General features: G+C 39.9%; 4 protein-coding genes and 1 non-coding gene across 6 annotated transcripts; 3 read left to right on the top strand and 2 right to left on the bottom strand.

Annotated features, from left to right (window-relative positions):
- The first annotated feature begins 15,583 nt into the window (after positions 1-15,583).
- On the top strand, positions 15,584-72,752 carry LOC145778987 (uncharacterized). Its single transcript, XM_082590568.1, has 70 exons — positions 15,584-15,774; positions 15,915-16,055; positions 16,267-16,444; positions 16,895-17,064; positions 17,277-17,497; positions 20,330-20,530; positions 21,009-21,220; positions 25,297-25,435; positions 25,769-26,174; positions 27,134-27,539; positions 27,982-28,187; positions 29,110-29,330; positions 29,436-29,732; positions 29,994-30,299; positions 37,209-37,323; positions 37,809-37,854; positions 38,485-38,660; positions 38,979-39,112; positions 39,820-40,030; positions 40,443-40,585; positions 40,842-41,099; positions 41,344-41,499; positions 41,623-41,809; positions 42,065-42,186; positions 42,274-42,421; positions 42,890-43,038; positions 43,382-43,525; positions 43,936-44,078; positions 44,662-44,834; positions 45,467-45,644; positions 45,933-46,107; positions 46,304-46,452; positions 47,012-47,163; positions 47,601-47,749; positions 48,112-48,286; positions 48,733-49,009; positions 49,371-49,569; positions 49,910-50,030; positions 50,313-50,498; positions 50,722-50,869; positions 51,165-51,433; positions 51,717-51,912; positions 52,028-52,195; positions 52,807-52,980; positions 53,224-53,662; positions 53,816-54,146; positions 54,415-54,572; positions 54,707-54,811; positions 55,249-55,525; positions 56,431-56,681; positions 57,025-57,126; positions 57,535-57,746; positions 57,828-58,101; positions 59,359-59,513; positions 59,709-59,878; positions 60,397-60,576; positions 61,323-61,462; positions 61,858-61,977; positions 62,049-62,230; positions 62,765-62,884; positions 63,282-63,424; positions 63,756-63,903; positions 64,273-64,471; positions 64,813-64,922; positions 65,792-65,994; positions 66,232-66,371; positions 66,694-66,795; positions 67,574-67,763; positions 68,613-68,829; positions 69,135-72,752. The coding sequence occupies exons 1-70, from the start codon at positions 15,584-15,586 to the stop codon at positions 72,678-72,680; spliced, it is 16,530 nt and encodes a 5,509-aa protein (XP_082446694.1). The 3' UTR covers positions 72,681-72,752.
- A 166-nt stretch (positions 72,753-72,918) lies between these two features.
- On the bottom strand, positions 72,919-78,028 carry LOC145778445 (uncharacterized). Its single transcript, XM_082589923.1, has 8 exons — positions 77,875-78,028; positions 76,948-77,047; positions 76,652-76,852; positions 76,120-76,281; positions 75,581-75,684; positions 75,299-75,458; positions 75,056-75,194; positions 72,919-74,896 (listed from the first exon to the last, which is right to left on the bottom strand). The coding sequence occupies exons 1-8, from the start codon at positions 77,972-77,974 to the stop codon at positions 74,234-74,236; spliced, it is 1,629 nt and encodes a 542-aa protein (XP_082446049.1). The 5' UTR covers positions 77,975-78,028; the 3' UTR covers positions 72,919-74,233.
- Positions 78,029-95,958: 17,930 nt separating this feature from the next.
- On the bottom strand, positions 95,959-112,521 carry LOC145779147 (UMP-CMP kinase-like). Of its 2 annotated transcripts, XM_082590725.1 has the most exons (6): positions 112,394-112,521; positions 109,637-109,739; positions 101,337-101,483; positions 100,166-100,303; positions 97,285-97,464; positions 95,959-96,848 (listed from the first exon to the last, which is right to left on the bottom strand). In XM_082590725.1, the coding sequence occupies exons 2-6, from the start codon at positions 109,712-109,714 to the stop codon at positions 96,813-96,815; spliced, it is 579 nt and encodes a 192-aa protein (XP_082446851.1). In that variant the 5' UTR covers positions 109,715-109,739; positions 112,394-112,521; the 3' UTR covers positions 95,959-96,812. The 2 variants fall into 2 exon arrangements, with proteins under 2 accessions (XP_082446851.1, XP_082446850.1); XM_082590724.1 differs by lacking the exon at positions 112,394-112,521 and having other exon boundaries at positions 109,637-109,794.
- Positions 112,522-112,930: 409 nt separating this feature from the next.
- Positions 112,931-120,824, top strand: LOC145779146 (dolichyl pyrophosphate Man9GlcNAc2 alpha-1,3-glucosyltransferase-like). Its single transcript, XM_082590723.1, has 8 exons — positions 112,931-113,158; positions 114,020-114,194; positions 114,300-114,707; positions 115,293-115,464; positions 116,215-116,349; positions 118,951-119,021; positions 119,542-119,797; positions 120,139-120,824. The coding sequence occupies exons 1-8, from the start codon at positions 113,053-113,055 to the stop codon at positions 120,334-120,336; spliced, it is 1,521 nt and encodes a 506-aa protein (XP_082446849.1). The 5' UTR covers positions 112,931-113,052; the 3' UTR covers positions 120,337-120,824.
- On the top strand, positions 118,154-118,256 carry LOC145779167 (U6 spliceosomal RNA). Its single transcript, XR_014290519.1, has one exon. It is a non-coding gene; the product is annotated as a U6 spliceosomal RNA (small nuclear RNA).
- Positions 120,825-134,981: the final 14,157 nt, after the last annotated feature.

The raw sequence follows: 134,981 nt of genomic DNA, 5'->3' as shown, positions 1-134,981 counted from the left end.
AGTATCGCACCATTAGTGTTGAACTGTTTTATTCGCATCAGTGGCTCACGGTACAAAAGATTGACACGGTGAGAGAGTACAAACAAACATAGCCAGGTCGAAGACTTTAGGAATCCTGCCACACCCCGCGGCGGCGGGGAGCGGCGTGATTTATGGGGTGACGATGCACCCGGAGGGTTAAGTCCACCAGCTTAGGTCGCGAGGGCCAGGCTGGGGAGTCGAGGTACCTGTGGAGGGAGAGTGTGGATCGAAACACTATATGGCCTGTCCGCAAATTTAGAATGGCGGAGCGGGCCAGGGAGACAGGCTCTTTCTGCATAGCCCAGAATGAAGCCCTGCGACGGACCGGGCGACCCGTCGCGTGTGGACGCTGGAACCGGCAGTAATTGCCCTCCGGGCAGCGCCCACGTCTCCTTCACGCGTCCTCGCGCAGGTACTTTGACTCTTATACCCGGTCTGCCAGTAGGCAGAGCGGATAAAATTGGGGTCTCCCACGAGGAAGAGAGTCGAACCATTTAAGGATAATTTGGCTCTCGTGGCAGACGAGTATTCAATAAAAATGTGGAGCAGAGGCTCGATGAATCAATATACTGTAATAAAAAATATATATATATATTTTCGGCGAGCAGTAAGCTTTCATTCGGCGAGCACGGATGTGCACTGGCCAGACGTTGAGGCAGGTTCGCCCAGCTAGGTCGGGGAGGCTAGCGATCGAAACCAGAGGCACTGATAGGCTACATTACCGGTAAAAATAGAAAATTGGGGTAGAAGTTTTGAGGCTGCATCGAGTTGATCAGGGGATCGTGTTGATCAATTGAAAGCGGAGCGATGTTGATCCGAGCGGGCAAGAACAGCGTTACAAGGCGAAAGCAGCGTATGACAGTTCGAAACAATTGATTGATTAGTACATAGAGAATCTAGTGATGATTGAAATTGCTTAATTGCTATTAAACCAGTCTCAAGTCACAATGTACATGAGGTATTTTATTTCCTTCCTTTTTACTTTAGAATGATTGTTTTTGAAGAGACTGGAGTATCATATAAAAGAAATGGCGGAGGTTTATAGAAATAAGGTGATGACATAAGGTGATCAATTTTAAGCCAATATTGTTATAAGGTTATAACGTCTAAACGGTTTGCTGTCTTGCGCGCTCGGATACTTACTGCAACGTTATTAGGGAATAAGTTTCTGATCGCTGATGTCGTCTTTTCTATGACGTAGCCCCTCCACAAGTGAGCCCGGCGTTCCAAGCTTTCCAGACGCGGAAGGATCCTTCGATTGAGAGGGAAGCCACTTTTCTAGCCACCTTTGCTACCCCACGAGCAGGAACGCCCAAGGCCGTCAGAGCTCGAGAGCTCGTCGGGGCATAGCTCCCGAGGGAGCCTACGACGAACGGAACTGACAGGACGCCAGTGGCAATATTTAATGAATATGCATTAACCTCAAAAAGGTAAAGCATATCTGTACTTTTTACTTTTTTAAATTGGTGGAATGCATTGAAAATCTTTTGTAACATGGTGCTGCACTGTGGCAAGTGGCATACGCTCTTCTAGGTTATACATTTTATACAACTCACCTTCAGCTGCTTCAACCAACTAACAAGTAGGAATAACTAGAAATAGGCTGACTAGTCTACCTGATACCTTATGCAAACATGATAAAATCTAAACAAAACTGGCTTTGAAAAGAGATAGGCTGATTATTAAGCTGCGTCCTGCATACAGGTTGATATCGACTTTCAAGCAGTTGTAAATGGATAACGCAGAAGGAAAACGCCTGAAAATCTAAAATTGATTGCAAGTTACCTAACACGCGACCACAAGCCGTTAACAAGAATGCAATGACTCGACGACAAGCAGGAAAACTGAACCAAACTGTTCAAAGATCCTGTGCCTGTACTACAGTATAGTGGTGACAATGTGGTGAACTGCTGGCAATGCAATCTTTGTGGAAAGAAAAGAGCCAACATAACCAGCAGGCGCTAGGGCAGAGGACATTGTGAAGAAAGGGGCGTTCTTCCCGGCTATCAGCACAAGGCTGAGCACTCACTAGTACAGCGAGCAGTTGCGATTCGCTAACCATAACGGTGTAGCTTCCACGCTAGCCATTCAGACCATCCAATCAACAATATGTTTCTCGGCAGCCGATTTGTAGCAAGAATTGACAGCGATAGACACCGTGTTTCGCCCATGAGGCTGGGCTCGTCAGTATCGCACCACTAATTCTGCCACAAAGGTATACGACCACGACCACAAAGGTATATATAAGAGTTAAACTGACGTATTACCAGTCAGTTTAACTCTTATATAGGAGTTAATAAATATGTTATCACATTACACACATTTATAAACAGTGCGGAAAGTTATGTATGGCAAGTCATCGCCCCTAGAGTACTTCACGCTTGATTGGTTTTCAACAACCCAGGAAAACTGTATGGTCTTATAAAAGTCCATAAAGATGGAAACCCAGTTAGGCCAGTAGTGTCAATGATTGGTACACCTGAATACCGATTAGCAAAATTTTTGGACTCGATGATTAAACCTTATATTCCTAATAAATATATGCTCGACTCTACCAACAAATTCTTAGAAAATGTAAATAACTTTCCGTGCCACAAAAAATCAATTGATGGTGAGTTTTGATGTGTCTTCTTTGTTTACAAATGTACCGTTGGTTGAAACCATAAATATCATTGCTGATTACATTTTTTCGGATTCCCAACCTAATCACCCACCTATCAAGAAAGAAATTTTCATTAAACTCCTCACGTTAGCCACACAAGGCATGTTTTTGTACAAAAATAATTTATACAAACAAATCGATGGCGTAGCAATGGGGTCTCCATTAGGCCCTACCATTGCTAATTTTTTCCTCGCACATATTGAAACAAAAGTTCTTGAAGAGTCTAAAGATTTCCATCCGAAACTTTATCTTAGGTATGTAGATGATATTTTTGCTGTTTTTGATGATGAAGATTCGTGCTCAACTTTTCTAAATGTGCTAAATTCCCAACATAAAAACATAAAATTCACAGTGGAAAAAGCTAGAGAAACTATACCATTCTTGGATGTTGAACTAAAGATTAACGAAAGTACTTTTGACACATGGGTTTGGCGAAAACCTAGTAACACTGGATTATTATTAAATTTCAACGCAGTGTGTCCTATGAAATGGAAATTTGGGTTGGTGTTAGGTTTGCTTAATCGTGCTCGTTCTATCTGCTCAGACAAATACCACTACATGAATGAAATCGCCAAAATTAAATCCATGTTATGTGCGAATGGATATCCCGGGCAGTTTTTTGATAAGGTTCTACAACGTTTCAATTCAGTATCTTCACCGAATACTGACGTCATAAATTTCCAAAACTCTATATCCATACCTTTCCTAGGAAAGGAATCTCTCGTATATGCTAAAAAACTATCTAAACTCTTTAAGTGTAAATTTGATATCGACATTGTTCCTCTGTACAAAACCTTTAAAATCAGTAGATATTTTTCGCTGAAATCTCCCGTTCCGCAGTCTCTTCGTTCCAACATTGTCTACAAATTCACTTGTTCGTGCGACACGAACATGACATACATAGGTATGTCCACAAGACACTTGGTAACAAGAGCAACGGAACACCTAAATTTAACAGACATCAATAAGCACAGTGCAATCAAAGACCACATTTATGACTGCAGTATTTGTTCCAACATCAAATTTACATTAGATTCATTCAAAATAATTCGCAACTGTCAATCGGAGTTTGAAACTAAAATTCATGAGGCACTCCAAATAAAGCAGCACAACCCCAGGCTCAACAAACAATTATTCGCTGGAGGGGCATCTTTTTTGTTGAATTTGTATTAGCTTACGTTTATTTTATGTTATGTTGTCCGCTCACTATCTCGTCTCATGACCACACTCCCGCATAATTATGACAGATTGCTACCACCTTTTGTGTTTGTTCGTCAGTTGTTGCTTGTACGCAGGTCAGTGCAGTTTTATTGAATTTCAGTCATTTATTATTAACATTTCACGAATAACTGTTTTGTTTAGATGAATTAAGATATTTTCCTGAAGAGGGCAGAAAGTTTTGCCGAAAACGTTCGAAATTATGTATCTATTTCATTTCTGTATTAATTTTGAATTATGCAATTCAATGTTATTAAGTTGTTATCGATTGTCTGTCTATGGTTTTTATTTATCTGTTTCGCTTAGTATGGAGGACTAGGCTTTGTCTGTGCAATTTTTATTAATCTTTGTTCGGTTTGTTTCACTGTTAGTAAATTTAAAGGAGCCTAGAAAAAATGTTTTTAGTCAATGTGAGGTTGATGGAAAAGTTGCAGGCTATTTTGTGTAGCCTACTTGTCTTGATGCTTAAAGTATGTAAACAATGAATGATCTCATATTTTTGAGGATTAACTCATCTTTACTTGTTTCTACAGACTTTGAAGAAATTATTGATTTGTTTGCAAGAGAAAAAACCCGCCGGAAGCGATTTTAAACAATTAGTTCATTATACAATGACATTCATTGATGTATTCAAATAAACAGTGCAAGTAACTTTTTTGTAAGGAATTGAAAATACAAATCGTAGCGCACCATCGAAAAATTTTTTTGGGGGCGGCACTTTTCGTATCTGCCTATAGGGCAGCGCTTAGGCTAAATCCGTCCTGCCTACTTGCACTGAATATTAATCAACTGGAGTAACAAGCCTTGTTAAACGGACAGTAACCACACCACACAAGGTAGAGGAGAGGCAAAATCACATACCGTAGGCTACTTAATAGCGCAAGGCAAATTACGCAAAATTACGTAAAGACATTTAGCAGATAGGACGCGGCTGCGCCAAACAACTGCCCATTGAGGCGACGATTGCAGGATTTTATCAGGGGATTTTATGAACAAAGCCTCGTGGGTTTTAGTATCGACTTCGGTGAAGCATGTATGTAGGCTACAATTCTAAAAGACAAAACAGTGGTGATCGGGTGGAGGTGTTCATTGGTCATACAGGATAGAAACTTATTCTTTTCGAAGATTACACTTGTTATAGCATAAAACACTAAAACACTAAACTTGGGATTCTGACAATGCGTGAGAGATAAATCAAATGCCATTTATGAAACACGTGAACCACAAGCCAGCTTCGCGCTCATACACCAGGGATCATAAACGAGTGTTTACGAACAAAAAAAGGCTGGTTAAAAACGGGAGAGGTGGATCTAGTTATCTGTCAATTTATTTTGTTTTTTAGAATCTATTACAGTAGTTAGAATCTTTAGATCGTTAGAATCTACACTGTGAAGTATTTTGTTTTTACTTAGAGTGTGTGGAGAGCTTATTCTTGGTCCAACAGCTCTGGTCCAACCGTGGCCATGGTCCAACAAAATAAATTTTTGTGACTACGTTTTTTATGGCAACAGAAAAAACTTGTTACTCGTACAACACGTTCCGCTTACAACACGCGGTCTAGTTTTGACACTCTGACTCAGAAGGTCCGGATTTGGATATCGGTCCATCATTTAAGTGAGGTCGCCTTGCTGTCGTCTGACTGCATGATTGATAGACTGTCATGCAGTCATTTTGACTACAGTGAGGGGATTTGAATAATGTTTGTGGCCTTGTGTGGAGTCGTTGTTGGTGACTGTTTGATTTTCTGTGAAGGTTTTACAAAAGATTTTCGAAAGAAAAACGTAGCGGTTGCTATGCGATTGGCCCTTTCAGTAGCATAAAATGCGCTGGAGTTTCTGGCTACTGATTTCATGCTTCACTGCTTTTCTCCCTCTGAATCTGAATTTTCTGAAGTACCGTAGTAACGCTCAGGTTAATGGATGCCAAAAAAGAAAAAAAAGATTTTTTGTCGTCTGCCACAGCCCTGTGACATGTGCCGATCAATTGGGAGTGGTCGGACTTGCTGAGGCCATGTTAACTAGTTTTTATTTGTTGTCGTGTTTTTAACTGGAGCTTAATGTTTCTTTATCTTTAATGTTGCTAAGTCTGATGTTGCTATCATCTTAATAAAGGTTGCAGTTGAGCTGAGCTAGCTCAATAAGTAGATTCCAAAAAATTGAGATAAAGGGAGACGCAAAAATACCCAATCCAGTACTAGCCTAAGAGGAAATGGATTTGCCACCTATAATTGCCATTCTGGTGCAGAATATGCTAAGAACGAATAGATTTAAAGCAGTCAATGGTTAGCCTATAGTTAAAGCTGCAACAAATCAACCATCAATGGTTTATACCAAGAATCCTTGAAACAATAATCAATAAATTACAGTAGAACTCGGTTAATCCGGATTCGATTTGACCGGCGATTCCATCCGGATTAGGCGAAGGTCCGGATTAACCGATGACGGTTCTATCAAGCCTGACGTTATCTAGATAGAAGGGTATCGGTAAAAATCACCGAAGTTGAACGCATTAGTGTGGTCATCTGCCAATTCCGAGACGCGCGATCACCACATTAGCGACCCAGTGACAGAGTTCTTTTGAAATGCAGTATGCATGTAAAATGAATGTATTTGTAGACTCTGCGTCTAACGCAAGAACACACTGGCAAAAGTTACATCTTCAGACATGCGTGTCGGAATAATCTGTAGTCACTCAAAACTTTTGAAAACAGTTACCGAAGACGAGTTTCTATGGAAAACTTACAAAAAATCGGGCAAATCCGGATAAAGCGATAGAGAAAGCGCAACTTTTGTCCGGAATAGGCAAAGATCCGGATTAAATAATCCGGATAATCCAAAGCTGTTTCTCAAGAAAAAGATTACAAATCATTTGTACTTCCAGTTTTATCTGGATTAGGCGAAGATCCGGATTAACCGAATCCGGATTAACCGAGTTCTACTGTATATAAAAATTATTATGGTTTCGGAGTCTCCTACAAGTCAAAAGTTGTGAACTGATCAATTGGCAGTTAAGCAACTGACAATTGAGCTATCAACATTTCAGGAAGTGGCAAAAGTTCGTAAATTATAAAAGTGAGCAAGTGACAACTGTGCAAGCTGAAACTTGGTATGTCACAAGTCAGCAAATTCAGTTTAGCAAGTAATGACGAAGCAAGACTGAACTGAGCAAATAAATCTCATTTGCTGACTTGGGCAATAACTGAAATGTACTTGCTGAGTTTTCACATGCCGAGTGGTCTGACGACCTCTCTTAAGCTACGATACTGTACACAGTTAAAACATGGGTTATATTTAAGATAAGATTTTAGAAAGTAGGGTAGGCTACTAGCCACTTTTTTAGTTCATTGTAGTTTACGAAAACATGATTAGTTGTCATGTTTTGAAAGCATTCTGGTTTAGGCCTACCTACTGTTTATCTTGCAATATTTTTTTGCAGGAATTGATGAAATATATATTTCAGTGCTTTTTTATTATGTTGCATCAATTCAATATCATTGACATTAGATGAAGAACATTATTTTGTCAAAGATTTATACCATTTACAAATTATTTTTTGTCTTATATATCGTTGCATGTAAGTAAGAGAATAGTAGTCGTATTCAAATAGCGTTTTGATTAATTTGCTTTGGTTGCCTCATTGTAAAATCCATAACCAAAAAAAGCTATTCAGTTGTCAGTTAACGCTGTGCTAATGAATTTGCAATAAAGAAATAATTCAGACAATCAATATTTTTTTCAGATTTGAATACTGTGGTTCAAGCCAACAACAAACTTTTTCCTAAACAGAAATATATTGCTGTAAGTTAATAAACTAAATAGGCCTAGGCTAGGCCTACTTGTTTAAATTGACAGTCATAGGGTGCTCTTAACTATTCTATTCCATGATTGTAATATACTGGTATCGGTAGTCTAAGTTTTTAAGGTAATATTTTATCTTGTACTGTATTTCCATATCAAAAGTATATATTTGTAATGGTAAAGACTTTTCAAATGCGGTTTTAATTCAATTGTTATGCTGTAAAACAATCATTAGTTTGGTGTATTTGCCTTAATTACATTAATTTAACATAGCTCTTCAGTCTTCACTAATCACTATATATAGCCTAAGTTATAGATTTTTTTTTCGATTATTATTGCAATATTGCTGCTTAAATGTTGGTTTCCTATGTATGTTCCATTTGCCATCACACCACTTTATGGTACAGTAGGCCTATGCTATTAAAGCAGAAGTAAAATAAAACGATTAATATTATTAGGTTAGTGCAGCCCAACATTTGTTTTTGTTAGATAGCCTATGGTCCAATGTTATATTTGTTACTATAAATTTATCAAATATAGTTATTATTTTCTATATTTAGTTATTACAACTAAATTGATGTAATTTGCTCTGCTTGCCTTTTTTGCTTGGCATTGAGCATTTTTTGTAGTCATCATCGGCCATGCCTGGGTAAGGCGTCGCTGCCATGAGTCTCCGCAACGATTTTTGTGGTATTATTAGTATTTATTGTTACTATAAATATGTTAAAAATGTGACAAAGTATTTTTATAAATTTAGACTAATAGTAAGTGTTTTTAATTCTTACAAAGTTAGCGTTTATATATAGCTTCTAGTGTATGTTTGTTAGCTGCATTGTTTTTTACGTTTTAAAACAGCACAGATTTTTTTTTTTTTTTTGTTTGTTTATCTTTATCCTGCATTGCGGGAAAGCGGACTTGAGCGCTATGCATCGGTGTACGCCTTCCGACGTACACCTGACCCACGCTGCAGCCGACGGCAATGTCTGTTTCCGGTTGTCTACTTTACTTATGACTTAAATTTGGTACTACCCATTACTCGAAATTGATCACTGGGTAGAGGCAATTATCGTAAAGTTTCTTGCCCAGAGAAACAACAGCAAGTGCGAGTGGCTGGAGTCGAACATGCAGGATTATTGCAGGCTTTCGACTGTGAGCCCAACACGCTAACCACTCGCCATTGCTGCAGAGTGATTAAATTGATTATGATGCCATTTTTGTGAAGTACTATTTGTTTGTTGCTAACTTTCATTACATAATAAAATGACATCTTGTTTTGACAGCCTGGTACAGGAAAGTTTTTTCAAAGTTCTAGTTATGGAGTTTCACGACAACAACAAAACTTGTCACAAAACATCTCTGACAAGTGGAGTTTCACAACTTCTTCGAAGTTTATTCTAAAGCACACCTTCATTTATGTTGAGTATGTTGTTTATAATTTTTTCCTGCTTTAACCAACTGCAATATGATATGATAATAACCAATTTATATATATTCATTGCAAAAGAAGGGGAGATAGTTTGGTTTTAGCTACTATCGAAGGAGAGGTTTGTAAAAAAGCTAAACCTGGATGAAGAATAACAAAGTGGATAGACAATGTTCTTGATTGGAGAAGTAGACTCGATCAGGCGAGAAAAGCTGCTCTAGAGAGAAATGCTTATCAGCCCTCCATAGGACTACGGCCTTCTGAACTTAACCAACTTTATATTGCTTTTTTCATAAAAGTAATGCATTAAATTTACTTATGTTGATTAAAATTCTTTTTTTTTTCATATAAACTTGTGCAGTATTTATTTAGATAAAGTTGAAATAACAGTTTTTTTAAATGTGGTCTTGTCATATTAACTGCATGGTAGGTTGTGTAACTACAATTGTTATTTTTATTACAGCATTAATCCCCGGATCCATTCAGAGTTTGAACCATGCAGTAATGGAATTTTTGTGTATGATGGCTCTGAAATAGACAGGCTTTTCCTTTTAGCAGAAATATGTGACACCGAATGGAAAATCCAACCTATTACTTTTTCATCCAGTAATGTGTCAACTATTTTATTTAGTCAAAGTAGCAAAGAGCATTTCGGAGGAGGATTTTTAGCTTATGTTGAATCTGTTTCTGGTAAATACAATGATTTGTTTCATAGGCTATAACAATATTTATGTACCAATTGTACCATGACATTTGTGATAGCCTGTGTATATATAGCCATGAAAAATGGCCATGATTGAGGGATTAAGGAGCTATTTCAAAATAATATATAAACAACTCTATTCTACTGTATTTTTTTATGATTCATTGATTGATTGCGGAAAATTTACAAGCCTAATTCACAACTACTGTGTACTACTGTATTAATGTTGAGTTCCTCAGCAATTTTAGGCAGAGCCGCAGAGTCAGTGGAATGCTGATGAGGCAAAACCACTTATCGCTGTTCTTGTTACATTCAATTGCTGAACTCATTCTAGAATTATTGTAGTCACATGGCTAATGAAGAAACGACACAAATATGATCAGCAAAATGCGATGTGCTCACTGTACCAGTGAGTGCTCAGCTGATAGCCAGAAAATACTCTCTCTTCTATTTTGTGTCTTTGACTAGAACTGGTTGATTGTTTTCCCAACATGTTCTACGTGACGTCCATTGCTATTCTTGCTGCGTTATGTATAATTGACATAATATTGCTGCTTTGGCCAAGAACAGTCTCTGCATTTTTTTGTGGAAAAATGCAACTATCAACAGCACTAGAAAATGAAGCATCAAAAAAGACACTTTTATTTCTCAAGAAAAACGGTAGGCTAGCCTGTGCAAACCCACTAAAATATTTTTCTTTTTTACAGATTCATTCCTTTCCCTTCCTTCAATTTTATGCAATACAAGCGTCAGACTTGCCAATAGCAGTGTTTATTTATTTCCTACTTCGTTTCCTTCTTTGCATTCCCAATCATTAGATTGTTATTACCTGGTGAAAATCCTTGACCAAGAACATGAAGATGTCTTTGGAGAAATATCTCTCCTTTCTCTGAAGTATTTCTACAAATTATTTCTTCCCAAACAACAAAATTGGTCATTTTTCTATTAATTCAACGTACGTTGACGTTGAATTAATGTAAAAATGATTGATTTTGCTGCCTATGTATCATTATGTTTGTGGTCGGTAGGTAATAATGTAAAATTTGAATAACTGTAATTTACATACATGGAAAGTCACCGTCCATTATAAACCATAGCTAAATTCAAAGTTGCTTGTTGTTCAATAAGAAAGTATGTTATTAATCTATTGAAGTATTTGGTCTCACTCAAGTAACCAAAATAATCTCAAAGTTGAATGTCAGTTGTGATAAAACTTTAACATTCTATTGGTTCTCATTGTTTTTCGAAAAATAGTCAAAATCTCCATAATGATGCATGACTAAATATCATCAATTGTGTTATTAACTCAAGATTTGCTAGCCAGATTTATATGGTATGGTTGACGGTTTTACCTGTAGCCTAACCAACAATATATAAAATTGCAAATTTGAAAACCATTGCAAGTAAGGATTACACCAGATCACATGTGGTTTTCCTGATGGTTTAGCTTCATTGTTTAACATTGCAGCGTTCACTGTGGTTTTGCAAGGGAAAATAACACATTCACAAACGGACTGACTTTGGAGTACATCCCGAAAGAAAAACATCATTCAAGCAATTTTGTTACTGCACGGTTTTGTGGATTTTCTCCAATAAAGTCACCTATTTTGTTTCAAAGAGAACTAACAGTTCGTTTTGTTCCCGACAGACAGGATGTCAACCAGGGGTTTTTCGCTTTAATCAAATTAATGTGTGAGTATTGTTATGAGAAAATGGCAAGTCTGTACTGCACACGCTGATATAGCAAATGCTTTTTTGTATAGGTCCCACAACCTACATTGTTTGAATTTGTTCATTCAACGTGGTTAATCTCAATAAAAAACTTTTCATGAAAGAGTAATGTCATTGGAATGTCCGATATTACACTGTTTAAAGTTTGATTTAGTAGCCTACACAATTACACATGCATGCATTTGCATGGATATTTTCAAAATGTAGGTCTATTTACGAAGTTTGTAACACAATTTTGGTGAAGAGATAACCGCGCTCGGTTTTATCTGCTTAAGTTCAATAATGATACGGAGTTTAACATCAAGAATATAAAAGAACATACTATTTTTAAAGACAAACTAGAAATTGCAAGCGTTTTCGACAAGCAACTGCTTATTGACCGGGCATTGCAGGATTTGGCTTTGCTTGTAAAATCCTATATTCCTCGTCTGAATAGACAGTTGTTTGCCGTAGGTGCATCATATCCGCACGACATATAATTGAAATCGTTTTGTTTTCGTGCAATTAAATCGTCATGTCATGTGTCGTATCTTCTTACTGTATAGCTGAAAACGTTCACAATTTCTAGTTTAATTTCTTGCATTATAATAAATGCCGTGTCTTGGTTTTTCAAAAATCTCTCTAACTTACATTAATGCACAACAGAAACAGTTCAATTTTTATTGCAGATTGTCTCAATGAAATGGAATATGATGAAATTTATTGTTCAACAGTGTTTACTGTTTCTTGCCAAATGGTACAAACTATAACTGAGATTTTTCAGCCATCTTGTCACAACTATTGCAAATGTCCCTCCTCCAAGCCTATCTGGCAAATGGACAGGTAGGATGCCAGGGATTTTATCGTTTAGTACAGGAGTCTCAAACTCAAATCGCTCTAAGGGCCAAATGAATACTTGTAAAGTGACAGAACGAGCCAGAGACAGGCTTAACCTTCCAAAGCCGCAATACCATTTTGCATTTTGGAAGGTTAAGCCTGTCTCTGGCTCGTTCTGTCATTTTAAATTTTGCGGACAGTTCATACAGAGTTTTCGATTAACACTCTCCTTCTTCAAGTACCTCGACTTCCCAGTCTGGCCCCCGCGACCTAAGTTGGTGGACCACCCCTCCCCCAGGGTGCATCGCCACTCAAAAATCACACCGCTTCGGCCGCCACGTGTGTGGCAGGCTGTTTTTTTTTTTGGAAGGCTCTAACCTTGTTATTTTTATTGTGCTCTTCTTACTGTGTTAATTCTTTTGTTCAGTTCACCACCTTTCAATAAACAGAATAGCACAGTAAGATCGTAAACGTAACACCGAGAATGTACGACCGCAAAAAAGAAATAGTAGTAAGAACAAAGAGATAGAAAAACACTGACAAAACGACGAAAAAAATGCAAAAAAAAACGACTTGAATCTGGAAAGCAAAAATTTTGCAACCGATTCTAAAAAAACTTGAAAAAACGGAAACCTTGAAGAACTGACTGCCGCAAATAGGCTGCCGAAGTTGCTATTGCGATAGCGGCACAAGAAGGAATAGGCATTGTGATGTAACAATGTTGGTTTCTCGCATGCAATAAAGTGACGCGACAGTAGCGCTTAAAAGTCTTATGAAGTTTGATGAGCATTTTCAGATTTTTTGAGCAATTTTAGAGAGAATTTTATCTTGTTAAGTGAATAAGAGTGAATTTTAATTGTAAATTATTTGAAAGTTCAAAAGTGCATCGCGGGTCGCACCAAAACGTCCTCGCCAGCCGCGTGTTTGAATCCCTTGGTTTAGCACGAGACGAGTTTTATTGCCGAATCAAGTACTGTAATAACACACAGCACTACAGCAGGTAATAAGTGATAATAAAATAGATTAATAGATGTTGCTAATGGTGCCACAAAACTATTTCGAAATCATACTCTTTTGAACTGACAGTTTTTTGAAACAAGAAGGAAATTAATAGAAAAGGGTCGAGTTTGTGAAAAAAACGACGGAGCGTGTTTTTTTTTTGTCAATTCCCTATTGTTGTTAGTTTTATGAGACCTCATTTTGATAAACTGTGACACAAAAGTCGTTTTCGAATTATATGATCAATTGATCACTGTTAGTAATTGACGAAATATGTCAAAGCAGAAATCATGCTTTTCAGTGAAAAGCTTTCACCGAACCTTGGTCTTTCTATAATGTCATTCATCAACTCAAACTGAAGACGTTAAAATTTAAACGATTAAAATTTAACGGTTAAATGATAGCTCGGTTAAGCGCCTGACTTTATGAAGACAGAAACTTTAATATTAAGTTGAGCTGGTTTGACTCTCGAAGTGTTCGCGTGAGCAAGGCATTTCAAGGAATGTTTTTCATTTAGCGGTACTTAGTGGATTAAAAAATGTATAGACATCACGAAAAATCCACCTTTCAACCTCAGTGTCCGAGAGTGCGTCAGTGGTTTCAAGACCTCCACAGATATACCAAACTGCCAGGATTAAACTCTCAAAACAAGCTTTCTCAGTTCAACGACAAACATTCCCACTATCAAGCAATATAAAAAAAAAGACGGGTTTTGTTAAGTTGAGAAGATATGCTTTGTAATTATGTATGCACAAGTAACGTATTGATAAATACCAAGTGCATCGTATATTCCTTTTAGATGTGTTAGCCCTGACGAGTGCACAAAGGAATTTTCTGCGGAAATTCATGTTCCGTCGAATGAAGGAAGTCATGAAGGTATCTGGTATCTCACATGTCATTTAATAAAGTTATCTTGTGAGGTTATTGTTTTTTAGTTGCCTTCTTCTTCTTGCTTATGAAGCAGCAATTCAGGCAACATCTCCCAATTGTTGTAACCAGAGTAATGTCTTCATATCAGGGTCTATGAGATCCACATGTTCTGCAGGTCAAAACACTGGACAGTGATTAATGATGTGCTGTGCTGTTTGACAGTCACCACAAACACAGGCTGGTGAGTCACACAATCCCCAGGTAAACATATTGTGCTTGAAGCGACCAACACCAGTACGAAGGCGATTCAGAGTCACCCATTCTTTTCTTGGCAGGCCAGAGCTAAGTGGTACCGTAGTGTCTGGTGTGACTTGGAACTGGTTGGGCCGTGACATGGTTTCCCAGCGGTCTCTCCATGACTTCATCAGGTCAAGTGACCTTCATGAAGCGCCACAACGTATCGAGAAAAAGGGTGCCTGGAAAGCTGGCGTTGACGTGTGAGCTGTTGTGCGTCAAGGACTACATTGTGGAGGAGATGGCGATCATTGACCTCTGCCTTTAATGCGAGCCGTACGGTGGAATTCTCTCTGCGTAGTTTTGGTGGGGCGATGCCTGAAAGCACTGGTAGTAAGTCTGTGGGAGTTGGACGCAGGCATTCAGTGATTATGCGCATGGTGTCGTTAAGGGCGATATCTACTTTTCCCGCGTGTGTGCTGCGGCACCAGACTGGAGAAGTATATTCGGCAGCACTGTACACAAACGCTAGGGCACTAGTGCGCAGTGTTGGGGTTTTGGATCCTCATGTGGGGTTTTAGTTGCCGATGTGTGGTTAGCCTACGGTGCAATGTCTACTTCATCATCAGTCCTTTAAGGCAGTCTAACTTTTGGTTCTTATCTCTTTCTGCTATTCCTCTTTCCTCACATTATGTTTCAATTAAAAACTGTTCAACCCGGTGACTTTTGGTTGTTTCCAATCAGACAGGCTTTTAACTATTTTTCGCGACAGCCTGTCACCTTATAGTCTATTTGCATTATCTTCCCTGCGTGGACGGAATCGGTGAAGAGCCGCATGAGGATCGAAGAGGTTATTAAAAGTTCATTTTTTCAGACCTTTCTTTTTAAAAGATTATGAGCAGGTTGATGCATATTTTTTTTTAATTTCATTAAAATATTTTTTATTTTTTTGTAGTTTACTTGAAAATATTAGTTCTTCTATGCATAATGTATATCAAAACAATACGCGTCTACTATTTATCCACTGAACTGTCTTTTTGTTGCAAGCTGGAGAAAAACGAAGAAAGCGAGAAGTTGGTCCGCCAGGGAGAAGCTTCGATAGTTTAGCGATGCCTTCAGCCAGTTTTCCAGACAGCAAGATTGTTCGAAGGCAGCGACGGTCAACAGTCCACTCATTATGTGGAGACATATCACAAAAACAAGGATATTGCAGCTTAAGCAGAGCGATGGGGCATTGCATCAGGCAGTCAGTAGTTGATGAGTGCAGACATACATGCGGATTCTGTGCGTACGCGGAAAGGTCAATTGATGTTGAGTATTTACAGTAAAACTGAATTTCTTTATTTTTTCGTCAAGATTCATGCCGTTTGCGTAGCATTTGTCTCGGCATTTGCTGCATTTAATGCGTTTTGTCAATTGCATTTTTGAAACCTGATTCAGTTGGAGCGACTGGTCAGCATGGAGCTCTTGTACACGCGATTGTTCTGGAGGAAAACGGATGAGGATCAAGTCATGCATCAACTGTGGCACCACCAAGATTGATGTGGAAGAATGTCCAACATCAAGATGTACGCCATCCGAGTAAGCAGAAAGCGCAATTTAAAAATCCGCAAGCTTTTGTTTGAAAGCTTCCCTGCAGACAAAATTTGTCCTTTATAAATCGATTGATTGTCGATTCAATGTCTGCAGATGTTGAACCAACATAAAAATGACAAACTTTGCGAGCAGGAAAACAACATCCTTTGCAACGTGTAGGCAACCATGCTGTTTGGACTTTTACATAATTTTGCAGAATAAAGAAGTCAGGTAGAATCTCCAGCGACCTAGAAGAACGGAAAAAAATATTTACAATCAAACCGAGAGCTTACAATGACGAAGGCTTTGGATTGGAAAAGGATAACAAGGAATTTAAATGTGGGGCAAACGGATTCGCATGCGAAACTTATAACCACTGCATCAAAGATACCCAAGTAAATAGCTGCTTGTGTTAAAAAAATCGTTGCTGCCTTTTGCTTACACGATAAATAACGTTAATTTTTTTTTATAAAATGAGAAATATTAAACTTAGCTTGTTGTATCAAATAGAAGGTAAGTTTGGAAACTAAGCAGTTACAAACTTTGGGAGAATAGCTTTAAAAGCGAATGGTAGGCTACTGAGTTTTATGAATAATGTCACGTAGTTCCGATAACAACAAGTATTTGGCTTTCACGGCATGCATTGTTACGTTGCCATAATATGTTACATTTTCTGCTATTGTAAATTGAAATGAATGTGGAGCTATGCCGAAATAAAATTGATTGATACATTTAGACAATAGACATAGATGGAATGATGTTATAATAATTTCTTGTCAATAACAGGCTTTTTCGGTTCCTATCATGGTGCAATTTCGATAATTCGTTGCACGATTCCACCACAGGTGTGCAACGGCTATTACGAGTGCACAGATCAAAGCGACGAGCCCGGAAGTTGCCCTCTTGGCTTTCGCTTCGACGGGACGTTTGTGATACAAAACTGGGCCACACACAAATGCGTGGATGTCAGATATGAAAATGATCCCTCAGGGCTGGGAAGCACTGCCATTCCATGGTTTGTACATATCCAGATAGCAAAATCCGTCATTTTTGCATTACATGTAAATTTACTTGTAAAAATTTTTACATGTAAAAATGTCAGATTTTGCTGTCTGGAATAGAATGATAAGCTATATGCTGGATTAGTAATCGTAGCTGTATAAAAAAAATTACTGTAGATGCTGATTTGTAGAGATTGCGAAAAGTTAGCTACTCCTTGTTGTTCAGGGCGTTCACCAGATGTCCTGGGCAGCAGAGTCCGGAGTTGAAGCGGTACTGGTGGCGCTACATGATTGGTCGACGGATACGATTACGTGGATTACTACGTAACGAACACTCAGGACTGTGTCTCACCCTGAACGTGACAAGACCATCGGGCAGGGTTACGTTGAAAGTTCTAATGACGTCATGTGATTTTTCTTACCGAAACAGATTTCAGCTTTGGGATTGTAAGTGCTTGACTCCTTTTAAACATCATCAATTTTTTGCAAATTTATTCTTTTAATTTTACTTGTTTTCTTAGCGATTGATTGTTGTGCTGGTGGATTGAATATTTATTGCAAAGGAACAATATTTATTGCAAAGCTCTCGTGCAAGCCGTAATGGGTCTTTACGACGGTGCAAGGACGAGAGTTCGCGTTGGATCTGCCCTCTCAGACGAGTTTTCTGTGAATGTCGGTGTACACCAGGGTTCTGTCCTCTCTCCTCTAATCTTTGCCATTGTAGAAGATTCATTAATGGAAATACTGTACGCCGATGATTTGGTTTTATTGAGTGACACAATGGAAGGTCTGAGAGGGAAATTTGAGAAGTGGAAGGAATCGTTTGAATGTAAAGGTATGCGTGTGAACATCAAAAAGACAAAGGTCGTAATAAGCGGAACGGAAGGGGAAATCACAATGAGCAAAATTGACCCATGTGGCGTCTGCGGAAGAAGAGTGATGGCAAATTCTGTTACATGTACGAAATGCAAGAAATGGGTGCATGGAAGATGTGCAAAGATGAAGAGAGTGACATGCAGATCTGGAGATGGTTTTGAATGTGAAAGATGCAAGAAGATTGAGGAAGGAATGATTGGTCCTGTTGAAAAGCTGAATGACGAGGTTGAATCAGTAAATGCCTTTTGCTATCTAGGAGATAGATTGAATGCCAGTGGTGGTTGTGAAGCGGCAGTGACTGCGAGAGTAAGGTTTGGTTGGGTGAAATTTAGAGAGTGTCGAGAGTTGTTATGTGGTAGAAGATTTCCGTTGAAAATGAGAGGAAGAATTTATACTAGTTGTGTGAGATCTGCAATGCTGTACGGAAGTGAGACATGGTGCTTACGGGAAAACGAATTGGCGATTTTAAGAAGAACTGAGAGAGCGATGCTGAGAGCAATGTGTGGTGTAAAGCTGATGGACAAAAGGAATACCCAAGAACTTCTGAGCTTGCTTGGGTTGAATGAGAGTGTTGATAAGTTGGCGAAAGCGAATGGAGTGAGGTGGTATGGGCATCTTTTGAGAAGGGATGAAGATGATGTTTTGAGAAGAGCGCTGGAGTTGCGAGTGGAGGGTCGTAGAAAACAAGGAAGACCAAAGAAAACGTGGAAAAAGCAAGTTGAGGAAGAAAGTAGCAAGGTGGGCTTGACAAGAGAGGACGCGCTAGACAGATCGATGTGGAGGCAGGGTGTGAAGACGATTGGGGCACTTGGAGGTGAATCCGGCCACCCTCGGTAACGGGGACATCACCGGATTAAAACTGGACTACTACTACTACTTAGGAACGGGAAAGTGGAATTTTCGTTGTATCTGCAGCACTATTGGGAAAAGAACGACCGGTTCTCTGGTCATGGCCGCTTTTCTTAGGCGACTATACGCTATTTTAACGCTTTTGAAACACCCTGTCTTGTGAGATGTCATTTTCGATCAGTTCAGTGATGAACTTGCATGTCTTCGCCATTGTATCATTTCGAAGACTTCAGAAGTGTTACTGATTGAGTTCTTGCATGTAAAAGTAAGGATAAGTCCGGGCAACAGTAAGGTCACATCGTAAATACTGTTTGATGCAAAGTGAAAGCGGATGGAAATGAAACACCTTAGCTATTGTTGTAAAGCCCTGAAATAAAACCATGTTTGTTTCGCGAAACAAAAATGAAAATAAGACTATTATGAAATAAAACAAAATACACCATGCTATTATTAACTCTGCGATAGCCAAACAATTTACTAAAATCTTTTTATTCAAATTTTCATATGATGGATATAAAAATAAAAAAATATTAATTCTGTTTATAGATTTTACCACCTTGCACTGTCACTGCGCAAGAAACTCACATCCCGCGCTGCGCTACTCAAGCGCCTGGCAGGCTCTAGCTGGGGGGCGAGGGCCGACACTTTGCGTATAGCAGCCTTAGCCCTTGTCTACTCTTCAGCAGAGTACTGTGCACCTGTTTGGTGCCGCAGTGCTCACTGCCATAACATCGACACTGCCATAAACAGCGCCCTGCGCACAGTGACCGGATTCCTGCGTCCCACACCATTGGACAATCTCCCCATTCTCGCTGGCATCCAACCCGCTGAGCTTCGTCGCGAAGAAGCCACTCTGTCCCTCGGTCGACGGGTACTGGAGCCTAACCACCTTCTCCACCACAAGATCTCTGCTCTCCCAAACGAGCACCCCGTCGACTGAAATCAAGACACCCATTCGTGCCAGCCGCTCGGCTTCTGATCAACGAAGCTGATGTACAAGACATCTCTGCGGCTGCTTGGGCAGACCATAAATGGAGTTCTGAATGGAAGTCAACCGCCACCAGACTCTATTCGTTCATCCCCGACGCCGACACACGCCCCATCGGTCTAACACTACCAAGACAGGCATGGGTGCGCCTCAACCGTCTCCGTACGGGCGTCGGGCTTTTCCGCTCAACCATGCACCAATGGGGAATGGCCTCTTCCTCCTCCTGTGAATGTGGTGCCGAGGAACAGACCGCAGACCACATCATCAATGACTGCTCCATCTTCAAGCCACCTAACGGAGTGGAAGGTTTGCGTGTCATGGATGATGAAACCAAAGACTGGCTGCTCTCTAGTAGCCTTCCAGTGTAGTTTGGGAACATCGTGAATCTGGGGTGGTAAAAGGATAGACCTTCGGCCCCAGACGCTCACACGACGACGACGACAACCACCTTGCGCATTTCAATGTCAACAAAGATTTCTGCAGACGTTGAATCAATGTAAAAAACGACTGATTTTCTCGTCTGGGATAAGCCATCACGGTCATGACTTTGCCAAATAATATTTCAGGTGAACCATATTCCTACCGGATTCGTGTCACTTTTCCTCGGTCGGTCTTGCCTGAAGGATACCGAAGGATTCGATATTTGAGTCTCAGTAAAAAAGGCCCAGGCCAGCATTTGAACATGACGGATCGAATCAGTGAAGATACAACCGACTTCAATATGCTTGAAACAGACAGAAAAGCAATTTGCTCAGGCAGAGGTAGATCAGCGTTCGCACGGTTTAATTAGCTTAATTTTTGAATTTATGCTTCTTACAGCGCGAGTTGATGAATTATATTAATAATATTTGCGGTGTGAAAGAACGTTTTGTAGCACTTTGTTTATCGCACCCTACTCTCAACAGGCGATTTTGCATGTCGTGCTTTTAGAAATCTCTGGAATATAACGACACACTTCCAATATGGTTTTACTCTGTGAAATCGAACGCCAAGAATACTTATCTTTTGAATTTCAAACCTACTAAACAAAAGCTTCGAGTTTCATCGTTGCAATTCGTACAGGCTCAATATCTGACTAGAATCTCGATCTTTGGTTCATTTTAGTTCAGAAAATGTAATTATTTCACTTTGTCTATTTTAACACATAACCTAAAATTTGCGATTGTAATTTGTATTTTAAACGTTGTTGCTTTATTCATTGTTTTCGATTGTGGGTACTTTCACGACAAAAAGCGGTACCATGGCCATACATCCCCCGCTCCACATGCTCCAAGTCATGCGGCAACGGAACGAAGCAAATACTTCGTGAGTGCGCCAGGCATGGCAAGATGGATTGCAACGACGGGAAACGATACAAGGCGATTCCGTGCAACACGCAGCCTTGTTTTGAGCCTTGTCCTCCCGGCTTTTCTGTGATGGAATCCGATCACAACGAGCAAGACATCAACTGTTTCAGGGTAATTGCTTTGAATAAGAACCCTGCTTTCAACGCAAACTGTTGTTGGATAGCGTCACCCAGACAGCAAGATCCGTCATTTTTACATTGATTTAACGTCTGCAGACGTTGAATCAATGCAAAAATGACGGATTTTGCTGTCTGGGGATGGACACAGTGTATGAAGTAATCAAACAAAGTAGACTTCTAACAGGGTTTCCAACTGGTGACCACTGACCAAGCACTTATAGTCCGGGAGCGGGGATGGTTGACCCTGTATTGTTGTATTAAGTTTTTTTTACTGTTGATTTTGGTAGCCAAGGGTCTCTACTTTCAGAAACTGCTTGATGACATGTTGTCACCTTTGGGCAATTTGAGAAATTCAAGATGGCGTCCAAGATGGCCGCCATTATCTATAAATGACCATAACTCCCTATCCATTCACCTTAGGAAGGTGATTTTTGTCTCTATACCTAGGTTGTAGGGGTCAAGCTATCCATTAGAACTAATTATTATCTTAATATCGTATTACATAATGGTAATTTTCAAGATGGCGTCCAAGATGGCCGCCATTACCAAAAAATGGCCATAACTCCCTATTCATTTACCTTAGGAAGGTGATTTTTGTCTCTATGCTTAAGTTATAGGGGTCAAGCTATCCATAAAACGAAGTATTATCTTAATATCGTATTACATAATGGTAATTTCCAAGATGGCCGCCATTACCTATAAATGACCATAATTTCCTATCCATTCACCTTAGGAAGGTGATTTTTGTCTTTATACCTAGGTTGTAGGGGTCAAGCTATCCATTAGAACTAAGAATTATCTTAATATCGTATTACATACATAATGGTAATTTCCAAGATGGCGTCCAAGATGGCCGCCATTACCTATAAATGAGCATATCATAACTCCCTGTAGCCTAAATCCCATGTAAATATCATATTGTAGTAGACGGGCACTAATAATTCACTATTGTCTTTTTAGGTGCTGCCCGTCAGGGACCGATTAACCATGATGCACATGAGGCACAGGCTTCAGGCCCCCTGGTTTTAGGGACCCCATTTTTTTTACATTAGTACCGTATGCGTAGGTAGTGAAAGTTTTTGTGCCAGTGTGTCCACAGTTGTTATTTTTGAGTAACAATTTCAAATTGTGTAACGATTTTGCAGTAACAGTTGAGCACTCCTGCTCTGCATTGAAAGCGATTGCCAATAGGGGCCCCTAAACTTAGCTGTGCCTCGGGGCCCCGTCAGCCTTAATCAAGCCCTGCTGCCCGTAGCCTATAATATAGTATGACGATCACCAATAGTGAAACATGAATGGAGAACAATGCTTTTTCGTGTTCAAATTTGGATGTGAGAATAAGGCTGAACCGTTGAAAGACACTGGTCCTGTCAGTATTCAAAACTTTATCAAGCATAGCAAAATCTATGGGGACAGGTATCATGAACTTCTTGAAGAAAAAGTTAGTGAAAATCCTGAATGCACAGTTAAATGTCACAGAAACTGTGCTTTAACATACACTTCAAGCCTCCAGGTTCAAAGGCATAAAAGGAAGAATCCAGAAAGTTACTCGTTTTACATTCCGCCTAAGACCAGGAGACGGTCATCACTACCAGGGTTTATCTTCAAAGTACATTGTGTGTTTTGTGGTGAAACTTGTGTGCTTGAAAAATTTCCGAAACACCCAAAACGTTGGCGACCAGCATATTCATGTCGGGAAATAGGCAGCGCAGGTGGCAAGAAGTCACTCAAGCAAACTATACGTGAAGCCTGCGAACGGCGTCAAGATGAGCTATCAGAAGTTGTGCGACAAAGGGTAGATAGCACTGTAAGCGACCTTCACGCAGCTGATGCAAGGTATCATGTGGATTGCCGAAATAGCTTCTTGTCAGAAAAAATGTGGCTTCAGCTGCAACCAAGTCTGATAGCCAAACTAACATTGATCGTGTCTTTGAATCACTTGTTGTAATGATCAAAGACTCGTCCGGCATCCTGAATTCAGTTGAGTTGCATGAAGCATACAAAGAATTCGGGAGTGATAGTCTCACACGTCGTTTAATTGTCCCAAACCAGATTTACGCAAGGGTGATTTGCCTGCAGGTTATTGGGCGGGACAAGGTTGTGCTTGGTCATGAACTTGCGTCAGTTTTAACATCCATGTTTGATGATACTGGAGATATGAGGGTTGTGAAATCTAAATCTACCTTAAAGAAAATTCTCCAAGTTGAGGTGTCTGATAGAGTTGCTGGCAGCGCAGAAGGTTCTACTAACCTCTTCCAAAAACAAGAAGCAACTGATAGTTGATGATTTTGTCCAGGATAAGAAGTTTCATGAGGACAACACACAACATCATAAGTTAGTGGTAACAGGAGCAGATCCGGTGCCAATCAAAATCAGTGAAGGTGGAGTTGTCATCTCACGGCAGATCTGTTAACTTCACACGAAGAAGCGGATAACGTCATTGTTCAACAGGTCTTGGGTGGTGCAGCGCAAAATGCTGAAAGCAAAATCACCGTCGTTGCCGATGACACTGACGTCTTTGTACTGTTGCTGCATTATCATCACATGGCAAATCTCAAGAATGTTGTATTGATGGAGTCCCCAATCAAAGGAAGCGCGGTGCTTGATATAGGAAAAAAACTGTACAGAAGCATTGTCAGGTAGTCAAATGACTACTCACGGCACATGCACTTTCTGGCTGTGACATCGTCGCCTCCTATTTCATAATTGGGAAGGCTACTGCATTCAAAACACTTCGATAGATCAAACGAAATATGGTTGGGTAAAGGATGACCAAAACAAGTCCCTTCAACCAGTTACCCTACCTGATGAAGTCGAACTAGCTCCAGAGATGGTACGACGTCTAATGAAATATGGATGCCACAGTACTACTCCATGCAGTTCACGTGCTTGTAGTTGCAACTCTGCTAACATGAAATGCACAATATTTTGTGCCTGCTATAATCGGGTTGCTATAACCTGACATCATAGAATACTATGTAAGATAATTTAGTGTTACTACGGCCATCTTGGACGCCATCTTGGAAATTAATTACCATTATGTAATACGATATTAAGATAATACTTCGTTCTAATGGATAGCTTGACCCCTACAACTTAAGTATAGAGACAAAAATCACCTTCCTAAGATGAATCGATAGGGAGTTGTGGCCATTTATAGGTAATGGCGGCCATCTTGGACGCTATCTTGGAAATTACCATTATGTAATACGATATTAAGATAATAATTAGTTCTAATGGATAGCTTGACCCCTACAACCTAGGTATAGAGACAAAAATCACCTTCCTAAGGTGAGTGGATAGGGAGTTATGGTCATTTATAGGTAATGGCGGCCATCTTGGACGCCATCTTGGAAATTACCATTATGTAATACGATATTAAGATAATAATTAGTTCTAATGGATAGCTTGACCCCTACAACCTAGGTATAGAGACAAAAATCACCTTCCTAAGGTGAATGGATAGGGAGTTATGGTCATTTATAGGTAATGGCGGCCATCTTGGACGCCATCTTGAATTTCTCAAATTGCCCAAAGGTGACAACATGTCATCAAGCAGTTTCTGAAAATAGAGACCCTTGGCTACCAAAATCAACAGTAAAAAAAACTTAATACCGCAATGCAAGGTTAAGGGAAAAAATGGCGTTTGGCTCCCAGACTATTACAAGGCACTTCATTTGACATGCCAACCAGCAAGTTACTTCGCAAAGCTTGTTCTTTGCAAAGTCCAAGTTATATTGTTTCGGTCGCAAGCACGTTTTGACGTTCGCGCTTTGTTGCTTTTGCCTATTTCTGGACTTGTACTATGTCCGGCAGTATTCGTTTGCGTTGTGATGATCAGAAACGTTAATAATAAAAAAATAAAAAACTGAAGTTAGAGCGTAGCTTTTTGTACAACGATACCTTACTTTTTCAAACTTACCCTCGTTTAATAAGATTGCTTGTTAAAATGAAGTTTTTATGTAAATTTAATTTGTTGTACAAGCGCAATTTGCAGCATCATTGAATAAAATTTATGAAAATTTAAAAGTCAATTATGAAAATGTTATTTGTTAAAATTAACAAAAGGTTTTCAAAGAGCGGAGATCGTTCGGAGATGCGCAGCTATTTTGTGCTGCTCGGAATTGGTCTCTTGCTGCAGACAAGAACAAACAGACTCATGAACATATCTTGAAACTTTTGCTGGGAACAAGAAAATCGTATATTGGTAAATTGACTTTTCTTTCAATGGAATAAACCACTGGTATGATTCTACTTCTACATATAATGTACAATGCGTGACTGATAATGATTTTTTCTATGCTGATGAAGTTTATGTTTTAATGTGAGTTGTGACATTTTCGTATGATAATTCGATAGTTGTTTGGTATTTTAAAAAACTGTTTGCTTCTAATTTGACATTCAACGATCGAGTGCATATGCTGTTCTCAACAGTTTTTCGAAAATCTATGTATCATAGGCTTTTACCATCGGACTGTGATGCTAGACAGGTGTTGCTAGACAGGTGATAAGCGTTTACCTTATGCTACAAAATCTTCAGGCGCGTATGAAGACCTGTCCAAGTCCGCAGACGAACCACCAGGACACGCAGTCCGGTATGACCACGATGATCAGCCGGTCGGTGGCTTCCATCCGTGGCAACATTACGGGAAGAAAGACAATGAGGATTTGCCGGGTTGCGTCATGGGGAGAGGTGGGAGTTACCACGGCGCAGTGTCGTCATATGAAAAGGAGAGCAACTGCGCTGAATGGCCGACGAAACCTGGGCTTTACCATCCCTTGAAACAGCTAGAAGCTCCTTATTTTGATGCGACAAACGGGACCAACTATTGTCGGAATCCTTCGTTGGATCCAAAAGGACCATGGTGCTACACAAAAGATAGCGGCGTTAAGTTTTGCAACATCACAAACTGTTTTGATACCACTTCGGTAGACGGATCCACCAGGTAAGAAAATAAGATACGAGATGTACAGTAACGACTGAAATTAATTCCATTTGGTGGTGACTTTCTCGAAAAAAATGTGCATTGAATAGGATATTTAGGAGCAAAATGGTTGGAACGCCTGGTCAATCTAAACAAAAATCCCAAAATGTAGATACTAAACTCATGTTCAGCAAACGTTTCGAAAACTATACTGTTTTCATCAGTGCTTTTGAATCGATGGAATCATCATCGTTATGTTCTTTCTTCTTATTGTGGGTTGGATGCAATGCGCCATTGTTGTCGATCATGAGATGTTTGTTGTCCAAATCATTCTTTGTCTACTTTTGTTTCTTTTACCATTTATCTTATCTATTAAATCTTTGTAAGGAGTTTTGCCTCATTGTGTGTCCAATATGATTCAATTTTCTTCGTTTGACTATTTGTAAGAAAATTTTGCTTGAATTGAATTTGGATAATATCGTTAGTGATCAATAACATGATGCGTTCTACTGGAGAAAATTAAGCTAAACTATCACAAGATGTTTAAAGTGGCAATCTGCTTTTATTTCGACGTTTCGTCAATCAGACACGACTGACTTCTTCAGGGGACTTCTTCTTTAGAACGCATCGTGTTATTGAGTAAATGCCTAGTGAACAGCCTCATTCAATTTTCATGTTTAGTGTTCTTTCGTTTTCATGAATTTTTTAATATTTGCCTATATGTCCAGAGCTCGAAGGCATCAATCCGTTTCTCCATTTTTTGTGACACTGTTCAAGTTTCAGAATTGCATAAAGGGTTGACCAGATATAGCATTTTAATATCTCTTGATGAATAGCCGTTGATTTGACCTCGGTTTTGAAGTTGAGAATGAGTGAAAAAAAGTTATCTAAAAAAGACATTGCAATTTTATGTACAATAATATACTAGCATTATACGACAGTTTTTGAGTGTGCCACTTTGACAACCGAGTCTTCTTTAGGGTCTTTCCTAACGTTGACTTGCAGCATAAGTTTGCGATCCGCTCTCGCCACGGAGAATACTGGCAGCGGAAGTGGTGTCTCTCAGCTATCAATCTCAACCCTGACTTCCCGGGCTTTGCCAGACCGTGGCCTTGCAACACAGACGACGAACTACAACAGTTCTACTGGTGGTCGTCCACCTCTCTTGTAAACGTCGGCACCAAGGAATGTTTGAGTTTGGAAACCGGACCACCTAAGCATGGCGACCGACTTGTCTTCAAGCCTTGTAACAGACGGCTGGCCCACACTTACCAAGCGTTCAAGGCAGATGGGAGTTATTTCTTCCCTGGGTGGAGAACGGACGCCGGGGTGCTGAAAACACAACAGAATTTACTGAAGCTTGTGTATGATCCACGGAAATTCACGGTGCGTTATCACATATAAAATGTATTGTGGAGGTTAGAATGTTTCAATTGCGTTTACTTATCGTCTGCGCATTGTGTATCGTAGCCGACAATTCAAACATTGTTTTATTACTTTCATTATATCAATGTGTACGTGATGAAACATTTAATAACCCAATTGAGGCTTTTATTCCCAAGGATTGATTTTCTATCTGGGCCATTGTGTGCGTACCAGCATCCATCTAGTTTACTTTTGAAGTATTTTTATGATAGTTATCACAATTTTTATGGATTACGTTGTTTTGAAAATTATTGAATTTGTTTTTTAATTTCCAAAGTTGAAACCCTGTCATTTCATTTCCGCCACCTGCGATGTACTGTACGTGCTGGAAGCATTTGCTACTGCATATCTCTTCCACACCATTTATGTTGACCTTAACAAATCTGAAGCCATTTTCCAACAGGCGACGTTGCACGACATGAGAATGGATTTATTTGCATTGCATTCCAAAACCCTCGGAATGGTCAGAGGCTCCACACTGCTTGGGAAAACTCCTGCTGGTCCCTACGTTCTCTTGCGAGGTTGCGGCTCCTGCATTACTCATGATATTCAAAAAGGTTTTGATCTGATCCGCAGCGCCCCATGCTCCCAACAACATGCTGCTCAGAGGTATAAGTCTAAGATTGCGTATTCTTATGTAATTTTAATGCTTAGTTTTACATGTCTTGTAGACCTGGCATTTAAAAAGTCACAAGACATATTCCATAGTTACAGCAGAGCTGTGGAGTCTGGCAAAAAATATACGATTGAGACTTCTCGGTTTAGGGTCCACGTTTTTCAGGTGCAGACAGTTAGGTGCCTGCCAAATTATCAATTACACGCACTGGCGTCAGGATATTTAACCGCGGCGAACTGTGGAGCCCGGTCATTAGGTGCTATTCGGTGTGTCAAATTAGGCTACTCTTGATCAAAAATGTCAAATTATATTGAAAGCCCCCTCTCCCAGTAACGAAATCTTGCGTACGCCGCTGAAAGTACCCTGAATACGCGTGGTTCACTGGGTTGGGTAAACCAATTATGTCGTCTACGTAAAACATTATATGCGAAAAGTCAAGAGTGTTGTATCATATTGTTTATTTTAAATAAAAAATCTATCCAAATGAGTAACTTGAACCAAACTAACAAAATGTCGTCAATGCACCCTGAGTATGGTAGGCTAATCTTATACAATATAACTTGCTGGTTATAATAAGTTAATGGGCATTTTTTTAATTCGTTTTCGTTTCGATTTGAAAAGCATTGCGAATGCCCCCCTCCCCCCTTAAAAAACCCTGCATACACCCCTGTCAGCAGTATTACCATCAAGCATCAGACTTTACTGGGAATAGCACCTAAATGACCGGGTGCCACAATGTGCGCACCTATTTGGCAGGCACTTAACTGTCTCCATCTAAAAGACGTGCTTCGTCAGTTTATAACTGGCAACTCCGGACACGGCAAAATCCCTCCGACTCCACAGCCCTGAATTACAGTACTCAATATGTTTATGTTATTTGGAACCATGGCAACATGAAGTCAATCAATGACGCAGATGGATTGTTCTGGACGAAGGACGTTTGATGAACGCCGAGAGTGGACGTTGCCTTGCTTCGTTCGCAATGCGCGCTTACGCTATTATGCGACGGTGTGACAAAGGGGATCCAACGCAGTACTGGAATTGGAAGCCGTCGATTAATGAGAATTTAACTAAAGACGAAACGACGAAAATGAAGCACAGGGAGACCAGATCATTCTTGCGATGTAGCTGCGACGGTTTGTACTTGCGTTTTTACCGATCTTTGTATTACGGCATTCAACGCCACACAAACTTGGTGAAATCACAAACGGAAAATAATTTAACTGCTTTAATTTTTTCAGGTTTAAGTTCCATCTGTCTGACATCCACATCCGCTAGTATCAACACCACTTTTAGTTTTATTCCTGGCCCGGTTAAAAGTACCGCGTTCGGTCGAGCTGCAGATAAGCGACGAGCTAGCGTAAGAGGAATACTGGGATACCCATTCTTCATCCAAAACTCCGCGAATTTAACGAAGTGCGCCAAGCCTCGGTTAAGTTCAGAGGAGTGGGAAGAGGGAGGAAGACGCGGCGCTTTGATGAAGATCATCTTCTTTCCCTGTCGGTTGGAAGACAGCGGGTTTCTTTGGTGGTTTTCTGGTAAGCTTTGGGCGAATGGTTACTTTTACAATGCAGCTTAAGGCCTTGAAGTTCACTAACGGTGTTGGTTACAGTGTTGACGATATGCCTCACCCTATCTTGGAAAAGTAAGACACCCATCGTCAAGACATAACCGCGTGTGCTCGATGGGTGTCGAAACTGTATCTCTTCGACTGTTGGTCAAACCCTTTCACCACTAGGCCATGCAATAAAAAAAATCTGTTTTTGATAGGCACTCATTATCCTCATATTCTTTCTTAGGAATTGTTACTCAAATCAAGCACAGAAACCTGGACTTATGCTTGGATGCGAACACCGACCTTCAAAAGTATGAGAAAGAAGAGTATTTTGGAGAGCAAGGAGTTCGTCTTCGACCATGTAGCTTGGCTAGACTTGACCTGCAGTCATGGGTGTTTTCTGCTGGTCCCACCCCAAGGGATCCGAATGAATTGCCCGGTGATTACATTCGCCTGGCAGTTGATCAAAGATATTACCTGAGCATAAGGACTTTTCGAAGAGGTCAGCTGGACGTTAATGAAGAAGATTTTCTTTTGGTGATGCGAGTAAGTTATAAAAAGACGACATAACGCTTATTCATCCTACTGATTTAATTGTGAGTACTGTTCAACATTGATAGTGTCAGCTAAGTTCTTTTTCTCAATCACTATATATTTCCGTACTTGCTACCACTTAACGCCGACGATGATTACGCGTTCTTGACTAGACAAAAAGTTGAACGAACTATAAGATAAGCAAGCCACAAAACGTACAATTTGTGTGGTATTTTTGTGCTAATTGTGATAAAGCTTATAGGTAAAATAGGATTAAATTTAAAACATGTAAGTTAAAGTGGTGTTTTCTCGTTGCTGCATTTGGATAAACATTTTTTAAATTTTTTTATTAACTGCCCACTAAGGCGATTCGAAATTTCAAAAATTATGAAGAATCAAAATTTAACCTATCAATCAAGCAACCTTTAACCTTTCCTAACACTAATTCAAAGCAAATTTTTTTGTATTTTGCATAACTTTAAACATTGAGGCGATTTTATGATCAGGCGTTTGTAACAAGGACAGAGTTGCCAGAAACTAATTGTTCTAAGAATTTAACTGTGCAAAATTCTAAAAACAGAAAAATTTGGCAACCCTAATGAGCTAAATTGCAATAAGAACCAGTGTAATGGTTACTTTTTCTTCAAAAGCAGGTTCAGCATCTTCTGCGCGATCCTTCATGATCACTCTGGCAACCCTGCTGTTGTTCAGTCAGCAACAAATGTGGCTTATTCAACTCTATATCAAGAGTATAATCTCGATCGTCTTAAATCGTCAAACATCTGCTTTGCTGTAGGACTGCAGTAAACACTAACATACAACAACCTCATGCATATGGACGTAGTAACAACTACAAATTAAAAATCACTTGGAAATGTACGACTTTAACGTTTACCTATAAAATATGTGCCAAGAAAATTACAATATTGAACCACATCAACAGAAAAAGCAATCAGAACGATATAACCGTGCTCATTAGCAAATATTAAATCGTGGTCATAGCAACAAAGTTGGATTTTGTATTTGCTTTTGGAGTGACTCTCCTTGAAGCTAATCTAGCTCGAATATAGCCATCCCGTCGTTGCATGGTAGCCAGCCACACTTCCGCAGGCGTTGGTCACTTCCCGGATAAGGCGCTCCACAGCATGAGAATGACAAAGGAAATGAGCGCATTCGAACTTCGTATTCTTTAATTCGTCCAAGGTCAAGTGAGAAGTTAATACGGACTCTGTAGGTGTGGTATCCTCCCAATTAATTAACGAGTACAGTGAGTCGGCATTCCAGTTTAATTTTGGAGGTGTGAATGTGCGGATGGAAACATCACCAGTGTTGTTGCACTTACGAATGTCTTCCAAAATTCTCACAGCAAAAGATGGAACAGCAGGGTCGTCATTGCTTACCATCGCTGGAAGGAGGCTCTCACTGTGAGCATGCCACGACTTTATATAAGGAGCGACAACTTCCCGATTATCCGCAGGAAGAAGATGTAGCAGCTGGACCTCACGGAGAACATGAAATGGGGCATGGTGAATGTATGGCTTGCTTTTTATGTCAAACCACAGTGGAGCATAATTAGTGGCAATAAATGCTACCAACTTCTGGAGAGCATCAACAATCGTCCCTTGTAGAGCATGCTTTGACATGTAAAGACGACATAACCGACATGCGAGTGTAAGCCATCGTGAATGAGAAATTGGACCGGGTTTCAAATGCTTCAAGCTGTCTAAAATGTTTCCACCTTGAATTGATGTTACAAAAAGAAGAAGATATCTTTGATCTGTGAAAAGATCAGAGATAATTTCAGGTGGTACTTGCAATTTTGGGCCTTCAATTGGCTAAAATTTTGCATCCCATTCAAGGTCTTCAACATGCGGCAGAATTTTTCCATTCGGCCCTTTGAAGGAAGCACTTCCAGAAGTTGCTCTATCAAGATTTTGGAATAAATGTCGCAATGGGAGCTCATTGGTATGCAACATGCATATATTCCATTGGAGACGGTGGCCAATGTGTCGTTCACACCTGGCAATTATTCCATTATTTTTTCCCAGTATTAACAGCAGTGGAGTCTGCTCCTACAACCAACCAGTTGTCGATGAGGTATTCCTCCTTTAAAAAATTTGTTATTTCAACAGCTGTGGGCTCTGCAGCTTTCCCAAAAGGTGTGACATGTCCAATGTATTGGCCTCCCGGTTCTCCAACTAAAACTATGTGCTCTTGCTTTATTTGTTTCTGCCTAAAAACCCCATCCTCTTTTTCTACAGTAACAGTTTCAATCTCCTTCCCATCGAAGAAGATACCCTGTAACTTTTCCTCTCATCTTTTTCCTCGATCTACTTCTGTTTCTCTCTTGCGAACCTTTTCCACTTCTCTCCGGATCTTGCTTTGGTCTACTATCATTGAAGGGTCGTCTGGTGAAATAAATCCGACATCAATAAGTGTAGCATTTACCAAAACAGCAGCTTCTTTTTAACTTGTACCCCATCGCATTACTTCCCTTGCGACTGTTGGAAGTGGTAATCGCATTTGATGGCCTGGAAAAAATGTGGTTTAATAATTATTGCAATAAGAGGAATCTGTTTGTGGTATATGATGTACATAAATTATGTTACTTCTAAAAGATAAACCAGAACTTAAAGATAAAACCAGAACTAAAAGATAAAACCAGAACTAAATTTTTTAATTTCAATATTACCTTCAACAAACCACAGAATGCGAGGACAACTCGTAGCGTTGGTAGATCTGCAGTCGGGAGTTCTTTCGCGGGTCCAATGACAGAGCTTTCAGCGCTTCTAACAGTCTTCGTACAAGTTTTAGGCATTATCTTACTGATACAACAGTCTACAATTATTTTAGCGTTATTAACTGAAAAGATAGTTGAAGAGTATGGTACCGTTATAGTTTTGTGATCTTATGACTACGGTACATAACTACATACAAACTGTGAAGTAGACTAGAACTCAATAGAACACAGAACTTTTTCTAACACTGATTTTCAAATATTGAAATTCCTAGGCCTTGTACTTCATTAATCTGTAACAAACTCTACATTTTATACAATTTGTCATCGTGATTCAGTAATGTTTTAGCACCGAGCAGAAATTAGGCTACATCCAAGCAATCACCTGCAGAAACTCTAATATTTGTGTCGTGTGTCGTCACAGACCACGTTTCCATGGAACTGCGCAATCACAGAGCGGTATTTGGATCACGTGATTCAGGCGTTACGCAATCTAGTTTGGTGAATCGCCTTATCAAAAGTTGTAAATACCTAATCTTTAAACGCTTCAATGTTTAAAGTTAGAGCATTTTATTACAAAATATTTTACGGGAATGCTCTACATATTGCTACAATCCATGAGCGATAGGTTAAATCTTGAAATTTGATTTTCGAATCGCCTTACTGCCCACCATGCAGCAGCACAGTGGGAAGCCTTGATTGCATGAAAGCGTTTTTGTTGTTGCATAATTGCCAGATGGCGATATCACTGAACCAGGACTGGGAGAGCGATCTTCTTCTCTCGTGTTGTCGCTATATGTCAGGGCATCCGTTGGTTAGCCACTGCCTGGTGTCGTCATCGATGGAAATTAGGCCTTCCATACCATGGGGTGGTCTGTATAGCCGGCAATCCTTGATAATGTGGGCTGCCGTCTGCATTTCGCCACACTCACAAGCAGCACTCTCTGCCAAGCCCCAGCGCAACATGTCTGCACCATAGCGTCCAACACCAGTGAGCAAACGGTTACGCCTTGATGAGGCAAGTCTAGAGAGGCCATGTCCCAGCTGGTTTTCGGACGGGGATCTGAATACTTGGCGAAGTGGGGACGTGCTGCTTGACCATTGTTCACACCATGCCGCGTGGCACCACTGTTTGCTAGGGCTTCCACCAGAGGCTGCCAGAAGGTCTTGTGCAGCGCGTACAAATGGCTTTCTTGATTTTAGCCGCTGCTTTGGTGGATATCTCAGCGTGGTTGTGTGTAGCGGATGGCCAGGGTTTAGGGCTTTACGGCTCAGGGAAAGAACAGCACGTTGGCGCCGTAGTGCAGCTGGCTCAATGCTTGCAAGGACAGGCAAACAGTCAGTTGGAGTTGGGCGGAGGCAACCTGTGACAGTTCGCAGGCAGTTGTTGATTGGTACATCGACAAGGTCAGTATGGGCACTTCTGCACCAAGTAGCAGCACAGTATTCAGCAGGGGCGTAGACTAAGGCTAAACCACTTGTTCTCAGCACTGAGGGGCTAGCACCCCACCTTGTACCAGCAAGACGTTTCATGAGAGCAGTGCGAGCTGTCACTTTTCCGCGTAAGTGTTCTAGGTGTTTGCGGTATGTCAGGGACCGATCAAGTCGAACTCCAAGGTATGTGGGTGTGGCTTCGAAAGGAAGTGTTCGGCAGTTATTTTTGATGTTAATTTTCCTGTTTGACTCTCTATTACATAGGTGGAAGACAGAAGTCACGGTCTTCGCTTCACTCAGCTTGAGGCGCCATTGGTGCAGATAGGAAGATAGAATGTCCATATCCTTAGTCAAGGTGTTCTGCACTGTTTCCCATTTGCGGTGAGAATAGAGAATAGCCAGGTCATCTGCGTATGCGTATTTATTAGAGGAAGTATTTGGAAGGTCATAAATGTAGATGTTGAACAACATTGGGGAGAGAACAGATCCCTGCGGAACTCCATTTCTTAAACGTCTCTGTCGACTTTTCTTTCCGTCGCTGGTTTTAAGGATGAAGCTGCGGTTGGAGATGAGTTCTACAATAAACTTAACCATGTGTCTATCTGGGATTATCTGCAGCAGTTTGTAAGTGAGTCCTCTGTGCCAAACAGTATCATATGCCGCAGTAAGGTCGAGGAAGACCGCTCCCGACTTCAAGTTGGCCTCAAACCCATCTTCGATGTTTTGTGTCAGCAAGGTTACTTGGTCGACTGTTGATCTTCCTCTCCTAAACCCCGCCTGTTCTTGTGGGAGTTTGGGGTCAATAACGGGTTCCATTCGTCGGTGTAAGACGCGCTCCAGTAGTTTGAATGGCACGCACAATAGGGAGATGGGGCGATAGCTCTTTGGGTCAGTTACCGGTTTGTTTGGTTTTGGGACTGCAACAATCAATGCTTTCCGCCAGAGTTTAGGGATTTTTAGGGTTCGCATGCAATGAGAATAAAAATTTCGTAGCCAATTAATCATTTCCTTTCCTAAGTTTTGTATGAATTCGGGGTGAATCAGGTCTGGTCCTGGGGCCTTCCCTGCTTTCAGTAACTTTATGGCTTCATTCATTTCTTCAGTCGAAAAGTCTTCAGTTAGTTCATTGTTGCGCGTGTCATCCTTCCACATTTCTGATGTGAGGCTTGAGAGTCTGCGTTGAAATTTGCGGTCTATTTGTTGGTGTCGTCCATTTTCCACAACCTGCGATGCAATGGCATTAGGTGTTACAGGACATTTCGAACAAGTTCTGGAACTTCTTCCAGTCAGGCGATTGACCGTGTTCCATGCCTTACGGCTGGAGTGGGTAAAGTCTATACCTTCGACTGTCTCAATCCATCGCTCCTGACGTTTGGTGTTGAGGTGCTGCATCAGGCTTTCAGACCTCTCTTGGAAGTCTTCAGGTGTTTCGGAGTCATTCAGGTCTTCGTACATACTTTGACACATTTCGTCCCAGCATGGTATGTATTCCTTGCGTTGGCCACGGGGAATTGCCTGTTTAGCTGCATGCCGAAGCAGATCTGTGAAGGCTGTGTAGGAGGTATTGACATCTGCATTATTGGGTGGGGGTAGGGTATGAACTAGTTTACTCGTGATTTCAGAGAATTGCTTCCATCTAGCCTTCCTAAAGTTCCAGCGTCTGACTGGGTTGGTTGGTGGCGGTTGCACAATGGATGCAGGAAAGATTATAGAGGGTCTGTGCTGAGATTTGGGAAATTTTTCTATGATTTTACGATCTGGGATGGATTCGCCTTGGAGTACTCCTGCAAAAGCAAGGTCAGGATTGGTTCCTGTGTTCCAGCGTCCGGATAGAAAACTATCTGGTTCCCGAGGATTATATAAAAGGGAAAGATCGTTTTTGGAAGCCCATTCATTTAAAGTTTCACCATCAGTGTTGTTGTTGCAATAACCCCAATCAGTGTGACGGCAATTAAAATCCCCTGCATATATGCAGGGTGCAGGAAATGGTGGTAGTGATGTCGAAAGAAGTCTACTTGGAGGAGGTTTGTAGACATTTACAACAATCGTATCCTGTATTCGTACTGCGATCCATTCAAGATCACCGTCTGCTGTGGAAGTTGCCTCTAGTATCCAGTGAAGGTCTTTTTTAACGAACGTTGCTATTCCATGCTTATTGCTGAGGGTGCAGGCAGCAAGATCAAAGTGTGGAATCTTAAGCTTCTCCGGGGTCAAGCAATGGGTTTCCTGGATGAGAATCACCGCTGCATCGTTGTTGTGGGCAAGCTGTGTGATGATGTCTAGTTTAGCGTTAGTGATGCCTTCAACATTTAGTTGCAGAATGGTCACTCCTTGACCTACAACAGCTGGTGCTGTTCGCCCTGACAAGGGCGCTGTGCTTGGTCTGGGGGTACCATTCTGATGATTGTTCTTCCGCATGTTGACTTTTATAGCGACAGTTGTAGCAAGTTTAGTTTCCCAAAGTAGGTACTTGCGGGGACGACCACGTGGAGGTACTTGCTTTCGTCCCCGGGGAGAGCGATGAACGCATAGAACCAAACATTTTTTTTATGAATACAACACTTTTATATGTTTTAGGCTATACACTATACATAGTATACAGTATTGAGATGAAGTCTAAACACAAAATACCAGCTACAGCGGCATGCATTGCAAGGCTGGTCTCTATTCAAAATACGATTTTCAATCGTGTCAACTTCCTTGCTATTTTAAAAAAGTTTTCTCACACTCAATAAGCGGTTTTGTTCAAGAGAGAAGACAACACTGACAAATGGGATGCACTCACAATGCTTCATAATGCTATTCACATTTCTGAGATGATTGATTGCGCATTGCCCTGGACTAAAATGGGCGACTACAGAGGAACAAGGTAACGAACGACTCCATGGAAGCCAATAATGTTTGCGTTATTTTGTGTATTTATTGTTTTCTCTTTTAACTAAAATAATGTTACATCGTGTAGTGTTGTTTATTCTTATGTAGCATTTTTCTTTCGTAGCGTTCTACAACTAGGCAGTTTTTAACTTTTGCTCCTTATTCGATGTTGTATCATATTTGCGATGTGACGCTAGTATTGACTTGCTCTCGCTGGTTTACAGTACACAACACAACAGACGATTGGTATTTCACTATTTTAAAAGTTTTTAACATAACTCGGCCAGGAATCGAACCCAGTAAGCAACGACCAAATCGATCGGTTAATTTTAGACTCCTGTACACTGTGTAGTGTGTATTAAGTTTGTTGGTATGTGCCACAGCTTAAATGAAGTCGCAATGATAGAACGTTTTCAGTTAAAGATAGCGGCTTCCACACTTCCATTACAGTAATTGAACTGAGCACTGTTTCTACCACAGATCTTGGACGAGGTACGGTATTCGCTGTCAACCGTGGAAGTCTCAGGTAAAAAATGGCAGCTGCTTGCCTTGCTAGTGGTTTGATAGATCGACGTTCCTGATTTTAAATTTTGTTCTAGACATTTAATTAAGTATAGAAAGTATGGTAAAAAAAAAATTAGGTTTTTTGTTGAAATGAATATCAAAAATATCTTTTGGTAAAAGTTTCTTGTAAATATTTCCCACGGATGATGTTAAGAAACTTTTCTTGGGATACTTCAGCTTAGCCTATCGATTGCCGTGTGGATCACAAAGATGGCGAGTGATCTCATGACTTCACGATTATTATGTTTGATTCTTATCTCTTGATTTATTATTTCTACAACATTCCAATGTAAATCTTGATGTTAAAACGTTTTGTAAGCAACTGCTGAAAAGATACACCATTGAATGATCACATATGTCAATGAGAACGTCCGAAAGCAAGCCAACTAGGTTGGGACGTGATTCCTTCAGGATTTAGGATTTTTCATCCAATTAAACCCCAATCATGTTATGCGTGAAACCCACTAACAATAAAGATATGAGCTTCTGAGAAAAGTCTGTTTGGACCTTTTGAGTCTCTCACTGGTACAGTGGTACGATACCTGCTAACAGGCACGGAATGCATTAAATAAAGATCTTTATTTGTTTGCAGGTGCCCCACAGGCATCCTTTTGTCCCAATGACCCATCCAGCGTTTGATTTAGTCGAAAATAGATGTCGTAAACCACCGGGCGATCCAGTTATAATAATGGACCGCAAGTATGAAGATCACGCTTACTGCATGACTTTAGATCCTGAGATACCATGGCAAGATTGTCTTGTCTCGAGGTACGAATAAACTTTGTATTTTACACATTATTTGCATTCACTTACACTTAAACATGGTTTCGTTTGAAAATTATAGAGTCCTGTCAGAAATAGGGATTGTCTGAAAACAAGAAACGGAGCAGGAAGGTTTGATCGGTATTTTTGCCAGCACTTGACTTAAGGAATATCGCAATTTAAGGCTAACATAAGAATGCCAAAGGCCTTGATTTTTCAAAATTCACTGATCTTATAGCTTCATAGTTTTGCTGCTTTTATGTTGATTGTTTGAATTGTATCAATTACACTGATTGTCTGCCACTGTTGTTTGACTTCTCCCAGATGTCCAGTTCCAGGTGTGATAGTTATCGACGCCACCACTAAAACGTGGGAAACCTCTCTAGGAACAGACAGACTTCCGTTCACCTGCCAAGTAGTAGGGGAGTGCTACTACGGTGTCGGGTTCACCTTTCACGGTAGTACAAATGTACTTTTGTTGTTTTTTTAAGTGCTAAATCATTTCTTATTATTAGTTATAATTTTTTCTATTACAAATTAAACAATAAGGCAAAGAAGATTTTGAAACTGAGCTGACTCGCTCAACTTCAGTCCGCTGTCAGATTCAAAAAAAGAAATGGGTATGAGTTCGTCTTAATTCGCACTTGTGCTTTTCCATGTACCTGTATCAATACTATTCGTAAACGCAAGCTCCTCCGATAGAGTTTTGTTGATGACCTTGCATTGCAACAGTAGATACAATGGTACATGGTAGAGAGAGCTCCCAGAACCGATAGCGGTTTAGTTGTGAAGTGTTTAACATAGTTTTAACTTTAATTAAGTGTTTGTCGTAAATTATTCTCAGTTATCTATGAGTAAAACTTGTAATGGCAAACGTTCAGAGCAGGAAACAATCTTCTGAGACACTTGCTCGGATTGTAGTACTACCCCATTCCCGCAAATTCCTCCATAATTCCTCATCGTACATGACACCAAGTTTCAACAACATCATATGCATGATGGCTAGTTGTCTGTTTACTACCTACCAAAACTGTTCCTCAGATACCCATTTGAATGAGTTTTACAATCACTTGACTATTTTCAATAATATATACAATAGCATCAATAATATGTTAAATAACGTTGATTTACTCGTTGATACCGTCAAGAAACCTTCCATCAACAGGCTACACCAATTGGACTGGACGTGGGTTTTGCTTGAACTGGAGAAAATACTACAAAGGCCACAACAAGTGGCCTGATCACAGTCATTGTCAAAATCCTACCAATAGCTTCATGAAGCCTTGGTGCTGGGTGAAAGTCGATGTCCCACAATATTGTGACACTCTCACCCCTTGCGTGACACGGTGTCTCAGTCCTTTGAGTAAACTGAGAAGGTACCGGTGCACGTAGTTTGCTTATTGTAATTTGTGCTTTTGTTATCATTTTTATGACCTTACCTATAATGATGCCCTGACGTTCCAATGCTTAGAAGATATGTCTTATTTACATTGTGGAAAGGACTTGGCATATTTGCGTCTTTGTAACGTTGTGAGTCTCGAAACGTTTATTTGAAAAGCCGCTAGGCTCGAACTGTTTTGGTGTATACCGTACTGTATAATTATATATAAAACTGTGTCTTGTAAGGAGACATCACAATCATCACATCTATGTTTAAACTGTAATGTCTTTGCTACTACTCTAGCGCCACCACTTGTTCGGTTAAGTGGCATGAACGAAATAAATGTTCGCTCTGAAACGGGCCAGTCTAAGCTAAAAGTTGTGAACTTAAGTTGTTACACGTTTTAGAATGAAAATCGTCAGCATCTCCTACACCAGCCCGTCCGGTCTTTATGCGGTAGGCTCTCGCATACAGTTGGTTTGCATGCAAGGTTACAATATTACACTTGCCAATGGAACGAAAGAACAGACCATCACTTGCATGCCGGATGGTAGGACGTTTCTTCATTAATAGCTACATATATTTTGTTTCAATTTGATCAGCAAAGTTAGTTAGATTTTAGGCAGAATGTATATTTTGCTTGCTTATTCTACTTTTTACTGCTGCGGCGAAAATAGAACTGTGTGTTTTTTAGGTGTTAAATGCGTGTGGTTCTGTGTTTCATAATATGAGCCATGAGTTTATGTCAAATACTCGCCACAAACCAACTTTCTATGTTGGCAAATACCGCATCAATTTCTTCTCAGGAACTTGGAAACCACATCTCCATCAGTGCCGGAAGATATTCTGTCCACCTCCTATGAAAGTGAGGCACACCCAACTGCTGACGACAAAGTCTCGTTATGTCTATGGATCCACGGTCGCTTACCAGTGCAAACTTGGCCACATGGTGTCGCCAGGCAGAGTAGTGATGGAAGTGAAGTGCTTGAAGAGCGGAGAATGGTCGCGCCTTCCTCACGAGTGCATTCCTTCCTGTCCCTTCGGATGGGTCTCTTTTAATTTCAGTAAATTGCTGTTTCAGATTCTTGCATTACCGCTGTTGCAGAATTTATCTTCGAAAATCATCAATCAAATGATTTCAATTGCAAATTCTTGGGCAATGTATTAAACAAACGTAGCAAGCGAACATGATTGCATCACCCAGACAACGAAATCCGTCATTTGTGCATTCGTCTGCAGACGTTGAATCAATGTAAAAATGACGGATTTTGCTGTCTGGACATTTGTTTGATGTTTTTGTTTCCACAGCATGCTACGTTGCTCGGTCGCATTACCAGAACTGGGTAAGTTTTGACGAAGCTCAACAAATATGCAAGGGAGAAGGTGGACACTTGGCCATTCCCAAGAACAAAGTTGCTTACAATCTGATCAAATATCTCACTCAGAAAAGCTTGGGATTCTCTAGTAAGTGTTTTTTTTTTTTTTTAATTTAAACGTCAGTTGACTTCTTTTTTTTTCTACAAAAATACGTTTTCTTGTGGTCGGACATTTGAAAAGTCAAGAAAAAAATTTATTCGCACACACCAGGCTACTTGTATTGGGTGGGAGTGGAAGACGTTCTGGCCTCGAAGCGCTACATGGCCGACCGGCATTGGCAAGGCTTGGGAAATATCACCAAGATGTATTTGGATACGGTGGAAAACTTTCATCAGTTCAAGATCAGATACTATGGTTCCACTTTAAGAAGGGACTTTCGATATATCTTTACTGACAGGTTGGTTCATCATAGTTTTATTTGCACTTCTTCTGATCTATTGAAAGTCGTTCTTGAGGACGTCATTATGATGTAATGAAAGCTTAGGGTTCTGGATATACTCCACTAATAAAATCCATCTTTTTTACGTTGATTTAACGCTTACAGCACTCAACCATGGTTGCCTGAAAAATAAAAACAATATTTGCAAAAAAGAGTAAATTTTGTTAAAAGTAGAACTGTGCTCATGAAAATGAAAACTTTTTGCCGTTCCAGATGCTGGTACGGGGATCCAAAGACATTCAAAATTATTCTGAAATCCTGCTCTTTTGAGGAGGATGAGACCGGCATGCTTTGGACGTGGCTAACACATGATCATCTTTACAACATTGCTGCAGGTTCGAGTCATATGTTCAATGTTCATACGCGAATAATGAGATTTAAACATTTTGCTCCAAGTAATAAAACTTTCCGACTTTTTGAAGGCTTGTGCGTGGCAGTCGATGAGTACCGGAGACTGCTTGGAGGCCGAGGTATCCAAAGGGGTAGCGTACGATTGGAACAGTGCGATTTTGAGAGTAATCGCCAGTCATTCACATGTGGTCCACATCTTGCGTATCTTTTGAAATCCAGGTTTCTATCATATAGTGAAAACTTTGTATTAGTCATATACTTCTCTTAAGGCACGTTTTGGTGTTTAAATGTCATATAACGTATTAGTTTAATTTCTAAGAAATGTTATAAATAAAGCAAAAAAAAAAACTTTTGACATAGAAAATCAACTAATTTGGTTAGTTACTTGAATTGTTCATCTCCTTTCAGTTTGTAAAAGAAAACTTGCACGTTCAAAACTCATCTCCAATGGCTTGGTTGCAACCACCTCCTGTGACACGTTTTGACTTCAACTTCCCAGACAGCAAAATCCGCCATTAAGATCCGTCTTCAGATGTTGAATCAACGTCAGAATGACGTAGTTTGCTCTCTGGGTTGTGGTCAAGCCATTTCTTTTTACCACGTTGGACTTGTAATCAGCACTCATCAAAACCAATTAAATTTAGCAACAACTTTTATTAAAAGTTTAGTTTTTGCTGATGCTTGCAGAACTGACCCGGGCGGTTACTTGACGATAGAAGAAAATGTGAAATCCAATGAAGTCCAAGTTGGCGGCTGGTACCGATCGAACGCGTTGTCACTCTGGCACACTTTTTCTTCCCACAAACCATTGTGTCACTGGGAAGTGAAACCACCTGGTATGCTTCGTCCTGACCTCAACGTCGCTATCGTATTAAAGATCATACTCTCTCCATTCATTCTGTGTTTCAATCTACCGAATGACTGCATATCGCGTACCAGAGACGTTGTACTAACACCTAGCCAAACAGCAAATCAGTCATTTTTTACATTGATTCAACGTCTGCAAGCGTTGAATCAATGTAAAAAACGACTGATTTGCTGTCTGGGTACGTGTCTCCTTTTGAAGACTGTAGAAATTACGAGCAACATTTTGTCCCACTTTGCTGAACGCATTGTTCTGTTATTAGATCAATAGTAAGGACGATATTGTCTGTTACGTTGGTGTTCATGTTTCTCCAGACTCATATTTCGTCGTCCATCGCGGCGTCATCCCAACCAGGGGCAGCTTCACTCAGTACGAACCCCACAAGTGTCTTGAGAACCGGACAGGAGCGAGACTGGCAAACCAATCCGAAGTGGCTGCTGACGCATTTGCTACCCAACGTACGTCATCCTTCATTTTACGTGTCCTTGCACCGCTTGAAAGTTGCAGTGGACCAAACGTTACCAGGGTTGCCAGATGTTTTTTTGTTGTTTGTTGTATAGATGAGATTGGATTTATGAAAATTCTTCGGTGAACTGCCGATAAACTCTCTCTTGTAAATCACAAATGAGTCGCATATCCCGTGGTACTGGTTTAACATCTAGTTATGAGTTTTTACCACACTCAGCTGCCAAACACAGGCTTGACTTCCAGCGAAGTATGCCTTGCACTTGAATTGCGAGCGAAAGAGCGTGTGAAATATCTAATTTTAAAGCTTGTGTTTTTCCACCTAAAATTTAACTGCCCCAAACCGCAAGTATTATAGGTTTTCAATCTTTGAATTCAAATCTTTTTCTTTGTGTTGGAGCAGGTCTGAGTTGGTGTCATTGTCTTTTTATGCGCGATGATCAAAATAAAATCATCAGTGTTTTATTGGCCCAAGACGAACCTTGTGCGATACCTCAGAACTTGGGGTCCAAAACAATAAGGCGTGAAAGCATGTTTGTTTGTGAGGTATGTACTGTTGTTACAATCTGAGATGTAAGGCGTTTTTTTGTGTTTGTTTCTTTTTAAAAAACGATATAGATCGTTTTTTTTGCACCAACAATCTGTCTAAATTTAAAAAATTGAAACAAAATTTGTACTTTTGCTTCTCTGAAGTATTTGTTCTGAAATAATCAAGACATCGATCAGTTACCAAAATACAAGTTTGTCACTAAACTTTTCGTTAAAATCTTCTTTTGATTTTACGAATGATCCAAAAGGATGAGTAGTGTAAAAATAACCAAAAAGAGTATAATTGGCAAATGCAAGTTTATTACGTTTGGAAAAAAAAAACTTGAATTTGTCAATTTAGTGTGGTACTGTCCACTTTTTTTATCGATAAGTTAAACTGTATCAGTCGATTAGACTGTAGATTTACCAATTAGGCTTTAAAAACACATTACTCCATAATCCATATAATGTTCATCACAATAGGCTATGTGAACGATGCAATGAAAGAAATGACAGGAATGAAAGAAATAAACAAACTGATAAAAGCAATGAGGCAGCAAAAATTGGTGGATATGACTGTTTCCTTTTCTCATGCTGATAGACTGAAGAAAAGGGCGACTCGTTGTGCACCCGAGATGACGGAAGTTCGCCCTCAGTGCAACCGATTCCACGCTGGTGCCTTGCGATGTCTGTCCCCGACGCTTATACGCATCACTTGAAAGCAAGATTTTGCTACGATCGACTGCCTGGCTACGTGTGTGAAGTCGATGCTAAGTGAGTTGTGTTTTTATGATTAGAGGTCATGGGCTAAAATAGAAAAGTAAATCATTATACTTCTCTTCTCTTCCATTGCAGATTATATTTTTGTTGTTTGGAAATGAAACATTAAACCAAATTTGGATCATTTTTTTTATTTGATTTTAACTGAGCGATCGTTTCCCAACAGATACCTTCTGTGTGTGAGTTGTAAAAATGTTGCCGCTGGTCATATACTGTATGTCCACATTATGTCATATACGTCGTCCACCCCGATAGCTCAGTTGGTTCGCGCGTGACTTCGGGAACGAAGAAGCTTCAAGATCAAGCGACGCTTGTTGGACTCTCAGGGTGTGCGCTTGAGCAACGCATTCTAAGGACTGCTCTTCATTCAGCGGCACTAATACATGGAATAATTCCCCGGAAACAACACTTCAACAATCGAAAACTTCACTCTTCCAATCTCGGTAACCGGCCCTGCGTCAAAAGGCTTTACACGTATGTGAAACTACCACGAATAACCTTCCAAGGCTTTGTCAGTCCGAGGATAAAGATTCAAAACCAACCAACATTTCTCGCCGTTGAAACGTGCGTCTGATTGGGGGTCGGATTTATCGCTGCCAATAATTGTGAGATGACTTTTAATGCAGGTGGACTTGCAAGCAACCTTTCCTACCACGGAATGCTGTTCCCATGTTCGAAGGCAGTCTTCATAACATGAAGTTGGCCTATGGAAGTGAAATAGACCTCGTTTGCAAGCCTGGCTACCGGTTTCCAGGAGTGTATCAAACACGGTCTATTACTTGCAATCGTTATCTTAAATGGGAGGTTTGTATCACAGCAAATACGTTAGCGTGCAGTAAGTAGATATCAACAGCAGTTTTGAGAACTAAAATAAAGTAAATGAAGAAAAACTAAATCTTTGGTACTGTCTGCTTATTCATTTCTTGAAGTCCCGCATCTACTATTTTCATATCGTAAATTAAAAAAAAAAGTATTAAAATAAACTCCCCCCCCCCGAAAAAAAAACAAAAAAACTTGCTGGTACTGACTTACAAATATTACGAACTGTTATACATTTCACAAAATTACAGATTATTTCACATTCTTTTCCAGCTTACCAAACGCCACAGCCGAGACGACATCCTGACTTATGTTGATGACAGGCGTGAACGAGAAAGGGCCATTTTCAACCTCCGATGTTACATCGTCAACTGCACCGCTCCCCCTGACGTGCCTGGCTTTGTATGGGAGGTGCAGAGAATGGAGCGGCTGACTTCAGACAAACGCGGTTTGTAGAGTTAAGAATCGTATTTTTGAGTGTAGAAGAAAGCTCGGAAAGTTTCGAAAGAGGTCGGAAGAGAGCTCGAAAGAGATCTCAGAGAGAGTCGGAAGAGAGCTTTTGTGCATTCGTGTTGATATTTCTACTTTTTTAACCCTGCGGTGTAGCTGGACTTTTCTTGAATAAATAATATCATTGATTTCAGAGTCCGAGCTTTATGAGTATGGCAGCAATGTGACGTACACTTGCTTGAACGGGACAACTTTCAGTACCGGTTTGAACACGCACGTCGCCACTTGCTCTCAGGAACAGACATGGCAGCCGCCTCTTCGTCAAGACAAACAGTGCAAAACTGTATGTGGTTGCTGTAGTAAACTGTAATATACTTAAACTGTATTAAGACTTTGAATATATAAATTTTTTACTAGAAATCTAGTAACCCAAGTTCCCAACAAGTTTTAACCACGGTTTGCATCCGATTGGGTGACGCAATTCAACGGATAACCAATGCAAAGAGATGTCAATCGCATGATATATATGTTAGGTTAGCAGTAATAGTGTTAAGGTGTAGTTGGTTTATCGTAATTCCACAGTAGTCAGGTTTTTGTTATCGAATTTACATTTTTATTTCAATATATTTTCTGAGGCCATCTCTATCACGTTGAACGACTATTACCCCGATTTATTCTTAATCATGATAAAAGCTGCTTTTTGGAGTCTGCGTTATGACCACGAATCGAACCCGCACAGCCGCGACAATGACTCTTGCTCCACCGAACTTGTTTGGGTATCGTCTGGTGTTTATCAGCAAATTTTATGTGAATCCAACGACTAAAATGCGCATTGCAAACTTATTGATTAAAATGCTGCCCTTGCTAGTAGCTACTGTTATTTTTGTTGTAACATCTTGCAGATAGAATGCGCTTCACCGCCAGCCCTGCCGCTGTCAAACCTGGTTGTACCTTACCTCGCCTACGATTCCCCAGCGAACTACACTTGCGCACCAGGCTTTTGGTTCAGGAAAAACTCTTTTTCTCTCATTTCAAAATGCAACGAATCTGGTCTGTGAGTTTATGTTCATTCAACAATCGCAAAACTACCATTTCTTACTATTTCTTCTGATCACCGCTGCTGGTTGAAAAAAAAACCTTTGGTTATATGGCAGTGCCTTGATTAAAAGATAACCGCATTTTTATGTCTCTTTGATGTGGTATGAATAAAAGTTATATATTCCTGACGATTGTAAGAAAATTTGAATATTACTTTCTTTTTTTTTTCGACAACAAACTTGTTATTATTTTAGTTTATCTGCAACTTTTGGAAGATTGAATTAATAAAAAGAAAAAGACATCTAGAAGAATCAAAAAAATAGCATGTCGTTTTATGAAGTCAACTTCTACCAAATCTGCTGCTATATCTACCCCAGAAACCCAAATCCGTCTTTTTACACTAGAAAAATATATAAAGTATGTGTTTCGCTAACAGGTTTTTGTTTTAAACAGCTGGGAACCAGACCCCACTCGAGAGAGGTGCACCCCCGTGACGTGCATCGCCCCCAACGGACTCGATCTGGATAGAATCAAAGCGAGGCTTATTCCCGACCAAAGTATGATCACAGTCTCGTCATCTGTCGTCATCATGTGTTTGGACGGTAAGCGGAATAAAAATAAAACCACTCCTACGTTTGGAAACTTAAGTGAAAGTGTGGGGAAGCCCGGAGTGACAACCATATCAACCGTTTTTTACTGTCTGCGATACTACTCCGTGTATCCCAGTTGACAAAGTTTGTTCTTTTGCCATCAATTCAACGCCTATAGTATAGAGTGTAGACGTTGAATTAATATAAAAATATGTTAAAAATAATTGGGTCTTTTCTGACTGATGTTATACAATTCATTCAAAAACTTCACATTTTTTACGTTCATCTCACGGATTTTTAACCTTTCTGTGAAGCGTGTAGAAAGATGTAAACCTCTCTCTTGAAACCCGTCTAAGCCATCAGCACTTCTTTAGGCTATTGGCTTGATCGAGGAAGGCACGCGGTAGATCTCAAATGCGCTTCAAATGGAGAGTGGACCCCGCTGTCACCAGACCATCTACAGTGCGTGCCTGTGTACTGCGAGCTACCCCCACAAGTACATGGGGCTGTTATGTGGGGCTCAGACAACAAAGCTGGAGATAACGTCAGGTTCGATGTAACCGATTCATTGCGAATCCGCGTTATGGTGCATTGTAACTCGAGGCTATAGCGATGTGTGATGGCCTTATATATTATTTACTCGTCTACGGCTTACAAATGTAACCTTTCTGTAGATAATTATGTTTTGTGCATTAATTATGATAATTACGCGCGTTTGGCTGAAGTAACGATATTCCAAATCATCTGTTATAAAGCCGATGCAAGTTATAGAAACATTGTTTGCGTTTAACTTGTAAAGTTACCATCTTATTCATTGAACAAAACTTGCAAGGATCCTGTGAGGGTTAGCCGTAAGATATTAGCCTATTACAAACCATTTTTCAATACCAACTTTTAGCACCTTGCTGTATTTGTAGTTGGTTACGCTCAACGCAATGCTGGCGGACACCACAGAACAACTTAATGAAGGGTCACTTTTAATTTTGGTTTCTCAGGTACGAATGCGGCCCGCTGAACTGGGTGCGACGTGCGTTCAAGCTTTTCTCCCCACATTGGCAACTCTGCGTCCGGGTTGTTGGAGGTATGGACCCAGAGTTCTACGAACCCCTAAACCCCCCTCGGGAGGATGCCCAACCCTTCAGTGCAGCCCTTCAACCCAGCTGCGATGGTGGCGCCGACTTGAGGGACCTATGGGCGTGGCATTGGACCTTTCATCTTCGAAATCGATACACGAGTCAATGTTTGACTGCTACTGCTATACCAAATTTAATAGTGCGTATAATATTGTAAAATAACTAATTAAGCTTTTGTATAATTTCGCCACTTTCATAGTTTAAAATAAAGCAGGTAAAGGGGAATTTGCGTTTTGGTCTGTTTTTTTGTTTTGTTTTATTATTATTCATTGCTAGTTTTCAAAATAGGTTTATTTACAATTGCATCTGCATTTCTGCATATCAGCGATAGCTATCTAACCCAGCCATGCAACATTAGTTTTTTTTTACATATATACAGACGTTGAAAGAACAAATGTCTGACTTGCAAGCTGCAAATGCCTGCTTGTATTAGTAACTAGGATGTCTTTAATAAAAATTCTTGAGATGAGTTTTTTTTTCAACTCGAAACGTAATTTTAGGAAGACATTGCCCCAGTCACCGTGGCAGAGTGCGACCCTGCTAACATCTTCCAGCAGTGGACCTGTGCTAATGTTCCGGATAAGAGCAACGCTCGGCTCTTGTCACTGCGCATGGCCAAGAGAGGCGCGTTTCTTACAACGCATGCTGATGAAGAATTGTTTTGGTCAGGCAAGGACACTGCATATCTAGTCGTAACAGGTAAGTGCAACTGAGTAACGAAAAAAGTTAACGGCTCAATGCAATAGTCTATATATTCTTTTTGAGATATATCCTCATTCCTCATCTATCATTGCATCGGTTTTTCCATTCTCTAAACTTTTCTCTTACTAAAGAAGCTGATGTGCTAATGAGACAAAACAATTTTTTCTACCCACTAGTCTTTTAGTGAAGTCCGAGCGAATACCTACTGCTGCAAGTTATGTACATTAGAGTGGTATTGTATAGATCCCGATTTTCATAGCGAAGAAGCTCAAACGAAGAAAAACTGGTACTTCGGACTTTGTCTCAAAGCAATAGCGAAGTTTTTTTCTCACTTCAGGTGATAAAATTGGAACTGACGTGAAAAGTTTCTGGCAAGTATACAAAACAAGCTCCGGAAGTGACATAGACGTTTGCACGTTACGCGAAGGCCACATGCGGGAGGAAGTCGTCTGTAACAAGTACGTTAATGGTGTAGCGCAGAGTCATTCTGTTCTATGATATTTTAAAGACAAATATTCAAACTAAATTTCAAGTAACTGATGTACAAAAGCTCCATTTTTGACTAGACCCGCTTGAATTAATTACTAACCTGTGCGTCAGACACGTTGCAAAAAATGATATATTTTTACTTAAAGTTACATTTCCTGAAAGTTTGAGATGTATTTTAAGTTTTTAATGATCGCTTGATTATCTATATAAGTCATTCTCTCAATTTAAAGTCCATTTTTTTGTGCTTCAAGCCACGGCAACTGGCTTCCAAACCCACGCCATATCGAATGCACGCTGGTGGATTGTGCTCAGCCGCCAAACGTGACGCATTCCGACCTAAGAATCAAGGAGGGAAACGTGACGGCATTGAGTTCGCTACACTTCTCTGCTCCCAATATATGGGATCACATTGGTGCTTCTGTTGAAAACCGTGAGTTGTTTGAAACGAAAAAAACAACGTCGCGAAACATCTTTATCTCGCGATACTTTTTTTCCTGTAGTACTTTTAATCACTTGGTTTCTGGTTACGTACGTGATCGTGTTCTTGTTACGTACGTGATTACGTAATTACGTGGTTACGTACGTGATCGTTGTATTAGTATTGTTACGTTTACAAATGCAGGTCTACTTTCATCTTTGTCAATTTCATCCTTCAGGAAGCGCGTATCCGGTTCTGACCGTGGCCACCTATCAATGCCACGTTGGAAGATGGATCAAGAAAGGACAGCTTGACGGATCTGTGGTTTGCCGAGAGAATGGGATTTGGCAGAACGCGGACACTGGAGCGTACTATACTGACCCCCAAGTTGTAAGTTCCATTGATTTGAGTTACACGTATTAAAAGTTTCAACGGCAATTTTTGTACCGTACCTATTCAACATGATCGATGTCTTCGTTCATTTAACCTGCTCTTCTAGCAAACACGAACGCGACTCTTCTAGCGAACGCTACACGAACACCACTCTTTTAGCTAACACGAACACGACTTGTTATCAGGATTCAGGTTATGGCTTGTCTCGCTTGACTTCAAAAAACAATTTATCTTTTGTTAAAAATAATCCATTTTTCATTCGGCACTAAACTGTGGTCACCTTCTGTTTCAGCCTGAAGTGGTTCACATGTGTGGAGAAGTATATTGCTCTCATCCAAAGATCCTCCCTCATTCCATGGCTCGTGTGTACCCCTCCACCAGTGTCAAGCGTGTAGACGGGGAGCCAGTTTTGCCGTACAGGAACGCCATAACATACACGTTTGGTGTCAACGTCTCATACCTACCGGCGTACAATTCACGGTTGATCGCCCATTGTAATGACGGCTTTTGGGTATTGAAAGCTGATCTACAAGACATTCCAGACGAAGTAAAAGGATTTCGGTAAATATCTTTACTGTGTTAAAAGTCCAGGAAATAACGCTGCATATAAGCACGTAAAGTAGTATATAAGTCACAGAAAAACCCAACAAGAAACAGTTTTGTACTACCTGCGAAACAAGTTAGTATGTCTGTTACATATAAATAACGATATATGGAGACAAGATGACTAATGCATGTTTTGTTGGTTGTGGTCATTGAAGAGCTGGACATTATACGACGTAAGATATTCGTTGTGTCAATTTGACAAACTTTTAATTACTTTTTGACTGCTCCGTCAACACAGAACACCCGGGACCCCCATAATAAGGTCGACTTGCGGTGCGGATGGCAGCTGGTCGGAACCGATCGTGCAATCAGGAATCGAATGCGTTGCGCTCACTTGTAGTGAACCTGGAGAAATAAAGAACTCCCGTCGCATTCCCAACACTAAACTGAGCAGCTACGGCTACGCGACCATCTTCCAATTCCAGTGCAACGTTGTAAGTTCGTCAAAATAACTGAGTTTTTTTTATTTGTTGATTGCCGATGCTTTGCATCTGCAAAATCTGGAGATAAATAGCAAACTTATCATTGTCTTGAATCAATGGTTTTCAGGGTTTCTGGTTTTCGCCCGCTCGAACGTACACCGAAAGCATGTGCAACAAGTACGGCGTATGGGAGCCTGACCCTAACGCAATTGCTTGCGTGAAGGCAAAATGTCGTAATCCTGGCCCTGTCCCGTATGCGTACAGGATTGGCGACGATTTCACTGTGGGGAGCAAGGTAAGGACATGTTTTTGTAGACTTTTTCAATGTGTCATTTATTAAAGCAATTTTTTCGTTTTAACTCAAGAGAGTTAACTTTCATTAGAAATACACAACATAACTACTATTACATTGGCATGCAATCATTCAATACCTCGATAAGAATGCATCTATTTTCATTTGTGTCTCGATGCTTCAAATCGGAGTATGGTTTTGTGCAGTCTCTCTCAATTTTGTGTCTCGATGCTTCAAATCGGAGTATGGTTTTGTGCAGTCTCTCTCAATTTTGTGTCTCGATGCTTCAAATCGGAGTATGGTTCAGTCTCTAATGTCGACTCATTAATCGCTCTGATTACTATATAACACTATTGCAAGCCTCTATTACGAAGGTTATTCAACCAGTTGCGATATTTGTCGTATGTTTTGTGTTGTATAGACTTTGGTAGTCTGAAACAAGCCCATTAGTAAGCATTTATCATTCAACGTCTTGCTGCATCAGATCAAAAATTAACGAAATTCTTTGAGCGGTTTCACTTCCAAACTTCAACTTTGTTCACGTTCTTACGCACTGATGTTATTCATGCAACACGTCGTTACGCAGCTTTGAATCGCACTTGACTTGCGTGCAGGTGACGTTCGTTTGCAGCACTGGTCGCCTGATTGCTCGAGCCTTGAAATCAAAAGAAATAGTTTGCATGCTTGATGGGTTTTGGTTCCCTCCTCCATTTTCAATCAGATGCGAACTTCTTATTTGCGATCCTCTTCCGAAGATCCCACACTCTACATTCGTTAATGCCTCCCAGGTGAAGAATAGAATATGACATAAGAGAAGCATGAACTTATAACGTTTTTAGATATAACACTCATAAAGTACGTGAACTTAGAGAAAAGTTGAAGAAGCGGAGATTTTGTTTTTTTATATCTGTATGAAAATTATTTTTACAATGCTCGGACGCAGATTGATCGCTACTCAAGCTAATTTTAGGATCTGGGAGAAGATTTGGATTTGAAGTTTTGCTCAGCGCGCTATGACTGGTTTTGTGCAGATGCTCACTGACGTCTTTCTCTCCGGAGACCACACGATGCTCCATTGTGACGTTGGCTACACAATTGACACCATGACGACCTCCGTGCAATACACGTGCAACTACGACGGACAGTGGGTACCGGATGAGAACCTAAGACCGGCTGGGATACTGAGATGCGAGCCAGTCCACTGCAACGCTCCTCCCGATGAGCTCCCTTCCGGAGCAATCTTGCACGACTCCTTGCAGTCTTACAAGCACAAGGATTTGGCCCGTTACTCTTGCAAACCCGGCCAGTGGATTGCCCCTGACGGTCATATCGTTGCTAAGGAAGTGACGTGCGTTGTCACGCGTAACCTTGCCAGTACAATAACCAGCGGACGCCATCTTCCTTACGTGTGGAAGTGGGTGCCTGATTTTGACGAAATAAAATGCATTGATCTGGAATGCCCTCATCCAGGTAGCTGAGTGTTTACACTAAAAAGCATGCAATTAGTGTTACTACACGTATTTCCGTGACTTCTAAATTTAGCCTCCTACAAAGTTCTTGTTCCGGCAATAGGCTACTGGCAATGAAGTACAAAAAGTCATCTTACTTTCTGGTTAACTTCAGGCGTTCTTGAGAAAGCATACCTTGATTTGAGTGGCATGACGTACTTGTCGACGGCGACATTCGACTGCGAGACTGGCTACCGGATGAACATACCACGGTCATCCCACTTCACAACCAGATTCATCAACGTTTGTGGCCACGACGGCCGATGGAATCCCGACTCATCCATAGTCTCATGTGTGCCGGTAGAATGCTCCGACCCAGGCTTCATTCCAAATTCAATACGGATACGAGATTCAAGACCACAGCCACCTTACTATTACAACGATACAGTCGAGTACAAATGTGTCCACGGCCGTTACTTCATACAGCTAGATGCTCTTGCAAGCAGGTACAGAGCTTACCCTTTCACAAATGGAAATTCATCCATGTTTTAACGGCCTTTTTAACTCTAATGCCTTTTTGTGCACGTTTGTTAGTCAGTGTTGTTTGACGTAGATTCGGTAGCATGAAAACATAAGAAGATATTGTACAATCTACTTTAAATTCTATATTTCTGTCTTGCTTTGCTTCCTGCGTCATAGAACGCTGAAAGCAACACATATCTGCGATGAATAGACTGCAACACACGAAACCACATTGTTGTTATTATTTTAAAGCATACCCGGCAAATTGTCGTGGAAGGTCACTTGTCTCTTTGATGGGACGTGGGAATTGCTTCCAGCCGATTATTTCGTTTCGTGCGAGCTTGTCCAGTGTCCAGCTCCCAAGTTTATTCCACAAGCCGTCATTGCAACCAACTACATCACGCCTTCAGGTATCACCGCGTCCAAGAAAATACTGTAGTTCAGAGACGTGTAGTTTGTTTTAATGCAAACGCAGGTTATTTTCGGTTACCACAGCCACGATCACGTGATGATTTAGTTTGGCGCGTTGATGTTCCAGGACCAGCCGCGGTGTACCCGATCGACGCCATCTACAACATAACGTGCAGACCTGGCTACGTGAACTCGTTGTATGGGATGAAGCATTCCAGTCTGCGTTGCTCAGAGACAGGTAATGCTTTGTAATATGCAGTTGGTCGACTCAACCTACAAAAAATCAAAAGTCATGTGAACTGTGTGGATATCATGTCTTTCATGCTTGGTTTGTGCCATACGTAAAGTCTATGCTTCCTGTATTTTGATTACTAACTCACGTTAAACCTACAGGAATAAAAAAAAAAATGCCAAAAATGCTGCTATAATAAAGTCGGCAGTTATAGCTTTTCTTATCTTCTCGGCTCGCCGTTATATTTTTATTTGTCTTTTCTTTCGCTTAAAAGTGTTGCGTCAGTATTGCCATTTTCAATGTGATGTTTCACTGCAGTACGCTACATGTAAACCGGCCTACATACGATTTTGTGGTTACTTGAAATCGACAATCCCTTTGCACGATACAACGGAAAATCGAAATACGACTTTCTAATTTGGACCTCGGCAACTTGTCAACAGGTAAATGGGACCCCGCCGACCCGTTCCTACTGAGCTGTGAGCGAGTCCACTGTCACGACCCCGGTCTGCAGCTGAACGCGACCCGGTACATCACCGGCTTCAGGCTGCACGACCGCATCGCTTACCACGCCTTTCCCGGGTACGCATCGTCCGCCATTCCACCTGGCAAGCCACGAAGGATAGTGACGATGGAGTGCAGCATCACTGGCCAATGGCGTGTGCTCGATGCGGGGAATATCAGCTTAGAAGGAGATCCGTCCTTGCTTGCATCTGGGAGGTCGGTTTGATCATCTGTTGCTCACGTGGTTATAATGGTTGTGTTTCTTTTTATCTGCAGGCGGAGAAAGTCTTCTGGTTAATTAATCCTGACAGTTACTTTACCTCATGGCGACTGTGTAAGGATAAACGTAAAACCCCATTAGTTTTTTTTTAGATTTTTGGCATTCATCTAATCTATCTTTCCTTCAGTAAGTTTAACCATATCTGCTTTTTCATATAAGAGGGCATTGCCATTCATCACGTGATATATACAATACACTAATGCAGTATTTCCCTTCTTTAGTAAATTTACTCCCTTGATAGATGAAATTTACCACCTAGTCTGAGGGAGTAAATTTACTTAGGTGATAATTTTATTGTAAAGTCTCTGAGCCACTGACGTAGTTCCGTTCACCAAGGTTGGTTGAGTGCGTTTCTGGTTATCACTTGCTGAAGTGTTGGTTCCTCCAAAGTCTAAATAATCTAGTTGTCGCTGAAAATAACTATCTTTGAGATGCATTGCTCAACTGCACACTCAAGAGTTGAACCATGGCCTCTTGATCTTGCCATTGCTTTGTTGTCGATACACATAGCACAGTGTTCTTCCAACAGCTATCCGAGCGAACAATAATAGCGCAAGTGTGTTTCGATAAAAATAAAATTGATTCACCCCGTTTTTTTAATATGGTTAATGCCTAAAGTGTTTTTTATTCCTTTGGGGTTATGAACATCATTTCCATTTGAAAACAGGCTAACTTACTGCAGTTTTGTCTGGTTACACTTACAGTAACAGTATTTTTAAATGAGTCAATATTTAGGACCTTGATAACTTACCATGACGTCTTGCCAAAGATTAACCACAAAATAAATCCACGATACAGTATATGCACAGGTCAAAAATTACATAACTTTTGTTCTGCGCAGTTACCCCGTTCTATCAAGAAAAAAGCGGCGGGCAAACAGCTACCCAGAAGAATTTCTCGACTTCATTCCCGCCACTTGTGGCCCACCTCAGGTCTCGGCCAATGTGACGCCGCCATTGATAGTGATAAACGCCACTACAACTCCCGTCACCAATCAAACCGTGTGGCCGGTCGGTTCTTTGTTGGTTCTGGATTGTAAACCACATTATTTCATAGCCTCGAACCTCAGCAACACAACCACCCTCTGCACAGGTATGCCATCTTTCTTACTTTGTATGTGGTGCTGTCAAAGACATGTCAGGCCAAAATCAACATTGTTTTTTTCTTCATATTTTTGCAATTGATTTGTTTTGTATTAACATGGCAGTCGTACTATCACCAGGGCCGTTGAGAGAATGATTCGGGTCTTGTACCAATGGCATCCTCGGACCCCAAATCAAGAAACTTGCAAAACGCTCTGTATCCAGACTTAATGAGATGGTTTCGTCAAGTTCTTTTGGAAAAGTTACGGGCCTTAAAATCATCTGAGGCTCGGCTCCAAAAGTCCCCCTGGACCACCCTGCCAACGCTACTGACCATCGCCTTCTACTTTTAGATCTCGGCGACTGGTGGCCGACCCCCACCCATGTACGATGCTTCCACATGGCAGACTTCTACTGCGACTTGCCGAAGCCTTGGAGTAACAATACCATCCAACGTAAGATGTGTTCCTATGAATTGCGTCAAGTATCGTTTGAATGTCATGGCTGACACACACTGCGCCGTTGTCGAGTCGTAAGCAACTTGTGTCGCAACAATTACGTCCGACACTGACTGCGCATGAGCATTGTCCCTTTTCACCCATTACAGTGCGCTGATACGAGTGTTCAGTGTTCAACATTAACGATTGCTTCAAAAGACTTTTTCGACAGAATAGATTCCAATAGATTTAAACCGAAAAAATGAATGAGTGAGTTCTGTAAATTATATTTGTGTGCAAGTTCTGCTCTTCAGTCAAAAGCTACTGAAAAATCTAATGATTTTGTCATCGAGAAACATGCTTTGACTTATCACTTACAAGATGGGCAAAGTTTTACTCTGTGATCTAAACTTGATTTTTGTTCAGTGACTTCCTATAAAATGGGCGAGACAGCGCTGGTGACGTGCTTTCCTGGTTTTGAAATGCGTCCTGGGATAACAGAGCAGAAGATACAGTGCAGACACGACGGTATATGGATTCCAAACATTGATCTGTCCTGCAGCGAAATAAACTGCAACCCACCACCACCCTTGTCCAACTCTGACCATAACTACACAGGACAAAGCTATGGCAGCCTGGTAAGGGTTTGGTCAAATAAAAGTTTTTTAATCAGTACGCGCACGGACAATTAATAAAATCAAATGAATCTCTTTGTTCAGGCCACCTACAAATGCAAGCATGGATTCAGTTTGACCGGCTTGGCCAATGAAACGACGTTTTCGATAGTTTGCGTCCACAGCAACACGTGGACGCCTAACCCCTCTCTTAAATCGTGCGTGCCAATTGACTGTGGGTCGCCTGCTGGGATGAGCATCCCGAACGCCGGTTATGCCCAGTTCAACACGACCATCTATGGATCAGAAGTGACCTTCGATTGCGACGAAGGCTTCCATGTTGCTCTCTTACCCAATACAAGCAAAAAGCAAATAACTGGTGAGATGTCATCACGTGTTTGCTTTCTTTTATGATTTTCTAAGTTTATTTCTGAGCCTTCGTTGCCGCAGGCAGAGTACCACCAGTGACACTTCTCTTGACAAGTGTTCAACGCTTTACTTGGATCTTGCTGGTACAGCCTGTTCAGAAGTTTAGAGCATTCATAAATAGGGCAACACTAACTTAATTAATTTATGATGTCATGACGTCCACTTGATGGCCTTGGAGCAGTAGCGTAGTGTGACTCATTTACTGTAATTAGATGGCACTCCACAAGCATAAATCTTTAGTCTACCTTGACATGAGAATTTAGCCTTGGACAATTTTTAGTCTACAAAATTCCAAATTTTAGATATGATCCAATAAACGCATTTGTAATGAAACCTGTCCATTTTCACATTTCTAACTACTTGCAAACTCATGCGGTGTTCACTATACAGTTATACACACACAAGAAAGAGATTTTACAATAAGATAAAAATGAAGATTTGCGCATTTCGTCAAGCAAGTTATAAAAAACTATTTATTGAAATTACATTTCCTGCTGTATAGTCGCGAAGGTACCTACGTCGTACATACTGTAGTAGTGTAAATGGTAAGTTAAGATTATAAATCTTCCGAACAAACCAGTTTGTCGAATACTATTTTAAACAGGAGACCGATTTTTTACCAAGAGATTAACAGACATTTTTCTTGCCCTGATTTTATCAAAAATAAAAATAACAAAAACCATGCACGGGCGCATTAACAAAGCATTGAAACATTAGGCCTAATTCAAAAATCACAAGATGTGCGCACTCATTGTAAGTTGCACCGTGGGTCTACTCAAAAGATAATCTCATGATCGTGTCAAGCTGCTACCTTTTAAGCTTGATTTTTTTCCAATAAACTGTGTTAATTTTTTTCGAAGTGTACGTTGGCAGTAAGTTTCGCGCTTGGGCATTTCCATACTTTATGGTGTTCTAAACGTATCTGAACTCTGCAAGACACGAGAAACAGAGGTTTGGTACCTGGCGGAGTTCATTTAGTTTGTAGTTTGCACTTTACCTAGATTCCAAACGCCACAACAATTTAGCTCGGCAGTGTTTTGACGTTGCAAGCCTTCCTACGCTACTGCCTCGACATCTCAAGCAGAACCATCACTTTCGACTAGTCCACATGAACAGAAATTTTATCACTGTGAGAGATGTGAGCACGAGCTGAGAACTTTGAGGCTCACCCACCTACGTTATCTCAGCAATATATTGTTTTTGACAGCTTATTGTGGAATTGAGGGGCAGTGGAGGCTGGACAGCATCGACAGAACAACTCTATCCGAAAATCTACAACATTGTGCTGCTGTTGTTTGCGGAGAGCCTCCGGAGGTCAACAACACCTATGCTCCTATCTTGGTGGGAGGAATGTTTTATCGAGTGAGTGGTTATCAAAATCATAAGCTGTGGGTATGAAAGCTAGTCTTTGTCGATTCAAGTTGTTAAATGGTTTGTTTGAGTTTGAAATGATATTTTTCTGCATGAAACTTTAAACAAATAAAGGAAAGGTACACTGACAACAGTGAACAACTTTTTCATATACCGACGGAAAGTTCCACTGTGTATTGTCGCCAGGGAACGGCTCACTACCGGTGTCAGATGGGCTACAGAACTCTCCCGCCTGGTTCAACCTCAAATAACAGAACGTTCACGATGACATGCGGCAACGACGGCAATTGGACTTCTGCTCTCTCTCCAAATACATACAGTTGCGTAAAAGTCAACTGTCCTGTAGTAACAGCTCCGTGAGTACCAATTTTATCGGCGTCTTTTCAGGCTGCATGAGCCGAAAACCGATTTAAGGGAAATCATGCACGGTCGGACGTTGTTGATTGAACAATGAACAGTTAAAAGATAAGGAACAGAAAATCAAAAAGCTTTTCCTTTTAAAGCAATTTTTGCTGTATGGGGAAACTCACAAAGTTAGTAGCAGCCTTTCAAGTTTTAAGATTGTCCAGCTCAGTGGTTTTCAATCGGTGTTCCGTGAAAGATCAGCAAAATTGCATTAGTTTGATGGGTGTTCCATGGAACAACGGTCGAAAATCAAGATCACAAGATATTCGCCTTTGTCTTTGCAATTCCTATCCAGATATTCCACTAAAAAAATTGAAGTGAATAAATTGTTGTTGTGTTGTTTATTTTATTGCACCATTTTAAAATTTTGCTTGGTGTTCTACAAGATTATTTTAAAGCATAAAAGTGTTCCGTGGCCCAGAAAAGGTTGAAAAACACTGGTCTGACTAAACAACGTAAATCTTGTCAGAGCACTAGCTACCATCACGCCAGCAGTCACCAGCCCCAACACGAGGGAGTTAGGAAGTAAAACGTCCTACCTGTGCAATTCCGGATTTGCCACTCTCTATGGAAATAATGTAACTCTGGAATGCATGTGGTATGGAGACTGGGCGCCAGTTGGAAGCCTTCTCGATTGCCAGTCTCTGCAGTAAGTCCAACATTGGTTGAACATTGCACTATTGAGTTACGAATTCAGATCGTTTTGTGCTGTTTATGGATGTTCACATGTCATGACGTCATTTTCTTGCTTTTGATCCTTCTTTCCCCCATATGACGTCATTATGATGCTTCTCGTCAGTCTACATCAGGGGTCACCAAACTACGGAACCGACCCGCGAACTGATTTTATTCAGCCCGCCACGTGCTGCGGAAATAACAGCTGCACTACAACTGTTAAGGAAAAAAGTTATCAAACTTTTTGTAAAGGACTGGCGTTGCTATTGAGCTACACGCAACCTGCTAATGATTTTTCCATATTGTTTCTTCTTATGACATCAGTTGTTCAAAACACCAATGTTTCGTCAGTGCGATATCTCTGTTTAGGCAAATCATACCAGCCAGACTAGACATCACAGCAGGGTATAAATTTTCCAGCAACCTTTCCATTTTATCACAACTTTGCTATTCCAACGCTGACTTTGTTATTTATTGTGATTAGTTCAAGTCAATGGAGATTCTAAATAGTTGTATATCTTTTCGCAATTTGCATCCGGCCCGCAGCTGTTAATCACGCAGCAATCCGGCCCTCAGAGAAAAAGTTTGGTGACCCCTGGTCTACATACCTCATTACGATAATACTGACGCGCCCTTCAAGTTTACCGTTTCTGCTTTCGCATAAAATCAGAAGAAACAATTGGTGTAACAGCTAATGTTGACCGAGTTTACACTTTTTAGATGCCCCGTACCCAGCACTATATTCTTCTCAACTGGAAACGGCAGTCGCAATGTCGGGGGGTCATGGACATACTATTGCCACGCAAACTTTGAGATAGACCACGTCAGAACTTCAATTTCAACCGTGTGCAATGCCGATGGTAAGACAAGCTGAAGCACAACCGTTTGTTTTTATAAGCTTACAATGTCTATGTGCGTGTAACGTTACTAGTGAAGTTTTTTTAATCAATGGTTTATGCTTTAAGATTTTTGATGCGTCAATCGCTAACGAAATGCAGCTGAATCTTCTTTCTAATCAAGTTTATTCGGACCCATAAAAAGTATATTGTCCCTTGAGACCTGACATGTTGTCCGTGTAGATGGCGAAGCATGGTCGGAATTGCAGCTTTTTGTTTTTGTCGGATAGCTGAATCAGATAAAAAAGCATCTTTGTTCCTTTCGAACTTCGTTTAATGACCCGTTCAATTTTTCTTATTCACCATTTGTCACTTTTGGTTAAAGTTAACCAGATTTTTAAACACTTTCTATCGTCCAGGAAAATGGGTGCCTGACACCACAAATCTGGAGAAATGCCGCCTTAAAGCTTGCCGCCCTCAACCCCACCCTGCCAATACCGAGGCTTTTAAAGCTGACGGAACGAAGGTTGACGTTTCGGGTAAGTCTAAACTATCGGAAACTTGCGTTTGTTTCAATTTCAGGTCAAAACTACATTTTGCACATGAACAGATCCGAACTCCTACATCCCTGCTTCAACTACCCTGAACTTCATTTGCCGGCCTGGCTTTTGGAATACTGTCACTAAAACGCTTGACCCGCAACCGACGTTTTGTGAAAAAACCAAGGACTTTACTCCTCTTATTAGCACTCTGGCCGGTTGTTCGCCTGTCTCCTGCAGCCCCCCTCCCACGGTATGTTATAGCTTTCAACATGCAACTTTTTTGTAAAATTGATTCTTTTACGTTTGCTTTGTTAAGTTATCGCTTGTTTTTGCATGAAAAGGACACGACTTAGCATGACAGCGAAAAGTTTTTTCTTTAAGGAAACCACATCGCGAAAAGTATATGCTTTTGCACAAAAACACATCACCGCTTTCAAATGAAATTTTGTGGTGATCGATCAACTTCTCCTTTTCGAGTTACTTCGGTACGGCTGTGATTGTCCGCAGTACCACATCCACTGCAGCACGAACATCGCATCTTTTTCGCTTTTTTTTCAGACGCAAACTCATTATTACAAATATCGTATTGAACATCATCCATAGTTCAGCTGCCCCGACAGCAGAATTCGTCATTTTTACACTGATTCAACGTCTGCAGACGTTGAATGAATGTAAAAATAACGGATTTTGCTTTCAGGCTTCAAACGAAGCAAGGAATTTATGCACAGACTTTCGAATAATTATGCAAACCAACCCCAAAAATGCTCATCTCTTTCCCATTCAGGTCGCGAATGCGGATATAACTGGAATTACCGGCGCTGCTTCATACCCATTCCAACATGAAGTGATCTACAGTTGCCGAGGAGTAAACTTCTTTAAAACCGAACGCAAGAAAACTGTTGTGGTGAGAAGGGCTTTGTTGCTACACTGATCGCTTCAGAAGAAACTAATCCAGTCATTAACCGCAATTTAGCGATATATTTCAACCAACTTTTGAAAAGTCTAGTCTTGACATAAAGCGATGCAATTTGGAAACGAACTTAAAACCTAATTTTAACTATCGCAGTCACATAATCTGTTTCAGCTCGCAAATCAGTTTTTTTAGCACTGATTCAACGTCTGCAGACAACAGGAACATTTAGAATAGGTCTTAAGAAAAAACGTCTACAGACGTTGAATCTATGTTAAAAATTACTGATTTGCTGGTTGCAATTTCAACGAGAGATTTCAACAGCCATGATCGTTTTATTCTATGTCAAAGAAGTGATATCAAATTGCGTTAATATTTCTATAATTTTCAGTCGAAATGCAGCAAAACAGGAACATTCGATCCTTCTCCCGTGCTGCTGAATTGCGTTCCCACAAAATGCGAAAACTACACCATGGCTTTTGGCTACCGCACCCAGATAACGAAACTGGACTTTGAAGGAGAAGCGACTTACAGGTATCACGTGACAAAGTGTTCCGCAAAAGGATCAGTCAAGTATTGAAAATCTTCTCAGTAAAAAAAATCTGTAAAAAATTAACGAAATCGTTAACTACACGCACCAATCCTTTCCGCCACAATTTCAACAACACTCACACGATTCAAGTGTTTTGGAGGCGCATACACAACAGGTAAGTTCAAAATGGTTCAGTATCGCAAGCGGCTTCGTTGCGATGACAACACCATCGCTGCTTTGCGAATCTTTTGTCCAGTTTTTGAGGTGAAACAAACTCAGTGCATGCATGGTTGCTAATTGCAATGGCTAATCACACTTCGTCTCTGTGCGCAGTTGCAAGCTCGGTGCTTGGTTCACCAAGGACGTTTTCAAGAAGTCGTACGTCTGTAGCGCCGATGGAATATGGGAGCCCAACATCTATAAGGAACAGTGTGTGCCCGCGTCGTGTAACCCTCCCACAATCGCATTTGCGAAGCCTGTGGTGTGTTGTTTGTAGACTAGGCTTATTCTTAAGTTTTAATAAATCTTTTTTCTTCTGCTAATACAATTTTGCATACCTTATCAATACAATTTGTTTTCGAATTTTACATTTTCCAAATACTTTCATTTACAGCATACTTGTACAATGTACAGTCATGATCACACTATAAGATTCTGATAGCTGATCGTATCACAATTGATAGATCTAATTTGAGGAAGGCAATATCCTCTATTTGGTCCTCGCTAAAGCTACTACACTATATTGATGTGGCCTGGGCATGGATGAGGATCAGTCAAACACAGTTACGAAGACTTAATTATTTTTGACCCATGAGCTCAAACATAAAACCAACAGAACAAATCCGTTTAGACCACGTCCATCCATTACGGGAAGGACGTGTCCATAATATGTGAGGATGGCTACTACCTCAGTGGTGCCGTGAAGATATCCTGCAGTGACGTTGGTGAATTGGTTCCTCCTGAAACCGCTTTCACCTGCAAGATACTGATTTGCGTAAAACCAAAGTTACCTCCTAACACAGAGATCGGAAATGCAACTTATTATTATGGTAAATTGCCTCCTACGTCAGCAATTGTAATAATATTTGGAATCATTTTTAAATTATGAAAAAGGTTATATTTTTTTTTATCTAAGTAGGCTAACCTAAGCTACTTATCTTATTAGTTAGTAATTCTTAGTTATTTTATTAGTTAGTAATGTAGTATCATTTATCTTATCTAAGTTTATCTAAATATGTTTTTTTAGGCGACTTCTACTTAAATTGTTGTTTCTGCTATTCTACAGTAGCAACTGCAATACGTTTTTCGTAATTTCTTATAAATATTCAAGAAAAACAACTGCTCTTTCATCATTTTTGTCGCTCTGAGTCATGAAGTGATTCTTTCGCAGGTGATCCACTGGTGGTGAGATGTGCGCCAGGGTTCTGGATTACTCCCGATGTTTTTTCTGTCACCGCTACTTGTCTCAAAACCGGTCAATGGTCAAGTAACATCGGCAAGGTTCGTAATCAAGTTTACTTCTTGAAATCACATAAACAATGTCAAAGCTATTGTGTGGTTTATGGTGGAGAAGACGACTTTGGGCACTTTACGCGACTATTGAAATGCCCCGTAAACCTGTACGTTGAATGACAAAACTCAATTATGATGATGATTAGAGATTATTCCTGTGGATTGCTGTTTTTCTGTTCATCTTTTCAAACGGAAGTAGCTCAGCGATAGCCATTCCACCTTCCTCCCTTTCCCGATATTTTGTCCCATCCCAATATGAAGCTGAAGCCACTTCAGCCGAAGCTTTGTATTGTTGTCACGTTGACTGCGTCGTTGATCAGCAGAGTGAAGTGGCTGCACGGGCAATGCTGTAAAGTCTGAGAAAAAAATGTCAACCAACTCCCAATCTTGAAGCAATCTTTTTCAACTTTCAAAATCATCCATCTTTTGGACCACAGTTATGTACCATAGTCTCCTGCATGTCAGCAGTTGTCAACTGAGTAAATGACAGTCAAGCAAGTGACAACTGAGCTAGCAACATTTCAGCAAGTGGCTGAAGTTGGTAAATAATGAAACTTAGAAAGTACCAACTGAGCAAGCGGAAACTTGGCATGTCACAAGTGAGCATGTTCAGTTTAGCAAGCGATGACCAAGCAAGTCCGATGCTAGGTGAAAATCTCATTTGCTGACTTAGACAGTAGCTGAAATGTAAATCTGAGTTGAAGCACTTGTTAAGTTATCTCATGCCAAGCGATCTGACGACCAATCGCCCTCGCAACAAGGGTAATATCGATTATGACAATCTGGTTATTTTGTTCAACTTCAAATAAACTTTTAGGTTCAAACAGCAGCATGTCCCTAATGCTTTCAATTCCCAGATTCTGTGTGTTCCACTGTCTTGCCCCACTCCGCTCGTTCCTCGAAATGGTCATCTTCTGGGCGACGACAACCATTATAAAGCCGAAGTAAGAACCAGATGCAACCCTGGCTACTGGGTGCTTGTTGAACAGGAAGACATCGTGATTCACGTTTGTGACAAGCAAGGCTATTGGGATCCAACTGTGCCTGAAAGCTGCACCAAGTAATGTATACGCAGTAATTCAAATGTTTTGCAAACAGATTAATTTTCAAAATTCTTAAATAAAACTTCGTCACTAAACTTTCGCCGTTCAGCAGTGCAATCGACAAATGGAATCATAATGTTGAATGCGCTGTGAACTCTCAGCCAGCAAAAGTTTCTGTCCTCAGCTCTAAAAATTTACGTTTCATCAATTTAATGAAATGGATTAAACCATTAACAATGCGTGTGGTTTTGCAGGGTGAAATGCGTGGAACCTCCGCCCTTGCAGCACGCTAGCTTGTCACGTGGCGGTGACGACTTTGAATCTCCAGCTGTATACACTTGCGTCTCCCTGCAATGGATAGCCTTGAACAACAAGACTTACTGGGTTCTAACAGGTCACTTTACAAATTGAATGAGGCTGTTCACCAGGCATTTATTTAATGATAATCTTGTGATAGTTTAGCTTAGGTATAGGTTACACCAGAAGAACGTATCATGTTATTGAACTAGATTTTTAAGCTGATAATCTGATTTATTCCGACGTTTTGTCAATTTAAACTTCCTTAACATAACTTCGGGTTTATTCACACTGTGTGTTCTTCAGACTTGATTTTCAACTTACTGAACTTACAACGCTTTGGTGTGGCTTATTTAGCACAAAAAATGTCTTGATTGTTGTCTTCTGCGGTAACCATCCCAGTACGCTTTCTATGTTAGGGAAAAAGAAAGTGACCACTCTTTGCCGACAGTCGGGAAGATGGACTCCTGAGCCAAACACTGATTTCCGATGTCTCTCTATATATGATGGAGATGTACCAAGTAAAATTAGGCGCAGTAAAAAAAAAATTTGATTATTACTGTTTGAGACTTTATTGACGGCTCAATGTTTTGGTCCAGATGCTGCCTCTAATGTAAAACACTTTAGCGACAACTTTGTATTCTAACAGTTGATAGTGGAATGCGCAATTGTATAGGATAAGCTACAGTAGCTTAGGAGAGCAAGTAGCAACACACTAATGCACACATCACAATGGTCCATTGTGTGTTGGCGCCATCGCAATGCTTTTGATTTTATGGCAATAGCACGCTTGTAGCATTGCACAGTGCATTTTACATAAAGCTCTCAATGTATCAGTGGTGAGGGCACCTCGAAGGCTTTGCAGCAGTAAGTCGCCAAATACATTGCTTGAACTTGGAACTATGTCGTCAGAAATGAAGACGAAATGAATGTGACGAAACTCTCGTGGGTTACATTGGGTCAAAGTAACTTTACAAAATGCATCATACTCGAGACACGAGAGATGCAGTTCTTTATGGTTTAATTCGTCGTCGTCGTCGTCGTCTGAGCTTCTGGGGCCGAGGGTCTATCCTTTTACCACCCCAGATTCACGATGTTCCCGGACTACACTGGAAGGCTGCTAGAGAGCAGCCAGTCTTTAGTTTCATCATCCATGACGCGCAGACCTTCCACTCCGTTAGGTGGCTTGAAGATGGTACAGTCATTGATGATTTGAAAAGGTTAATTATCTTGCGTGCATGCAAATCTCCATACCCTACAAGATTTTTCATAAATTTTTATGTCTTTTTTTCTTTTTAGTTGCATTGAGCGGACAACTACCTCGACGCAAAACCGGACGAAACTTCCAAGACGGCATTGGGCCTCCCTATCGCACCTTAGTGACCAGTTTAAAGGCTGATTGGCTGGTGTATAACAACGCCACGATGACGCTCTCGGATAGCTACGTACCGACCGGTGCCGAAAGAGAAAGAACTTTTCGTGACGTCAGGTACAAGTCATAAATATGTTTGGTACGTGAAATTTTACTAAAGAATGTCAACACCATGTAGCGCGGATGCCTGTTTTCAACAAGAAATTTCTTTGTGATTAGGCTGCAGTGTTGCAAAGCCGGATGAGGTGGCTGAAACCGATACATCAACATTTGTGAGAATTTATTGTTTGAATCAGACATGAACGCATGTTACACATCCATATGGAGTTACATGAGAGACATGTAATTCCTGTAGTTTCATGCCGCTATGCAATTGCAGTTTAGTTTCAGCTTAGAAATAGATTTGAAAAGGTTTCTCTCATCCGATTACTACCTTAACATGGTGAGAGAGTTTCCAACCTCTAGAGCTATAGCCTACTGGCGGGAGCTAACTGCTCCCAAAAAGGTCTCCCAGGCCAGGTTGGTCGAAAGGTAGAGGCCAGACAAAACGTAGTCCAAAATACGCAAGTCCCCAAAGGCGGATGAAGTCAATCAAGCTCAACGACTGTTATGGCAGATGAAGGCTGCAGCGTGACACCAGCTCCAATCGTTTTGATTTGCCTTGCCATTTGGACAAAGCTGATGGCCTTGTCAAGTTTATGTGTGCTTGTTGAGTGTGCGTCATCAAGTCCACGTCAATCAACATACACACAGGCGTCTTCGCAAGACTGATTGCGAGGACCATCATCCTCGAAAACGAGGGATAGCCATCATCAGATTTGAAAATTTACCAAACAAAATCGCATAGTTTTCGATTAGATCAAAAGCAGATGTGTGCATTGTGCAACCTACCGAACACAAAGGTCATTTCTTTAATTAGTGCACCAAAAATATCCTCAAACTAACGTATAACACCTTGCTTTGTAGGTTCAGTTGGGACGGCAATCCGCTTACATTCTGGGTGGCAGCTACTGATAGAATCAATCCTAAATACCAGTGGTCGATAGAGATCTATCTCGGGAAGCCAAAAGCTGTCTTTGGATTGATGATGATGTGTCCGGATGATGGAAGATCTGACATTACATCCTTCTCGGTACTTTTCGCCGGTCGAGATAAAAGAACGAAAACCGTTGGACCTTTCCGGGTGAATGAAAACTTCTTTGTTCTTTAACGACTCCTAACGTTGTCCTTGATGCTAATCCATGTAGGTTACCAACGTCATTACGATGCTCTTTGTGCGGTTTGGACATTGTCAACAAATTCTTATTGCGGTATATATGTTGTAGGACATTTTTTTTTTAAGCAAAGATTGGTAAAGCTGATACGAGCAGTTACCCGTTGGCAAAAACGCACTGATTATAATAAAAAAAAAAACGCTAATTTACTATACACTGGTGTTGTAATTTACCCATCCACTAGAAAGCTATGATAATTACGGTTGCAACGCAGGTTTACGGAGATCGCGGAATTGGTGGCACTCCTCATGCTAACTTTCCTTTGGACTTCAGCTCGATAGCAACTCCATGGATCTTCGGAGGTTTTGCAGAAGAAATGCTCTGGATGCACTTCATCATCCATGGCACACTGGATCCTTACAGTCGAGCTGGTGTCAGGGAAATTGGGATTTACGCGTCCGAGGCGGAGTGGGAGTGGTCCTATCCTGTTGACCCTTTACCAGCGATTATCTTATCAAGCGTGTTCGTCGCCGCATTGGCCATCGTAGGCTCTATCATGTATTACTTTGATCAGCGGAGTACGCGTACCGTTCTGTACACCCCGCCCATGGCTGAAAAGGACGCCGAGAAAATTCCTTACAAGATCAATTTTTGCGTACAGTTTGACAAAAAGCCGATTCGTTACCAGAACATGCTGATCCGAATCAAAACGTCGAGTCGCTCGAGATATCCCGTTTCGTGGCTGAGAGGAAATAACCACCTGCACCTGTTCAATAAGAAACTCAACTACTGCACTATCATGACCCGATCGAATCAGTTGATCGAGGCGGAAACTCCGCATGTGGAATTGAACGCCTGGGTCGTAGTGGACGATCCGCGAGTCGGTTACATCCGCAATGACGACTGCTCCGATTATAAAATCAAAATCAGTGAGGTTTCGGTGACGAACCAAAGAACAGGCCAGGAATGGCAGTCGACGGCAAAGCACAGGACAACCCGATACTTGAAACGAGAAATTCCGTACAGCTTGTCCGTGTGCTTTCGAACCGTTCTATCAATTCCTTTGTACAAAGTGGAGCATTGTTTGTATTATGACGCTTTTTTCGTCAAGCTGCTTCGCTGTCATAATTTCGTTGCCATGGTTCTGCCACCGCATAACTCGAGAATGAATCGCTTGGAAAGATTTCTGGCTTCGATGTTGTATTTAGTTGCTGGGGTCGTTATCGCCATCAGTTTTCAAATTTACTTCGAAGCCTTTCCTGCCACCGACATCGCTCCAAATATTGAATTGTTTTCAACCAAAGAAGAACAGGTCTCGCGCGACAATCTCTACATTTTCGGCGGTGACTACGCCTACATTACACTGACGTTCCTTAGCTCCTTAATATGCATTCCTATAACACCGGTCATCAGGTACCTCTATGCTTTGGCTAAGTACCTGGCGGAAAGGCGAGAGGTCAATGAGAACATGCTCTACGAATTTTGCAGCCATCGTGTCTTCTTCCACCTTGCGATGTTGAGAATCCCGTTCATGAAGACTCTCAACAAGCCTTTAGCGACTTTACTAGGGGTCGTTTTGAAGGACACCCCCACTTCTGACGCTGCCACCGCGATTCCTCCCGAGTTGGTCTGCAGTGATCTCTTCTTGACAGACGAGAAGCTCAAAAGACGATGGTCGGACCCAGAAATGGCTCATATTGCAAAGTTGCTTGACAAGCTCCAGGAAGGGCAACAATCGACGACGGGAAAACCGTTTGCAAGGACATTCACATCCACACCGATACACGACATCTGCAAAGATGATAATGTTTGTCACGGACCCCATTGGAGGACCAGCCAATGGCGGATACCAAACGTTATTCCTGATGCTGAATTCATGGGAATGCACACTCGGCCAAACACCAACGAACTGAATAAGAAGATTATTCCAGATCACATAACGGAGGACAAGATGCAGAAGTTATTTCTTCCTCAGAAATCCAGGTCTACTCCAGGAGGAGAGCAGGAATCGACGATCTGTAAGAATTCAACAATTGATGCGAACAGCTTCTACTCTCAGCATTTGTACATCAATGATCCTCCAAACATTTATTCAAGAGAACGCAGGTTTCCGATCAATCGAAACGTGAAATTCGGAAGCAGTTATCCTTCCGCTGGTAAAGAAATCTTGTCATCAAACCAACTGGCAGACAGTAAAGATGATGAGGCGATAATTGTCAGAGAAGATGACGGACAGTTGTCCGCCATGTTGTCATCTACTTCTGTAACTGAACCAAGTACATCAAAGAGCCGTAAAAAAACAGTGAGTTTTCACGATATCAAACTTGTTAGTTCTCGTCAACCTCCAACCGTCGATGGACCTTCGCCCACGGACTCGACTGAAGACAGGGCAATATTGCAAGGCATGTTTTGTGATCCATCAGAAAGTGGCATTCCAGATGCTTCCGCTGATGCTTCGTTCGAAAACGAAAAAGATCGTGACGTCATCGAACAAAGTGATTCCTACTTTACTTCGCCTTCTTCCATGTCGTCAAAAGAAAACATCAAATCTCCAACTGTCTCGTTTGGTGAAGATAAGCGAAGTCCTTCACATTCCAAGTCGCAGGTCGAACCCACTAACTTGGGTGAAAAAATCATGAAAAAAGAAGATATTTGCTTAGACGTATCACCGGCGGTGTGCAGCGAATTTACAATAGAAAATGAACTGCAGAGTTACTTCAATAACCGCAGAGACATTGGCCACACCGTTCGTGAAGATAGCGCCACGTGTGAGCGATCTGTTTCGCTTTTATTTTCATCTCTCAACGTTGATGAGCTGGGCGACCGCGATTTAACGAGCAGTGTCAGTACTCTTGTGAAGAAAGAATATTGTCTTTCAGAAAACATACACCAAGATGACCAGTTTTATGATCCAGGCCACCGTGCTAAAAATCAAACAGTTGTGTCCGTGTATTCAAAAGGATCTACTTTGACGCCATCTATCACGGACGAGGTGGGAAGCAGCACGAGTGTGCCCGATACTCGTTCAACCCAGGGCAGCGCTATCACGGTTACCAACGTCGAACAGCCAGATGACTCGTTTGTCATTAGTTTTGACACCCCTTCCAGTGCTGGGAAAGTTACTGGTCAAAATCGGGATACCCCAGCGATGGTTTTCGCGTCGTGGGCGAAAAATAAGCTGCAGTCATTGTTTCGGCCAATGAAAGTTGAAGCCGACGCAATTGAAACCAAAGTTTTGACGCCTTCTGCCGGATTCTTTGATTTTCTTCGAAGTCGCGGCTCCTACGCGTCGGTGTATACGGATGAAGAGGTTACTGGAATGTCGAAAAAGGACCAAAAGGGCTTCGATGACGACAGCTCTGATGATAGTTCGTCCGAAAACGACAAAAAGGCGAAACCAAAACCTACCAAAAAAGACCCTAACAAGCCACAGACGGGAGTCTGCAGAGGAAGCTATGACCCAACAGCTCCGAGATGCAAAGTTGAAGAGAAGAAGACGACTTCAACGGAGCGATTTATCACCGGGATTGAGTCGGACTGCTACGGCGACAGACGGCTTCATCACGCAGTGGTGACACATACAGAATATCGCGCCAAGATGTGCTCAGCTGCATTCTCCCTTCGAACCATACTATCCAGTTTGATAACCGCTGCTATCATCATTCTTTGCATCAACCTGTTCTTTCTCGGTCAGAAGCTTGGCAGCAACGGCGTAGAGGAGGTATACGTCACGACAGCTCTGTCGTTCTTGTTCACAATCATTATTGTGATGCTCGTTGATTCTGCTGTTGCAATTTTTGCGTTTAAAGAACTTGGTTAGTTTATACTCGCGTTTTAAAGAACGTTTGGTTGTGTTCTATTCACCTGTCAACTTGCAGTTAAAAAAATAAATTCTTGTATCATTGATGTGTCCAGTATAATAATTTGTTAAACAAGTTAAATTTTCATTTTGACATCGTTTTGCCGTCACCTAACGTTGAAATGATGCAACAATGGAATTTTTGCAAACAGACCAGAAAAAAACCCATCTCGGCACAATAAAGCATTAAGCTCTGTCTTCTTTCACAATACTTTTATTGCAAGCCGCCGACTGCAGGCTCGTGCAAATAGTCTGAATACTAAAACTGCATTATAGTCTATACGCAACCTGACACAATACGTTTAACTGAACACTGAATTATCTCCCGGATTACATATTACGTATAGCGGAAATCTAATTGTTGTTATGTCACGTAACAACAATTAGATTTCTGGTACTCCAGCAAAGGAAATCTCCAAGAACAAAATCCGTCATTTTTACATAGATTCGAATCACTGTAAACATGACAGATTTTGCTATCAGGGTCAACCATTATGATAGTGGTTCAACATTGGATCAGCACAAAATCGATCAAAATTACTAATTCACTTTAACGTAAAACTAACGTCATTCAAAAACGGGTTACACCAAAAGCAGCAAATATTTCTCGAAGTTACTCTTGCTTCAAAACTTGGAACTCATGTAGCAGCGCTAACACAGTACATAGCAAGCATACCATTTCAAAATAACAGCAACGCAAACAGTACCATACGAAAATCAGCTCGGCAAATTATGTCAGAATGACATGACCCAACACCAACACGGTCGTGGTCATACACGATATCTCGAATATTGACCCATATTCATCCATCAGACAAGCAAAACACGCACTGACTCAGATTTAACACCATCTCGCACAGTAATGCTGAGTTTGGTATGGGATGCTTCAGTTGCAAAATAAAGGCTCCAGAAAATCACTCTGATTCAGCATCAAGCTTTCTCACATAAAAAATAAAGTCGACAAGCGTGTTCGCTGGAGCGCTTTCCTGGCAATGATTAAAAACAGTTTAAAACGCGAACCTGTTCAAAAAGGAATTAAAGTAATAAAAACAAACAGTTGCTAAGCAACTCATCAAAACACACCTAGCAAATATCAACAAGTTAAATCGGTTGACAATCAAGGACGCTGTGTAGCATCGGTGTCAAGCTTGTTTCCATTATCCTTACCAAGGGCAGGCTGCTACGTGCCCAGCCAACACAATACAAGTTTCACATTTCATTGGTTACTGGTTGATATAGTTAGGCAAGGGGCGCCTGGATTACACAAAAAACAATTCACTTGTCAAATAGGATTAAATTAGCACAAACACGATAATAGTGATAAGATATGTACGTGATATAAACAGGAACATTATAGTCGATAACACACGCGGAACTCATAACAATGGATTCAAGTTCGTGTCATGCTGACGAATTTCCGTCAACGCACAGTAGAAAAAATGGTGAAATTTATCGCCAAGAATTAGATCTGGGCTTTGTCACAGAAAGTTCGGGGAAAAACCACGTCTTGTCAATCAATGGTCAATTGAAGAGCTCGACATCTTTCGCGAAGGAGGACTTGAAGCAAGTTGCATGAGAGCAATTGCACCGTTCCATCTGTCTGATGGCTCGTCATCTCCACTGCCAAATCTCGGAAGAGGAGAAACTGAGGAGCTAAACACAGGCTTGCTCAGATTGTCGCTACGGATACGGTGTGAAGATTTCTCTTCTTGCGTGCTGACGTCTAACGACTGGAGGTCATGTAAGAAGCTGTATTTCTTAACCGGGGTGTTTTTTTCATTTTCCTTTGACCTGTTCATCGAACCGCGGATTGGAGAAGCAGCTAGCGGCGACTTCTTGCAATCCGGTTGGTCCTTTCGCTTCGGTGAAACGCTATTCACCGGGGGCAGGATTGGATGGGGGCGCTGCAACAGTGGTGCATCCGAGTTGGCCGCTTTCGACTGTTGCTCTTGATTTTCTTTCATCATGAACTGGTTGTAAGCGAGAATACGCTTCTTAACCGGATGCCGGGGATCGATTTTGAGAACTTGCCCATTCTGGTTGATTCGTTTCGGCGACAAAGGTATTCGTACGGCTGGTTCACCTCGCTCGTCCTGATTCGTAACTTCGGTGTCGTCCGACAAAAGTTGGCGTTTTACCGACGATGCCTTCGGCTCGATTAAGAGCGGTATCTTCATCTGAATAAACACAATTTTCGTTTATTTTAAAACAATGAAATCAAAGCGTTGAAATACATATTTCTCGAACACCCTGTGACTAATTTTCGAAGTGTCTCATAGACGTTTAGAAACCGATTAAACATGCTCTGAATTATTCAAATCATGATTTTAACTTACGACTGGTTCAGCTATTTTGCTTGACATAGCAGCTTCTGGCTTTGGAGAATTTATTTCTTCGTCAGAACTTGTGTACGTCTCTGTGGATTCTCTTTTGCATTGCGGTCGATGTTGTTGCAAAGAATTTGTTCTATCAAGTCTGAAAACGAAGAAATGTTGATGCTTCGTACCGCATACAATCGTAGGTTAAATAAAGCTAACGTCCACAAAAAATAGATATAATATTTTTAACATAAGACACACCTTGTCCGCACATATTTATCCAGCCATTCTGCAATAGCTGTATCTTGTCTTGCAGTTCCAACGAGCAAACCTTCTAAGGCACCTTGGTCATCTCGCAGTAATTTCGCGTGAGGATGATCTGGACAGTGTCGGTTGGCGTGTGTGAACCTCACATTGCATTCTGTAAGAACCACACATATTTAAAATGTTGCAGTGAGGCACCACATACTCACGGGTAGGTAACGACAACAAATCATGCTCAAGACAATAAAACATAAAATCCAATTCCTTTATGTAGCCTACCTTCATCAGAACACTTGAATGGCTTTTCGCCAGAATGCAATCTTTGGTGAGTTTTCAACTGGCCACTCTGAACAAATGATTTCGTGCAATTTGGATAATCACATCTGAAAGTATAGATTATATAAATTTTGGATATTTGGCGTGCTTTTGCATTTTTCACATCTTTAAATTTACCGCCCTTTATTGATCCGCGCTACAATAAATGAATAGATCGCTGGCACGTAAAACAAATGTACAGCACTAGCCTCTTCAACTTCAAGCACTACTTAACGCAACTTGCTGCAAACTTCAAAGGACTTGTACTTCAATCAAACATGGTGGGACGATTGCGCAAACTAGCAATAAAACCATTTGGAATAACAGCTGGCACTTAATTTGACCAAGACCTTCCACTAACAGGATACCACACTATACATAAGCGGGAAATTTAAATTAAACAACTTCAGCGATAAATTTGTGACATTTCATATACAAAGTCAGAATTCGAAACTCAATTGATTTGAACGTACAGACTAAAAATAAGATGAAGTTCGTCTTACCTATACGGACGTTCGCCGGTGTGGGTACGCAAGTGTGCCTGCAAAGACTTTTCTCTGGGAAATACCCTGTGGCAAATATGGCATCTAATCGAGCAAGTGGAATTTGAACCAAAGTATTGCAAAGATGAGATTACATCCGCTCGTGGCCTTCCTCTTTTGGAACTGAAAATTTTTTGCAGAGCTTTAAAATAATTGTTATTTCGTGGAGGTGGATCCGGCCACCCTTGATAATGGGGACGATACCGGATTAAAACTGGGCTACTATACTACGTTGGTAAAATAGTTCTAATACTTGAACAAATAAAACAAAAGTGAATCACCAATGTGGTTAGAGAAGTGCAGACGTTGCTGTATCCTATTAGTAACTGCTCAGCTTTTGCGCTGGGGACCTGGCAACTTTAGCTTTCTGGACTATTGCCATAAATGGGATGCCACATTTTAACACAACAATTTTAAATCACTGAAAAATGGTAAAATGACTGTGGTTGCAACTGAACTAGCAACAATAGGTTACAGCAGGTAACCAACATACCCTGTAGGTGTTGAAACTATTGTGCTTTCTTTTGGAGGTTGTGCAACCATTGAAACGTTTAGAGGTGAACTATTTGGTGTTAGTATTGATGTTGGAACTGATCGTACGATTGGTGACAGTGGCTCTGAAGTGCACAGCGGTGGAACGGTTGGTGGTGTTCCTGGTGTCAATGGAGATGGGATAGGAGGCATGCTGTTAAATCTGAAAGCAATCTCAAGTTTAACAAATATCCAATACTGTGGCAAAAAGCAAAGCAATGTCGTATTATAGTAGATTATGTAGCCTTATTATTGTACCTGCTAATATGAGGTAATCGTACAGATGGAGGTAGACTTTCTGGAGTAGGAGGCCATTGCCAGGCCGGGTACATCAACAAACTTTTGTAGGAAGTGGATCCTGAAATGAATTCAAAAGTACTCACAAAATGAAGACAGAATGTAAAAAAAACAGTCAGAATTTGCAAACACAGTAGGCCTATGCTTAATTTGTTACTGCAATCATAATGGAAGGTCAGCATTTGGAATGCAACTACAAGCTAGGTAATAACTACTTAAAATTATCACCTATGATGTCAACATGATTTAAATCAGAAAGGCATATATTCCAACATCACTAGCCTCTTTAATTTTTCATTATCAGAGTCAAAACATATAGCCTATCAAAAATCCTATTTTACATAAGCATTCTACTGATTGTCACAGATCAAGTAGGTTACAGATCTAGTCTCTACAAGTATGCAAAACTGTCAGCATTAAGCTCTCAAAGAAGCTTTCTCAGTCTGATGACAATGATTCCCATAATCTATATTATGATATCTATGAACTTTTTTACATCTACATGTCTATAAGAAATATAAATGACAGAAAAGACATGTCTTCTTTAGCATAAGAAGTTTATCTAGCACAGTAGTTGGAAAGTTTTTAATACTGACTTTCAATAATGTGCTATGACGAATGTAGATCATGTCATAGCATTTATGACCAGGGCGGAGACTTGTACATCAGCTCTGACAAATGTTTGTTAAATGTAAAAGCTAACCTATCAAATTCAAAGTTACAAATTTTATGAATTATCTCATGGCACACCGCACACATCTAACAAACATGAGATGTTTAAATGCCAATTTTGACACAAATCTTCCATTTTTTTATATTTATAACATGATAGAAAAAAATTACATCAACTTCATTACAACAGTGTTTGCAGCCTATATAACCACATACCACAATCAGGAAATCTTGCCAACACTGAATGCTGAAATTTACTAGATGACATCATCATTGTTTGCTCGCAGCTTTGCTGATATGGAAAAGCATAAGTCATAATTAACTTTTACAGAAAAACACTTATTGATTCTTTGTACAGTATATCCTAATTGACAACTGTCTTCTGAAATGTTTAGATTTAAGTTACAAACTATATGACTGATAGCCCATGCAATTATCTGCCAGTAGGCGTCAGACAACCTGTAAGCTGCCGATGTTCACTCAATCTACATTGTGATTTAAAATTCAGGAACAAATTCTATTTCCGTTATTAGCCTATTTTACTAAAGTATGACTAACTACAGCCTATTGGTCTAATCTTGAAGACAATATTACACCAGAAACAGGTGAGCCAGCAGATTGCAGTAGGGCACCAAAACCGTCTGCAAGTGAAAAACCAACTTAGCCACATAGCTTCTGCAAGTTACTGGCTTGCAACTGAATAGATATCAGATAGATTCTATCTCTTCCCGCGAAATAAGCTGACGCGCGAAATTATGTCGGCATATGCATTGTTTTATCATTTTGATAATGCATATAATGCAGCTGGATGGACAGGCACGTGCTTCTTTCGCGCGGTTTTCATCTGTGTTGACATGTTTAACGGCTGCTTCAAATCACGTTTCCTCTATCAGCTATTATTGCCTCAATCATGCTAACCATCATCACATGCGTTTGCAAACGGAAAAATAGAAAGCAGAACCTCGACCACGTGCAGAAAAAGTGATCACGTAACCAATACGATGTCTAGCCTAAAGGCAAACCGCCGGCATTGCTGAACTTCAAAAATTGGCAAATCTGAATTTCTATGAAGCAGCTTCCCGAACAACAAGTTCACAAAACAACCTCATTGAACCGCTACCAGAATCAACTGTTTTAAATACCACTCTCTTTCTAGTTTCTTTTTCATCCACACGAGCTATTTCAGCAAACGATAAACTACTTTCCCGCCGAAACATCTGGTAGAGCTGTCAACTCACGTGAGAGACTGTTGAAATATCGGCGCGAGACATGAATGAAAAAATTAAATGCCGCGCCTGTGTTCGTTCAACCTATGCTTGTTTGAACGACACGGTGACGCGTAAGGTAAACATTTCAGTAAAGCCGTTTGTGGTTTTGTCAGACGTTTGGTTAGGACTAGTTTTGGGCAAGTCACAAGAGGTCTAACGAGTTGACACCATGAAAGACTTTCTCAACGGTTTCGTTTACAAAACGACGCTATTTTGTAGTAGATCTGCAGAATATCTCCATATCATGTTTCAATGGGATTTTAATAGTTGTATTGATATCAAGAACTTGTCACAACCTGTTGCCTGTTTGGTTGTTTCCAAGCGATTCGCAAAGAAAAAAACATTCAAAAATTTAAATGGAGGTTTTTAAAAAAGTGAGCTTATCGATCTTCAGTGCCAAATATTTGCGTCCACTATTGCAAAAATGATTGTGGGCTGTCGCTAAACAGCATGGTAGCACAACCTGGTGAAGTTAAAAATAAAAACGTACGATAAATGATTCAAATTATGAAGCTTAAAATCACGTTCTTCACGAGAAAATTATTATGCGATTACGTACTTTCTTACAATTCGGACGTTGATTGATACATACAGGCGCGGATTTATGGGGGGGGCCCGGGCCCCCCCCGAAATTTTGTGAAAAATTGTAGAAATTGTATGTTTCCGCATCAAATGGTTTGATAAGCTTCTAAACAGCTGATATTAGTCTCTCGGCATCACAATTGATGAAAATGGTTCTTTTAATATCTATTTTATAGCATATCGTATATGTCGTAGTAGGCTATCATTGTTCATATCTGTTTAGCCTTTTCTTTCTTTTTAATTGATTTTCAAATTTTCTGGCCCCCCCCCCCCCGAAAAAAACTCTTAGATTCGCGCCTGGATACATAGCCTACGTTGAATCAATGTAGAAAGGAACGGAAGTGCTGGCTGAAATTAGTGCTTGGGTGATATTGGATTGCTATAGTTGTAACAAAACTTTTTCTAAAACGAAAGTTCGTCTAGCCACAAAGGGTTCTTTTGTTAGGGTTGTTCAAAAGTCTCACTCGATAATAAAATATGCAACGAGGCGAGATTCTTCTATATTTGAGAATTCACAACAAAACGAAATCGCTTTTCTTTCCAAACGTAACCAAGACAAACGAGTTTTGCTTCGAAACGAAATAGCCTACTACGTTAGTTTCGAATAGACAATCGTTTTTATTAAACAAGTTATAATCTGATCTAGCCGACTTAACTTGCCTATGTTGTATTTCAACCAAAAAGAATGCCTTGCAAACAGACCTAGTTGAGAGAAAAAACATTTTTGATTGAGTTGAAATACACTTTTATTTCATAAAACAGTTTAAAACGAAATTGCTTGCATAAAGAATGAATAAAATAAAGATTTGAAACAACATTTTGTTTGATATCCCATTTAAAAAAAAAACCTTAAAGGGCAGTGGCGCGGGAACTATTTTTCTCTAGGGGGGGCTGAAGATGCCGTAGTGTTGTCAGCTTCTGGGGGGCTTCGCCCCCCAGACCCCTCTTATATGGGTCAGCATTTAAAAGTGGTAGTAGCCTATATAAGCATTCGGTCACCTCCGGTGTAAGAGACGACGCCAAAACACATACATTGTAAATTATGACAAATGAAAAACGGCAACAACAAAGCAACTGTTCAGAAAATTCAAATGAAAACGTATAAATTAGAAAGTGATTTGAAAACGATAGTTTGTGGAAGTGAGTTCTCACACGCTTCCGAAGATTGCTTTTCGCTCAGGTGTTTTCTCTATGAACTGTGTCATGAGTTCTTTGACATCGACAGTGTCCAAAACGTTTGGTGGACATGCATCAACGCAAGATGAGTAGCCTAAGTCTTTTTTGTGTGATTGAGCTTCTCAACCACGTTTTCAAGCGTCTTAGAGCAGAAAAAGAACGTTCTGATGATGCAGCAGGGAGGCAAAGGCAGAGCTCCACGAATTTTCGCAATTCTTTGAAAAGATCTAGTGTTTGAGGATTTAGTCAGGCCCGGATTTGGGGGGGGGGGGCAGAGGATGCAGGTGCCCCGGGCCCTCCTTTTGAAGGGGCCCCCCGACGTGGAAAAAATGCGATTTTGTGTTATTTTTTTCTTTTAGCCTTTGATGATTCTACAGAATTCTGTGCAGTGCAGGATTAATGCTACTGTAGACGTAGTAGTTTTTCGCCGGGGGCTCCCCTATGTAAAAGTGCTCCGGGCCCCCCATCATCTAAATCCGGCCCTGGATTTAGGTGTGATAGTATCTCAGCAACCTTTTGAACGGAGTTTGCGGTTTTTCCACTTAAGCTTACAACTTCGCTGAACAAGGAAAGTTCCGTTTTTAGGCGATCTTTTCTGATGGCATCGGATAAGCTGTTCTCAGTAGCCTATCAGATCTTTTCTCACCATTTGCACAGCTCAGAAGGGCCTTCTATCTGTTGGCTGCTGTAAGCAGATCCGCCTGGTTGAATCTTCAATCAAGCTCAGCTTGAACCAACTCAAGGGCTTCGATGTAGCCTATTACTGTTTCCACGCTCTTTCTCCCGCAGACGACAAACCATCGGATTCTTCTGTGTTTCGAAACCTTGCTGGAGTTTTGCCCACTCGGGGATCCTTTGGCGTTTTTAGGTTATCGGCAAACGTAAAGACGTTTGCTGCATCTATAAGCTTGGAAATAGATTCATCTTTTCTGAGATTTTTGATCCGTTTGCGGAGAATGGTGATGGATTCCAAAACTGAAGAAGCAGAAATCTTCTTGTTTTGGAGCTGTCTTGCGACGGCTTCCACAGGCTGATAAACTTCACCACTGCAGGTAATCGCAATATAAAGCCGCATCGTGCGTACTTGTTTTACAAAGCCGAATATTTTTGCACGTGCGTCTCCTCGCATTGCACTATCTTCTGTCATGTCGGTCAGTCATTGCGACAGGGTAGGGTAGCACTTAACAACACGAGCGAGGCAAAAGCACGAAAGCACCAACGAGTAGGACGCAAACCCAGCAAATTGCAGGCAACTTCATCGGAACCAAAAAGCGACATGAATGAAGATTTACGCATAGACGATTGACGAATTACAACTGCAACACTTTGAACGAAGTTTAAGGCATCGGCAATAAGCCTCGCTTCCTTTACAACGTCTTGCAAAATCAAATCGAGAGCATGATTACTGCAGTGAATGTATACCGATCCAGGGCATAATGCTTTAAGTTTGGCCCGCACTCACTTCTAGCAACCAGACATACTGTATTTGCTGCACCGTCAAGACAGTAGCCTTGAAGGCGTTCAATCGGCAAATTCAGCTGGGAAAACAAATCGGTAATACACGAAAACAACGTTTCCGATTTCGAATCGGGAGCATTATAAAACCCAAGAAAAACGTTTTGCAACACGATTACTGAAAATATGTTATGTACCTGAAATTGTCAGAATTTTCTAGGGGGGGCTGAAGCAATTATCGAAATTTTCAGGGGGGGGGCTGAAATAGCTCTAGGGGGGCTGCAGCCCCTTGAGCACCCCTACTTCCCGCGCCCTTGTTAAAGGGGTACTAAAGGAAAAACTGACTTGGCGATTTTCCACGTTCTTTGTGTTTAACTTGCTACCATAAAATGATTTTCAATAAAATTTTGCCCCATTGCGGTCTGACCATCATTACGCGCGTGTTTTGTCAGAGCTTTCAAAACCAGAATGGGCCTGAGCAGCGAAGCGTGCGACTGTACAGTCTACGTAACAAAAGACGAGCAATCAGCTGATCACGCAACAGTTGTTACTGCCGGCGATTTAACTGTAGGCTATGTATGTATGTACATCAAAACATCAGATTTCAACGTCAAAACATCAGACAGTTTGCTCAAAACCTCAGATCTGATATGCTTTTGTTATTGCTGTCTTTTGTGACGTATTCTCGAGCTGTGTTTGCACTTTTTGAAAATAAATGAAACATTGGACTTTGGGCCTTGCCAGCGCCATTAAAAACAAATTTTTTTCGGTAATTTTTTTTGAAATGTATTCTTGAATGTTCAGTTTACGCATTTTAATGCTTAACTCCCGTTTGAAAATTTCATTTAGTATGCCTTTAACCAGGCGCGGATTTATGGGGGGGGGGGCCAGGGGGCCCGGGCCCCCCCCCCCCCGAAATTTTGTGAAAAATTGTAGAAATTGTATGTTTCTGCATCAAATGGCTTGATAAGCTTCTAAACAGCTGATATTAGTCCCTCGGCATCACAATTGATGAAAATGGTTCTTTTAATGTCTATTTTATAGCATATCGTATATGTCGTAGTATCATTGTTCATATCTGTTTAGCTTTTTCTTTCTTTTTAATTGATTTTCAAATTTTCTGCCCCCCCCCCCCCCCGAAAAAAACTCTTAGATTCGCGCCTGCCTTTAACCTATCTATAGCCTACTAGGCGTAGCTTATTCTTTTCAATAGACCACCAACTTGTGGAAAGAATATTTAAATTTGGATAAACACAAGGTTGACAGTATGTCAGTAAAAGTAACGTTATAACCCAGGGTTGTTGGGAAGATAATGTGGGCCCGGTACCGTTGAAATCCTCGAGTCTCAAATGAAAATACTTAGGCCTGCGCAGTAGCCTATATTCAAAGAATACGCTCTGGTTTTTTTTCAAGTTTTCAGGTCCCTAAAATCATCCCGGGTTGAAACAAAACTGTCAACGCTACTGGTTGTATTGTAACACATTAACACAGTTTGCATTGATTGATTTGATCTTTATCCTTGGATTGGGAAAGCTTCTTTGAGAGCTTAATCCTGGCAGTTTTGCATTCTTGTAGAGCAGCGGTCCTTAAACTTTTTGGGCTACGCTCAGTAGCGTTGGCAGGAGGGGTTCAGGCAGACTTGGACAACTAGAATTTTTTTAACTTTTTGAAATTAGATTAGAACTATAATTACAGCTATTCTAGTTTTTACAAATAAAACTAGTCTTATAATTAGAGGTAGCTAAGTTTTCGCAAACTAGAGTAGAATTTAAACTAGATTAGAATTAGTTTGACGCAGTCGTCACATATCTTTTTCTATTTGGATAAAAACGCTAATATGGCAAGTGGCAACTCATGGGCAACTCTAGATCAAAGTCTCATTCCCCCATCAATGCACCAAAACTACTTCCGTCACAATAGACATTGTGATGAGTTAATCAAGTTTTTAATGACTTCGCTACTTAAGCGATGGAATAACACTTTGATCTTGATCGTTTTATTGCATTTTCCCTGCATGAGATTTCCGTTCATTTGCTGAAAAACACTGTTGGAAAAACTAGAATTTTTAACAAAACTGGAGATTGGATTAGAATTAGAGTAAACAAGTTTTTCCCACATTAAATTAGAATTACTAACGTTTTGCTTTAATTCATCGAATTAGACAATTAGATTATCTAGTTGTCCAAGTCTGGATCCAGGGAGTAACTTTGAAATCGGGATGATTGAGTGTCATACAACATACCAGTTGTAAACTCAGCACACTGCAGTTAAGCAAAATGACAACTGAGCTAGCAACATTTCAGCAAGTGGTTGAAATAGGTAAATGATGAACCTAAGCAAGTAAAAACTGATCAGGTCGATACTTGGCATGTAAGAAGTCAGCAAATTCAGTTTAGAAAGCGATGACCAAGCAAAGTTCGATGCGAGATAAAAATTTGATTTGCTGACTTGGGCAGTAGCTGAAATGTAGCCTACTTGCTGAGTTGTCGCATGCCGAGTGGTCCGACTAACGGATGATTTTAGGTGCTCCTAACCTTTGCAGAGGGCCCAAAAAATTTAAGATAGTAACGTGTAGGCCTATTCTTTGAATACAGTCCGTTATTCTTAGATGCGTCTTGATTTGGAACCCAAAGATCTCATTGGTAAGCTACTGGCCACTGGGCCCAAATTATCCTCTCAACGGCCCTCGGTACGCCCATTTCGCGTCACCTGTAAAACTTTGTGTCCCTTTTTTTTAGTTTACGTTATAAATTAAAGTCAAACTACATAGGCTAAGTTTTACTTGTTTTGGATTTTGAAACAAACAAAAATTATTTTTTGTTATAGCCTATAGGCTACATATAAGCTAAATTAAAAAGTTTAGTGAATCACAAGCTACTTTCGATTGCATTAATGCGAAGAAAATTTGGCTGCTTTTTTGAAGCTAGCAGTTTAATTTGAAAACAATTGAAGAAATTTTACACCAAGTGAACCAAACCAGACCTCTGAACTCTTTCGCGACCACGGACGTATACACACGTCTTGAGATTTTAACCATGATGACCAAGGACGTATCCATACGTCCAAGTTTAAAAGGTGTTTCAAGCAAAAAAGTGTAAATGATGGCAGATCCAATCATAGTCTTTACCTATCCTTATTCATTCTGCTGTATCTCCTAAAGCATTGCGCGCAGAAACGAAGTAAAATTTTTCTCATGTGCAGAATTGTTTTGGCATCCGATTAAACTACATATATTTTCATATTATTGTATCATGCTTGGGTAGTAAAGATTATAATGAAGTATACTTTTCTGCCAATTTTTAATTTTTTTAGAAATTAGAAAAAATACCGTGTGGAAAGTTGCTAGTTGTACATTAAATGTTTTAAATTTTATTGCAAAACTTTTCATCTTCGGGTAGCTGAAGATGTATGCTTTCATTTGATGTCAAGATTGTGCGTTTACGTCGATCACATGAGATATTATTACGGCGTAAATACAACAGGTTTTTGTGAAAAATGTCTGATTATTTAGATTAAAACGTCGTGACCTCGGTGGTTGCGAAAGAGAAAAATATGAAAACCAGACAATATAAATTTCTTGACCATCTAATAATAAAGCAAAAACTGGAGCATCTCTCTTTTTTAACTGATAAAATTTTTGGAAAGCGGGCACCTGGCAGACAAAGACAAACTCATCTGCAACAATTTAACGACAAGACAGAAACAACCATCCACGCAACATATAATAGAAATCTAAATGTTATTGAATGTTAAAATTTTCTAAAAAATACCGAAATTACATTACTGGATCTCAGAAACGGTAGTTTGGTCTTGAACAGTAGCCTACTGCTCCTTGGCCATCGCTTCTCTTATCTTCACTTCATTTGTTGACTTTCCATTTTCATGAATTGTGCACCTTGTTACTATTAGATCGGAAAATCATTGCATTATGATTACATAACAATTATGCAACAATGTAACAAATATATAACAATTAGATGTGTTGTGTCGCATTTAACTATTTCAACACGTAGGCTACGCCAGTAGTCAGTGTTGGGCGCGATAACTCATTTTTCAGTTAAGCGATAACGATAATCGATAAACGAAAAATGCCTAAAGCGATAACGATAAACAATAAATCAAAAAAAAGTTAAACGATAACGATAAACGATAAATCATCGCCGATAATGTCTGATAACGATAATTTTTTTTTCTTGAATAGCGCTGCCCCATCCCATGCAGCACGAACTGTTTTCATCAACATGACGAAAAATCGAACATAATATAGGCTACTGTAAAGAGACAAAACATTTTGTAAGTTATGCATGAATAGAATCGCAACAGCGGCAGTGGGTATCGAATCTTCAACCCTCTTGATCCAGAATCAAACCACTGGGGTAACCGCTGTGCTTATAATTATACCTTCAGATACCATAGTTGGATGCTTTTATCAATTGAGTTACACTGCCGCTGACGTGCAGTAGGCAAAATAATTAAATCAAATGAATATACCATGAAAAATTCCAAACTTTGTATTCTGCTTGCTGCTTCAAAGGCTGTTTACAGCAAAGTCAGCAATAATTTAAAAAATTCCAAAAGATGCAAAATCAAACGAAATTTATATCGGAACAACAATATCGGAATTTTCAATGTTAAAATTAGCCATTTCATGCCAAAAACTCTCTGATAAACTCCCTGAGCTTCCGATCCTCGGATTTCACTGAGTGAGTTTGCAGCGCTTCCCCAGTTTAGCTGAATTTTAAATGATTTTTCATTCAAATTCACTAGGCTATTATTTGTTACGTTTTTGTCTCTGTGGCCTTTCCTTATAAACCGATTTCTTATTATGTTGAATATAGTTATTTGTTAACTCTGATTTGCAAAATTACCATTCAGCATTCATAATATTGTTGCCCCACGAAAAGTTATGACGTTTAATTATTATGTGACTGGCTTTTTTATGACTTGTTCATTAGGTTAACATTTTGGTGCTTTCTCACTTTGGGAAGGTTCCCCCCTCCCTACTTTTTTCGCTCTGGTGAGAGCACTGAACTATAGGCCTACTGTAATCCTGTATTGTTCTTGCATCTTTTCTCGACGGTCATACATAGCCTATCTACTTCATGCTTACTGCATGGCTAATTTTCTTTAACTTTAAACAGGAACAACTTTTAACTTGCTACGCCCTAATCTAAGCCTATGCAATAAAATCCCACTCTCCAGAGTCTTGATCTTGAAAAGTGCGGTAAAATGCACGATGCTGCAATCAGAGTTGCGCTTACACTTTAATTGTAAAATTCACTCACGATTGCCGATTGCAGCAAAACAACAAGAGAATTGTTGAATGCATTTCATTGCATTGCAATTTGCAACTCTAAAAATTATTGTGTTGTTAAGGCCGTCGCTTCAGGGGGGCGTGCCCCCTCCCCTGACAACGACCTGTGCACACACACTTCAGGCACTGAAGAAGAACTGGTTTCAATTTTAGTTTCATTAACTAGGTGGCTAGTAAAAATATTACTTTTCATGGTTTTTCCACTTGTGTGTTGATCCGAAATAAAATTTATCGGCGATTATCGGCGATAATCAAATATTGCCTTTGGCGATAACGATAAACGATAACTGAAAAAATGATTGAGCAATAACGATAAGCGATAAAAATTTATCGCCGATAATTATCGCCGGTAAATGATCGCCGGTAAATTATCGCCGATAATGCCCATCACTGCCAGTAGTCAGAGCCGGATTTAGCTGATAGGGAGCCCGGGGCACTTTTAGATCGGGGGGCCCCCGTGCAAAAAAATTTTCGCGCCTACGGCACGAAAAACTACCTTTACGTCTACAGTAGCATTAATCCAGCACTGCACAGCATTTTGCAGAAACGTCAAAGGCTGAAAGAAAAAAAATTAACACAAAATCACATTTTTTCCACGTAGGGGGACCCTTCAGAAGTCGGGGGGCCCGGGGCACCTGCCCCCCCCTAAATCCGGGCCTGCCAGTAGTGAAGATGCTATAATGAAGATGTCATATCTCATTGTGGGTAGCACAATAAAACTTGCATTAAAAGTGGGTCGCGAACTGAAAGAGGTTGGGAAGCACTGGTTTAATTATTTATCTGAAGCCGTCGATGCCTAGTTCAAGCAAAGCAATTGAAGAAGTTTAATTTGTGGCTTAATTGAAGACAATGCATATCGCACGGCAGGTCACTAAAATTTGTTTCGAGCTTATGTCTTCATACTTGCAAGTGTAGAAACGTCACTTTCACACTAAACAACGTCACAAACAGTCATTGCCACCAAACAACAGACTAAACAACCCAAGAATAAGCGTTGGAAGCTGAAGTCAAAAGTTCAAAACTACGTCACATTTAATAATATCATTGTGAAGAAAGGGGCGTTCTTCCCGGCTATCAGCACAAGGCTGAGCACTCACTAGTACAGCGAGCAGCTGCGATTCGCCAACCATAACGGTGTAGCTTCCACGCTAGCCATTCAGACCATCCAATCAACAATATGTTTCTCGGCAGCCGATTTGTAGCAAGAATTGACAGCGATAGACACGTGTTTCGCCCATGCGGCTAGGCTCATCAGTATCGCACCGTATTCTGCCACAAATTTATTCGACCACCGCTTTACCAGTCAGTTAAACTCTTATCTTTGTGGAAACAAAGAAAGAGCCAACAAAACCAGCAGGCGCCAGGGCAGAGGACATTGTGAAGAAAGGGGCGTTCTTCCCGGCTATCAGCACAAGGCTGAGCACTCACTAGTACAGCGAGCGGCTGCGATTCGCCAACCATAACGGTGTAGCTTCCACGCTAGCCATTCAGACCATCCAATCAACAATATGTTTCTCGGCAGCCGATTTGTAGCAAGAATTGACAGCGATAGACACGTGTTTCGCCCATGAGGCTGGGCTCATCAGTATCGCACCGTATTCTGCCACAAATTTATTCGACCGCCGCTTTACCAGTCAGTTTAACTCTTATCTTTGTGGAAACAAAGAAAGAGCCAACAAAACCAGCAGGCGCCAGGGCAGAGGACATTGTGAAGAAAGGGGCGTTCTTCCCGGCTATCAGCACAAGGCTGAGCACTCACTAGTACAGCGAGCAGCTGCGATTCGCCAACCATAACGGTGTAGCTTCCACGCTAGCCATTCAGACCATCCAATCAACTGACTGGTAAAGCGGTGGTCGAATAAATTTGTGGCAGAATACGGTGCGATACTGATGAGCCCAGCCGCATGGGCGAAACACGTGTCTATCGCTGTCAATTCTTGCTACAAATCGGCTGCCGAGAAACATATTGTTGATTGGATGGTCTGAATGGCTAGCGTGGAAGCTACACCGTTATGGTTGGCGAATCGCAGCTGCTCGCTGTACTAGTGAGTGCTCAGCCTTGTGCTGATAGCCGGGAAGAACGCCCCTTTCTTCACAATGTCCTCTGCCCTGGCGCCTGCTGGTTTTGTTGGCTCTTTCTTTGTTTCCACAAAGATAAGAGTTTAACTGACTGGTAAAGCGGTGGTCGAATAAATTTGTGGCAGAATACGGTGCGATACTGATGAGCCCAGCCGCATGGGCGAAACACGTGTCTATCGCTGTCAATTCTTGCTACAAATCGGCTGCCGAGAAACATTTAATAATATCAGTTAATAATCGTAACAGGTTTCCTAAGCCTGAAGTGTACCAAGATTTCTGTTCACGATTTTACAACACAGTGGCATACTAACACAACAGCCTACCACGTTTGCGCTCCCTTCGGAAAATCTTCACGCCTGGCAAGAGGGACGTGCCCCCAGTTTAAGAACCACTATTGTAGAAGCTTTAAGTGTTGCTGTTTGTAAATTATTTCATTCGCTAGGTGTCGCTAAATAGAGAACTGTGCTGAACTGAAATTGCTTTGCAATTTAAACAAACCTCAAATTAGGCTAACGTAGCCTTTTCTGATTCTTTAAGAATATGATTGCCAAAACACAATATTTGCTCTGCCTGCCATTGCTTCAATTAATCACCAGAAATTGCTAAAAAAGGTTATTATTATTATTATTGTGACCCTATGGACATGGTTAAAAATATATTTGTTGGCTTGTTGCGGGGATTTAGTGTAGACTAGCAGCAGGGCATGATCTTCGAAATCACTTTTACTTTGATCTTTATGTGATGTAAAATCACTTTTTTTGCTTGATTTTGATGAACAATAAGACCAAGATCACTTTAAAATTGAAGTTCACTTAGGCTTACTAGATAAAAGCATTTTTTCAAAACTCGTACTGTAGGCTATAAAGTAGCCTAGTGGCAATTACTAACATAAAGTCCCTATTACAGTGGCGGCTGGTGAGTTGTGAAAGTGGTCGTGCTGCGGAAGGGCGCAGCCAAGCGGCGGGGGTTACCGAAATTGACAGAGTGAGGTTTCCGATTGTTGAAGTGTTGTTGCGGGGAAATTATGTCATCCATTAGGTGCCGCTGAATGGAGAGCAGTCCTCAGAACGCGTTGCTCAAGCGCACACTCCGAGAATCGAAACAGCGACGCTTGATCTTGAAGCTTCTTCGTCCACGAAGTCACGCGCTCACCAACTGAGCTATCGGGAGGACAGAAAAAGTAAGTCAATTGGAAGTTAGTAAAAGAAAGTGAGGAAGGCCGAAAAGATGGAGGGATTGTGTGACACAAGACAAGGAAATAGTGGGAGTGGAGGACTGCAATCCCACTTGAAGTGGGAATAAAGTCAGAATGGCGGTGCTAAAAAGACTGTAGCCTACTCTATAGTCGACTTTGGTTAGGCCTATGTAAAGTGGTTTATTGCAGCAAATCAAACATACCAATAATTGTTTAGGATCTGAGTATAAACAAATATTATAGGATGTGAAAAAATATGCTGTCTCTTTTTTGTAGCCTATTCTTGTTTGGAGCGGTTTGTCAGACAACAGACCTTTGAACATTTTTGATACCAGACAGTTGTTGAAAACACCGCTCACCTCTTCCTAGGGCAGTGGTTCCCAACCTGGGGTTCGCGGACCCCTTGGGGGTCCGTGAGAAAGCATTCGGGGGTCTGTGATTACCTTGATGAATTTTGGAAAAAAAAACTTTGTTCTATATGCACGGATGGAGCACCAGCTATGCTCGGGAACAAATCCGGATTTACTGCTAGTAAAAACCGAAGCTCCTCGCGTGGTTGTTTCCTGCACAGGTACGCCTTAGCAGCAAAAACTTTACTAGCAAGTCTCAAAGAAATTCTCACGAATTGCGTGAAAGTCGTTAATTTCATCAAAAGCAGAACTGTAAACCACCGTACTTTTAAAGCGCTCTGTCAAGAAGTAGGGACAGATTACGGAGTAGCCTACTTCTGTATCATTGTGAGGTACGTTGGTTATCTGGAGGTTTTAAAATGACTGCAGCAGCTAAAAAATGAGGTATCAACTCTTTTGAAAGCAAAAGAAGTCCCCTCTCAAAATTGTTCGAGAGTAAAAGTTTTCTATACGGCATGGCCTACTTAGCCGATATTTTCGGTCAAATTAACAATGTTAATCGTGGCATTCAAGGACCAGGTGTGACAATAATTGATGCAGCTGAAAAACTGAAAGCGTTTTTAGTCAAGTTGCCGGTTTGGAAACGCAGATTGGAAGCAGGTGATTACGCTAACTTTCCAATGTTAGAAGATCTTATCTTGATGGATGAAACTCAAAGAGAATGTACTCTTTTGATCTCTATGAAAGAAAATTTTTGCGCACACTTGAAACCCTGCAAATCTCATTTCAACATTATTTTAATTTAGAACACCTGCCGCACGAAGTTGAAACATGGATTCGAAATCCTTTTCTTTTTGACTTGAACAACATTAGCGATGACGATCTCAGTAAAGATGACCTAATTGATTTGAGATCAAAAGAGTTATTACGCATTGAGTTTTATTCAAAACCTGTGGACGAATTTTGGTGCTCACAACTGCAAACCTACCCATTCTTGGCAAAGCAAGCGATTATTGTTTTGTAACAATTCATAACCACTTAACCTTTGCGAGGCAGGATTCTCAGCTCTTGTTACAATAAAAACTAAACATCGAAATCGCCTGGACGTTGAAGATGACATGCGTGTTGCATTGTCAAAAACTCAACCGCAGTTCAGTCGTTTAGTTCAGGAAAGGCAACAACAGCCCTCTCATTAAATTTGTTTACGTTGAAAAAGTTTCGGCATGGCACTTTGGGTCACCTTAATATTCAAATACTGCTGACATTTCTTGAACAATCCATTCATTTTCTTATTTGAGCAACTGTTTAACCTGATATTTGCCGCAAGAGTCACAGCGGCAATGCAATATGACACCGTACAGTAGTTGAGTAGCATAATTATTACAATAGTCAATAATTGAGTTTCAGGCAAAATTTAGATAGGGGTCCGCAGAATTAATAATTCGTCTAAAGGGGTCCGTGACAACAAAAAGGTTGGGAACCACTGTCCTAGGGTGTAATAAATTGGGTGGGCGTAGTTTCTACAAAAAAGGCCGCCGAGAGTAAGGAATTGGCCACCCACTCTCTTCATATTGCCGAAGGTTCAGTACAATGAGAACCTCATCTTCTCATACCCGACACTTGTATCTAGTATGGGACTGACCTTTATACTACTGCATTTACCCTCAGCCTTGAGTGTGACGTTGCAATTCTGCGCAAACTACGACAACGATTGATTGGCCTTATAGCAACAGTCACTAACGTATTACAATTTTTAAGCCAGCGATCGAGCAGTTAAAAGCAACAGTTAGCAATATCAATTACCTTTGCTTGTAGTAAATTTTTTTTGCAACATCATTGATCAAAAACCTGGTGAAGTAAAACTATGTGCCGTTTATAAGCTCTGGGTCATTTGACAAAGAATGACGGTTGCCAGTGGCTTATCTTATTTTCGATTTCAAATCGTTACCGTATCTATTTAGGCCTTCATTCGAGAAAATGTGTCGCTATGATTCTATGACACACTGAAACCATTTCTCTTTAAGCTCTAAAACTGGTACCAAAATACACATTCCTGGTATGTCGAGGCTACTGTGGACACCTTCAACTCAAAGATGCAGAGCTCAACGATGCTTGCTTAAACATGAAGCTGAGCTTTCACAAGACATGGCTTGACTCTTGCTACACGTTTAAGAATGCACATTTGCAAGATTAAAGTATTGATTTCAAAACGATACTCATCAAAACGAAGGCACAAGACAAAATTGGCAAAGGTACTCAATACTTATGTGGATTAGTTTCATCACAAAATTTCTTAGAGTTGGCAACAGTGTGAAGGTTTAAGCGCCAGGTCGTGTAATTACAGTACAAGTGACAATTTGATAAGAAATTGCCTGACATTTATTTTAGTACTGATTCTTCGTATTGTTATATAAACAATCTTAATCCTATTTTTTTATACACTGATATCTATATTGTATATACTGTACATATATATCGTGGTTATTGAGTACATATCATTAGTTATAGAATAGATATCCCAGAACAAATCATAGCCTATGATGAAAAACGACAAACGAAGGATCGCAAGATATATGGAAGCTACAGAATCGATTAAAAAGTGTAATAATTACCTTATAGAAGTTTAAGCGCGTAGGCTGCGTCTCAAAAGAGCATTGAAGCTAATTGGAGACGCGGTCCAGGCTGTACTATTCTTTGCTTACAGAATTCTGGTGAAAATGTTATATAAACAACGATGCGTACACTGCACAAAAAAGTCTGATTGGCTCATAAATGTAATTATGTACGGCAAACCGCCACTTTAAACCTAACATTATTTCAAGTAGGCTATTTAGTCCGTTATAACAATTGAACAAAACTATCAAGTGAAACGTTGGATATGTTTCAATCAAGTCTACAAGTCACGTGACCTTCACAATTTACTAGAAGGGTTGGATGATTCCTTCCATGAACTCCCTGGGGGGCACGACTGCTGATGGACAACATTGTTTAATATATCAGATCGAAACAAGGCGAACACCAAACAACATATATTCCGGTGAGGCAATACAGAAACCGTGTTCCATATTTTAAAAGCGGATGGTTCACATAAAATAAAAGTAGCCTACCAAATGACACTTGGAGCCACCACAATAAATTTGAGCGTATATTTAAAAGCAATTGCCTTAGTTATTAGGGTGTTTCATTTTTTCACCATTTTTGAAATTCAAAATGCCTGGGGTCCCATCTGGTGGTATTTGGGGTAAAAAGTTTATACCCCAATTTTTTTTCAATTATGACGTCATATTGAGGTGGTCCACGAGGTTTAAAATTTTTAGGCCTCAAATTCTCGAAATTTGGCCGTATCTCCGGAACCGTTCATCATAGATCGACAAAATTAGTATCAAAATGCGCAGAAGGGTCGGTTTTCTATACCTGATGTAGAGAATATTAAGGTCTATCTGCTTCAGAAAAAAAGTTATTTTAAAAAATCTGATTTTCGGTCTATTTTCTCTTGATGAACAGAGATCAGGTGATCAAGATAAAAGTTTTTCTGTATTTTTCCACTCTTGGAAGCTGTTATTGCGTAATAATAGTTGGTGTTAAGGTTTCAGTACTGAGCTTGTCTAGTCTTGATATCTGCTTAAGCAAAGCCCCATCTTGCATTGCTCCGGGACTCTTCTTGTCGCCGTCCACAAAAGAAATGACATGGGAAAGATATATTTCGTTTATGTGGAACATGCATTAAAGGGTATGAATATCATGACCAACTTCATCATTAAAATAATTGACCAGTCGAGTATTGACTCCGAACTTTTTTCATGTGTTGAGAGCAGTCGTATCAGCCATGACTGAATATACTTGGGATAGGTGAACTCTGCAAGCCTCCTGGATGATGGTGTCAAAAATCAGTTCTGCAATGACCGACACACTTTTGGGAAAAGATTTAACAGCAAGCACACTTTCGTGCTTCATGCCATTATCATCAACAAGTTGGCCCAAGGAAACGTATCGATCTATTTTATCGACAACGCGCCCATCATAACATAAGCTGAGTTGAGAAAGTTCTCAATTTCCATCAGAGATTTTTCTCTCGTTTTTTGTCGTTGGCGGTATACTGTCGAAGGTGATGCAGCATTGCAGCTACTTGATCTTTTCCAAGAACCGACCTCATAAGATCTTACTGCTGGCGTACCGAAGTTATCCTACGATCAGCAAGTACACAACTTCTATCATTTATGGAAAAAGAATGTACTTTCTTGTACACTTTTCCCCAAACAGCTGGTTTCAGAGGCTCGTATTCCTTATCATCTTCCCAATTCATATCACCATCAGAGTCGCTTTCGCTACTGTGTAGACATCTAACTACTTCATTTCTTTTTCTTTGTTTCAAACATAGTAGTGCCGATGCTTTGGCAGATTGTATGCCAGAAGTGCTAGGTTTCTCTGTTTGCTAAGCACTGGAAGACCAGCTTTGTTCCATATGCTAACTACATCTTTCAGCAGTTCATCTTTCAAATCTTTGAAATGGAGTATTTTCTTCAAAAACTTAGGATTAGTTTCGGCTACTTTCTTCCTCAAGTAAAAATAGTGACTGGCTATATCTGAATTCAGGGGAAGCACATTTTTCTCCAATTCCTTGAAGTTTTGCATCGACTTACTAATACCTGACCTTAATGCCATAATGACACTTAATCTAAAGCAGGTGATCAGCATACCTCTTCCTCAACGGTTACATTAATATTATAATAGTAATACCTTCAAATTACTATTTCATCTCTTGCAAAACGAACAAGGACTGTTATTACGCAATAGCAGCTTCCATGATGGAAAAACACAGAAAAACTTTTAGAAAATAGACCAAAAATCAGATTTTTTGAAATAACATTTTTTCTGAAGCAGATAGACCTTAATATTCTCTACATCAGGTATAGGAAACCGACCCTTCTGCGCATTTTGATACTAATTTTGTCAATCTATGATGAGCGGTTCCGGAGATACGGCCAAATTTTGAGATTTTGAAGACCAAAAATTTTAAACCTCGTGGACCACCTCAATGTGACGTCATAATTGAAAAAAATTTGGGGTGTAAACTTTTTACCCCAAATACCACCAGATGGGACCCCAGGCATTTTGAATTTCAAAAATGGTGAAAAAATGAAACACCCTATTAGTTATACACTGGTTGAATCAATGCTTGATTGCTTGAACTATGCATTGTCCCCAACTCCCCATTGCACACCATCGCATATGTAGCAATTTCTTCTGTGCAGGTAATGATTTACCAAGCATAACGTGGAAACACAGCACACAACAATCACTATTTTCGTCACATCCACGACCTGCAGATTTGCAATGATAACAGAAAAGACAATATGCTGCTTGTGCAAATTTGTTCCTAAATCAACTTCTGTCATTCTTGTAAATCTAAACTGGTTGTTGACAATCAAGCCGCGGTTTATATAACAATTAATAAGATAACATAGGGTACTATACTGCTAAAATTAAAAAAGCTTCAGTGTGCTAATAGATCTCGATTAAACAAAAAGCATAGCATGCATTGCAGCAGTAGAATCTTCCTTCAGAAAAAGTTTTTGTTTTTTTCTGTCATGCATCATTACATTGATTCTAATAGATCAAAAAAAACTTCCATCTTCTTCAACATTCTGAGTAAGAGTTCTACTGTAGCGGAAAAGCCTACCACTGCATGGTTGGTATAAATAACTAGCATTTTGACTACAAGATGAAACAGCGTCTTACAACGAAAAGAATTTTTTGACGTCTTCAAACACCTGAAAAATACATAAGAGTTCTGTGAAAGAGGAAAACAACTAAAAAAGCTCTAACGACATATCAACAATCAGAAACTTCACTCCGCCAATCTCGGTACCGGCCGTGCGTCAAAAGCTTCTACAAGAATGCGAAACAACCAGGATTCGAAACCAACCAACCAAACCAACATTATAATAATGAGATCTATCATATCGGGAACATGTCGTATCAACAATATGTGCAAATCATATCGAGTCACAACTACGGCTTCCTGTGCAGCATTGTACATTCAATAAAAAAAAAACAATGATGATTTTATTACTCAATTAGTGAATAATAAAATAACACTACGAAGAAAGAAAAGTTCAACTGAGAGAAAAAACTTAAATTTTGTGGCTTTGGTCCTAAGCAAAAGTCACAAATCAACCCTTAGTAAGTTAAAGCAAGATCACAAACCTTATCTGCTGGGGTGTTTCTGTCCGATGTTACCTTACGAACTTTGTCTTTCTCGGCGTAGTGTTTAATTATAGGTAAGGTTTCATTCGAGTAGGTATTGAAACGCTTCTTTAAACTTTCCATGTTGTCATCTTTGCGTCCGCTTGTTTCGGCTCTCTTCAGTATTCTTTCAGTGCAAACCTGAACAGATGTGAGAATTCCCTTAAGAAAGCTACTTTGTTAAGTATCAAAATACACAGTAACACACTACACTTACACATATATAATAATAATAAATACAGCATTGCCGCTCGCAAAACACAGTACGAAAAAAAACTTTCCTGTAACAAATGTAATATTGTAATAAACTTGTTTTGAGATGTAGTTGAACATGCAGACCGTTAAGCAACAGGGTGTTGCGGGGGCCACGAGGCTTTTTTTCCTGCGGTGGTTTTATGTAAAAACAGCTCAGAAAAAGTTTAGAGAAATCGGATTTATAAGGTACCTCCCAGGACAGCATGTCAACCGTGTTTTACATTGTTTTAACGTCTGCAGTCATTGAATCAATGTAAAACACAGCTGACTTGCTGTCTGAGTCTAGCACAGGGGTTTTTAACCTCTCCTTTGAAGGACGCAAAAGAAATACGGTTTGCTACTTCTGTCGTTATGTCCATTAACTGTTCAGCAACATGGATGAAAAGTTGAGGCAGATCTTTTTCAATAAATGGATCAATTATCCAATCATTTTGGTTATTAAGTGTTAGAGATTCTCCATAGTAGTGCACAAAATTTTTGGCAAACTGTTTCAGGTGTCTAATTATCGTTTGCTTAATATCAACTTCATTGCCACAGATATATTGCGTTAGCTGAGGAAATATATCGTACTCATCTCTGGTGACATTACTTTTCCAGAATATGAGTTTTTTGTGTTAAGCAGAAACTTTTGCGGCGCGATCAATCACCGTAAAACCGTTGCCTTGCATATATAAATTTAGAGAATTCAGAGAGTCAAATATATCGGCAAGGTAAGCAACTGTTGAAATTGAAATTGAAATTTTCTTGCAAAAACTTCTCGGCTAATCTCACACAGTTCTGTTGCCTCAGGAAGATAGCAATCTCCTCTCGCAAATTACAAACTCGCTTCAGGACACGACCTCGTGACAACTATCGCACTTCTGTGTGCAACAGCAATGCTTGATAATAATCAGAATCCACAAAGACGAAAACAAATGCCGATTTAGTGGACTTGCTTTGATGAAGTTTACACACTTCACATCATTCAACACTTCGTGCAGCTCTTGAGACAGCTTTTTTGCAGCAAAGGCCTCTCTGTGGAGAAAGCAATAAGTCCATACAGCACTTGGGGCTTTGTCATTGATGCGTTTTACCACACCAGACTATGCGTGGTCCAACGTGTGGAAAACTTTGTCATAGTTTGTCCGACATAGCGTTCGTGACATAATTATAGTGCAGTAGTGCACGTTACAATATTTTTCCCGTAACTTTGTCAAGTTAATTTACGTTTGAAACTGAAATTTTTGTTGGGTTTACATTTAATAACAATAATAACAATAATAAAAGCGAAAATTGTTAAAACTTCTTGCACTACGATCATGCTACAAAGCTTTCCGATGTCTCGACATGAAACGCTTCATGACTTGTGTAATGTGTTTATATTTTCCAGTTTTGTGATCGATCTCTTCACGTTTTAAATTTTTTTTATTGTTATTTTTTTCGCCCAAGATACAATATGCCTGAAAAACAAGCGACCCAAAAAAATTATCAGGCGACCCAACTTTGGGTCGCGACCCATGAGTTGGGAACCACTGAGCTAGATTATGGGAGAAAAAATAATTAAAAGCTACATTTTCACCAGTTGAATTTATCGTATTATTTTATAGATTTATTGAAATCAGTTTTAGTGCTATGGTTAGTGCTACATCTTTTTAACAAGCTTGTCAATGCATGGAACTATTGCTGAAAACACACTAAAGTTTTTCAGTGGCGTTGGAAACGATACTGAAAAATCTATATTTGCCATAGGATTCCAAATAACCTTGCTTTGTTTGGTTACTGGTTAACTTTAGTCTGCACAAAGCCACATACAAGAACTAGGTGAAAAATATCGAATGCTTTCCTGTTTTTAAAGCCTTTGCATGGTTTGAAAGCTTAAGCAATAGAGTAACCTCAGGTCAAGGAATGGTCGATTGTGAAAAAAACAGGTTTTAATCTTTTCGGGCAATACACAATTGAAACCGATCACTAGATGTTCAGGCGTCTCGGAACCCTTAAAGGAGTTGCAACCTCCAGGTTGAAAACCACTGCTCCAGTAGGATTATGGGGTCATTTTAGCCTTAGAAATGCTTATAGAGATCTTATGAGTTGTAATTCATGGTAGGACCAAAGTGGAATCCCAGTTACATGAAAATATGTTCACTGTTCAGTTTACTTAAACCCGGGGGAATTTTTAAGATAAAAAAATTTGTCACATTGTTCCGCTAAAGGTCAATTTGATACAAATCAGCTGAAAGTTGAACTGTGGTGTTTTTACAAAACCATCGCAGAAAAAAATAGGAGTGATTGAACCCAGTTAAATTTTTTTGTAGATGTAACAATTTTATTTTTTGGTACATTTTTTGGGGGTATATGTAACATTGTAACACCCTATTCACATTGGATCCACTCAATAACGCGATAGCAACTCAAAAACTTCAAGAAAACAATGAATTTATGAAAATGAAAACGTATGTTGCCTAAGCAAAAACTTTATGAGGCATACACCATATGGAAAAGATTTAGGCCTATACTGAAATTGTAATGACCCACATGCACTTCACACAAGCTTCAAAAAAATTTTTCTTTTTACAGTTTTAAGAACATTAAAACTAAGTAGTGAACCTACTTCTTCCGGACAGTCAAAAAATAAGACAAAATCAACATCGGCTTTTTCACCCATTTGATCAATCCAGCCCGTTAAATTGTCCTTATTTCTTGGGAAGCCGTCAATTAGAAACTTTGAATTGCCTGAAAGGTTCATAGCCTGAAATTCATAGCCTGAAATCATTATTTTCTTAACATACAATTGAATTACAAAATGGAATTACAATCATACCGACTTAACACATTACAGAACCAACATGTTTTTACAACCAGCAGAAAAATACTGCTTTGATTCCATAGTTTTATTAAGCCAGAGCTATGGAGATGGAAACTGTAGGTTTTAGTCTGACGCTGTAGCCTTGCAAAAACAGCAACAAAGTGCAACAACTGATCAAGTTTTGACTGCCAGCACTAAATGTTGTTACATCTAGCGCTGCCGAGTCAGCAGCCACTATAAAAAGGTCTAGCTCCGGTTTCAGAGCTGTCAAGCTTTACATCTGTGAGTACGGAGCTGCCAGGCTTTACCAGTACAGTAGTACACCATATGTTTAATTTATTATGTAGGCCTACTGTATATACAGTTTTATCAGTTGATCTGTGATGGAACAATCCACTCAGTAAAAATGCTTCAAAATGTGAGAAGCCGATAATCTTTCATACTACATAGTTTATCATCTCGCAATATAAATTAAATAAAACTAACTCATGAAGGTCTTAGCTAAAACTGGAACAAAATCAGTTATATACATTTTTGTGACTCCAGTTCAGCAGCAATCGGAGTTAAAGGCTCTGCTACATTAAAAATGTTTGACTTTACGACTCCAAGCTCCACGGTCCTGGTTATTAGTTAGTAGTTATTTGAATGGCCAAACGTGTATGGGGAAAAAGGTAAAGATCAGTCCCATAATTGAATCCAAGCATCATGAAAACAGAAGATTATACGTTTCTCATTACACTACGCCTTCGGCACTAATGAGAGTAGGGTGGCCAGTTTCTTTCTCTGGGCCTCCGGCCACCTTTCCTTCAGCAACTAGGCCCAGCCAACTTATTACACTCTGAATAGAGGTGAGTGCCGAGTGGTGTTTTTAAACAACCAGTTTAAGTCGAGAGTCAAACCAGGATTGCATGATTCGACAAACTTGAATAGACTACAAATTTAATCCAAAGTGGTTTTACAAAACTGTACAAGTTACCTTTTCCAGTAACCCACAAGTTATTTTAACAGGAACAATTTTTCCATCTTTGATGAAATTATCAATCATTTGACCAGCAGAAGATTCTGGATCATTCCTTTCTTGACGAAGCAAATCACCTGCAGATAAGTGGGTGTATCCGTATTTCTACAAACAAAATCAGGTTTTTAAAAAAGGGCCTGAACAAATAAAAAACAAAAGGCCAAAAATGTAGATCTATACTAAACTCATGTTCATTAACAAATTACAAATTTTAACAATTGTTTTAGCGGTTTGTGATGTCATACCAACATTGTTGGTGTAAAACAATATCTTTTACTATAAACAATCTTTGCATGATTTTACTTGTACTGTAAATTTTGAAACACAAGAGACAGCCCTATGCAATGTCATACGAAGGTCGAAGGCATCATCACATATTATACACTACTAAAAAACTACAGCCACTGATGGTTTGACACTAAAGAAAGGTATGAAATAAAGCAAAATCAACATGTATCTAGCATGCTGTCTTTTTGAGACAGCTAAAGTTACAGGAATTGTAAAAAAAAACAGTTTATTTAAGTTAAAATTTAACCTAATTAAACTTTGTGTTACAGTGTTACACATGTTGATAAATTTTAGATCTGTAGCATACACAGCAAATGGCACAAACTGAAATAATCACATTGTTGAAAATGGGGAGCAAGTCTTTTAGGCGCAGACAGTTAGGCGCCGGTCAAATAGGTGCGCACACTGTGGCGTCCAGATATTTAGGTGCAGAGCACTGTGGCACCCGTTCATTTAGGTGCTATTCCTAGTAAAGTCTGCCGATTGTATCAGCTTGGCAGGTAGGGCAATGCTTTTCACACAAAATGTTATCTTGAACAGAAAAATATATTGTATTTTAATGCGCGTGTTCGGCATTTATTTGTTATTAGTCCAGGTTTGCGTCGGCGAAAGCTTTATCAATAAATTATTCAAGTTTCCGATCATAACTTCGTTCACTTTTAGTGAGTCAAATAATAACTACACTAAACATCAGTAAAAAATATACCGTAGCCTATATTCCAGCGGGTAGTAGGCTTGAGTAAAGAGTAACTTAGTTTTCCGTCAAAACCCCGACTAGGTTTAATAACGAGCAAAGTCGCACCATTTTACTTGCAACTTGTAGCCAGGGTTTATATCCCCTTTATAAATGTATTCATGTAGTAGAGCCTTGTCTCATACGAACTCGCCACACGACCAGTCCATCCCAAGTAGAAGTAATTGCGAAAGATAACAGATTAAGTAAAGTTCCATCTGGCTGCAACCTGTGTTCAGGATGCATAGCAAATGTCCTGTGGAGATGTGCTAATATCAAGAGTAGTAGAGCGTTGTCTCGCACCTCATGTCCACAGGGTCTGCTACTATTCGGTGAGTCCGATTCGGTGAGTCTGATTCGGTGAGTTCGTAACCTCTAACCCCTAATCCTAAAACGGCAATGATAATTAGGCTATGGTACCCGATAATTTTAAAAAAAAATTGAAAAAATCCCCCGTTAAGGGATCGGACTCACCGAAACGGGCCATTCCGTGTCCACACGCACATTAACAAAACAACATATTTTTCTGTTCAATATAACGTTTTGTGTGAAAAGCATTGCCCTACCTGCCAAGCTGATACAATCTGCAGACTTTACGAATGCAACCTAGTTCGTACCATGAACAGTTCGGACCGTCAGTTCGTACCTTAAAAAGATCGAGAAAAAAATTTAAAAAAAGCCGAAGTTGCTGATCGCAGTTTCCGCAATCATTTTAAAATTTTCCCCTTAAAAAGATCGAGAGAAAAAATAGCTCAAAACCGAAGTCCGCTGATCGCAGTTTCCGCAAACATTTTTCCGCAGTTTCCGCTAACTCTAACCATAAAGTAATCTATGCTCTAACCCTAACCCTCGCTGATCGCAGTTTCCGCAAAATTTTTTCCGCAATTTCTGTTAACCCTTACCCTAATTCTAACCATTGAGTAATCTATGCTCTAACCCTCGCTGATCGCAGTTTCTGCAAACATTTTTCCGCAGTTTCCGCTAACCTTTACCCTAACTATAGAGTAATCTATGCTCTAACCCTCGCTGATCGCAGTTTCCGCAAACATTTTTCCACAGTTTCCGCTTACCCTAACTCTAATTATAGAGTAACCTATGCTCTAACCCTAACTGATCGCAGTTTCCGCAAACATTTTTCCGCAGTTTCCGCTAACCCTAACCCTCGAGTTTGTTTCAAATTGTTTGGGGAAACTCCGATCAGCGACTTTGGCTTTTTTTACTTTTTTTTCTCGATCTTTTCAGGGTACGAACTGACTGTATGAATGGTTCAAGGTACGAACTAGGTTGCACCCGACTTTACTAGGAATAGCACCTAAATGAACGGGCGCCACAGTGCTCCGCACCTAAATATCCAGACGCCACAGATTGTGCGCCTATCTGACCAGTGCCTAACTGTCTGTGCCTAAAAGACGTGGACCCTGAAAATGTAGGAACGCAGACAACCAGAAAGAGACAACACAAAAACAATTGAATGTAATATACAGATTGCACACAAGAACATTAATTTTTCAAAAAAGGGCCTTTCTAAAAGTGAAACAACATAAAATGGAATAACCAAACAGTTGGACATGTATGAATGAAGGCAACTACAAAAAAAAACTCATTACGGTTTGGGTTGTGATTAAGGGTTAGGGTTATGAGGTCCAGGTCTTTTAGGTGCAGACAGTTAGGTGCCTGCCAAATAGGTGCACGTACTGTGGCGTCAGGATATTTAAATGTAGTGCACTGATAATTAAGCGGGTTATTGAGTATGTCAAATTTCACTCATAATCATTCATCAGAAATGCTTGATTATGCGACAGTTCTCCAAATTTCAGTTTGTAACACATTGGTGTGCAGAGCTTGACTATGCATAATCCACTGATGTCATAGACAATCGTCGTCGTCGTCTGAGCTTCTGGGGCCGAGGGTCTATCCTTTTACCACCCCAGATTCACGATGTTCCCGGACTACACTGGAAGGCTGCTAGAGAGCAGCCAGTCTTTAGTTTCATCATCCATGACGCGCAGACCTTCCACTCCGTTAGGTGGTTTGAAGATGGTACAGTCATTGATGATGTGGTCTGCGGTCCGTTCCCCGGCACCACATTCACAGGAGGAGGAAGAAGCCATTCCCCATTGGTGCATGGTTGAGCGGAAAAGCCCGACGCCCGTACGGAGACGGCCGAGGCGCACCCACGCCTGTCTCTGTAGTGTCAGGCCGATGGGGCGCGTGTCGGCGTCGGGGATGAATGAATGGAGTCTGGCGGTGCTTGACTTCCATTCAGAATTCCATTTATGGTCCGCCCAAGTAGCCGCAGGGTCATTTCATTATAATTCATCCAGAAAATTGAAATTTTGGAACCATAGAATTTATAATTGTCCCATTTTTTCACAGTTTAAAATGCTTGAAATTCTGAGTTATTTGGCACAAATTTTGTCAAAATTGGTCAAGCGGTTTTTGTTTCATCGCTATTTTAATCTTTGACCACCAGGTGGCGATTTTTTTAGTGAGCCGCATAAAAATGCTCATATCTTGGGACCTAGTTGCCCAATCTTCATAAAATTGGTATCTATCCCCCCATTTTCAGGGGTGAGCTTTCCAAAAATGAAGGTTAAAATAAGCTAGGAGTTACACTTTTTGTGATATAAACATTTGTAGTGCTTCGATATCATGGCCGATTTCGCCATGCGGCCACACATTTTTTTCAAAATTTTTTTGATCATTATTATTAGCATAGATGTTATATTCCAAAAATATCTTTTAAATCACTTACAATTCACAACCTCATAATAAAAATTGTGCACAAAAATGCAGAATTTTTAAAATAGTCAAAAACATTGGATTTTACTTTTTTTTTGAATTTTGAGATAAGACTTTAGATTCCATTACCACTACTTGTATTACAACTATTTTATGAGCAAAACTGTAGCCAAGCCTTTTTCTCAATACTAATATTGACGTAGATAACTGACTCCTATTCCAATAATTCCACTTTAATCACTAACAATTCATCAGTCCATACTGGGTGGTCCACCCCTCCCCCCCTTACTACGTCACTGTATGTCAAGCAAAGAATAGTACAGTAGTATAATACACTATTACACAAGGTGAAGGAGTCAAGACATAAAGATGAAGGAGTTTAATACATCGAAAGGATGTAATGAGCTTGTCCGATGTGGGACATAATTATATCATTTTCCAAACATGTCTCGCTGCTACTAGTAGGACAGTGTGCACAGTACAATTGTGTTACTTTAATTTGTCAGAAGTTACATTAAAGAACAGCATATGCAGCAATCTAAGAAATACATAACAATCTGAGAAAGAAAGCATATACATTGCAATTTCTGAATTGGAATATATGGGCTTTGTCTGCACTGATCAATGTAAAATTACATATATACATACATCATTGTAAGATTATTAGTGCCAAGAAGTGTACGAAACATTAAAGATAGTTTTAAGTAACTTTCTGCAATAAAATACAATTAAAAAGGATTCAATAAAAGAAACCTATAGTTTTGTATGCATAACTAGTGCATCCCATTTTGCATTCAACATCATGTGACACTGGACAAAATATGCTCACTGCAGAGCCATTACAACATTTGAGGGCAACAATTGGAATGAATAAAAACGCAATTGAACAAGGGCCGCCATGCATGTAAATAAACCGACAACCACGGTTTCTACCATGTAGCTAAACATGTGAGAGGCAGCATAAATTACTATATAATTGAACACGGATTGTCATGCATGCGAATAAACTGCAAACCACAGTTTCTAGCACGTACAGTAACTAAGCTCTGTGAGAGGAAGCAAAAATATAAATACAATATAACATAAATGAACAAAGGTTGTTGCACACTTGGACACATAGAACAGCATGCCATTATTGTAACATTAGTCAAGACCTAGACAGCAATTTCAGGCAATCAAACCCAACATAATAGAAGCCAATCAATGCTCATCTTGAATGCAATGAAGCGACGATTCACAGTTTCCATGTTTGGAGCCGAAAATGTGTATATTCTGCCAGTTGTAGTGGAAGGACTGTCCAAAATCATCATGATTGAAGAAATTCAGGACCAGGCACAGTGCTTCCACGCTGGAATCTTTGTTGAGTATTTCTTACTTACACTTGTTACAGCTTCAGAGCAGTATTGATAGGCAGCTGCAGCAGTCAAAATTTGGTTAGCAGTTGGTCTGCCTAGACTTTCGTTACCCAGCTTCCTTTTTACTACTCCATCAATCCCGTCACATGGAGATTAACCATGACTTGTGGCAAAAAATGACCACTCTTGAACAAAGATTCCAGCGTGGAAGCACTCTGCCTGGTACTCATGGACAGTTGGACACCATTACTTCAGTTCAAGTTGTATTGGTTCTTTCAGTTTTAAGCGCGTATCAGATGATTCACAGTTTGCTGGCACATATTGTTTCTTCGATGCAGCCCCAATGATAAACATCCAAGATGTAAGTGTCATGTCTTATGTAGCATGTGTTTATGACGGACAGTGGTGGGTTGGGCTTGTTGAAATTGTGGACAAAGAAAAGAATGATGTTCTGGTCAATTTTATGCATCTTTGTGGCCCCTCTCCATCTTTCAATTGGCCTGGCCATGAAGATAAGTGTTACATGCACATTTCTTCAATCATGATGATTTTGGACAGTCCTTCCACTACAACTGGCAGAATATACACATTTTCGGCTCCAAACATGGAAACTGTGAATCGTCGCTTCATTTGCATTCAAGATGAGCATTGATTGGCTTCTATTATGTTGGGTTTGATTGCCTGAAATTGCTGTCTAGGTCTTGACTAATGTTACAATAATGGCATGCTGTTCTATGTGTCCAAGTGTGCAACAACCTTTGTTCATTCATGTTAATTTATATTTTTGCTTCCTCTCACAATGCTTAGTTACTGTACATGCTAGAAACTGTGGTTTGCAGTTTATTCGCATGCATGACAATCCGTGTTCAATTGTCTAGTAATATGTGCACAAAATGCTGCCCCGAGCCTTTGCTGGCTGCTTCATTTTTGTAAACGAAATTCACCATCATAAAACCCGTCAGAACCAAAAGAATGATTTATATTTGCCTTCTACAACGTCAAACTCTGGTAAGAAGATGCTATGTTTTAATGGAGTGAAACTATGGAATCAAGTACCAAAAGAAATGAAAGAAAAGTCTTTTAATGTTTTTAAATTTAAATATAAATGTTTATTAAAGAATTTGTACAATAATCACTCCTGAAACGTATCATCCGCTTATTTCTCTACACAGTTTTTTTATGTTGCCCTGTGCTATTCCATTAATGTATTATGTAAAGTGCTGGTATTGTGCTATACAGTATATTATATGAATGTGTTAATGTTCTTAATTTTGTGCCTTTTATTTAAATGTTTGGGTGGCAGCTGACTTTGGTGACCTTTCGGTCTTTTGGTGCCATCCCTGCTGTGCGAATTATTTTGTGTTTTTGCTTTTTGTGTCTTTCTTTTTCGCCAACAAAATAAAAAATAAACTGAACTCTCACATGTTCAGCTACATGGTAGAAACCGTGGTTGTCGGTTTATTTACATGCATGGCGACCCTTGTTCTTGCACTTTTATTCATTCCGATTGTTGCCCCTCACATGTTGTAATGGCTCTGCAGTGAGCATATTTTGTCCAGTGTCACATAATGTTAAATGCAAAATGGGATGCACTAGTTATACATGCAAAACTATAGGTTTACTTTATTGAATACTTTTTAATTGTATTTTATTGCAGAAAGTCACTTAAAACTATCTTTAATGTTTCGTACACTTCTTGGCACTAATAATCTTACAATGATGTATGTATATATGTAATTTTACAATGATCAGTGCAGACAAAGCCCATATATTCCAATTCAGAAATGATAGCAGAAATGCATAGACTTGTAGTTATATCCTCAGAATAGTGTGACTTTATTTTGCAATGTATATACTTTCTTTCTCAGATTGTTATGTATTTCTTAGATTGTTGCATATGCTGTTCTTTAATGTAACTTCTGACAAATTAAAGTAACACAATTGTACTGTGCACACTGTCCTACTAGTAGCAGCGAGACATGTTAAGAAAATGATATAATTAATTAATTATGTCCCACATAGGACAAGCTCATTACATCCTTTCGATGTATTAAACTCCTTCATCTTTATGTCTTGACTCCTTCACTTTGTGTAATAGTGTATTATACTACAGTACTGTACTATTCTTTGCTTGACATACAGTGGCGTAGTAAGGGGGGGGGACCACCCAGTATGGACTGATGAATTGTTAGTGATTAAAGTGGAATTATTGGAATAGGAGTCAGTTATCTACGTCAATATTAGTATTGAGAAAAAGGCTTGACTACAGTTTTGCTCATAAAATAGTTGTAATACAAGTAGTGGTAATGGAATCTAAAGTCTTATCTCAAAATTCAAAAAAAAAATAAAATCTAATGTTTTTGACTATTTTAAAAATTCTGCATTTTTGTGCACACTTTTTATTATGAGGTTGTGAATTGTAAGTGATTTAAAAGATATTTTTGGAATATAACATCTATGCTAATAATAATGATCAAAAAAATTTTGAAAAAAATGTGTGGCCGCATGGCGAAATCGGCCATGATATCGAAGCACTACAAATGTTTATATCACAAAAAGTGTAACTCCTAGCTCATTTTAACCTTCATTTTTGGAAAGCCCACCCCTGAAAATGGGGGGATAGATACCAATTTTATGAAGATTGGGCAACTAGGTCCCAAGATATGAGCATTTTTATGCGGCTCACTAAAAAAATCGCCACCTGGTGGTCAAAGATTAAAATAGCGATAAAACAAAAACCGCTCGACCAATTTTGACAAAATTTGTGCCAAATAACTCAGAATTTCAAGCATTTTAAACTGGGAAAAAATGGGACAATTATATATAAATTTTATGGTTCCATGGCCTGGATGAATTATAATGAAATGACCCCGCAGAGATGTCTTGTTCATCAGCTTCGTTGATCAGAAGCCGAGCGGCTGGCACGAATGGGTGTCTTGATTTCAGTCGGCGGGGGTGCCCGTTTGGGAAGGCATAGACAATAATAATGTATTTGATGTTGTAAGCACTGGGGTGCTTTTTCATCATTCTAATGGCATACATAATGCAGTTGCAATTAAGTTAGGTTAACAGCTAGCCTACACTTTCAAACAACTATAATTACTAACAACATAAATTAACTCTAAGAAAAGTGTTCATACTTCAACTATAAAAGAGCACTGTGTGCCTTTTCCAGATCCAGGAGCACCAAGAACAAAAATAACTTTAGGTTTTGTCATTGTTTGGGCACAAGAAGTCACAGTTCTGCAGCAAAGATAATGAAATTTGAAAATTGAATTTTCTAACTGACCAAGCATACCAAAACTGTCAAAAAACAAAGCACAAGATTAACAATGGTTTACCTAATGGTGGAATCTATCACTTACAATGGGCATTTGTTCTACTTTTTAAGAAAGTGGCCCAAAAGTACTGTAGCTTAAAATTACACAAAAACTAAATTTTTGACTACTATTAAGTGTAAGTAGTCGGACCACTAAGCATGCGATAACTCAGCAAGTACATTTCAGCTACAGCCTAGGTTAGCAAATGAATTTTTTATAGTATTTGCTTAATCATCACTTTCTAAACTGAATTTAGTAACCACTTGGTCAGTTTTTACTTGCTTAGATTCATCATTTACCTATTTTCAGCACTAGCTTAAATGTTGCTAGCTCAGTTGTCACTTGCTCAACTGCAATGTGCTGAGTTCAAAACTGCTGAGTTGTAGAAAACTAAGTGTAGCAAATCAGCTTCCAGTCAAATTTAAAACCTGTACTTTTTTGGCATGACCTAAGTATATAGGTTACTATGGTGTCAGTACCTCGAAATATAGTGGTGTCTTTTCATATTAGTATTACACTTGTCTTGTATGATTAATGTGTACACTGTACACTTCTTACAAAACCCACCTGAATAGGTGTAATAAAAACTGCTTTGAAACTACTCCAAACATCAAACAAAATTCCTAATTTGCCAACATCGTATTACACAGTTCAGTAAAAATAGTAGCCTTTTGCTTGTAATATATAATTTTTGCAATAAGTCTAGTTATCGAATTCAGGTTTGTTTGAAAATGTTTGTAAGGTGAGTCCCATACTTGATTCATGTGTCGAGTATGAGAAGATAAAGTTCTCATTTTACCAAGCCTTTGGCACTAAGGAAGTAAGGAAAGTAGGGTCGCCAGTTCCATTTTCTCAGCCACTTTTCTTTTGCAATTATGCCCACCCAATTAATATCACCCTACGTAGAGGTGAGCAGTGTTTTTAACGACCAGCTTAAGCCAGTGTAATGATCCAAGAATTACTGTGGTTCAGAAGTGACCAAACAAAAGTTGCCAGATTTAATGGTTGTAGCAGCTTCAACAAAAATAAGATGAAAATTAAAACAAAACCTTTTGACAAAAATCATTGTTGTGTTTGAATAAAAAAAAAGTTGAAACAAGGCATTGCTCCATTCAGCGGCACCTAATGAATGGAATAATTCCCCGGCAACAACACTTCAACAATCGGAAAACTTCACTCTGCCAATCTCAGTAACCGGCCCTGCGTCATGAGCCTCTACAAGTATGTGAAACTACCAGGAATAACCTATTAAGGCCTTGTCAGTCCGAGGATAAAGATTCAAAACCAAACCAACCAACCAGACAACCTGGCAACATTCCAAAGCTGATATAATTGCTCTGGTAGAAATAAAACCAAAAAATTATCAATTCTGTTTCACACAACAAGAACTGGAAATACCAGGATTTGATATCTTTTGCAAACTTGATAACACTGGTAGAAGAGTAGGCTATGCATCTATACACATAAAAGTTTAAAAGCAGCTGAATGGCGAGATCCTTGCTGGCATCTTCCCGATACATTGTTTATAGAAATAAAAGATAATTTTGGAGGAAATGTAGTGATTGGAACTGTCTATAGAAGTCCAAATAGTAGTGATGCTCACAATCAGAACTTAAACAACTTATTGCATAACCTAGGATCAAAAAAACAATGATATTTTGCTTGTTGGAGATTGGAACTTTCTTGAGATTGACTGATCTGTACCAAAGCTGTGACCCACCCAGCCAATTTATTTTTGGAAGCCTCTTTCTAGGAATGCATACCTTGATCAACATGTCGTGAGTAATGTCGTAAAAATGCAAAACCGAAAATTTTGAAGAAAAGTAAATTAAGATGTTGCTCTCAAACAAACGCATCATTTTTCAATTAAATTTAATCAACGCTTAAAATTGCCACTGTAACTTTTTGAGGGGTTTTAGATCTTTTTATATTCCAAGTCGAACCAGGTTTGCACTATTGAAAAACCCATGCCTTAGTTATCCACGTGTACACCATTTGTGTTATGGAATGAAATAAAAGAATTGTATTTTGAAATCTTTGCAGAAGCTCACAAATTTGCTAAAAAATGGAGACACTTTTTTAAAAGCTGTTTTTGATGTTACAACCTTTCACAAATGCATTTTGACCCCCAAACTGAATTCCTTAACCTAAAAATAGTAGGAAACATATTTTACATTCATTTTCACTTTAATACGTGGAACTCAACCTTTTAGCAGTAGAAGGAAGCACTGCTGTCAACAACTCGTGAGTTTTCTCCAATGCTAACTTGGTCATTGGTTCTTCCAAAAAGTAGGGCTTGATGCCTTTCTACTAATTTTCTTTTAATTAATTTGATAATTCTTTTTTCTTCTGAAATTACCAAACAAGGATCAACTCTCTGGCTGAATGCTATAGAAGGGGACTACAACTGGACGGTAGTCCCTTAAACATATGTTCTGATTGGTTGGCGTTTCCAGAAAATTTGTATTTTTTTATTTTTAGAGAATTGTAGGCTTATAAAATTTCATTTATACTTTTGGTTCATTTCGGCTATTTTATGGTTTGGCAACTTGAGTAAACACTGTTTCACACTTTTACCTTTATTTGCATTGAGTCACTCATGCGTGTTCTTCTGCTCATGCCACTTGAATGCCATCTCAGATGCTGTCATTTTATCGAAACAAATTAATTTTACAACAGAATATCAAATAAATAACTTTTTTTTTTAAAGATTATAACAGGTCTCATTCATTAAAAATTACATTAATTGCACTGGAAAATGTTTAACATGTGTTTGACTTTTTTATGAGTTTTGGTCTTGGCAACTCTGCTCGAAATGGTCTCACTTGAAATCTGAAAAAGAATGCGTGGCAGTGTTACCGTTATATTTTGAAAGTATTTTACAAAAAAAAGATTTGCAAATTCCAAATACAAAGTTCATATTTTGAAATATATTTTAAAGTATTTTTATGTTAAAAATGATTTTAATAAATATGTTTGTAAATTTTCCTATTTTTTCTACCATTTAACAACTTCAAAGTTTAAAAAGTCGAAACACAGAAATGAGTAAACTAGGAAATCCCCTTCATGGATATTCAATTAAATGCAATCAGAAATGGGAAAAGCGAATTGGATTTGGATACATTTGCATTCTTTTTAATAAGTTCAGTGTTGGCGATTTGGCTTTTAACTTGGTTTTGATGATATACTAATCCAGACATTTTGCAATCATTACATGAGAAAAAATAACTTTTAAAATGCAAGTGAAACCAAATATGCAACCCTCGTACAGCAATAGAGTTTCTTTTTATATAATTGGGTCCATACTTGTAAGATGGTGCGTGTCGTTGGGTCAATATTCAGGTGAGAATTAGGCGATAATGTTTAATGTGTAATAAATCATAAGTCATTTTCAAATCAAACTATGACAGATTGCCATATTGTATATTGATGAATACTTGCATGTGAGCTTTGAGCAATTTGACACAGCCCTTTCCATTATTGTGGCTAGTCTGAATTTTATGCTTGTATTTAATATGTTGTTGTCCACTGTAAAGTGTTGTTGGTGTGCCTGAAAACTTTTAATTTATAAAATTATAATACAAATAACAAATATTTTCATGAAGAAGAATAACTACAGAGATATCCTAGCCTCTGTTTCAACATTGTGAGTCTCATCTGTCCATTTATTTTGTGTTGATGATGGCATCATACAGCATTTGTGCAATATAACTGTACAAATGTAAGACAAAAGAAAAGTACAAGTAGTAAAAGATATATACCTACAGTTATTGAGTTTTCTGCTTTCATTTTGGCATACAATGAATTGTGTTACCATCACCAACCATTTTCATGCCAATTACGTAGCAGTGGTATAGTAGGCTACTTTGATGGCATGGTTTTTAGTAGATAATTGATTTTGAACGTTTAAAGCTGACTTAATCTTAGATGGCATCTTTTTCCATGCTACAATTTTTGGAAAGCTGAAAGTTTCCAAGATCCAAATATTTTTATAGTTAAGTTCAGGTAACTGCCCAAACTTCTATGATGCACTATTGTTGCGTTGACATTGTTGAGCTTTAGAACAACTATTTAGTCAATATGTTTGTAATTTTTTGTTACAGCAATGTTTCAAATTTATAGCCCTATTCTAATATTAAAATTTATATATATAGTATGTAGTACACCGGAGCTTTAAATTAAATGTATGAATTTTTTATATAGGCAACAATGTTCCTCCATTATTTGGAGATTATGAAGCACAACGACATTGGCAAGAAATCACAGTAAATCTACCAGTAGCTGAATGGTATACAAATTCTTCAGCCAATGACCTCCAGTATTGGGGCTTAGACTACCCACCATTGACAGCTTACCACAGCTTTCTTTGTGGCTATATGTAAGTACTATGATTCTTCAATATAATTTATTAACAAGTCTTTTAGAAAAGAGCATTCATCCTGGCTGTGTTGACGATTTTGTATTGACTCTCTATTAATTACAGAGCTTCAAAAATAAATCCAGAATGGGTGGCACTTGGAACATCTCGGGGAATGGAAAGCTACTCACATAAGTTGTTTATGCGCTACACAGTATTATTTGCAGATCTTGTCATACTCTTTCCTGCTTTGTTGCTATTATGGAAGCAAAAAAAAACAAAAATTTCGAGTCACTTACTTTTGGCATTTTTTTATCCTGGATTAATTTTGATTGATCATGGACACTTTCAATACAACAATATCAGCTTAGGTTTGGTATTATGGTGCATTCTTATGTTTGAAAAGGAGATGTTCATTCTTGGTTCAATATGTTTTTCTTTGGCTTTAAATTACAAACAAATGGAATTGTACCATTCTTTGCCAGTATTTTTCTTCTTGCTTGGGAAAGCATTTTCAAGGTCATGGTTAAGATGGTAAGCTAACATTTTCTATGAAAGTATTACATCAATTTTTATCGGAAAGCATTTATTTATTATGCTAAAAATACTGTTTGTTTGCCTATATGTTATTTTCATAGAATGATATCAGAATGATCTGCTGCTGCATGGTTGAGTGGGTCTGCTACTATTCGGTGAGTCCGATTCGGTGAGTCCGATTCGGTGAGTCTGATTTGGTGAGTTCCTAACCTCTAACCCTAACTCCTAACCCCTAACCCTAAAACGGCAATGATAATTAGGCCACGGTACCCGATAATTAAAAAAAAAAATTAAAAAAATCCCCCGTTAAGGGATCAGACTCACCGAATCGGACTCACCGAATCGGGCCATTCCGTGGTTGAGTAGTGAGAGCTTTGGCACAACATTCGAAAAATTACTGGTTTGACACTGGTTAAGAGCAAGCATCTATGTCTTTAGCAAGACACTTAAACACATGCCTAACGTTGGACACAAAGATTGGCTTTCTTGCCTTCCTGTTCACATAATTTAAATCTTCAACCACTGGGTGTAAGCTTGTACACAACAACAAAAAATGAAAATCATGCTTTTTTTGTGTTTTAGCATAAGCTTAATTGTGCAACTCGGGATCACCGTAATTTGCTGCTTTGCATTGCTCTGGGCACCTTATCTTCATAGTTTGGATTTTACTCTTCAAGTGCTTAATCGACTGTTCCCTGTAAACCGTGGGCTTTATGAAGACAAGGTTGCTAATTTTTGGTGTTCTGTAGCTCCTGTAAGTTGTAACTTATTTAACGTCTGAATATACAGTATATATATTCTGATTGTTTTGTTAGTTTTAAAACAATGCGAATTTTTACCAATTAACAACTGCACTGCTGTACAAGATGGACTATGAAATTTTTGATTGGTAGTTTGTGCTTACAGTAAATTAGTCCGCCAATAAATTTTGTATCCGCAAAAATAATACATTAGTTCCGTTCTGATCTTATGTGATCTGCAAGTTTTTCCAGCAATATTGATGTCATTCCACGTCATATAACAATAGTAATGTCATTAACACCGTTCAGCCAATGTGTGATACATAAAGGAGGAAGAGAAACCATTGCCGATTTATTTTAGCCAACTCAACAGTAATTTGTTACAATTTTTAATCTGATTTTGAAAATATTGAGCAAAGCAAAAAGTTACTCGCGTACCACTCGGAAAGCTCCCGCGTACCACAGGTTGAGAACCCCTGCTTTACAGTCTACAACAGGTATGCAAAACTGTCAGGATTAGGCATCCAAGGAGACTTTCTTAGTCCAAGGATAAAGATTTCAACAATAAATTAATAAAATCCATAAAATCAATACACCCCCCTTTCAATTTCATATTAATTTCATAATTGCAACAAGTGATACTTTCCTTCATGGTCTAGTTTGTGAAAATCAGTTAATTTAACTAATGTTTCTCCATTTACTGGCCAATCATTGTACAAGAATGTGCAACATTGTGTCGGTTATAAAATATGTCATGTGTTCAGGTACTGAAATTTAAAGAGGTAATGGATCGAGAAAGGATACTGCAAATGTGTGCCGCTTCAACCTTGGTTCTTTCACTTCCGTCTTGCTTACATCTCTTTAAAAACCCAACCAAGCGAGTCTTGAGACTCTCTCTGGTAAGTTTTTAAAGTTGTGCAAATAACTTGGAGCAAACGTATGTTGAGATATATAGAATATTTGAAAAAAATTTCAGTAGATAGCTTTTTAAAAATAGTGTACAATTTGATGTCGATAAAGTCAGAATGTTTACCACAAAATAGTTGACCTTTCGAAAACACACTTGTGAAAATAAACTGCACACTGTGTTGGATTTACCTGCTGCTCTTCACTCTTCAGTCACTCTTGACAATGGCCATCAGAACAAGCTTGGCTACAATTAAAATAGTCTTAACGGGTCCACGTCTTTTTAGGTGCCGACAGGTAGGTGCCTGCTGAATAGCTGCGCACACTGTGGCGTCAGGATATTTAGGTGTGGCGCCCGATCATTAGGTGCTATTCGGCGGGTCAAATTAGGCTACTCTTGATTAAAAATGTCAAATTATATCAAAAGCGCCCTCTCCCAGTAACAAAATCCTGCGTACGCCGCTGAAGGTACCCTCGATACGCGTGGTTTACTGGGTTGGGTAAGCCAATTATGTCGTCTACGTAAAACATTATATGCGACACGTCAATAGTGTTGTATCCTATTGTTTGTTTTAAATACAAAATCTATCCAAATGAGTCCCCTAGCTGTTGCAAACTAACAAAATGTCGTCAATGCAAGCTGGGTATGGTAGGCTAATCTTATACAATATAACTTGCTGGTTATAATTAGCAAATGGGCGTTTTTTTTAATTCGTTTTCATTTTGTTTTGATGCAAAAAGCATTTCGAATGTCCCCGTCCCCTTGAGAAAACCCTGCGTACGCCACTGTCTGCAGTATTACCATCAAGCACCTAATGAAATAGACTTTACTGGGAATAGCACCTAGATATCCTGACGCCACAGTGTACGCACCTATTTGGCAGGCACCTAACTGTCTGCACCTAAAAGACGTGCTCCGATCTTAACTGATTACTTAATTATTTTTGTTGCATCCAGTATTATTGTAGGTGGTTGAAGATTATTATTAAGTGGACGAGAGGATGCTAAATTTTTGTGTCTACCATCAAGAGTGTCATTAAGTGTGCTGCCAAGACAACGGTACTTGCTTTCGATAGATGGTGAAATGTCCTTTTGAGCTTCGTATAGAGCAGGGGTCACCAACCTTTTTTGCATGCGGGCCACTTTGGCACTAAGGAGAGCTGTGGCGGGCTGCACTAATAAAATGTTAGGTAGGTTGACTCTTATGCTAAAAAAGAACGCATTTCGTACCCAGTATCTAGCGTTACATGTTGTTCATATTTAATATGTTAGAATACCGCAGCAACAAAATTAATCGAACAACGCTACTGCCAGGCCAAGCTCCTTTTACAACACTTTTGACTTTTTTTAACAATGCTTAATAAACGAGGCCACTTGTTTTGCGCACTTATAGCGAATCGAGCGGTTTCATCAGAATATTCATCGCCAAGCAAGAGTGGTGTTGTCACCTCGCTTCACAAAAGATATCTTGCAATTAATAATTTCAGTAAACAAGGAAATGTTTGACACATCGCAATACAGGCAACAATAGTGACCTGCAAACATATCAGCGAAAAATAGGCTTCAATAACAGGGAAAAAGAAACCAGGCACCATGAAACAAATGCTTGTGGAAATCACCCAAAAAATATTTCTATCGTAGCTCATGAACAGTCTTCCCTTTAAAAAAGCAATGAGTTGGTTTTTCATCCTTTTTGTGAGAGTCTATAAAACTGTCTTTCTTTTGTTATAGACAACTGTCACTTGCGATGCTTATCAGCGTGGCAAGACTTTGTTGATTAACAACATTTTGCAGAACTTGCTTCGGCAGTAGATATACTAAAATTGGAACGATACAGAGAAGATTAGCATAGCCCCTGCGCAAGAATGACACGCGAAATCGTGAAGCGTTCCATATTTCTTTAAAAAAAAGAAATACTAAGCTAAATATTTTCATAATAGCCTACAATCAGAAAAAGTCTTTAAATTTATATATAATATTTTGCCAATTAATTATAAATTGAGTTGGCACACCGACCTATTTTGCCAACAAAAACTTGCATAAAGAGAACACTGGTCGTGAAACACAATAACGGTGAAACGCACACTAGTGTTTACATGACATTTGCAAACTTAAAATAAGCAACCCTATGTTCGACATTTTCGAAATTGGAAAACAGACGTTTTAATCAACCACTGGGACAGTGTGGCTGGACATCGCATTGGAATAGCTTTAAATAATCCCCACCTCGAACTATAATCTGATTGGTCGGTCTGTGGAATCGTATGCAAAGCGAAAATATGCTTCCCGAAAAGTATTTTTTGCCTTCGTGCTCTTTAACTCCTCAAGAAAAGTATTTTTGGTTATACTTGTACGCTGATACCTTCCGCGGGCCGCAGCGATACAGCGTGGCGGGCCGCATGCCGCCCGCGGGCCGCCATTTGGTGACCTCTGGTATAGAGTAAGACGCTCTCACCACTTGGCCTCGTAACCAACCTAATCTCATGACAGCCATCTTACAAGCAAGGCTTCACAAAAAACTTCACCTCAAGAAACTTATGATACTTGTGGACTATATTTTAAAAATAGACAACATAGCCTATTTGCTTTTTCAGGTGAACGTTTCAATGATTTTCTTTCTGTTTTCTTACCAAGTTCATGAAAAATCTATTCTGATTCCCGCAATGTACGTACCTATGAACCAAGTTATCTTACTCCTAATTGCGTTTTATTAATCGTGGTACTGACTTATCCAGTCATATTTCTGATAGTTGCTGCTTTCCGTATAGTGCACGTAAAGGCAATGAAGCTAATCCTTTTTTTCTACTTTCAAACACGTTAATTAAGTGTGTTCTCGATTGGCTTCGATATGACACAGTTTCTCTTTAATTTTTCTGAAGGTATCGCGACCGTGCCAATTTTCTTTAAACTTACTTATTTCGATCTCAAGCCCGTTTTAACGTTTGCAATTTGTCGCAAATAACTGAACTGACAAGCTTAACACCGTCGGTTGCATGGTCTCACCACTAGACCACGCAACTGACAATGATGGTAGTAATGCAGTTGTCTCTGTTCAGCCTATAAGTTTGTTATAAGCGAAAGCATTCAGTGGCTCATCGCTAGGAAGTGGTAAATAACGATTGGCTGATTAAATTTGAAGGAACCTCTTTTGTTCCTAATCTTACTAAAGGTTTTTTTGTTTGCAGTTCTGCTTGCCTATTATACGACGAAGTGCCTCCTTTTCTGGTGACTTGGTTTCTTCAAATAACAGTTGTCAGCATGAGCCCACTGCTTGGCAAGGACCACCTCACCACACAGTTAATCGCCACATCGATCGTGTTTGTTTGCTTGTGTGCAATCCACCATGGCTTCGATAGGACCTCCGTACGTCTGTTTATGGCTTCCTTCCCATGTTTGAAGCCTGCTACGAATCCTTACGTGTCAGGAGCAACATTGTTCATGGTGAGCTGATAACTCTTGCAATTTAAAGTACAGTACGTAATATAATAGGCTTTTGCCAAGCTTGTCAGAAGAAGTGAAGATACGTTTGAAAACACGTTTTGCGAACAAAGCAATGGACTCACCACTCAACATAAACTTTTTTTTATTTACCGTCATTGGATTATAAGTCGTTTCGTAAAGCGTAGGCCTAAACTACTTGTAACTTTCAAAAATAGTAGGCTATCTGGATTTTTCTTTGTTTAACGTTTGATTGCAAAACTCCACTATAGCCTATTATGTTATACCGTAAGTGTTTGATGTGCCGGGATTACAAGTCCTGAACAGTGTTTAATTCTTTGCAGTTTTGGTCTTCCATGATACTGAGTCTTGTGCTAGTGATTCTTCCGTTCGTTTACATTCCTCCTCCTCGTTTCCCGGATCTTCTGCCGGTTTGCGTTTCCACATTTTCATGTGTTGCGTTTTTATGCTTTTTAGTTATTTTTCACTATCTGCAGTTTTTCTCTTTTAATTCTGGAAAACTGAAAACAAAAGCGAGTTGAGTTTGCGAGAACAACGGTCCATGCCCTTTTGACTTTTGAGATTCTTGTAAAAGTTGGTTAAATTTTCTAATAGTTGCTGCAGTGTTCGTCCAGGAAATACAGAATCATATCTATAAGTGTAAGTAGCCTAGCCTATGTAATCATATCTGTAATCGATGTATTAGGCTAGTCTTGTTTATTTTTTCTGTTTTGGTTATAATCGATTTGGTTAAATTCTTGAATAGTTTCTTAATTCATATTATTCTTACTTGGGTGGCAACTGACTAGTAGACCGTATAATCGTTTCCTTGTCTCTCTATCAACAACAAAAAAACTCAAACATTGTGTGCATTTTTGTTTTATGTCACTTTTGTGTTTTTGGTAAATATACAATCGATTGGTTGATGTCAATTGTATCGCTTCACAAACGATTCAAAATTATTCGCCGTGTTGTCGTGCATGTACTGTATAACATGTCAATTTCGAAATATACGAAATTCAGCCTACTAGGCTACATGGTGAACGAAAACGATTTACTCAGTATGTCAATTTTAAAGTAGTTGTTTTTACATTCAAGTATTATGGCTCTTCAAGTAGTCAAGTTATGGCTCTCAAGGTGTTTTCACTTTTGGCATAAGGATGCCTGATGCTGAGTAGTAAAACTGCTCAGCATCAGGCATCCTTATGCCAAAAGTGAAAACACTTTTATTTCACATTCTGAATGACGTTTGAGTTGTTGTTTGCTGATATATTCAGCAAATTCAATGGTTGGTTTGGTTTTGAATCTTTATCCTCGCACTGACAAAGCGTTGATAGTTGATAGGTTATTCCTGGTAATTTCGTGGCTTTTGACGCAAGGCCGGTTACCGAGATTGACAGGGTGGAGCTTCCGATTGTTGAAATGTTGCCGGGGAATTATACCATCCACTGGGTGCTGCTGAATGGAGAACAATCCTTAGAATGCGTTGCTCAAGCGCACACCCCGAGAGTCGAACCAGCGCCACTTGATCTTGAAGCTTTTTTGTTCACGAAGTCACGCGCTGAGCTATCGGGGCGGATGAAAGGAATGGCAGTCTACTTGAGTTGTAGGCTGCTTGCCCAATTATACAAACGTTTTAATGATAGCGTACTGTTATGTTGCTCGGTTTATGATGAAAGTAGGCCTAATAGAGATGTTCAAAGCACTGCAGTGCTTAAATTGCTAAACTTCATTTTAACATCGCGAATGAAATAATAGTTGTAAAAGAGAACTCATAGGCGAACTAATAAGAAAGTTAAACAAGAAAATTTCCTACAGGAGAAAGCGGAGCTTGTGAGACTGAAGATGCCAGTGTCGCAAAATCGATTTATTAAAATGAGGCCGGTTATTTGCTGTTGCTTGATTAACACGGAATGACCCGTTTTCGGTGATTTTTTTTTTAATTATCGGGTACCGTAGCCTAATTATCATTGCCGTTTTAAGGTTAGAGGTTAGGAACTCGCCGAATAGTAGCAGACCCTGATTAACAATGCATCCTATCTGAGGAAGGAAAAAAAATCGCAATAAAAATTTTGTGCTTTTTTTGGCCAAATTCTCAACAGTTTGTGTCCACCTGCAAATCGCAAATGGTAATATTGTGATGTCGTATCTTGTTGCAAGCAAGGCTTATAAGCAACTAAAACTTTTAACGTGAGAATAAACAAAATAATTTTTCCAATGATGTCATCACGACTTCAATCTGGTAACCAGTATTGCGTCAAAAGCCTCTGCAAGTATACAAAACTTCCAAAGATGTACGTATACGCCGCAAATTCTACGCCGTAGACTTTTTGTTTACGCTAACGCTTGCAGCCAAATTTTTTTGGATAGTTGTCGCTTGAGGTTACGCCGTAAAGTTTTCGCGGTTTTTTATCGCATAGCGTCAACGCATACTTTTTAATGTCTTAGCTGTTGTTTGCATTTTTTTTTATCAAACTTTCCAAATTTTGAATAAGATGAAAGAATGTTTTCAATGGGCAAAGACATATTGAAACCAAAACGCAACAAAATGTCAGATAAACACTTTCAGATGCTTATGTGTTTTATCGTGGAAATTCAAAAGAAAACTTGTTTGTTTCGAGTGGTTTATAGCGTGTGAATGTTTGGCACCTAGCAAACTAAATGAGTTTACGCTAGCGCAAGCGCTGACGCCGCCAACTTTTTTTAGAAGTTACGTTGAACCATAGCCTACGGCGCATAGCATTTTTTCACATATAAGCTAGGTGGGCAATTGCCCACCTAGTCCCTTTGCTTGCCCCCCTAGCCCTTCATTTGCCCCCCTAGTTTGAAACTAGGTGGGCAATTTTTAAAACTTAATTTTTGTTTAAGTTTGATTCAAGTTTTATTTTAAAAGAGCAAATCTGTAATTTTTCTACATTTATAATGGAACACTTCACTTCTGCGATCTATCAGCTGGCAACACGAAAAAAAGCAAGGGGCAAATGCCGCGTTTGGTTTGCGCTTGAGCAACGCATTTCAGAACTGCTCTTCATTCAGCGACACCTAGTGAATGGAATAATTTCCCCGGCAACAACACTTCAACAATCGGAAGCTTCACTCTGTCAATCTGGGTAACCGGCCCTGCGTCAAGAGCCTCCACAAGTAGGCTATGCAAAACTACCAAGAATAACAGATCTAGGCTTTGTCAGTCCAAGGATTAAGATTCAAAACCAAACTAAGTCAAATATAAAATTTAACTGACTTGCAGTTTGAAAAAACTGAAAATGATCTTCTAAATTTCCAAAAACACACGGAAAATGATTTGCAATACTAAAGAACAGCCAGGTACCCAAACCTTAGTCATCAATGACAAAAGAACACGAAAAGTGATGCGACAAGCTGCGTAACATTAACAGAATCTGCACTATTTTTATTTCGAAAATAATTTTTTATTAGGCATAACCATGGCATAGCAGTTGCGAGAAAACTTTGCAGCTTTTTTCAATTGAATTTTTTAACTTATAAAAGTGATCAAGTAACGTTTTTGATACTCTTCACACTTTGAGCTATTTTATTTCTTTGGCAGTTAAAGAATGGACAGCTAAATGAAAAGCTTTAGCATACATCTAGAACAGTGGTTCCCAACCTGAGGTGCGCGGACCCCTTGGGGCAGGGCCGTAGCCAGACCGCAGAGCAAGGGGGGCCAACTTTTTGTTAGGGGGGGGGACGAAAAAATTTAAATGATTTTGGCATTTTAACCTCTTAAAATACCGGTATCTACAAAAACTGCAATATATCAGATTAGTGTTAAGACCAACACTGATGGTCTCTTATTTTATCCGCTAGTTTAATCACGGCAACCATATTACAATGACCAACATAACACAGCAATTGTTGACTTGTTGTATAAATAGCGGCACTTGTTATGAGCAAAAACTTTAACTGGCTCGAAGAAGCTAGTGCCGAGGATTTTGATATATATGATTACATTCCGCCTATACACCCGTGAGCTAGTCTATTGCAATTGCAGTCGCGGATGTTTGGATGCAAACCGTCTCACAAACAAGTTTAAATCCATAAATTTCGATACAGAATGTTCAAAGGCCATAAACACCAAGTTTGCCTGTCTTGGTTGTAACATGCTCCGTCTAGTGGGAGCGTCAACCCCAGGGATGGTCAACCCTTGTTAACACTGAGAATCCACACTCACAAACGGCAGTGCTAGATCCAAATGTAGCAATATCTGCTACAAGGTTGAACACTTCACAGATCAGAAAACTAGAAATAAAATTTATTTACGTTGATTGGATTGAAGAGAAAAAATAAACACTGCTTAAAAGATTACGGGTTTATAGCCTATTTTGTATGCGCTGTCTTCAAAAACCACTTGCTTCACCACTGCACATTTTGCGATTTATCACTGCACAAATTGGTTATCAATGACCCTTAGAATTAGGTATGGTACCGAGCAGGGCCGTTGACAGGATTTCTCGGGCACGGTACCAATTTATTTTCCGGCCCCCCTTCATCGCCAAAATTATGAAAAGAAAGGTTGTGTACAAACTTTTATTGATATCGTTTAAGCCAGGGGTCGGCAACCTACGGCCCGCGGGCCAGGTCCGGCCCGCCAGGCGCTTCGTTCCGGCCCGCCAGGCGCTTCGTTCCGGCCCGCGAGCAGTTCCAAGCAAAAGCACGCAATTCGGCCCGCGACGATAAATAAGTTGTTTTTCGCATGCTAAAATCATAGTGCAACAAAACCACGGATACTACCTCGTGCTACAAATTATATGCTTCATTGCACACGTTTTCATTCTTGCAACAAAAGAACATGAACACAAGTTATTTTGATGACCCCGAATGGGTTACTGACTTGGCCTTTTTGGTGGATTTAACAACCCATTTGAACGATTTGAATTTAAAATTACAAGGTCGCGGACACCTGCATAAGTTCTCTTTATGATTCTATTGCTGCATTTGAATGTAAGCTGCGACTTTGGGAACACCAACTTCGTAATTCTAATTTTGCACATTTTTCCAATCTTGGTAACAACAGTCCGTCAAGTACGTTGAAATATGTGGAGGTTATTGTTGACATCAAACAGCAGTTTGCTTCCCGGTTCCAGGACATGCGAAGGCACAAACACGAATTCGCGTTACTGGCAACACCTTTTGATGTGGATCCAGCCGATGCGGACAATAGCGTGCAGATGGAACTGATTGAACTTCAAAATAATACAACGTTAAAGTCGAAGTTTCACGTTACTTCTCCGGAAGTGTTTTACAAAGAACATGTATCTGCAACCCTATTTCCGAAATTACGAAATAATGCGAAAAAAATTGCATCCATGTTTGGGAACAGTTATCTTTGTGAACAATTATTTTCCAAGATGAACTTGCAAAAAATAAACTTCGATCACGTTTATCTGATGAACATGTTAACGATGTTTTACAAATTTCTTGTTCCAACATCAAAACTGACTTTGGCAATTTGGCAAAAAAAATGCAAACAACATCAACATTCACATTAAATTGTTACACACATTTGTTCTTTTAATAATCGGTTTCAAAGTAATAAATTCCTTTTATCATATCAATGAACATATTATATAAGCATGAATAGGAGTGTAAAACGCCGTGCAATTTAAGGGTAAGATATTCGCGTTTCAGAAAAGCTGTCCCGGCAGTTGCGGCCCGCCAGCAAAATTTTTTTTCCCACGAGATTTTTGTCTCATTTAGCCTACATATTTTGGTAAAAGTTTGTATTAAAACCGTGTGAATGCAACATTTTTTCGTTGGCACTGTTGGGTTCAGTGGCTTCATTCTCTGCCTAGTGATCGTGAGAATGAGGGTTCGACGCCTGACAAAGTCAAACTTTTTTTTTTCTTTAAATTAATTTTTGCGGTGCACAAGAGCTATTCAAAAAAAGTAGGGTTAGGAAAAGCTTATATTTTATTATCATTGCAGAATTTCATTGGCAAATAGTTATTTCGCAATCTCTCAAAACATTTTCGGAAAATGTTACTTTTAGAGTGACTGGAATCAATGAGACAGAAATCTCGTGGGAAAAAAAATTTCGCGGCCCGCCAGTATATTTTATTTTATCAAATTGGCCCGCGGCTCAAAACGGTTGCCGACCCCTGGTTTAAGCATTGCCATTTAACAAATCTTGCTCAATCTTAAATTTCTTGAACCGCAAAACTTATTATCTCTATTTAGTGGTTGCTTTTTTGAACTTTTATTTGTCACATGGCGCTAAAGTATTAGGCTACTTTCCGATTCCATTGATGTTTCAGTGGTCATTCTAGGCTCACCAGAAGAGAATTTACAACACTGCAGACAGTCAGAATGTTTTCAATTTGATTTCGGAAAGGTGTTTGGGCCTAGGTCAAACATTTGCTGATTGCTGCAATCGGATTTTGGTCTAATTTTTAGTGCAGAAATAGGGATAGTTATAAAGTAATCTTCTTACCTGTGTCATTTCAGTTTTTGAGTTTGAACAAATATTAGCCTGTTATTTTGAAATTCGTGTTTCGGGTAATATCCGTGGTTAGGGTAATCACTATACTAGACTAAATTCTTATTTTACTGTTTAGTGGCAGAAGTGGCTATTTTACCACCAGAAAGCTGAAGTGGGTCCGGTACCCAGAAGGGGGTCCGGTACTTTACCATCTGACGGCTGAAAGAGCTGTTTTAATCTCTGATGGCAATTCCTTTAGATCTGATAATATTAAGATCTTGATAAAGTTTGAAGTTGCGGGGAATTTTTTAAATCCGGGCCCGGGTCCAAAAGTGCCACCTAGACCCCCTTGTCAACGCCCCTGGTACCGAGAATAGCGACAGCTGATATCAAATAGCCTAATTTGTACAGGTTTGTAGGCCTGCTGGAAAACCATTCCCTCTTTGTTAGGTTATCATTCTTTCCCAAAACATTTTCGTTTTGCGCAGTTTCTGACAATTTTTCTACCAACCTAACACGTGTTGGCCTTGGTTGAATTGAACATGTTGAGGTTTCCAAAGGAGGAGGTAGGGGGAGGGGCGAAATTGTTTAATCATCTTACCTGTTAACTAAACAAAACAATTGTAGTTAATTGGGCCTAGGTTGGAGCTCAGCAACGGGAAAGATAGGCAAAATCATTATAATTGTAGCTGTTGCTCGAGAATGTTGGGATTTTGCCAGAGGGGGCAAAATTTTTTTCAGGAGAACGAGGCCCCCCTTGGCCCCCGGCTGACTACGGGCCTGCCTTGGGGGGCAGTGAGAAAGCATTTGGGGGTCCGTGATTACCTTGATGAATTTTGGAGAAAAAAAACGAAAAGCGATCTTTTTACTTTCATTTCTCTCATTAAATTTGCTTACCTTGAAAAAGTTTCGGCATGGCACTTGGGGTTATTTTAATATTCAAATAGCCTACTGCTAACATTTCTTGAACAATTCATTGATTTTCTTATTTGAGCAACTGTTTAACCTGATATTTGCGCAGGAGTCATAGCGGCAATGCAATATGACACAGTAGGCAGTAGTTGAGTAGCATAATTATTACAATAGTCAATAGTATATTAATTGAGTTTCAGACAAAATTTAGTGTTACGGACAATTTTCACCAAATCAAACGTCATATAAAAACCGTTATGGTCTACTTAACCTAGCTGACATCTTACGTCATGGAAATTGCTAGAAAATGTCCAAATATTGCGCCATCGTTCGTAAGACCTGATGAAACATTGCATCATCACCTTTGAACACCTGTTTAAATTGCTTGACAATGTTTCACTATTACGTCACAGTAACTGTTTACGTGAGTTTGAGATATTGAAATTTATCCTCTCATTCTTAAAATTGTTACTTGGAAGTTGGTCGCATATTTAACTGTTTTGCTTATTGCTTGAATAAGCTGGACAAAATTTCCGTCTTTTATCTAAGTAGTTTGTTGTAGTGACAAGTTTTAGTGGTGTAGCCTACGGTGTTACATTCCGATTTCGACAGCCAGTTGGCTAATTTTACAGAAATACAAATTTGAATAGACGTTTTCAAAGGAGTGTTTCTTTCGGTCTTTACATACAGACGAACGGATCCGGGAATCTTATGTTACAATTTTCCCACGAAGAGATTATGGTTTACCGCTGTGACCATTTAGGTAGGGGTCCACAGAATTAATATTTTGTCTAAAGGGGTCCGTGACAACAAAAAGGTTGGGAACCACTGATCTAGAACTTATGAGCCTACCTTTGACCTTAGGCTACTTATAATATCCTTAATGTTCTATTCAAGCTGTTGTATTTCCAGACATTTAATATAAAATAAACAATAATAATTGTAGCGATAGCCAACCAAGTGAGAAAACCATTTACCTCTTGTTACTTACTGATTCAGTGTATGAAATCAACGCAATATATAGGAAGAAAGAAACGCAAAGCAATCAACTGAGGAACGTGGTACAGAACGCTCAATTGATTACACGCGCAGTGCGGTGGTAATCAATTCCAACGTCTGTACCAGAAAACGCTGAACTGTGATTATGTAGTGACGCTGGTCACGAGTTACATATATTCAACGTAAATAAAATGACGACTATAACACCTCCCCCGATAATTTTTATACACAAAGAAAAATATGAACAAGACACCGAATTAAACAATAACTCTCAAAGTCCGAAACGGGCCGGAGGTCTGCGGCGACGGCTCGACCTTCGTGGGTTGTGTGGCCCGAATTCCGGTACAGTCGGTGTGTCGTCCGAATCCGTTCGAGCTGAGGTGGAGACAGCGGAGGAGTCGACTGTTGGTGCAGGAGTTTCTCCCGGCTCCTGGTCCTCCGATGATGCATAGCGAGGTTGCAGTTGGTCCATATGGCGCCTCCACGTCGGACCATGTGGCAGCAGACGTACCAGGAAGATTCGGCTACCCTGTCGCTTAATCACCTCGGCTGGAACCCAACGAGGATCCTGGCTCCGTCGTGGAGTGAATGATAGCGCGTAACAGGGATCTCCCGGTTTGAAATGCCGTTTTGTACCTTCGGAGGCGTCCGTGCTGTGAGGTTTTTGTCGGGGTACCACTTGAGACGATGTGGGGAGAAGCGTGTCGATCTTGGTTCGAATCTGACGATTGTTGAGTAATTGGCTTGGAGAGTAGCCACTCGGAGTTGGCGTGCGTCGATACTGCTGTAGGAATTCCAAGACGGCTTGTTTCGGGGGCAGGGAAGATTTGCGAAGTGCTTGCCTGAACGTACGTACGAGGCGCTCCGCCGCTTCATTGGTTTCCGGATGGTAAGGTGCACCCGTGATGTGTACATGGGCGTCCGCAGGTTTTCGGTTAGGGGGGGTCAAGGTGGGTTCACTCTGCCCTTTTCGGCCGGATGAAAAATTGTTTTGAAATTTTGACCATTTCACCAGTGGCATAGCCAGAAAAAAAAATTGGGGGGGGGGCAAACATTTGATGAATTGAAGAGAAAGACAAAGTGTTTGATTTAAGACATCACCACCTGATGTGCAGTGGCGTATCCTGGTGGGTGAAGCAAGGGAAGCAATAAAGGTAGTGGGGGGTTAGAGCGTGCCGAAGGCACGCATATTCTAGGGGGTCCGGGGGCATGCTCACCCGGAAAATTTTTGCAAAATTACACTAAAATAATGGATTATAGCGCTTTCTGGAAACACTTTCAGGGTAATATTTGTATGAAATTTATTAGAAGATAAACAGTTATTAACTTATTAAAGGTAGCTGCTACACAGGAACGGGCAAAAACTCCGGCTAAAATTAGAGATCGCAAAAAATACACATAAACACAATAGAGTAAGCGATTCTGAAATTGCTTCCACAGATTATTTAAAAGAAGAGTAAATCGCGTAAACTTTGCGCGATTTACAATTTTCAAAATTTATTGGTGTCTTTCTGTGTGTCTAAAACAAGCCCTGGGGGTGTTAATAGCCAGATGTCTTGGAAAACGATATAAATTTCTACAAATTATATTATATTTTCAACAAAGGGTTCAACTTCGGAATCCAAACTTTTAAAATTCGGGGAGGGTGGCATGGCCCCTTACGCCCCTCTCTCCCTGGCTACGCCTATGCATTTCACCATCCAGACAATTTATCAATTTTATCAGTGTTTACATTTCTACGCATTTTTATCAAAATTGGCCAGAGATTCATCCAAAAAGTCATCGAAAGATTCGGCAAAGACCCACGTCGATTTCACTTTTTATTCAAGAACTGGTTAACTAAACTGGTGGATGATTGTTCTTTTCTGTATGATTCAATGTTACGAACAGCTTCATTGAATTCACGAAATACGAGATGATTTTATCTGAAACTGTGAATATCCTTCTTCAGATTTATGTGAGATAAAGCCAGTTCCCGCACTAGTAATGTGATTCTGAGAGTACAGGAGCTCAAGTTGTCGAATTTTGAGATTACGGGTAGCTCGTAGGTATCTTCGTAAATTAATAGAGAAAGTGGGATACTCCCGAAGAAGGGTGATATCACAATCGGAGAGCTTGACCAGCCAGCCATCATTCGTATCACCTTCACCTCTCCCACCCCTTTCAGAAAACTGCCTATTTTTGCATGTTCTCGCTTTTTCATTTTTTATCCTACAATTTTCCAGGGGGGGTCAGCTGACCCCATTTGCCCCTATGTGCGGACGCCCATGGATGTGTACCATACCCCTCTCCTTACAGAAAGTTTGGAATTCTGTGGATTTAAAAGTAGTAGCATTATCGGTAACTATAGTATGGGGATAGCCGAAATGAGCAAAATCTTCTTCTAGCAGGTTGATAGTAGCTGTTGAAGATAAGGAAGTAGTAGCATGAATACATGGGTATTTAGAAAAAGCATCAATGCTGAGTAACCAATGGTAACCCATGAATTCTACCGCATGATCTATGTGTAAGCGACTCCACGGTGCTTCTGGAACCGTCCATGATTGGACCTGGGTTTTAGATTGCGGTTGATATTCGCCACAGGTACGGTACTGCACTTGTGACAAAGTTCCGCTATGTCTCGATCGATGTTTGGCCAGTAGACGGACGTTCTTGCCAACTGCTTCATTCTCTCAATGCCGAAATGTCCTTCATGAAGCAATTGAAGGACGGAAGGACGAAGTTTGGACGGGATGACCACTCTGGAACCGTAAAGTAGACATCCGTAACAAGTAGAAAGAGAGTCTGCGTACTTACGAAACGGTTCGACCGGGTCTTGTGGAAAAGACTTGGCCGGCCATCCTTCATGAATGAAACGCATTACCGTGGAAATGATAGGATCTTTAGAAGATTCTTTACGTAGTGATGCAGCATTTGGGGTCTGGACCTGCAAATCCAAAGCATCGATAGCGCAGACGATATCAATGTCATCCGCACTTTCCTCTTCATCGAAGACTTTATCCCCTTCTGCTGGTAAGCGACTCAAAGCATCAGCGTTTTGATGATCCTTCGTCTTCCTGTACTCAATAGTGTAGGTAAATTGCGATAAAAAGAGTGCCCAACGAGCCAAACGATTTGCTGCCAAAGAAGGTGTCGATTTGGTCGGGCCAAAAAGACTAAGCAATGGTTTATGATCTGTGACCAAAATGAATGATCTACCAAAAAGATATTGATAGAATTTCTTTAGCGCAAAAATTATCGACAAAGCCTCTTTCTGAATTTGACTATAGTTTCTCTGCGAAGCTGTTAATATCTTTGAAACGTTTGCTATAGGCCGTTCTGTGCCATCTGGGTAACGGTGAAACAAAGTAGCACCGATGCCCACACTAGAAGCATCACATGCGATACCTACTGGAAGTGAAGCATTGAAATGTGTAAGAACCTCATCAGTAGATAGATGATGCTTCAGCTGAGCAAAAGAGTTTTCCTCTTGTTTTCCCCATCTCCAAGGAATGTCCTTTTTCGTGAGATGGTATAGTGGTTCTGCTACAGTGGAAGCGTTCAACGGTAGAAACTTCGAATAAAATTGTAAGGAACCTAAAAACGAACGAAGAGAAGATACGTCAGTGGGGGCAGACATCTCCAGTACGGCGTTTACTTTGGGACCTTTGGAGATGCCCTGCCTGGACAGAATGTGTCCGAGATACTCTACCTGAGGTTGTGCAAACTTACACTTGTCTTTCCTACACCTCAGGCCTTTTGAGTGAAGTCGATCGAGGAGCCGTCTAAGATTCTGGAGATGCTCCTCAGCAGTAGTGCCACTGACAAGAATGTCGTCTAGGTAGACTGCAACCCCTGGAAGGTCGGCTGTAAGGTCGTCCATGATCTTCTGAAAATAACCTGGAGCAGAAGATATGCCAAAAGGTAAAACATTTTGTAAAAGTACGCCACGGTGAGTGCTTAATGCAAGTCGTTTTCGAATGTCAGGACCAAGTCGAATCTGATTGTAGGCATCAGCCAAGTCTATCTTGCTGAAACCGTACCCACCACCCAACTTTTGCATTAAGTCTTCTGGTAAGGGTAACGGGTGACGATGGGTCTCCAGGGAAGGGTTCACCGTGACTGAATAATCGCCACAAATGCGTAACTTGGCCTTCGCTCCTGAAGAGTTTGAAGGCTTACGGACTGGAACAACCGGTGTGCCCCAATCGCAAAACTGAACTGGTGTCCATACACCACGTGCAATGCCCGAATCATAGGCTTGTGCTAAGTCCTCCTTTAGCGCGAAAGGTACAGGCCTAGGTTTGAGAAAAACAGGTTTAGCATCAGACTTAAAATCTATGTCTAGTTCATAATCTCGTAAGCACCCGAGTTCAGGCTTAAAAACATCTTTGAACTCGTCACATAAGAGGGAGCATGCTTTCTCCAGACTCTTATCAGGCTTGTCGCATGACTGGATGCTCTGTAAAGTAGAACAGTTAGACAGAAGGAATTTATCGATAGAAATTCCTAAAGACGAGATTGCATCACGACCTAGCAAGTTTAGTCCTTTGACTGTCGTGACTACAAAAGAAATATTATCTGACCTTCCCGTGGAAGGACAAGTTACCTGGGCCGTGAAAGAACCCGTGATTGGTACTAGATGCTTGGTAGCAGATTGGAACTGCGACACTGGTGCTTGCAATTGAGGTGCGCCTACCCGAGTCCAGACGTCGCTGGAAAGGAAATTTCCATTTGTAGCAGTGTCCAGTTCTAAGTGTGTGGTTACCGAATTAATGGAGATCGGTACTTCCAACTTTGAATTTCGAGGTTTTCTGCAAGAACTAGAAAGCATGTTAATTTCCTCGATACAATTTACCTTAGAAGGTTTAAACTGTCTAGCTTTCTTTCGACAAACACTCTGTAAGTGTCCCGTAATATTGCAGAAATGGCAAGTGGCTTTCTTAAACCTACAGTCATTGGCGTTGTGGTTGGAATTACCACAGCGATAGCATTCTTTATTTTTAGAAGTAAAGAAAGTACCTGTAAGTTGCCTAGTTTTTGGAGGTTTGCTGATGGTCCTTACTTTCGCAACTGGTGCTGGTGGAGTGCCGTAAACAGTTTCTTTGGCCACCTTGGCTGCCTCTTCGGTTTCTGATGCAACCTCTACCGCACGTTTGAAAGTAAGTTCATCAGCTCTGATTTTGAATAACGCCTTAAGCACAGCCTCGTTACCTATTGAACAAATAAAACGAGTACGTAAAGCTTCGTCCAATGGATTTGAAATGGACGAGAAGTCACAGGTGGCAGCTGTCTGGCGTATGCGGATGGCTAGTTTTTGAGCTGTTTCACCGGGCTTGCGCTTCATTTCGCTCCAGAAACGGAATCGCTCCCTCACGATGAAGCGTTTTGGGTCGAATTGTTGAGCCATGTAATTTGTAATTTCCGTCATGGTGAGATCGTTGACTTCTTTTGGGTTTGTTTCCTGCGCAGCCAAATTTGTTAACATTTTGTAGATTGTAGGTGATTGATTGGTGAGAAAAACCTGCGGCATTTTGTCTTGTGCGACTGAATGTGCTGCTACAAAGGTGTTAAACCTCTTCCAATAGTCTTCCCACAGTTCAGTGGTGGCATCGAACGCTACGAACTTAGGTAAAGATACCTGTTGTTGTATTGTTGTTGGCTGTGATCTCGCAGTTTGGGCTCGTATTTCTCGTAGTTGTTCTTGGTGGCGCCTTTCTTGTTCTTCTTGACGTTCCTGGTGACGTTCTTCTTGTCTGGCAATTTGCTCCTTCGTCTGACGTTCTTGGTTGGCAATTTGTTGTTGCAGGACTTCGATCAGTTTCTCCATGTTTCTAAAATCCTGTAGAAATTCTGTAAAGATCCTGCCGACGACGCCAGTTAAAATGTCTGTTGTATTTCCAGACATTTAATATAAAATAAACAATAATAATTGTAGCGATAGCCAACCAAGTGAGAAAACCATTTACCTCTTGTTACTTACTGATTCAGTGTATGAAATCAACGCAATATATAGGAAGAAAGAAACGCAAAGCAATCAACTGAGGAACGTGGTACAGAACGCTCAATTGATTACACGCGCAGTGCGGTGGTAATCAATTCCAACGTCTGTACCAGAAAACGCTGAACTGTGATTATGTAGTGACGCTGGTCACGAGTTACATATATTCAACGTAAATAAAATGACGACTATAACACAAGCAGATTATCAATTTGTGTTGTGAGTACCGGTACCTCAAATTTTGTGTGAGACTCTAAATGTCTGAAATTTGTTTCCTGGTTTTTATCAAAATAAATCACCAGCTCTTTAGAATCATCTAATTCTGCAAAGATTTAATTCATTGTAATATCTTAGCAGTTGTGTTTCATGGATTATATCATAGTTGTTTCTTTTTACTTTAGTACAAGAGACCTCTTCAACTAAATGTTGCTAGATTAAATTTTATTAGGCTACATTATTATTTATAAAATATTGTGGGCGGGATGAATATAGGAATCAAATATGGGTTTCAAAAGTTTAGTCTAGGTATAATATGCCTTTTCAATCACAATTTGCCTGAGAAATCTACATTTTTAAACTTACATGTTTTACACTCGAGATCATTTACGCGCGAAAAGTGCCCTGTTTTGAAAATTTGCCCCCCTAGTCCCAATTTGTGAAAAGATGCTATGCTACGGCGTATGGTTTTTCGAACGTTTGTGTTTACGCTGACGGCGTCAATATTTTTTGTATGCGCGTACATCACTGGAAATTATACCATAGGCTTTGGCAGTCCGAGAATAAAGATTCTAAAACCAACCAACGACCAATAAACGATCAAATATAGTAGCCTACCTGCTGGGCGACGTTTGAATGTAAGA

Source organism: Aplidium turbinatum, chromosome 10, assembly GCF_918807975.1.
Source record: "Aplidium turbinatum chromosome 10, kaAplTurb1.1, whole genome shotgun sequence".
Taxonomy (NCBI): domain Eukaryota; kingdom Metazoa; phylum Chordata; class Ascidiacea; order Aplousobranchia; family Polyclinidae; genus Aplidium; species Aplidium turbinatum.
Note: the sequence above shows the minus strand (reverse complement) of the source record. Positions and strands in the feature narration are given on the sequence as shown.

Excerpts from the sequence above, each read along its gene's own strand:
- LOC145778987 (XM_082590568.1), top strand. The coding sequence starts at position 15,584 with ATGCCTTCAGCCAGTTTTCCAGACAGCAAGATTGTTCGAAGGCAGCGA. Across the intron at positions 42,187-42,273 it reads TCTTTACAACATTGCTGCAG|GCTTGTGCGTGGCAGTCGAT; the intron begins GTTCGAGTCATA and ends GACTTTTTGAAG. Across the intron at positions 54,147-54,414 it reads CTAGATGCTCTTGCAAGCAG|CATACCCGGCAAATTGTCGT; the intron begins GTACAGAGCTTA and ends ATTATTTTAAAG.
- LOC145778445 (XM_082589923.1), bottom strand. The coding sequence starts at position 77,974 with ATGACTTATGCTTTTCCATATCAGCAAAGCTGCGAGCAAACAATGATG. Across the intron at positions 75,685-76,119 it reads ACCGGCGAACGTCCGTATAG|ATGTGATTATCCAAATTGCA; the intron begins GTAAGACGAACT and ends CTATACTTTCAG. Across the intron at positions 75,459-75,580 it reads ATTCAAGTGTTCTGATGAAG|AATGCAATGTGAGGTTCACA; the intron begins GTAGGCTACATA and ends TGGTTCTTACAG.
- LOC145779147 (XM_082590724.1), bottom strand. The coding sequence starts at position 109,792 with ATGCTTGGTCAGTTAGAAAATTCAATTTTCAAATTTCATTATCTTTGC. Across the intron at positions 101,484-109,636 it reads AGTGCTCTTTTATAGTTGAA|AAATACGGATACACCCACTT; the intron begins GTATGAACACTT and ends TTTTGTTTGTAG. Across the intron at positions 96,849-97,284 it reads GAAACACCCCAGCAGATAAG|GTGTTTGAAGACGTCAAAAA; the intron begins GTTTGTGATCTT and ends TGTATTTTTCAG.
- LOC145779146 (XM_082590723.1), top strand. The coding sequence starts at position 113,053 with ATGCAAGTGAAACCAAATATGCAACCCTCGTACAGCAATAGAGTTTCT. Across the intron at positions 113,159-114,019 it reads GTCGTTGGGTCAATATTCAG|GCAACAATGTTCCTCCATTA; the intron begins GTGAGAATTAGG and ends TTTTTTATATAG. Across the intron at positions 114,195-114,299 it reads AGCTTTCTTTGTGGCTATAT|AGCTTCAAAAATAAATCCAG; the intron begins GTAAGTACTATG and ends TATTAATTACAG.